At 41.0% G+C, this 106768-nt stretch overlaps 4 protein-coding genes across 6 annotated transcripts; 3 read left to right on the forward strand and 1 right to left on the reverse strand.

Moving 5' to 3' along the window:
- Window positions 1–13035: 13035 nt before the first annotated feature.
- On the forward strand, window positions 13036–17474 carry LOC108413428. 2 transcript variants are annotated; one of them, XM_037534495.1, is made up of 7 exons: window positions 13036–13119; window positions 13415–13738; window positions 13829–14311; window positions 16872–16993; window positions 17098–17122; window positions 17216–17250; window positions 17342–17474. In XM_037534495.1, the coding sequence occupies exons 1-7, from the start codon at window positions 13068–13070 to the stop codon at window positions 17450–17452; spliced, it is 1152 nt and encodes a 383-aa protein (XP_037390392.1). In that variant the 5' UTR covers window positions 13036–13067; the 3' UTR covers window positions 17453–17474. The 2 variants fall into 2 exon arrangements, with proteins under 2 accessions (XP_037390392.1, XP_037390393.1); XM_037534496.1 differs by having other exon boundaries at window positions 16872–16982.
- Window positions 17475–21664: 4190 nt separating this feature from the next.
- mtmr10 (myotubularin related protein 10) lies at window positions 21665–80121 on the forward strand. Its single transcript, XM_017685942.2, has 16 exons — window positions 21665–22261; window positions 23161–23221; window positions 43508–43644; window positions 45499–45571; window positions 52024–52166; window positions 64695–64788; window positions 65987–66134; window positions 66850–66937; window positions 67190–67278; window positions 68979–69109; window positions 71899–71968; window positions 72222–72292; window positions 72755–72927; window positions 74820–74990; window positions 76081–76269; window positions 76844–80121. The coding sequence occupies exons 1-16, from the start codon at window positions 22202–22204 to the stop codon at window positions 77456–77458; spliced, it is 2313 nt and encodes a 770-aa protein (XP_017541431.1). The 5' UTR covers window positions 21665–22201; the 3' UTR covers window positions 77459–80121.
- A 2988-nt stretch (window positions 80122–83109) lies between these two features.
- On the reverse strand, window positions 83110–94298 carry mphosph10 (M-phase phosphoprotein 10 (U3 small nucleolar ribonucleoprotein)). The gene is made up of 11 exons (XM_017685943.2): window positions 94225–94298; window positions 90607–91303; window positions 88983–89137; window positions 88702–88864; window positions 87794–87935; window positions 87427–87494; window positions 87201–87338; window positions 85468–85575; window positions 85250–85357; window positions 84801–85031; window positions 83110–83373 (listed from the first exon to the last, which is right to left on the reverse strand). The coding sequence occupies exons 1-11, from the start codon at window positions 94296–94298 to the stop codon at window positions 83221–83223; spliced, it is 2037 nt and encodes a 678-aa protein (XP_017541432.1). The 3' UTR covers window positions 83110–83220.
- A 638-nt stretch (window positions 94299–94936) lies between these two features.
- mcee (methylmalonyl CoA epimerase) lies at window positions 94937–99507 on the forward strand. 2 transcript variants are annotated; one of them, XM_017685939.2, is made up of 3 exons: window positions 94937–95049; window positions 95876–96222; window positions 98298–99507. In XM_017685939.2, the coding sequence occupies exons 1-3, from the start codon at window positions 95022–95024 to the stop codon at window positions 98448–98450; spliced, it is 528 nt and encodes a 175-aa protein (XP_017541428.1). In that variant the 5' UTR covers window positions 94937–95021; the 3' UTR covers window positions 98451–99507. The 2 variants fall into 2 exon arrangements, with proteins under 2 accessions (XP_017541428.1, XP_017541429.1); XM_017685940.2 differs by lacking the exon at window positions 94937–95049 and adding an exon at window positions 95429–95496.
- Window positions 99508–106768: the final 7261 nt, after the last annotated feature.

Consider the following 106768-nt stretch of genomic DNA (forward strand, 5'->3'; position numbering starts at 1 on the left):
AATTAGATTTGATTGATTTTCTAAGTTAACACATCGTCTGTAGGACATGCTTTATTTTTTTTTCATATTTTAGTGCAGAATTTCTATGTTCCTTGCTGCATTTAACATTTCAAAGGAAAAAAAACATAAACAAAAAACATTTTTTATTTCATCCCAAAGTGTTAAATTCAAGAAACAAATGGTAATCATGCAAGAAAATGTGCAGAAGTGTGTTCTCTGTAGAGGATGTGTTCACTTATACTCCCTTAGAAAATCAAAAAACACATGTAATGTGACCAGGGTGCCCAAAATACACACATATATTATTTAAATATACACATATATTTCACTGCTTTTTTCTAATTGCATTCATGTCCCTGTGCTAATATTCATTCATTCATGTTCTAAGCCTCTTCTCCCTCAGGGGGGTGCTGGAGCCTATCCCAGCAGTCACTGGGCGAAAGGCCTGTGCTAATATATAAAATAAATATCATATTACTTTATTTTTCAATAATGAGTTTGTATGATTTTGAATCTTGTGACAGGCACTTAATATATTATTTAATATATTATTTGGATGTTGTGTCTTTCAATAAAGATTTCAACTTGAAGCCGGTGTCTGAATATTACTGGAGGAGCCTGTGACCTGAATCAGTCACCAGCACAGGCATTTCATGTCTGCTATCTGTAATACTGAATCGTTGTTTTGTTCAGTCCTGTTCACCGGTGTAACTCCTATGTGAAACGGCAGAGGTGATGGAGAAAGTATGAAGGCTAGTTGGGTGGGTGTATTTGTTTGAGTGGGGGCGGGAGCAAAGTGCTGAAGGTGTCAAAATAGGGCTCCTCAAAGCTGAGCCACAGGAACCAGAGAGGTATCCTCTGCCCCCTCAAGCAACAACAAACATATTTTTATTCTGTATATAACTTCCTTAATTCGTATTTACCTGTAAATTAATATTTTAGTTACCAAAAGAAATGATTACGTTGTAACATAAAGTTTCAAATTCTCGATTTGAAACCTACCTACATATCTTGATTTATTTTTTTATGTTGTTTGGTTCTTTTGGCCCTCGGCTCATCACAAACTATTGCACCCCTGATTTAAAGCGTGATAGCATGCAGGCCTTAAAATTTGAAACATTGAAAAGTTGAAAAGAAACATTTGTTTTGGCCCCTAATTATCTGTTTAGAAGTCACAGTAGTGTTAGTTATTTGTGGTTTATAGTTTTATTCTGAAAAGCCATTATGACCCACCAGATGGCGCTGCCGCTTAAATAACGATACTCATTTAATCCTTACCCAGTACAGCAAGAGGCGCTGCCACAAAACTATAAATGCAATACATGCTTATGATTTTCTCTGCCTTCCACAGAATGAAACTGGAAAAAACAATGTTAATATAATTATTGCAACTTGATTTACAATATCGTCCTATCAACAATTTTGGAGCTGTGCATCAAGTGGTCTAGAGCAAAAATATACACTGCTCAAAAAAATAAAGGGAACACTTAAACAACACAATATAACTCCAAGTAAATCAAACTTCTGTGAAATCAAACTGTCCACTTAGGAAGCAACACTGATTGACAATCAATCTCACAGCTGTTGTGCAAATGGAACAGACAACAGGTGGAGATTATTGGCAATTAGCAAGACACATTCAATAAAGGAGTGGTTCTGCAGGTGGGGACCACAGACCACTTCTCAGGATCAATGCTTTCTGGCTGATGTTGTGGTCACTTTTGAATGTTGGTGGTGCTTTCACACTCGTGGTAGCATGAGACGGACTCTACAACCCACACAAGTGGTTCAGGTAGTGCAGCTCATCCAGGATGGCACATCAATGGGAGCTGTGGCAAGAAGGTTTGCTGTGTCTGTCAGCGTAGTGTCCAGAGGCTGGAGGCGCTACCAGGAGACATGGAGGAGGCTGTAGGAGGGCAACAACCCAGCAGCAGGACCGCTACCTCCGCCTTTGTGCAAGGAGGAACAGGAGGAGCACTGCCAGAGCCCTGCAGAATGACCTCCAGCAGGCCACAAATCTGCATGTGTCTGCACAAACGCTTAGAAACTGACTCCATGAGGATGGTATGAGGGCCCGACGTCCACAGATGGGGGCTGTGCTCACAGCCCAACACTGTGCAGGACACTTGGCATTTGCCAGAGAACACCAGGATTGGCAAATTCGCCACTGGCACCCTGTGCTCTTCACAGATGAAAGCAGGTTCATGCTGAGCACATGTGACAGACGTGACAGTCTGGAGATGCCGTGGAGAGCGATCTGCTGCCTGCAACATCCTTCAGCATGACTGGTTTGGCAGTGGGTCAGTAATGGTGTGGGGTGGCATTTCTTTGGAGGGCCGCACAGCCCTCCATGTGCTCACCAGAGGTAGCCTGTCTGCCATTAGGTACCGAGATGAGATCCTCAGACCCCTTGTGAGACCATATGCTGGTGCAGTTGGCCCTGGGTTCCTCCTAATGCAGGACAATTCTAGACCTCATGTGGCTGGAGTGTGTCAGCAGTTCCTGCAAAATGAAAGCATTGAAGCTATGGACTGGCCTGCCCGTTCCCCAGACCTGAATCCGATTGAGCACATCTGGGACATCATGTCTCGCTCCATCCACCAACGCCACGTTGCACCACAGACTGTCCAGGAGTTGGCGGATGCTTTAGTCCAGGTCTGGGAGGAGATCCCTCAGGAGACCATCTGCCACCTCATCAGGAGCATGTCCAGGCGTTGTAGGGAGGTCATACAGGCACGTGGAGGCCACACACAATACTGAGCCTCATTTTGACTTGTTTTAGGGACATTACATCAAAGTTGGATCAGCCTGTCGTGTTTTTCCACTTTAATTTTGTGTGTGACTCCAAATCCAGGCCTCCATTGGTTAATAAATTTGATTTCCATTGTTTTTTGCTATTTTGTTGTCAGCACCTTCAACATTGTACAGAATAAAGTATTCAATGAGAATATTTCATTCATTCAGATCTAGGATGTGTTATTTGAGTGTTCCCTTTATTTTTTTGAGCAGTGTTTTAAAATTAAAAAAAAAAGTTTTATGAATTCATAAAAAGCACAATAGTGCCAAAGAAAGTTCAGTTCCTGTTCTGACCAGATGGACTAAAAATCTCCACTGCAGCTCTAAACGTTACTCAATAGATGTTTTTAGTGTTTTTTTTTTTTTTTTCTTCTGGTAGCTACTTTATTTCTGAGCTTTTTCACTGCAGTAACAATTTCCTTAATTTAGTGTGTGGTTGAAGCTCCTCTACACACTTCTGTTGATTATATGAGAGTTCTTAGTTCAGAAGATCTCTATAAAAAAATTATGGCATAATGAAATATGTAAAATATTCACAGACACATGTAACATCTAACAGCAGTTAATTAAACAGCTACAGTCAGATACAATCAGAAACAGTCAAGTACAGTAAGGAACAATCAGATATAATCAGGTACACTCAGGTACAGTTAGATACATTCAGCTACAATCATATACAGTCAAACAGAATTAGATACAGTGATATGTACATATGATTTTGTTGTTGTTTTAGCTCCTCCCCTCTCCTGCCGTGACTTCAGCCTTCACCTGTTCCTTGTTTCCTAGCCCTGCCCTCTCATGAGACTCGGGTGTTCCTTGTCTTCTAGTTAGTATATTTACCCCTGTGTTTCCATTGCTCACTAGCCACTTGTTTGATATTTGACATTGTTGTTGCATGTTCCAGGTTTAGGTTCGTGACCTTTGTGCTCTTTTTTGTGTTCTTGAAAAGCAAAACAAACCCTCACGCAAGCTGAAAGGATATTTGAAGCGGAGTGAAAAGTACTGAAAATCCCCACTCAAGTACAAGTACTCTTACCGTAGTGATAATTTACTCAAGTTCAAGTAAAGTATTAGCAAACAAAATTACTCAAGAGTAAATGAGTAGTTCATTAAAAACTACTTAAATACTGAGTTACTTTTTCATACTTTCACTGTCACAATCTGAACATATTTCTGCGCTGACTCGGCTACATCATTGGAAAAAATCTGTACACAATGACACTAAAACCAAAGTCCTGAGAGGTTTGTGGACAAAATGACTGTTTTCATTGTATGACTGGTCCCAGCAGTGATAACATGGCCCTTATGATCCTCATTCACATCACAAAACTGACTGGTCATCTGAGCACCACCCAGACCTCTCAGTGGAAGACGACTTCAGTGATTAAGCAGTCGTGGCCCACACATTTACCATGGTATGATGGTGTTGACACTGATAGTGTCAAAGAAGGGAAATTGTGAGAATATGAGAGTTTTGTATTCTGATTAAAACATTAGCTACATTTTTATATTAATCAAGCATTTAGCTTTAATAAAACAGCGTTAACTGTCTGCCTGGCAACAAAGTATAATCAGAAGACGACGTATAACCTGACAAGCTGACAGTGAGATCTGTTTAAAGAAACATATAGGGTGCAGATATTTCCCGTGTAAGCAAAACAGGAAATCAGACAGCGTCTGCGTCTGTGGTCTATGGTCATTCATTGAAATGAAGTCATCACCTTCTAGAAATAGAGCTTATGTGCTGATCTTATAGTTTACGCATGAAGGCTACATGTTCTAGTGTTGTTATTAAGTATCATGTCACCAAATCCATATTTGATAAAGTTTTGCTCTCTCAGTTTGAAGCTGAAACCATTTATTTTGGACTGAAAGGATCCAAAAAGAGACGAACAGAGTCTTTAACACTTCAGTTGCTGTGCTGATGGATGCTGGATGTCCTAAAAAGTTCCCCTGCAGTTCTACAGGAAACTCAGTACTTGAGCACTCGAGGGGTGTCAGACCTTTTTCTCGTCAGGAGTTTTTTGACAGCCATTTTTATTTCTCCTTGAGACATGATTTCACTGCAGTGAGCAATTTCACATCAATGTGGGTTTGAAGCTCCTCTGTCCACTGCTGTCCACCACACAGCCGTCATTAGGTGAGAAGAACGCTGTTGTTCATTCATTGTTATAAGAAACTTGCTCTTAAAACTGAGAAGTAGTTTTTTGTAATCATCTACACTTTTAGCAACAAGGGTTCTGACTTTGACTTTTAACAATGGTAGAGCTCCTTTTGGTGCTACACAGAACCGTTTTTCCTGGTTCTACACAGAACCGTGTTATTTGGTGTGAAATGGTTCATTGTACAGAAATTTATTTAATCAGATTCATAAAGTCTGCAACACAAATACAGCCGAGTTTTTTACTACCCAAAACCTTCATGTGTCTCTTGAGTGTTTTTCCGTCATGTTGTTGATGGTAACTTAGTGCTAAATCAGAAAAAACACAAGTTTTCTGTGGGTGATATTTTGCAGAACAATGACCTGCATGTATTTCCACCATTTAATACTATTAAAGCAATCAGAAGACAGTGTCTCAGGCACCAGGCAGTGTGTTCTTAACCATTTCACGTGTTACTTCTCTGAGACAGAGATTTAAAAGGTATTAACCTCTTCAGGCGTCTGGTTCCCATCACTACCACTGTGAACATTTCTGATTTAGTACGTTTCTTCAGACCCTTTGAAGACCCCCTTTTTAAAAAGTGTAGCATCATCATTTAGGCTGATAAAGCATTGTTTGATTGATTCTGCATTGACAGAATACAGAGAATATCCATCTATTGACCCTCATTCAGCTTGTATGAATCTGGGGCTTCAAATCACAACAAACATATTTAATACAAAGCTGCTGATCTGTGTGTGTTAAAGGCGCCTCAGGGCAGCAGCTCACATGCTGAAAGACTGTAGAGAAGGACGCAGAGTAACGAAGTGGACAAGCTTGTTACGTATTGCTTACATCACTAGTCATATGTAATAGTCTGAACACCTATGTAAAACAGGGAATGTGAACATTTCCAGAGTGTGGCTGACGACTCCGGCAGATCTGACTATGACAGCTTAACTAAAAGGAGAGAACCAGAAGGAAACACAGACACGAGAGCACTCTGAAACAGTTTAGCATCCCTCCGCTCCACCGTCCACAAACCTGAGTGACCACGTGCGAGCAGCGGGATGTCAACACCAGCGTCTCAGTTTACTATGATTCCCTGTCCATGGATCCCTGGATCTGCTGCCTTTATCTAAGGGGGAACATTAAGTATCAAAAGCTAAACTGAACAAGTGAGTTTTCAGCCTAGTCTTAAAGATTGAGACTGTGTCTGAGTACTGAACATTCTCTGGAAGATCATTCCAGAGTTTGGGGGCTTTATAAGAAAAAGCTCTTCCCCCAGCTGCAGCCTTATGAATTCTAGGAACTATTAATAAGCCAGCACTCTGTGATCTGAGTAGGCGTGATGACTCATAATAGGAAATAAGGTCTTGCAGGTACTCAGGAGCGAGACCATGTAGGGCTTTATAAGTCAATAAAAGGATTTTATAATCAATACAGAATTTAACAGGCAGCCAATGAAGTGATGATAGCACTGGACTGATCTGATCAAATGTTCCAGTTTTAGTGAGGACCCTGGCTGCAGCATTTTGGGCTAGTTGAAGTTTGCTTAGATTCCTGCTCGTATGTCCTGACAGTAGTGCGTTACAGTAGTCGAGCCTAGAAGTAATAAAGTATGTACTAATGTACTAATGTTTCTGCGTCTCGCAGGGACAGGGCATTTCTTATCTTGGCAATGTGGCAAAGATGTAGAAAAGCTGTCCTAGTGATGCCGCCTATGTGTTGATCGAATGATAAATCTGAATCAGTTATGACACCAAGATTTTTTGCTGCTGAGCCAGGAGTAACTGGAAAGTCGGTGAGATTTAAGATTAAATCTGGTCATTTATTTCTTGCCAATTTTGGACCCAGAAGGAGAACCTGTTTTGTTACTGTTTAGTAGGAGGAAGTTAAGCGACATCCAGCATTTCACATCTTTTACACAGTCCTCTATTTTCTTTCATCTGTATTTGTCATCAGGCTTGGCTGATATGTACAGTTGCGTATTGTCTGCGTAACAATGAAAGTTAATGCCGGTAACATGTATAGAGTAAATAATAATGGTCCTAAAATAAACCCCAATTCCAATGAAGTTGGGACGTTGTGTAAAACATAAATAAAAACAGAATATGATGATTTGCAAATCCTTTTCAACTTATATTCAATTGAATACACTGCAAAGACAAGATATTTAATGTTCAAATAGATAAACTTTATTGTTTTTTGCAAATATTCACTCATTTTGAATTTGATGCCTGCAACACGTTCCAAAGAAGTTGGGACAGGGGCGTGTTTACCGCTGTGTTACATCACCTTTCCTTTTAACAACACTCAGTCAGCGTTTGGGAACTGAGGACACTGATTGTTGAAGCTTTGTAGGTGGAATTCTTTCCCATTCTTGCTTGATGTACAACTTCAGTTGCTCAACATTCCGGGGTCTCCGTTGTCGTATTTTGCGCTTTATAATGCGCCACACATTTTCAATGGGAGACAGGTCTGGACTGCAGGCAGGCCAGTCTAGTACCTGCACTCTTTTACTATGAAGCCACGCTGTTGTACCACGTGAAGAATGTGGCTTGGCCTTGTCTTGCTGAAATAAGCAGGACATTCCTGAAAAAGACGCTGCTTGGATGTTGGATGTTGGATGGATGCAGCAGATGTTGCTCCAAAACCTGTATGTACCTTTCAGCATTAATGGTGCCTTCACAGATGTGTAAGCTCGGGCCCAGAGAAGCCGGCGGCGTTTCTGGGTGGTGTTGATATGTGGCTTTTGTTTTGCATGGCAGAGTTTTAACTTGCACTTGTAGATGGAGCGACGAACTGAGTTCACTGACAGTGGTTTTCTGAAGTGTTCCTGAGCCCATGTGGGAATATCCGTTACAGAATGATGTCAGTTTTTAATGCAGTGCTGCCTGAGGGGTCGAAGGTCACGGGCATTCAATGTTGGTTTTCTGCCTTGCTGCTTACTTGCAGAGATTTCTCCAGATTCTCAGAATCTTTTGATGATATTATGGACTGTAGATGATGAAATCCCTAAATTCCCTGCAGTTGCACATTGAGAAACGTTGTTCTTAAACTGTTGGACTATATGCTCACGCAGTTGTTCACAAAGTGGTGAACCTCGTCCCGTCCTCGCTTGTGAACGACTGAGCCTTTCAGGGATGCTCCCTTCATACCCAATCATGACACTCACCTGTTTCCAATTAACCTGTTCACCTGTGGAATGTTCCAATCAGGTGTTTTTTGAGCATTCCTCAACTTTCCCAGTCTTTTGTTGCCCCTGTCTCAACTTCTTTGGAACGTGTTGCAGGCAACAAATTCAAAATGAGTGAAAATTTGCAAAAAACAATAAAGTTTATCTGTTTGAACATTAAATATCTTGTCTTTGTAGTGTATTCAATTGAATATTGGTTGAAAAGGATTTGCAAATCATAGTGTTGTGTTTTTATTTATGTTTTACACAATGTCCCAACTTCATTGGAATTGGGGTTGTTAGAGCCCTGCGGAATTCCAAATCTTACTTTGGAATAATTGGAAGATAAATTGTTTACACTGACGAACTGATAACGTTCTGTTAGGTAAGATCGGAACCATGATAGGGCCGTCCCTGTGACTCCAACCATGTTTTCTAACCTTTCTAGGAGAATATTGTGGTCTATTGTGTCGAAAGCTGCGCTGAGGTCAAGTAGCACTAACAGGGATACGTAGCCTTGATCAGAGGCAAGAAGAAGATCATTAGTTATCTTAACTAGAGCCGCCTCAGTGCTGTGATGTGGCCTGAATCCAGATTGGAATTTTTCATATATATGGTTCTTATGTAGATATGAACTAAGTTGTTGGGCCACAGCTTTTTCTAAGATCTTTGATATAAACGGTAAGTTAGAAACAGGCCTGTAATTAAACAATACGCTAACATCAAGATTTGGTTTCTTGATCAGAGGTTTAATAACTGCTAGTTTAAAAGCTTTGGGAACATGGCCCAGACTAAGGGATGAGTTCACTATAGTTAAAGAGGGGTTATAATAACTGGCAGTACTTGTTTGAGTCATTTTGAGGGAATTGCATCGAGTGTGCAGGTTGTGCGATTTGCAGAGGAGATAAAGTCCATAAAAACCTCACTGGTGAGAGTTGCTGGGATTTCTGGTTCAGTACCTGCCTGATTTTTAGTGATTCGGGAAATCTAAACAGAACTCTAGGATTATATTTATTATTCTCGATCAGCGAGGTCAGATATGCTGAGCAGGCTTTAGTGAGGGCATTTCTATACTCTATAAGGCTGTTCTTCCAGGCAGAGTGGAACAGAAGTGTAGGGCACCACAGTGGCATGGTGGGTCGTGCTGTCGCCTCACAGCAAGGAGGGCCTGGGTTCGAGTCCCTGGCCGGTCGACCATGGTCCTCTCTGTGTGGAGTTTGTATGTTCTCCCCGTGTCTGCGTGGGTTTCCTCCCACAGTCCGAAGACCTGCAATCAGGCTGTTTGGACATGGTAAATTGCTCCTAGGTGTGAATGTATCTGTCTGCCCTGCGATGGACTGGCAGCCTGTCCAGGGTGTATCCTGCCTTTTGCCCAATGACAGCTGTTATAGGCTCCAGCACCCCCTCTGACCCAGAAGGAGAAGGTTTAGAGGGTGTGTGTGTGTGTGTGTGTTCTCTATAGAGGATGTGTTCACTTATACTCACTTAGAAAATCAAAAACACATGTAATGTGACCAGGGTGCCCAAACAACTATATATCCACATACATGTGTCTCCTATATGCATTATTGTAAAGGTCTTTCGCTTTAAAGCACATATATTTCACTGCTTTTTTCAAATTGCATACATGTACCTGTGCTAATATATAAAATAAATATCATATTAATTCAGTTTTAATAATGTGTTTGTATGATTTTGAATCTTGTAACAGGCACTTAATATATTCTTTGATATATTATTTGGATTTTGTGTCTTTCAATAAAGATTTCAACTTGAAGCCGGTGTCTGAATATTACTGGAGGAGCCTGTGACCTGAATCAGTCACCAGCACAGACATTTCATGTCTGCTATCTGTAATACTGAATCGTTGTTTTGTTCAGTCCTGTTCAGCGGTGTAATTCCTATGTGAAACGGCAGAGGTGATGGAGAAAGTATGAAGGCTAGTTGGGTGGGTGTATTTGTTTGAGTGGGGGCGGGACCAAAGTGCTTAAGGTGTCAATAATGTTTTACTAGGGCCCCTTTAAAATAGGGCTCCTCAAAACTGAGCCACAGGAACCAGAGAGGTATCCTCTGCCCCCTCAAGCAACAACAAACATATTTTTATTCTGTATATAACTTCCTTAATTCTTATTTACCTGTAAATTAATATTTTAGTTACCTAAAGAAATGATTACGTTGTAACATAAAGTTTCAAATTCTCGATTTGAAACCTACCTACATATCTTGATTTATTTTTTTATGTTGTTTGGTTCTTTTGGCCCTCGGCTCATCACAAACTATTACACCCCTGATTTAAAGCGTGATAGCATGCAGGCCTCAAAAGTTTAGCCAAAGTTGAAAAGAAACATTTGTTTTGGCCCTAATTATCTGTTTAGAAATCACAGTAGTGTTAGTTATTTGTGGTTTATAGTTTTATACTAAAGGCCATTATGACCCACCAGATGGCGCTGCCGCTTAAATAAAGATACTCATGTAATCCTTACTCAGTACAGCAGGAGGCGCTGCCACAAAACTATAAATGCAATACATGCTTATGATTTTCTCTGCCTTCCACAGAATGAAACTGGAAAAAACAATGTAAATATAATTATTGCAACTTGTTTTACAATATCGTCCTATCAACAATTTTGGAGCCGTGTATCAAGTGGTCTAGAGCAAAAATATATATTTATTTTCAATTTTAAGAGTTTTATGAATTCATAAAAAGCACAATAGTGCCAAAGAAAGTTCAGTTCCTGTTCTGACCAGATGGACTAAAAATCTCCACTGCAGCTATAAACGTTACTCAATAGATGTTTTTAGCGTTTTTTTCTGGCAGCTACTTTAGCAAGCAAGCAAAATTTATTTATATAGCGCTTTTTACAACAGGTGTTGTCACAAAGCAGCTTTACAGAACAATCAGTATTACAGAGAGAAGAGAAAAGAAAAGAAAATCCGGGTCCGAGCCCCCATGAGCGTCGCCAGCGGCGACGGTGGCAAGGAAAAACTCCCTAAAAGAGGAAGAAACCTTGAGAGGAACCAAGACTCAGAAGGGGAACCCATCCTCCTACGGTCGACACCGGATAGCAAACATTATTAGTATGAAGTTTTATAGTAAAGTGGGAAAAGAAAGATCTGAGGGTGAGGACTGCACAGCGCTGTACAGCAAGAAGCTCAGTGGTGGTCAAACCGGTCCAGAAGGCTGGTGAGCAGCGGCACCAAAAGGCAGAAGGGGCAACAGCATCAGACGCACAGGATGGGCAGCTGATCAGCTCGGCAGAGAAAGGAGAAGAAAACACAGAGTCAGTTCTGTAAAGAGTGGCTGACCACAGATTACAGTAAAACAGAGCAGTGGAGACTCCAGCAGGTCTAGACCTGACAGGGAAGACTAGTCACCAAATGCTTGACTGTACAAATTAGTTTTTAGTCTAGACTTAAAGATTGAGGCTGAGTCTGATTCCCGAACATTAGCAGGAAGATTATTCAAGATCTTTATTTCTGAGCTTTTTCACTGCAGTAACAATTTCCTTAATTTAGTGTGTGGTTGAAGCTCCTCTACACACTTCTGTTCATTATATGAGAGTTCTTAGTTCAGAAGATCTCTATAAAAAAATTATGGCATAATAAAATATGTAAAATATTCACAGACACATGTAACATCTAACAGCAGTTAATTAAACAGCTACAGTCAGATACAATCACAGTCGGATGCAATCAGGTACAATCAGCAACAATCAGATACAATCAGGTACAGTCAGATACAATCAGGTACAATCAGCAACAATCAGATACAATCAGGTACAGTCAGATATAATCAGGTACAATCAGCAACAATCAGATACAATCGGGTACAGTCAGATACAATCAGGTACAATCAGGTTCAGTCACTTTGAAATGAAAACCTGCAGCTGCTGGTCCTCTGTGGATAAGACTGGTGACCCTGGTTTAACATCTATCACCTACTATTGATTTTCCTTTATGTCACAGATTAATGATGACATAAACAACAAAATCATGCTTATGCACTGCTATTTATAATAGCTTTCAACAATTACAGGAACACTGCAACATTTCTAGCCTTTACTTTTACTGGGCAGAGCTACACTGCTGTAGGCTGAATAGGCAGATACATGTAAATGTACTGGTTTTGATATGTGACATCACAAAAACACTGATTTTAAAACAGATTTTTAGCCTTGTTTCCATGCACGGACTGTATGGACTGATGAGTGAACATCACGTTTTTAAATGTTTAATCAATGTTTATATACAACATCAAAAATCTGGAAAATTCTAAGATATAAGTTTTCTAAGATATAAGCTCTTTAATTCATCCTGAATGAAATTAAAGTGTAGGTTCCACTGCAGTTCTGTAGTTTGTGAGTTTTTGATTTTGATACTTTTTGCTACTTTTATTTGTACTTGAATCTTCTTCTTCTTCTTCTTTCGGCTGCTCCCTTTAGGGGTCGCCACAGCGGATCATCTGACTCCATCTTGCCCTATCCATTGCCTCCTCTACTTTCACACCAACCATCTCCATGTCCACCTTCACTACATCCATAAACCTTCTCTGAGGTCTACCTCTTCTCCTTCTACCCGGCAGCTCCATCTCCAACATTCTTTGCCCAATATATCCACTATTCCTCCTCAACACATGTCCAAACCATCTCAACCTGGCCTCTCTGGCTTTATCTCCAAACTGCTCCACCTTCATGTAACATAAACCATACAGTAAATTAGTTTTTATATAATGCATTCATAATTATCTCATCTAGAGCTTTGGGTTCTAGCTTTGTTTCATTTTAGCCTGAAATATCTCTGTATTATCCAGAAATAATTCTCTAAATCTAAAGTTTGAACTGAGGAAATAAGCTCAGTTTTACTGAAGCCAAGTTGAAGGAGTTACAGCTCTTCCTGTAAGACGAACAGATACAACTTCCCACGCTTCTGCTTTTGAACGAGTAACAGAAGTCATGGCGACGCTGCGCTTCATTTTTCTGTTTATTGTCTTCAGTAAAAGCCATGGTGAGTGATTTCCACATTGTTGTTACCCTGTTTACAGTATATATATAATATTGTTCCATCTGATCATTTTTAGTGTAACTTTGACTGCAGGTTGAACTCAGACCGTCATTCTGTAGCAGTAGATTCACGTTCATCAAGTCTTTTTCTATCTGTACAATATTTACACTTTTGCTAAGTGTTAGACATCTTTATCTTTTTAGTTTATCATTAATAAATTTATGATAATAAACAAAACAACAGCCTGAATTCACTGTTTTTTTTTTGGTCTCACATTCATTTCTTTTTTGTTTTTAAGGACAAACTCAGATCATTTATAGAGCAACAAATAAAGTAGAGTTGAGATGTGAAACAACCAAATGGCAAATAAGCACAAAGTCTAACAACCGGATTGACCTGACCTGCTCACAGTGTGACCACATCAGCATTGAGCTCTCAGAGGATGATGAGAAACTGGACTTCTGCACAAATAAACACTCACAGTCAAAGCCTGGCTGCACTCTAGCAGTAAAGAGTGGCTTTGTTGCCTGTGTTAAATCTCTGGATCCTGGACTCTTATATCCATTTAAACCGTCTCCCAACATTGTCCATTCATTCATAGTTGCTGATCCAAACCCAAACAGTGAGTAACTTTCATTCTCTGTATCATCTTATGAAGATCTAGACGCTTCTTGGTTTTGAATAATTGGCATTATTCTTATTCTCCCTGCAGTAACATCCACACCTGAGGAAACATCTTCACTGACAGTACCTGAAGGTGGATCAGTGAGTTTAAACTGTAGTTTCACCTTCACACAAGAATATAATGGGGTGTCTTTTGTTGTTTACTGGATTAAGACTGTTGGAGAGAGCAGCACCTGTGTGTATTCTTATGATTATTCCCCGTATGAGCCGCTCGGGCTCGGTCACCACTGCACCATACAGGAAGATCTGCTTAACAGACTCTCAAACCAAACCGAACGACAGAACAGTCACAACATCAGGATCAGTGAAGTGATGGAGTCAGACAGCGGTCAGTACCTCTGTGCTGTACAAGTGCACCCAAGTAATAAAAACACTGCTGAAGGAAACTGGAAGGTGATAGAAAGAGTTACAGTCAGTGTCCACAAAGACAAGAGACCACAGCCAACCAGGACCACCGTGACTCAGAAAACCACTGAGGAGACAACAAAGAAAACTAGTGAGAAAGTTAGTGGTGAGTTTTATCCGTATGAAATACGTGTAAAAGCACCTTTCTATGATGCACATATGCATATTGATATTTATATGTATAAGATTTGCTATTTTGTTGATTTTCTAAGTGTGAATAAGTTAACACATCCTCTACAGAGAACACACTTAAATATGGCATTTTCTGCACGTTTCAGTGTTCCGTTTCTATTTACTCTGAGTTTAACACACTATTTATAAAATAAAGTCTAAATGTACCGTAACTTTTGCACAGGCCGCATTTATTGATTACCTTTCATCAGATAAACAGAGTGTTCTCAGCAGAGGAAGCGTTCAGTTATTCACACTTACAAAACCACTGCTATGTGTTGCGTTCTAAAGGCAGCTGCCCAACTAGTCACTGCCTTCTAAGGCAGCATTTTAACCGAAAAGGAACCTTGGTGGACATCACCACATCCGGGACAGCCCTTCAGAGCCCTCATACACCATAACGTTCACTGCGCTGTTCACGTTTTATCTGTTAACTCGCAGTCGCTCATTAATTTACATCCCCTCCGACTAAAGGGGGATCATCTCAGTGTAAAAGGACGGCTCTAAATCTGCAGCAGCTGTTTTCCTGCACTGACACTGCTGTGGAAACGTGGGCATGAAGAACAGGCTGATTTAATATCTATCATTTATACTCGACTCAGCAGCCCAGATAAATCCAGATAATCGTGACTATTAGTTTCTAAATCATTTCAGTTCATTCCGTCCTCACCCACCTTAATGAACCTGCTTTATTTCTAACACACAAAGGATAAACAGTAATGTGACGTGTAATTTTGTACGAAATGCACTCAGATAAAGGGCCCTGTGCAGTTAAGCTGCTAATATGCATTTTATTTGATGCATCCTGATCTGGTTTATGAGCTCGGAGTCTGAAATTTAGCCGTCATCATTCACCTCGCACTTCTGTGACTGTGGTAAATGAAGCAATACAAGACAAAAATAAGCATCTGTAGCGTTTATTTTAAAAAGCGTTTTATTTCTGAGCTTTTTATTAAGTATTTTTCATCGTTCAGGATGAACGTCAGTCTGTAGCACTGCTCCCGCTGTGTTTTCCCCAGAATACGCTCGGAAGTCCAGCTGCTTTCGGTCAGTCAGCGCAGTTTTCTCCACATGACCGCCCCTCTTCCTCAGCCCTTCAGACAGCACCTCCTCTTCCTCAGCCCCTCAGTCAGCCACTCCTCTTCCTCAGCCCCTCAGACAGCCGCTGCTCTTCCTCAGCCCCTCAGACAGCCGCTGCTCTTCCTCAGCCCCTCAGACAGCCGCTGCTCTTCCTCAGCCCCTCAGACAGCCGCTGCTCTTCCTCAGCCCCTCAGACAGCCGCTGCTCTTCCTCGGTGCCTCAGACAGCCGCTGCTCTTCCTCAGCCCCTCAGACAGCCGCTGCTCTTCCTCGGTGCCTCAGACAGCACCTCCTCTTCCTCAGCCCCTCAGTCAGCCACTCCTCTTCCTCAGCCCCTCAGACAGCCGCTGCTCTTCCTCAGCCCCTCAGACAGCCGCTGCTCTTCCTCAGCCCCTCAGACAGCACCTCCTCTTCCTCAGCCCCTCAGACAGCCGCTGCTCTTCCTCAGCCCCTCAGACAGCCACTGCTCTTCCTCAGCCCCTCAGACAGCCGCTGCTCTTCCTCAGCCCCTCAGACAGCCGCTGCTCTTCCTCAGCCCCTCAGACAGCCGCTGCTCTTCCTCAGCCCCTCAGACAGCCGCTGCTCTTCCTCGGTGCCTCAGACAGCCGCTGCTCTTCCTCAGCCCCTCAGACACTCTGGCACATTATATTTTTTCAGTATGCTTGACTTGGATGAGGATCAGATCACATTTTATGACAAATTAATGTTGAAAACCATAAAATTCCAAAAGGTTCACATACCTTTTCTTGCCACGTATACACACACACACACATATATATATATATATATATATATATATGTGTGTGTGTATGTGTGTGTGTGTGTGTGTATATAAGTTTGGGCATCTGGGAAAATTAGAAGTAGAAGTAAAACGCTGTTTATGTATTAGAATAAACACACACACAAAATTCATACAACAACCAGCAATTTTCCGTAATCTCAGTCTGTTTGTTTAGCCCTTTGCAAACTTCTCCTTAAAGAAAACCAGATTTGTTTGCAGTTCTCATTCAACCCCTGGTTTATATGATCACTGCATGAATAAATTAAATCAGAAGTGCAGCTGATGGAATCAAATAAATCCATCTAATGTCTAGAGATGTTGAGGAGAAATCTGGAACCAGACTTTGTTCTTCCAACTAGCTCATAATATATAAGTCACCGTCCTGAAAAAAAGAAGAGATTCTGGTCATTTTATACTGTTTTAATGTTTATTAGTATGTATTTTAATAATAAATTGTGTTTTATGAGCATAAACAAACTCACTGCTGAGATAAACGGTGTTAAATAATGTTCACACATACAAACTCAGTCACACACAGGTTTATATAATATAACTAAGAATATAAACGTCACTTTTATCTGCTTTGTTTTACAGTATTTCTAATCACTGATACTGTGATGGTCGTCTGTTTACAGGTATTCACCCTCTCATGCCTCTGTTTACTTCATGGCCCATATGTTTGGGTCTTCTGCTTTCTGTTTGGATCGCATTCGCACTCATAAGGAAAAAGGCCAGCACTGCACGAGGTGACCCTCCAGTATGAGTCTCTATGACCTCTATCTGACCCTCTAATAAAGAGCTGTATGATTAATGAAGCTAATAATCTGGTTATATGTACTAATAATGTATGTTTCTCTACAGGATCTCAGGCTGTGCCGTTACAAAGGTAGACTGTGACAATAATGTTTAAGTTTAGGTCTTAAATGAACTTGATCACTTTCTTTATTGTCCCTCATTTCTTTTCCTGTCTCTGCTGCAGCCTCCAAAGTGGAGAAGCAGCTCCTGATACTGATGGTGAGATCTTAGACTTCATGAGTTTTCCTTTTTCTTTATAATTTTTAAATCTCTTAAAAAGCTCTCACTGGGTGATGTGTGATGTGTGCAGGTTCTCCGTATGCTGTGGGACGTGGTGAGGAGGAGAACTAGGATCCATGAGGAATTCTACCAAGAAGATCCAGACCATGAAGAATCCACAACATCTGTTGATCTTGACTGATGGATCTGGAGCATCAGAGGACACCAAACATATTCATGATGAAGATTATCTGCTGTTTTTAAAGGGGTGAATTGTGACAGTAGTGTGTGTATATACGAATCAGGCATAACGTTCTGACCACCTCCTTGTTTCTACGCTCACTGTCCACTTTATCAGCTCCACTTACTGTATAGCTGCGCTTTGTAGTTCTACAGTTACTGTAGTCCATCTGTTTCTCTGATACTTTGTTACCCTCTTTTACCCTGTTCTTCAGTGGTCAGGACCCCATGGACCCTCAAAGAGCAGGTACTATTTGGGTGGTCTATCATTCCCAGCACTGCAGTCACACTGATGTGGTGGTGGTGGTGTGTTAGTGTGTGTTGCGCTGGTCTGAGTGGATCAGACACAGCAGTGCTGCTGGAGTTTTTAAACACTGTGTCCACTCACTGTCCACTCTACTAGACACTCCTACCTTGTCAGTCCACCTTGTAGATGTAAAGTCAGAGACAACAGCTCATCTGCTGCTCGTCAGTTTGTGTTGGTCATCGTCTTGTCCTTCATCAGGGGTCACAAGACGCTCCCCACAGGACACTGTTGGCTGGATATTTTTGGTTGGTGGATTATTCTCAGTCCAGTAGCGACACTGAGGCGTTTAAAAAAAGTCTTATCCACTCGCACCAGCACAACACATACTAACACACCACCACCATGTCAGTATCACTGCAGTGCTGAGAAAGACCCACCACCCAAATAGTACCTGCTCTGCGGTGGTCCTGTGGAGGTGCTGACCACTGAAGAACAGTGTGAAAGGTGGTTTTATATGTGTATGTACGTATATCGCTGCTTTCGGAACAAAACCTTGTATGTCCATTTTTGTCATTTTTCAGTTTTTGACTTTATTTGAAAATACCTGTTCTTGTTTATGTTGTCTGTAAATATCATGATGAACGGACCCAAAGAAACGGCCCAAAATGACTTGGAAAGACGTCTGGTTCCATTGATTTACATTAAAAGTAGAGCATGTTTTTTCGGAAAAGTGAAGAATATTGTGTCAGCGCTTTTTGCTGTTTATCACACAGTTAGTTTCATTTCCCACACACTTTAGCCCGGCATGCTGACGTTATTCCTCCTAACAGACAGACCCTCGTTCAGCTCTGCCTGCTCATTATTCACCACCGTCGCTGTAATGTTTTATATGATGACTTTTCTTCAACATTAAGTCATGAAGAGGGGATAAATGAAATGTAACGTCATTATGCCAGTTGTAGTGAACTGTGCTGCCTGTCACCGCATAAAACAACAGACCACTGTAGTCATGTCGTCATTTTGTAGTAGCGCCAGGCTCTTATGCCCGTATTAGGAACTCCGGGTCTAACCTCCATTTCCCAATGGGCCAGCATGAATAGGGTTTTCGAGAAAATTAGAGAGTTGAAATATGAATATTGCTACACGTAAGCTAAAGCTAAGCTACTGCGCACTGAATTCACGTCATCAGACTGGCCGCCTCCTTAAGCAGGTTATGACCCCCTGATAAACTGACTTCGGCTATCGGAATATCCTCATTATTATTTTAACGCCGGCAACATTTTTCTGAGGACATTTTCTCAGCAAAAATAAGCTTCGACTTGTCCCGTTCCACCTTAAGTGGTGCAACAGTCACATCCTGAACTGCTGTGCGCCATTTAAGGTGGAACGAGGAAATTCGAATAATCAGCTGTGAAAAACAAGCTGACTTCACCTTCGCTGAGGATTGAAAGGCACGATATGCTTAACAGAGTAAGATTAACGTATTTTTGCTGTTTCACAGAACCGACAGGTCAGTATTTGGTCTTGTTTGCTAATGTTTGTGACAGATAGTCACAGCCGCTATGCAATTTAAGGTGGAACGGGAATATTCAGACAAGAAGCTGACAAAAAATAAGCCTCGTAGTTTTAACACAGGTAATATTTTTGGTAAAGTTTTATCAGGTATATCCTTCCTATACGCTACTGTACAACATTTCGATAAGGTAGCACAGCTCGTCTGAAAGCCGCTACAGGCCGCCTTAGTTAGCGCAGTCGCTTAAGCTCTCATGATGCAATGTTAGTATTATAGCTCTTCACGACCTCGTAATTCGGAGGATCCAGTGCTATTCGGGAGAAAAAACGTACACAAGACAAAACGCATCGGGTTCTGAACAAGTACTGTATTTAACACCGGGTGCGAAAGAGACGGCTTATCGAAAACCCTATTCATTCTGGCCACAGAGAAATGGAGCTTAGACCCGGAGTTCCTAATATGGGCATAACGAGGACTACAGAATGACGCACGACTACAGTGGCCTATGGACACAGACAGTTAAAACAGCTTTGGGGTTTGTCTCAAAGTTGAGACAGAATTTAGGAAATTTTGTTAGGATATTTCTGTAAAACTGTTTTCTTATCTGGAGTTAATAAGATTATGTAATCTGTAATAGCTTCGGTCCTGTATTCAGGCCTAACTGAAGTTGTCATGGTGACTAAACAGACTTTCTGTAATAGGGTCCCTGCTGTATAAGCCACCGCACTCCACTTTAGAGAATTGCTTATATCTTTTTATTTATTAATAACTCAACACATGCTTCCTATTTAGGTCTAAGAGCGGGTAAAAGTGGTTTTATTCAGGCTGTAGCTGATATTGTGTGAGGAAGTGAACTGCAGTCTGTAGTCCTGCCTGCAGTTTCTTAAAGCAGCTTTTCATTCTTGGCCTTTGCGCACAAGCAAATGATAAAAACAGCCATTAAAAAAAAAACACATAACTAGTTTTTTGAGAGAAAAACCTTTTAATTCATTTGTGTAGGCCACGCCTCCATCTGTGTCTCGGCCACGCCCTCTCCAAACGCTCCATTCTGGAGAGATTTGGACGCTCGATTCATTCCACCAAGTCGGTTCTTTCAAACCGTTTCAATGAATCGAATGTTGGAGTCAACAATTGAATGATTCATAAGTCAGTTTAGCCTCGTCTGCTGCACCGTTAGTTCAAGTTTGTGTTTTTGTCCAATTATTAATTAAAGTAAACGCTTAAAATTCAGAAAATCTCATTCTCTCACCCCAGGCTGTCAAACCAGACTACATGAGCTGTTTTTACCATAGATGACTGAACAACGGGAGTTGATATTAATGCACTCAAACAATAAATAATACCGTATTCACTATAGAGCAGAAGGAAAAGTTTAGAAATTGTTTTAATCAAAATATTTTCATTCAAGAGTTTGTTTCAAGCAATTTTACTTGTCATTTGAAATAACTGAATGTTAAAAAAAAAAAGTAACAGGTTTGCAAACTCTGCCTATAATAAGCAGCATTCAGGAGTGTTTAGCTCGACAGGGTCCACATGTCGCATGTCGACTACTAATAACCATATAATTTACATGAATTAAAAAAATATATATAAACATATAGACTTTGAACAGTTATTTTGTTATCAGGTTTGGATGATGAGCTTTACTCCTGCAGCCAAATTAAGATGAAGTGGCCCTTATTAGTCCCACAACAGGGAAATTTCACCTCTCAATCAAACTCATTCATGCAGTGAAACACCACACACACACACACACACACACACACACACACACTGGTGAACGCACACACACTAGGGGGCAGTAAGCACACTTTGAAGAAGCGGTGGGCAGCCCTATCCGCAGCACCCGGGGAGTAGTTTGGGGTTAGGTGTCTTGCTCAAGGGCACTTCAGTCACGTACTGTCAGCACTGGGGATCAAACCGGTGACCTTAATACTGGTAATGTATAGAGTGACATGTGGAGGGGTGATATAGTGGAGGGGTGATATAGTGGAGGGGTGATATAATGGAGGGGTGATATAATGGAGGGGTGATATAGTGGGGGCACTGGTTCAGTACAGCAGCAGAGGTAAATAAGTGGACACGAAGTGCCATTGCAGTGACGTCTAATTGCAATTTAAGAGTCTCACGGCTTCAGGGAACAAGCTGTTCCTATTTCTATTGTTCTTCAATAGAACGAGAAATAACAACAAAAATAAAATCTGTAGAAAATACACGAACATGTATATAATTGTTTCATTAAAGATATTAATGCATAATGATTTTATAAGAGACAACTCAAAAAAAAAATTAAAGTCCTCAGTCTACAACATGTGAGTCAAAACGATCGATTCAGTTCGGACTTGTGAGTCGGTTCGTGCGATTCATTTAAAAGCGGCTTTTCAAACGATTCGATTCCCTCGCGACTCATTCACCGCTACTTCTGTAAACATGGCCGCGGCGTCGTCTGCAGAAACCGACCGCTCGCAGGAGTAAAGCGGCTCAGTCAGCGGGGAAAAGGAGATTAAACTACACATGGAGCCGCGCTTCGGAGCCCCCAGCCGTCTTTTCTGAAGGAGATGCGGACCGGGACGACCTGCAGAAGTGCGTGTTTCCGTTAGACCGCCAGAGCGCAGCGGGGAAAGTTGAGGCGAGCGGAGTTTGACAGCCAACTTGCTGAAGAGCTAATGCTAACAGGGCTAGCCGACCAACGGCTGGAAGCAGGAGAGGCGGGTTTGAGCGATTTGGGCGAGTTTAGCTCCGCGAACTTCATGTGTTTGACAATGAATGAAGACTCGGTCTGTTTCTAAAGCTGAGGCAGGGAGGTCGAGGCAAGCTGCTGCCCCGAACAACACCGCAGTTTTAAAGTCTGTCCTGCTGAAAATCGGCGGCTTCTGCCTCGGATTTCTCCAGCCGCCGTTTGAAGTGGGGGTGAGTGTCGGTCTGCTGGCTTCACGGACGCACCTAGCAACATGTTTTCTACCAAAACTCCTCCCAAACCAACGTTTAAGTCCTACCTTCCTCCACTTCAGGTGAGAAAAACTCTTTCAAATGTCGTTTTGCCTTCGTCGTGGTTGCATTGAGAACAGGCTGCTGAGTCGCTGCTGGACGGCGGCGCGCTCGGTCGCAGCACTTCAGCAGAAATGCGTTATGTGCTGAAGACCTGTTGAAGGGGCGGTTCACCAAAAAATCAAAATTTCACAGTTTTCACAGTTTTTCTTTCACCTCACACGTTCAGTCAGGCAGTCAAGATGTGTGTGTCGTCTGTAATTTTGTTGTTCATCTTTAGCTTTGCAGTGGGGCAGTTCACTCTTAGAAAAGAGGGTTCTTTAGTAAAGGGAATATTCATATATGCTATATATATTTGTGTATAAATATATATATATATATATATATATATATATATATATATATATATATATATATATATATAGTACGTTTATAATATACTATAGAATATTGTGTTTAGAACCATGAGCTCTATATGGAACCATTTGAATGGTTAAGTGGATCTTTGCATGATGAAATGGTTCTTCAGATTGATGGGGGGTGTGTGTGTGTGTGTGTGTGTGTGTACTGCTTCTCCAGAAAGACAAAGTTTAGTCTAATTTAAATCTATAATATGAATAATAATGTTGATAAATAGCATAATTATAAGATCATTTAATACACCATTTCCGCTAGAGCAGACACTTTGTTTTAACACTCACCTGGGGAGACCTGAGCCTGTCCAGCCTCAAGCCCTAAGCTGTAGACTTGATACCAGGGCATCATATTCTTTTTAAGTAAAGCTTAATCTGTTTCCAAGAAGATGAATTAGTCCCCATAAAGACAAAATGCAATAAGGCCTACATTAACTTCTTTACATGTGTGTGTTTTTGATGTTTTTGGTATTTTTTTTCCCAATGCTATTTTAATATATTTCACACAGACTGATTTGAAGAAAACGCCTCAACTGCCCATCAAGAAACTTGAGGCCAGACTCCTACCAGGTAAGCTCTTTTAATAACTCAGCCATTATAAATGTGTAAATACTACATCAATATTATGTCTGGATGTGGTGAGGTGGGAGTTAAGCCTCACTTTATTCTCTTTAAATTAGGAAGAATGAAGTAATCTGATTAATTGTGGTGAATAAGTTTGTGAGAGAGAGCGAGAGTGGGAGAGAGACCGAGAGAGTGGGAGAGAGACCGAGAGAGTGGGAGAGAGACCGAGAGAGTGGGAGAGAGCGAGAGAGTGGGAGAGAGCGAGAGAGTGGGAGAGAGCGAGAGAGTGGGAGAGAGCGAGAGAGTGGGAGAGAGAGCGAGAGAGTGGGAGAGAGAGCGAGAGAGCGGGAGAGAGCGAGAGAGCGGGAGAGAGCGAGAGTGGGAGAGAGAGCGAGAGAGTGGGAGAGAGAGCGAGAGAGTGGGAGAGAGAGCGAGAGAGTGGGAGAGAGAGCGAGAGAGTGGGAGAGAGCGAGAGAGTGGGAGAGAGCGAGAGAGCGGGAGAGAGCGAGAGTGTGGGAGAGAGCGAGAGTGTGGGAGAGAGCGAGAGTGTGGGAGAGAGCGAGAGTGTGGGAGAGAGCGAGAGTGTGGGAGAGAGCGAGAGTGGGAGAGAGCGAGAGTGGGAGAGAGAGAGAGAGAAATATCTACATATAGACAGGTAGATGTACCGTGTCATCCTCCAGGGTAAATTTGGGTGCTACAGTACTGAAACAACACGGACCATAATAAATACACACATCACACACATTTAACACTTGGCATGAAGTACAGGTGGTATACACCTGTAGGACTGTGTCTGTGTGTGATTGCTGCTCATGCTGTAGCTGTATGTGATTGAATCGAAATTAGGCATTTTCAGGGAGCATGGCTTGAATTCCACTTAGTATTCCCGTATGCTCGAGCTCCACCTCTTCACATTCCCAAACAGTACCTCAGTGTTTGGGGCAGTGTGTCACTCTCCATGGCAATGCAGTTTCCTGGCCTTTTCTCCCTTTTTTCACTGCTGCGGTCGACTGTGCTTAATTTGCTTGACAATGGGGATCCTGCGAATGTGGGCCCGACTTGTTCAGCGCTCTTTGCAGGCCTGAAACAGGAGCCTGCCCCACCCTGCGCTGCTGTGAGTGTGGACTGTGTGGTTGTTGGAGAAAGAGCTGTCAGACGTACTTAAATGATTAATGGAATAAGATATTCACACACGTGCTTCCTGCATGCTTCCTGTATACGGAACGGCGTCTCATCCGGCCCATTTCCTTCACTTGTGCTGCCTCTGAATTTTTAATGCACGCTCGCAGACGGAGAGCCTGTGATCTGACCTGGTTTATGTTTGGGGGTGGCTTTGGGTGGAAGTGTTTATAGAAAGCCTGAGATGCGCAGCCTCTCAGTGGAAGGAGTGTCTATGCTGGGCTGGTTCCACTGAGGGACGGTGTGGAGAGCAGGTGAGGGGCAGGGATGCCCCAGATGCCCGACTCTGAACGCGAGCTGGTTTTAATCGCACATCAATAAAAAAAACGGCGTCAGAGATCAGACAGACATGGTTCTGTTATCAGAGCTGGAGATTCAGGAGTTTCTGAAAAGTCACAGTCTGACTGTCCCCCTGCTTGTCTGAGTGTCTCTGTCTGTGAAGACACAATCTAGCGTCTGTCTGTCTGTGAAGACACAATCTAGCATCTGTCTGTCTGTCAGTTTGTCTGAAGACACAATCTAGCGTCTGTCTGTCTGTGAAGACACAATCTAGCGTCTATCTGTCTGTGAAGACACAATCTAGCGTCTGTCTGTCTGTCTGTGAAGACACAATCTAGCGTCTGTCTGTCTGTCTGTGAAGACACAATCTAGCGACTATCTGTCTGTGAAGACACAATCTAGCGTCTGTCTGTCTGTCTGTGAAGACACAATCTAGCGTCTGTCTGTCTGTCTGTGAAGACACAATCTAGCGACTATCTGTCTGTGAAGACACAATCTAGCGTCTGTCTGTCTGTCTGTGAAGACACAATCTAGCGACTATCTGTCTGTGAAGACACAATCTAGCGTCTGTCTGTCTGTCTGTGAAGACACAATCTAGCGTCTGTCTGTCTGTCTGTGAAGACACAATCTAGCGACTATCTGTCTGTGAAGACACAATCTAGCGTCTGTCTGTCTGTCTGTGAAGACACAATCTAGCGTCTGTCTGTGTCTGTGAAGACACAATCTAGCGACTATCTGTCTGTGAAGACACAATCTAGCGTCTGTCTGTCTGTCTGTGAAGACACAATCTAGCAACTATCTGTCTGTGAAGACACAATCTAGCATCTGTCTGTCTGTCAGTTTGTCTGAAGACACAATCTAGCGTCTGTCTGTCTGTCAGTTTGTCTGAAGACACAATCTAGCGACTATCTGTCTGTGAAGACACAATCTAGCGTCTGTCTGTCTGTCAGTTTGTCTGAAGACACAATCTAGCGACTATCTGTCTGTGAAGACACAATCTAGCGTCTGTCTGTCTGTCAGTTTGTCTGAAGACACAATCTAGCAACTATCTGTCTGTGAAGACACAATCTAGCATCTGTCTGTCTGTCAGTTTGTCTGAAGACACAATCTAGCGACTATCTGTCTGTGAAGACACAATCTAGCGTCTGTCTGTCTGTCAGTTTGTCTGAAGACACAATCTAGCGACTATCTGTCTGTGAAGACACAATCTAGCGTCTGTCTGTCTGTCAGTTTGTCTGAAGACACAATCTAGCGACTATCTGTCTGTGAAGACACAATCTAGCGTCTGTCTGTCTGAAGACACAATCTAGCGTCTGTCTGTCTGAAGTCACAATCTAGCGTCTGTCTGTCTGTCAGTCTGTCTGAAGTCACAATCTAGCGTCTGTCTGTCTGAATATATCTCTGTTAATGTATGTGTATAACTGTCTATCTGTGTATGTGACACTCTGCTGTTTTTTGCTCTCTTCTGCTTTATTTTGGTTTACCTACACACTGGATTTACAACATGTGGATGGAACCAAACAGTCTAAAGTTTAGTTACATTGTAGCCCAGCTTATGACTGCAAATAGGACAAACCTTTTTTAAAAATATCTTTTAAAGAACTGATGAGTATCAGTCAAGTACTGAATGTGTAATCTGGAATCAGGGTATTCCTGCTGTTAAATTCTTGTAGAGACCCCCCACCCCCCCAGCTGTAAGTGACAGAGGTGCTAAAATACTGTCAGATGAACAGAGATCGCATCAGTGGCAGCTGTTGGCTTTAAGTGTTTGCATACCAACCTCTGTCAACACTCTTATCTGCAGTGAAAGCCTCACTGTATTCCACTCAGGTTATTTTCATACCAGTCTAAATGGCCGGTTAACGTTTTGCTGAGAGGTGCTGATGCTTTTTGCTCAGTCATGCTACGTTAGAGCCCCAAACTTTAAAGGTTAGTAAACCCAAACCTCACTAGGCCTTACTGCAGGTCCCGACTGCTGAGACTGTGTTTATTTTCTTAGCAAACCAGATCAAGTCGCCCTGAAGATTTGTGCTCTGGACTCTTTAAACAGGTGTCGTGTTCTCACTTTAAATCTGGTATGATTATGAACCTCTGAGTCATAAAAAAACTCTTTTGGAATTTCCCCTGTTGGCTTTTCTGTCACGGTCATTTGTCGTCTCACCTTTTCCTGGCGTGGATTTGAAATCATATCTGAATAAATTCAGTGTGTGATGCTGTGGAAGTTAACAAATGACCAATGTGTTCTCTTCAGGTTAAACGGAACCAGACAGCTTCTGTTTTCCTAGAAGTGTCGGCGTGGTGCAGGAACAGGGAGGAGGCAGTGCTTTTAAACATGGAGAGCCCGTGTCAGACTGCGTTGGAGGGAACTGGGCTGTTATGCCTTCGCTCCTTATAATTAACGCCGCACGACTTGGACCTTCCCTGTTTTCAAAATAGACACACCGTGCACATTTTCGTTCGTGCGGCCAAAGCATAAATACAAAATCCCCTTTGAACCTTTTTAAGCCTGTTTACCACACTTCCGATGACTGCAGTGGTGACCCAGCTGCAGCTCTTACAGTGCTGTTATTATTTCTGCCATGGCGCGTCATATAGTGTTTAAATACACAAGCTGCTGATGCGATACAGCGCAAGATGCTATTGCGGTGTGAGGGTTATAACACGCTATGTTTGGTTGGGCCTCTGTGTTGGTTTTAGTGTTGCCTTAGCAGAGAATGAATGATTTTACTTGGATTTATTTCATACTCAAGTGTTTGTGACGTTAGTGTCAGTTTCTCTATTTAAAAGGGGAATTCCAAGTCAAACATGTGAAACTATCCGCTGTAGAGAAATTTAGAGACTCTTACATTTCATTATTGTTTACCAGTTTCTTTAAAGTGGTGGTGGCAGGAGCCAGGGGTAATGCCTACAACACAAATATAGCCATATTCACTGTCCAAAACCACCCGTGAATCTAATGAATGTGATGTTGATTATGTGTAACACCAAAGTGGTGTTAAACCTCTGGGAACTTTTTTGTCTTGTAATGCCATGCATGTACCTCTCCACCATGAATGGCTTCAAAAAATGCATTTTTGGCCCCATGCTTATCTCAAAGCTGTGGTAAAACACTGTTTCAGAGTCGGATTCATAACAAACCTTTCATGTGGGAACTTTTAGAGACATTAGACGCTGTGGAGATCTGGTTCCTGTCACCACGGTAAGGTACAACTCTGACTTGGTAAGTTTCTCTGACACACAGACTTTTCGCCTTAGTTCAGTGATTGAGATCTAAACAAAGACATCTCGAGTGGCTTGATGTGAGCTGCCTTGGATTTCTTTACACTGGTGGTGAATTGAACCAGGAATCTATTATAACGTTTTATGGACAGTCCAAAACGACCAGTGAACCTACATGTCTTCTGAGCTTTATATGTAATGTTGATTGTGTAACCTGATCTCAGAACTGTTGTAAAACAGTGACTCCGGCATCAGGCGGTATTTTCATAAGTATTTCATGCAGCGGAGCTCCTTCTGAGAGACATAGAGGCTCTTTAGACATCTGGTTCCCATCACCACCACTGTGAACATTTCTGACTCTGCAGGTTTCTCTTGAGTGGAGCGTTTCACACACGGCCTTTGTTTACGTCCTAATTGCTCAGTCATGCAGAAATCTTGATAAATTGGTAGAATTCCTCGTTAATGATTAATAGCTTGGTCTTTCTTTTTTGTGCCACAAAAATTGTAGCCTGAATTATTAAAATATTATCAGGAAAAGAGCGTTTTAGATGGTTAGGATGGTTAGTGTTGATGTATGGAATTCACAGGCATTCACGTCACCTTTGGGCAGTCGTGGGCTGGAGGTTAGGGATCTGGCCCTGTAACCAGAAGGTTGCCGGTTCGATCCCCAGGGCTGACAGTCCAAGACACCTAACCCCCAACTGCTCCCCGGGCGCCGTGGATAGGGCTGCCCATCGCTCTGGGCAAGTGTGCTCACTGCCCCCTAGTGTGTGGTTTCACTTCATGGATGGGTTAAATGCGGAGGTGGAATTTCCCCGTTTGTGGGATCAAAAAGTATCACTTTTATATCACAGCACAACAAACTGCACTCCTTTCCACATGCCCACTGAGGCTAGAAGAGCAGAGATGCCTTAAAAGTCACTTATATAATATACTGTTATACATTGGCTTTGATGTTGCCAGCGTCACGTCCTCAGTCATAGGCAAAAGTACAAAGGTCCTGGTCAAATAACTTTCTCTACAGGGAAGAACTTTCACAGAACGATGTTTACTTACAGGGGAATAACATGTAAAACATAGACTTTTGCCCAGGCCCTATTTTCTGTTATGTTGTTCAGTAAATAAACAGTAATTGTGCATTACTGTGTGCACAAGTGTGTTCTCTGTAGGCGATTTCTTGTCTTATTTTCACTTAGAATATCAACAAAGCATGTCATATGACCAGGGAGGGCGCAAACCTGCGTTTGGTTGAGATGTTTTGCACTACAGCAGATGCTTCTTCACCTGCTGAGAGCGTTTTCGAAAGGAAACAAGGCTTTAAAGTCAAACAGGCAGTCAGGCTTAAACTCGACAAACCCTGTGATCGAGCCACGCAGCTCCATCTCTATATGAATGGGATGCGTGTTAGACTCTGTGTCTCTTAACACGGGAATTCCACAAATTTTTCAAATTTCCAGCATAGATCATTTTTTAGGTCGTGAAAGTAGTTTGATGTGAAAGACGTTGTTGCAGAAGAACTTGGTGAGTCAGAATTCTTCACACTGGTGCTGATGGGAACCAGACGTCTGAAGTGTTTAATGCCTCTGGAAAGCGCCCTCACAGAAAGTTACTGCATGAAATGGATGTCAATACGCAGCCTGATGTCTGGAGACGTCGTTATATGATAGAAATAGTCCCCAAAGAGAGAACTTATGGTCTTATATGAAGGTCGTATAGATATACAGTGAGAGAATTAACTCTATTATCTACAATTAACAATGAATGTCTGGCTGGACTCCCGTGTGGAGGCTCACTCTGGACTGTGCTCATCATGCAGACTGATCTTTAGAAGTCTTTAGAAAGTGCTAGATAATACAATGCCATCCATTAACAGTGGTGTGTAGAAGGAACACTGAGTTATTTCTAACATTATGAGCAGTTCTGGGTTCAGATGGACGTCATTAAGAAGGTTCAGTTCACCTACCCAAACTTCTGGTGAGGCTGCAGGTACTGAGCTTACAGAAGACCAGCTGCAGTCTAGTCTGATCATCTGATTTGGGGCAACAGTTATCTGTGATTTAATATCATAAGCTTTATGACAAAGTTCACTTAAAAGCTTGTTCTACTTTTATTCATTTCGATGAACAAAGTGGCTTCAAGCAGTTGAACTAGTTTTATTCAACTCTGAAAATTACATTGAGACAATCGTTCATTCAAAGTATTTATTTAGGTTGAATAAAACTAGTTTTATTCAGTAAAAAATACCTTTTTACAGTGTATTTTCAGGGGCTGTATGCAAAATCTGAGCAGGGTGTGCTGGGACTTGGGTTTTCAAGCACAAATTATAATACCATAGCACTGAATCACCTACATACTACATCATTCTTCTAAAAAGTGTGAAACAGAATAAAATTGTGAAATAAGATGTTATTTTCCTCAGTTGTTCTGGACGACCCACTATGTTTCACTGTTTAGTGTTTCTCCTGCTTTAACACACCTGATCCATCAGATCAGCTCATTAACAAGCCGTTCTTCAGGTGTTCGGTGTAATAATACTAAAATAATAATACTAAATAAGTATTATAATAATAATAATAATAATAATACTAAAGTAGTAATACTAAAACGTGTACACTAAAAAGTGGCTCATCAGATCTACTAAAAAAAATGACTTCATTTAATAACAAGCGGTTGAACTAGTTTTATTCAACTAAAAAAAAACTACGTTGATTGAAGTAATTGTTCGTTCAGAGTATTTATTTAGGTTGAGTTGACTTCATGTGGTAACAAGTAAATTATTTTTTTTAGGTAGATCTGATGAGCCACTTTCTACAGCGTAGGACAGAGCCACTCTAAGACAAGGACTGGGGGCTAGTATGAAATCAATTGACCAAAACGAGATCGTCCAGCACTCAAACAACTGTTTACCAATTTCACACATACGACCACTTGGACGCCTCATTTCATTTCACGGTCCTACTTATGCCACTCCTTTTTATTGTCCAGTGCTTTTTAGTAGCTCCCTCTCTCAGTCTTATTACTCAGTACCTGGCAACTGTGTACCAAACGTTTGGAGCAGCCAGCAGGTCCTGGCCGTTTTGAGGGGTTAAATTGAGCCGGACCTGAACCTGGGCCGCTGTTGCTGGCAAGCTGTTGAGCAAGTTGAAGCAGCTGGTTTTCCAGCCTGTGTGCCAAGTCACTTGACTCTATTAGTCTATATTGCTAAGATCGTAAAGCTTACGACCAGAGCCGAGTTGTTGTTTTTGCAGCTCTGAAAACATGAAATCAATTTAATGAATCTTTTGCTTTTTGTTCTGGCACATTTTCCATGTCAGTGTTTAAATCTCACATGTATTGCATATCACTTTTTTCACTGTTGTGGTTGCATTTCAGTGAAGAACATGTATGAGAATTGCCCTACTGTGCTGTGAAAGGCAACACAGCTGTGTGATGATTACGTTTCAAAATGGATTTCAAGTGAATTCTCACATGAATTAAGCATTTTAGTTTTTTTTGCAAATTGTGTTGTTTTTCAGTAAAGCAGTGTGTAAACAATGGGTCGTTTACATGCACCTAATAATCCAATAACTGCAGAAAATCAGATTTTGTCAGAAATCCGATCAAGTAATCAGATAATGGGGATATTCCAGATCTACATGAGTCAGACTGTAATCAGATTCCTGCTTTGCACCCGGCCAGTAGATTAACAGATGAAGGCACGACATAAACTCGATCTCAGTGCAGTCTTTGAGCCACTTTACATGAAAATAAGTGATACTTTTTTGATCCCACAAACGGGGAAATTCCACCTCCGCATTTAACCCATCCGTGAAGTGAAACACCACATACACACTAGTGAACACACACACACTAGGGGGCAGTGAGCACACTTGCCCAGAGCGGTGGGCAGCCCTATCCACAGCGCCCGGGGAGCAGTTGGGGGTTAGGTGTCTTGCTCAAGGACACCTCAGTCATGGACTGTCGGCCTTGGGGATCAAACCAGCAACCTTCCGGTCACAGGGCCCAGGTCCCTAACCTCCAGCCCACGACTGCCCCAATATGAACATGCATCTTCTAGAAGATGAAGAATATTTAAATCGCTCATTTCGTCAGGCATGTATTTGGTTTCAGCGTCTTGCGGCAACACTGCTCGCTTATTTCCGGCACTGTCATCTGTTTTCGCACATGTGCAGACTGAGAAATCGCATCCACATGAGTTCACATCAACCCAGAAATCTGATTACTGAGCTAAACCTCCAGCTCTCTATGTCAGATATGTAGATCGGACTATGGCGTTTACACGATCATTCGGATAACTGCAGAAATCCGACTATGATTGGATTATTAAGTGCATGTAAATGTAAATTTGAAGTATGAATATTGATGTGATGTCGTGTACATTTGCATTTAAAGTTTTTCCATAGTAGTGATTTGCATTTCATTTGGGCACAACTTCTTCTCTCCACCTCACAGCTGTATGTTTGGTGGTTCATGATAATTACACTCCTTAATGAGATGCTTTACTAAAGAGGTTGAGGAGCTTTATTGGTGGGATTTCCAGCTCTGTGCTAAAGCCTGTGTCCAGGTTGGAGTTACTAAGGTGGAACCTCCACAGGCCCTCAGTGCTGCACCTGCCGGGGCTTCCAAGACCATTGAAGCTCATTGAAGCTGAGTCTAGTTGAAACTTTGAGAGTGGCTATACGGAACAGTCATTATACAAGCCCACCAAGAAGGCACTTGTACGGTCTGAGGACAAAGGACCGGGGCTTGAGACCCACCCAGGGTCTGTCTCAACAGAACACAGTACAGTTAACTATGAAAACAAAACAGAAAAACCAAAGTGAGAAATCTGTATTTAATGTAATGCAGTTATCAAATTAAATATTAGTTACTTAGTAACTCATTAGTTCATTCATTAGTAGTTCATTAGTTTGTTGGTAAATGAATGTTTTCTTGCTGCAAACACATTTTCAAGTAGATCAGTTGGCTTGAAAATCCCGCAAGTCAGAAATAATTTTTTTTTTGTACAATTTGTTTTTTCATTTAAAAAAGCAACTCCTATAACTTTATCCATTTAAACAACGTGGATACAAGTGGTCACAGTTTAGATCCCATTGTTTTGTAGTAAGTGTGTCCCACTGTGTAAAAATCAATGTGGAACATAAAGAACCAAGTACTGAAACTCACATTCTGTAATTATGTGAACTTAAAGTACTGAGTTACATTCAAATTACTGGACACCTTCTGATGAGGCTGCAGATACTGAGGTTGTGTAAAACAGGCTGCAGTCTAATCTGATTTGGGGCAGCAGTTATCTACAATTAAAACCACAATAGCTTCATGGGAAAGTTCGCTTATAATCTCGTTCCACTTTTTATTAATTAGTGTTTTTCAGAGCATTATGCAAAACCTTTTAAGCAATTTCAAGCACTAATTATAATACTGTAGCCCTGAGTTACAAACATACTACATAATTCTTCTAAAAAGTGTCATTTCCAGGTGTGAATGAGACGTTACTTTGCTTAGTTGTTCTGTCACAATTTCCCAATTCTGGTTCTGGACAACCCACTATCTTTCACAGTTCAGTGTTTCTCCTGCTTCAACCCACCTGATCCAACTAATCAGCTTATTAACAAGCCTTTCTTAAGGTGTACAGAGTATACTAGAGCAGAAAAGCACTAAAACGTGTAGGATAGAGCGGCTCCAAGGCCAGGACTGGGGCCTAGTATGAAAACAGTTGACCAAAACATTTTATTTTTGCTCCCACAGCTGTTCAACGGGTCCTCCAGAACACAAACAACTGTTTACTAGTTTCACACACATGACCACTCGCGCACAAACAAGGGATCATTTCACAGCCTTACTTACTTTTTTTGCTTTTTAGTAGCTTCCCCCTCCAAAACTTAGTGTGCAAAACTTAAATTAAAAAAAAAGTTTAAAAGTTTAATTTTATTCAAAAAACAAAACATTTAAATTTTCTTAAATGGTCACTTCCAAAACTACAGGTCACTACAGAGACAGTCTTAAATGGTCTTTCTTAAATGGCCACTACAGTAACATTGAGTTAAATAATCAGAGCTATGGTCGTTTTGATGGAGACAAAATGAAAAGTTCTATCATTTATTTAAATTCAGGATTACAGGTCCAAGAAGTTGAAAAACTGTTCTGCTGAGCGCCGTCCTCCCAAACCAGGCCGTGTTAACCCTTTATATACCCCGATCAGGCATGACATTCTGACCACCTCCGTGTTTCTCCACTCATTGTCCATCTTATCAGCTCCTCTTACTGTATAGCTGCACTTTGCAGTTCTACAGTCACAGACTGTAGTCCATCTGTTTCTCTGATACTCTGTTACCTCCTTTTACCCCCCCCCCCCCCGTATTAGTCAGTCAGTCAGTCAGTCAGTCAGTCAGTCAGTCAGTCAGTCAGTCAGTCAGTCAGTCAGTCAGTCAGTCAGTCAGTCAGTCAGTCAGTCAGTCAGTCAGTCAGTCAGTCAGTCAGTCAAAGGTGAACTAGCACCACTGGAACTGGTCTTAATTGCACATAGGTGTAACTTTTGTCAGTGTGTAAAGTCTTCTCTGAAAAATGGTCTTTCTTGTGACTGACTTGGCCATTAAGACGGTCTAAGTTAGGACCGGCCCCTGTGGCCGTATACTGAATAAAAATGAGCAGCTCAGACAGCCTTGCTAAGTTTATGCTTTGTTTCAGACGCCAGCGGTGGAAATCCTAATATGTGACCTCTGTCAGCAGCTGTCCAAGCTGCAGTCTAGTGCAAACCCCTCATGCGCACTACACCAAGGTGCCCCCTACCCCTACCACCTCTATTTCTTTTTCTCACAGGAAGCCTAACACAGGAAGCCAGCCAAGTTGAGGTGGAACCAGTCACAGGATTGTTTTCTCGTGGGTTTGATGTGCTGTTTCTTTTTAGGCTCGCTGGCTTTAATGTGGTGGTTCACACACACCACGTAGAGGAGTTCAGACACTAGCCTTGCAGTCTCGGCCAGTGCAGTCCTCAGATGATCTGAATATGTTAGTGAGTGCACAGCTGGCTGCACTGGCTGTCCTGTATGAAGTGTTAGCCTTGCTGACCCTCAGCGGGCTCTGATTACCACTCTAGTGTCTGGCCAAGACATTTATCCACCATTGCCTGCATGTTCTAGTGTGCTGTGATTGAACCAAGAGGTCTCAGTGGTCTCATCAAACACAGTTGAGAGGTCTTAAAGGGATACTCCAGCATTTTTCAACCTAAAGTCACCTGCTCATAGACTTATTTTACTATATGCGAGGGAACTGGCAGATTTTTTGTTTTAGGTTCAGGTTTAGGTTTTTAGCAGCGTTTAGGATGAAAAAGATTTGTAACTTTCTGAATACCTTTGATCCGACTGTTGGTCTTTCTCACTTTATGCGCAGAATGAGCAATACAGAGCTACCGCAGTCCGTTTATTAGCATCTGAATGCTTCAAAGAAATCTCCTGAATTGCCTTTGAAGACAGTAAAATTGTGAAATTCACTTTTAGTTCAGTTCAGCAGCTCTATTTTGATCTGAAAGACTTATTTTTGCCTAAAAGAGGTGCATACAGTCAGTCAGTAGCTGGAAAAATTCTGATAGTTGTGGCCAGTTGGTCTGTGTAGCTCTATAGGCAGAATACTTCAGATTGAAGCTAATAAATAGATAGAAATGCGCTTATGACCAGAGTCACTGTACACGGTTATCTGATCAAAGTATTAGACAATTACAGGTCATTCAGGACCAAGTTTCAGAGCCAGAGCGTTCAGTCTTAGCAGCGTCAGTGAGCCAACAGACATGCTTGTTCTAAAACCAAGGCTGGTGATTGGCTGTCTAGATTATATTCCTCGTACATGTTATTAATATCAGTGATTCTTGATTAGTCTGCCGTCTTGCTGGATGTAAATATATCCACTTCTAGCCCCTCTCACTCATTTCTGGTTTAAGCCACACCCTCTTCTGGTTGGTTATTTATGGAACATGTAGGAATGCATGATATTGGTATCAGCAGATGGTTAGATTTGACTGATGTGTTAAACTGATATTTGATTGTATTTATTTCACTCTGGAAGATCAGAGCGTTTAGGCTATGCTGGGTTGCTGTGCTGAAGTATCTGCATTTTATTCATCTTTCTTCATTGGTAACCCTGGACTAATAAACCTGATATTTCTCGGTGTTGCTAAACCAGCTGTATTCACCGTTTCATCATTTTTATATATGTTTATTTCAGCAGTGGCGATACGTACATTAAAACGTTGTATGTCTGCATCAGTCCTCAAGTTTTATATCGGTCCATCCCTAGGAATAAGTATCAGAATCGGGTTTGAAGTCAAGCCACCTGAATTAGTATTGGTGTCAAAATTTTGATTGTCCAGCCCAGTTATCACTGCATCGCTTTCTTTTGCTGCTGTTGTAGTGGATGAAGGTGCAGGCTGTGCTCACATTGCACTTTAATGCCTCTGCCACGCTGCCGCCGGTGCTACAGGGCTGCATCAGTAGCCTGCAGCTGCTAATTGATGAGCAGGGAAGCCAAGCTGCTGATTAGCCTCTGTGGTGGGTTGTACACACACACACACACACACACACACACACACACACACACACACACACACACACACACACACACACACACTCTCACTCTCTCACTCTCTCACTCTCTCTCTCAGAGGGAAGGGAGGGGGCAGAGGATATGGGTTATTAGCAAGCAAGCCCACATGTGGTGTCAGCTTAAGAGGAAGCTGTGTGTGTGTGTGTGTGTGTGTGTGTGTGTGTGTGTGCAGGTTTCTGTGGGACCGGAAGAGAACACACAGACAGCAAGGTCTCTTTGAAGTCCCATGTGGTAGATGCTCACTAAACAAAAACTTTGTTTGATTGACAGGTTTTCTTTTGGTGCTTCAATTACTTTGTCTCGCTAATCCTCACATTCACGGCCTGCTGATGTGTCCAGGTTGTTGTTTTTACTGCCCAGACTTTTGCTGTTGGTTCAGTGGAAATGATCTTCATATCGAGGTCTTTACAAAAGAAATAATATGAAGCCAGCGAAAAATATGGACCCAAGAAATTCTTGTTACTTTTTAATGTTTTTATGTTTATTTGAATTGTGAATACGACTTTATTCTAATGTATATTGTGATAAACTCACTGCTGAGGTACATTGTTTAAAAACTTGCTTAGATGCCTGAAACTTTTGCACAGTGCTGTAACTACTGGTGTAATGTAGAGATGGCTGGGATCATTATACACAGAAATAATTGTGAAATGAAACATAAACGTAGATCTGTTCATTTCAGAGTTAAAGCCTTTGCGTGAGACACTACCAGCCGAAAAAAAAGATATATGTGCAGCATAGAACATTACGTCCAGTCTGGCCTGCTGTAACCTTTCTTAAGCAGTCCCAGCTGGGGAAGCTAGTCTAGCAGGGCTGAGCTTGATGATGGGCCTCTCCCCCTGACATGCACTCCACTTCTTATTAATGACACTTGCGTACTATTTCTGTTTATGGTTTCCCCCTGGATTCCCCGAGACAGAAATACAAGCCCTTCCTCCTTTTCAGATGCAGATGCCTTGGAAAGGAACGAGAAGCGAGAGTGTTTATCCTCGACAGTGTGTGATAGACGTTGCTCCAGTTCACTGCATGCGTGAATTGTTAGTTCAGCAGAGAAAAACAAGAACACAAGTGGACTCTGCTATAATGCTTGCTTGGTTGAGAGAGACTTTCAAGTAAGTGTATCTAGGAAGTGCAGAGGAAGCAGAAGCATCATTACAAACATGAGAAGAAACTCTAGCACCTCTCTTTGATAAACACGGCTCCTTTCAAGTTTGTGGAAAACTCAAGAATTGTTATAGCAGGTGGTGCGTTTGTGCTTGGAGCCGAGTTGGGTTTGGATTTGTGGACATGAAGCTTAGTCGTGTCTTTCCAGTGATGTTTCAGAACTAAAATTTACATTTAGTGTAGTCTTAGGCCAGTGATATTCACAAGGTACTTTATGTGAGTCTGGGTCAAGTCGCGAGCCACTGGGGTGCGAGTCTGAGCTGAGTCTCGGGGATGCGAGTCAGAGTTTAGTCTTGATTCACTGGGGATGAGAGTTTGAATCAAGTCTTGACTTTCTGGGAGTTGAGTCTTAAGTCTCTAAGGTACGAGTCAAAGTCTTGAGACTCTGTGGTGTGAATCCAAGTCTTGAGTCTTTGAGGTGGGAGTCAGAGTCTTGAGTCTCTAAGGTACAAAGTCTTGAGACTCTGGTGTGAATCCCAGTCTTGAGTCTCTGAGGTGGGAGTCAGAGTCTTGAGTCTCTAAGGTGAGTCTGAGTCTCTGCTCTTTGAGTTGCGAGTCTGAATCTTGAGTCTCAAAGGTGCAAGTCCATTTCTTATATCTCTGTATTGAGTCTGAGTCTCGAGATCTCTTGAGGTGTGAGTCTGAGTCAAGTCTCTCTGGTGTGAGTCCAAGTTTATCTTAAGTTAAATACTTAAGGGATACAGTTATCTGGGTTAAGGGATCTACTTGTGTGTTGCATGGTACTTCTTATCTGTGCCTCTTAATGAAAGGTTAGACTTTTTACTGTACCGTGGTGAAACACTTGATTTGCGAGGGTGTGGTTTGACTCCTGGTTGTAATGGCAACAGGGTTAAACACATAATTTTAGGATGGCTTTGTGTAGGCCTGTGCTAACTGAAGCTCATTTTGTCCTTAAGGTTATTCCACTTTCCCTGAAGTGATTATACGCAGCTCTCGTAAGGTAAAGGGGGTTGTAAGTAAAAACTCAAGGTCAAGATGTTCATGCAAATGGTCAGTGGCCTTTAAAGTTGAAGTGAGTGGTGGAATCTCTGGAATATGCTTGTTTTTATTAATTGGAGTGTTATTTTTTTCAAATAAACAAAGTGAAAATTCAATGCCCGGTGTTTCCCTTGCATACCAGGACTAAGTGCCTTCGGCGTGAACTCTCCCACAATGCTCTATGATCCAAAGTGCTGGATCAGATTCAGCGTAGTGACTCATTGGCTCCCATTGTGTTAAAATACCTCGTCGGTTCAGAGCTGTGGGCAGCAGAGAAAGGCAGACAGAGAGGGAGGAGAGATGGTAATTAGAAACTGCTGTGGGGTGAGGGATGTCCTGTTTAGTGTGTAGATGGTGGGCTGCTCCCTGCTGCATGGAGATGAACATGAAAGAGCCTCCGGTCTTGATTTACGGACACTTAAGAATGCTTTACAGCTTGTGCTTGCAAAATCAGTGGCAGTCTTGATTACTGGTCAGTAAGGCTGGGCGACATATCGTATCTTTATCATGATCCCAGTGTGAGATGCTGCGATAAACACATCTGAGCTGCGATGACGGGTCAAATTGCATTACAGGCATGTGGCAACAGAGTGACATAATTATATAGGAGACATAGGTGACAATTATATAATTATATAAGAATGTAACACGGCCCAATATTAGTGCAACAATGTGCTTTGCTCAGTGGCGCCACAATAGTGAGTACTGAATTTAGTCTTTAGTTCTTTTGGTATTTTTGGTGTTTGTAAAAAGATGATGCCACAGTAATGTTCTATCTATCCAGATGCTGCAGGAAAAACTTCGCTATATCGAACAGGTATGGATTTTATGGCCAAATGGTTTAGACAAAAATACCTTTATTTTGATTTATATTTATAGGAATAGCCAATTGCGATTATGCCTTGCAATCAAATAGACTCATAGGTGGGCTATTAATGTGGCATGATTAATGATTTGCGTGCATATTCTGACCAAAATTGTGTACTTTTGTAGGATAACATGAACAATTGGATTTACCAAAACACCTGAAACTCATCTGCGTCTATATTGGATTGTAGCCGTTAGCCTTATTTTGTCGGTATATTGTAGCCTTTTGCGATATCAGCATTTCCAAAAACTTACTGTTATTTTGCAGGCCTGATAGTCAGTAGTTAATAATACTAGCGAGGGTCGTCACTGATGTAGGACCCACATGCAAATTTCTCAGTCTTTTAACTTGGCCTACCAAATCTAATGCCTTTGACTCTGAGAGATGGAGGCGGAGAATGAGAGCAGACAGACTTGTTTGAATGAAAAAAATTTTTACCCTGTCATTTATGGAGTTCATGTTTTTTTTTCTTTCCAAACGTAAATACTGTTTGTTATTCAGTTGAACTTGTTTTCTCTGGTAGTGTAATATATTTAGAAGCCGTGTAGATCTTGTCATCAAAAAGCACTTCATGCTCCAAACACATCATTCATCTCGGTGTTGCTGAACGATTCAGTAACTGTTTAAAAATTTGGACTGAGTTATCAGCCACAGGCAGATATACACATTTCTCTGTGTAGACGGCCTGAAAGAGGGGTCACAACCCAAATGTTAAGAAGAGCCATTTCATCCTTTCAACAAATGTCTCAGTATGTGCTAATGTGATAGTATGGGCAAATTATATATATCTTTTCATATGTATGTGTGTGTGTGTGTGTGTGTGTGTGTGTGTGTGTATATATATATATATATATATATATATATATATATATATATATATATATATATATATATATATATATATATATATATATATGTGTATATATATATATATATATATATATATATATATATATATATATATATATATATATGTGTATATATATATATATATATATATATGTATAAAATCTATCTCTCTCTCTCTCTCTCTCTCTCTCTCTCTCTCTCTCGAATATATATATAAAAAACTCCAGAAAAATTCTTACTTTGCTCTGCTTTAAGCTCAACTGCGGCCTCTTTTCTCGCATCTCGGGCATATAACCTTTCATCAAAAGTAGATCAGTTTCTTGCAAAATGTCTCACAAAATATCTTTTGCAAAGCTAAAGTCGCTTCTCATTCTCCAGCTTCTTGTTCATGTTGTCCCGTTCCACCTTAAATGTAGCTACAGCACCATTTAAGGTCTAACAGGACAATTCAAACAAGAAGCTGGCGAATAAGAAACTGACTTCAGCGTCATGACTTCTTTGTGTTTGACAGTTTTCCATTGCAGATTAAACGTGTTAGGAAACCAGCTGGAGAGCTTATATAAGAGTTTGCCTCTAAAATACTGATGATTGTCTTAAATCTTTGTCTTTTCTTTGTTTTTGCTGCGTTGCTGTGTGACCAGCAGTCTGGGCACCAATTTTCAGGGTTAATGGGTGAATTAGAAGATATGGGCTACATTAACTCCAGCGTTTAAGACCGTTTATTGTTAAAACTGTGTTGTATGATCAGCAGAGCTTTATTTTACTGTAAAGGAGGATTGTTTTATTTTCACCTAAAAATCTAATTCTGCTGTGGAGCCGGCACAGGGCAGTACGAGAGCCGCGTGTTGCTGACCCCTGGCCTGGAGGGCAGCTTTAAAATGTTTTATTTTCTATAGGATTCATACAGGTGCACCTTTGCACTCACATTTTAAGGGCATTTTTTGGAGGGGCATTTTTGCCAAAGATCCTCTGAGATTTCAGGATGGGTAAATATAGGTGTGCTGCAGGAGAGAGAGATGTTGATCAGCAGATTCCAGCTTTCTCTTCGTGTCTGAGGGTATTTCCATTGCGCCGCGGCTGCAGTAGAGCCCTGGCTCAGTGGAGGAATAGCAGGATCATTAACTCTGCCCTCCAGCCCCAGACTAGGAATGCACGTATCACCTGTCAGCTGGAGTAAGCAGATCATGCGCACTCCGCCTAGGAAACTTGAACAAGACTCAGGTCATAAGGGACAAACTCTGCCTTCTCTGCCTGACCTGTTTCTCAATGCTGCCGGTGTCCACTTTCCACTGTCTTGGGTTCACATTCAGAATGAGCAAGGACACCACAGTGTTTATACAAGACACAAGGCATACAGGACATTTACTTAGACGAGGGTTGTCACAAAACCACAATTTAATCCTGATGCTGGTGTAGTGTCACAATACCAGCATCCAACTGTGGCAACCAGTGTCCAATGTTTTTCTGTCCACTTATAGTTTTTGAGTTTTTATTGACCAAAAAACATCACAATTCATTTGTACCATTTCCATCCTCTGTTTTATCCTTCAGAATCTTTTAAGACTGCCTTTGGGACTGATATGTGAACCTCTTTTCTCATTGGAGGCCCTGTGTTGGACCCAGGCTGATCGTTACTTTAGTTTGAATGGGTGGGGCTAAAATGAATTTGTTGGTGTGACATCACAGAAACCTAATTTGAATTGGAAGTCAGAAGGGGCTGTTTTGTGGGTTAGCTCCTATATATGGACTGTAGAGTGAACAGCGTGCATGCATAATTATGTTTATATCCAACGTCATCAACGTTATTTTAAAAATTGAGAGAAATATTCAGAAAACAAAGAAAAATTCTTATGGCGTAATTAACACAAACAGCTCCAGAATGTTTTAAATATGACCCTTTTGATTGTGTTGGAGGGAAGATTAATGGGGATTAATTAAACACTACATGCGTTTTTTTCCGAAATAATTACTTTACAGTGTAAAGTTGTAATATTCATCCAAGACGAGTTAGTATGCGCAAATGAATGTTATAGGATGAATATGTCAAAACAGTGTTGGCTTATTTAAACAAGGAATTGAACTGTTTACCATGTTGTTATTGAAAAAGCACTGAGCTTTCAGCACATCGGTGTGTATTAAAATTCATAGTATAAGTGTCTTTGTCTGTTCAACCCTCTCTAAATCGGTGCTTCCCATTTCTGTGCCTGAACTTCCTCCTCTTTGTGTATTTTGGTGTTTTCCTGCTTTTACACATCTGACGAAACACAGCAGCTCAGCACCAAATCCTTCTTTAAGAGGAATTCACCCGAACTTCTGCATAAATCATGCAGTGAGCTGTAAATAAAGTCAGTTGAAGTGTTTCATATGTGAATTGGTTCATTATAGAGAAATTTCAGATTTCCCTATAGTGGTGGGGGGGTGGGGTGGGGGGGCTTCACAGTAACTATACAGCACATTTGAAAACAAATATAGCCATTTTGTTTACCAACCGAACCAGTAACGTTTATATTTGATGATGATGAGGATGATGATCTAAAATATCTACCTCTCTGCCATGAACACATTTTTAAAAAGTATGTTTTAGGCCAAAACCTTCTCAAACCTATTGTGAAACAGTGTCTTACTGTGGTATCAGGCAGCATATTCATAATCATTTTGTGTAAGAGAGCTTTGAGATGGGCTAAACACTTTGGTTGTCTGGTTTCCATCACCACTGTGAACAGTTCTGAGTCACTAAGTTTCTCTAGAAACTTGAGGGTCAGTGGTTTGATGTGAAAGGCTTTCTCTAGAAGTATTTTTACCTCAAACCAATCTGAATAACTTGGTTCACAGCTTAACCATTAACCATTAATTATGCAGAAATTTAGAAAAATGGGTGGAATTCCACTTTCAAGGATAAATTAAATTTTATTGAAGAAAGAAAAGCACTGAAAAGGGTGGGTACGGAGTTGCTAGGATTGGGGAGCTGCTACAATACATTATCTGTTCCCTACAGGCGTTTTCAGAGTCATGTCACAGCCATAAAAGACTTCCTCATGCTGGTCTTCCTGAACCATTTAAAATTGACTCTCTCGTTTCCTCACGAAGTTAAGCTCCTGGATTTTCCGCTCACTCTCGATTTCCCTGTTTCTGCTCCTCAGGGGAGATTGTGGTGAATGAAGCGAACTTTGTGCGGAAGTGCATCGGGGCGGACAGCAGTCAGGACGACCTATGGGGGAAGCTCATCTGCACCAACTTCAAAGTGTCCTTCATTACCCATGATTCCCTGCCACAACAGGTAAGCTCAGTTGGCTGATATTCATATGTAGTTATTTTATTATATGTAGGATGTGTAATTATATCACATGTAGAGCCAGTAATGTTACTTCACTGGGAAGACTAGGAAGTTTGTGGAATTATCTCCTGTTTTGGGACTTCTGCAAGTAAACAGGGGAACAGTTAACAGGTCACGCTGAGATGTCTGGGTGTGAACGAAGCATTCACAAATGGCTCAGTTGCCACTTTGCAAAAAAAAAAACTGTGAGCGAATGGTCTGACAGTTTAATGATCGCTAGAAGTTTAGGGACTTCACCGTCTCCATAACATAGTTAAAAAGTTCAGAGAATTTGTTAAGGGCAAGGCCGAAAACCGACATCGAATGCCTCTGACCTTCAAACACCTTAAAAACGATTGTCAGTAAACGTAGTTTGTTGCTTCAGATACAAATGTCTGTTAAAATTCTACTATGTAAAGTGAAAGCCCAAAACAATTAACACCACCCAGAAACACCGCTGACTTCTCAGGTCGAAAGCTTATCTGAGATTGACTGACATCAAGTACAAACATGCTCTGGTCTGTGTTCGCCTTTCCAATTGTTTTTGAAAAAAATGGATGTCATATTCTCCAGACTAATGAGGAAAAGGATTGTTACCAGTGTAAAGTTGAAAAGCCAGCGTCTGTCATGGTTTGGAGGTGTGTTAGTGTGTAACTTGCACATCTGTGAAGGCACCATTACTGCTGAGGGATACATTCGCATTTTAGAGCAACGTATGCTGCCATCTAGATGGCACCTTTTTTTTTGGTTGTGGCTGCTTGTTTCAGTAAAACAACGGCAAGACGCATTCTGCATGTGTTACAACAGTGTGCATAGAAGAGTGCAAGTGCTAGACTGAAAAAGTTTGGGGCATTATGAAGCGCATTATACAACCACAGAAACCCCAAACTGCTGAGCAACTGAAGTCTTATAGCAAGCAAGAATGCAAAAAAAACCCTACTTTCAATACTCGTCTCTGTACTGTTTTCAGTTAAATAAAGGTCGAAACGAATGTCCAAGTCATTGCTCTCCGTTTTTATTTACATTTTTCTTACTGTCTCATCTTCTTTGGAATTAAGTTTGAATGTTTTTCAGTGTCACTGTCTCTTCTCAGAGAGGTGGGTCTGGTTTATAGCATGTTTTGAAGTGTTAGTAGGGTGGGGCTGTTGCATAACTTGTTTAAGAGCATGTTTATTCAGGGTTTTTGCCGCTCACCATCAAAAGAGGTTTGACAGAGTGTTTAAAAAGATGTCTTATGCAAAGCTGCAGGTAATGGTCAGCTTGCCTTTTTAAGCTGGTTTTAAAGGAGTTTTACTTCTGGATATTGTTGAATGCACTTAAAGGGCTTCTGTGAATCATTAAAAGAGCTTTTATGTAATAAAATATGTGGTATCTTCGGAAAGGAGAAAATAATTAACCATTTGGTTAGTGTTCCCCTGAACTCTGATAAACCATGAGGAACTGGTCAGAAACATGGCCTTATTTACTGATCGACTAGTTTTATTAGAACTGCTTGATGATGAGTCTGGACTAGTACTGAGTCATCACCTGAAATCAGCTGACTGTGGACATTAGTAGCTTATTTATTGTAAATGTTTGATGTGTTTGACCTGTTGTACAGTTTAACTGAAGTGTCAGTATCTTTTTTTTTGTTGTTGTTTATCTAGTCACATGTTTGGAGGATTTACCTGATTATCAGGGTATATTTTATATTATGCGATCAGAGTCGTACTGCTTTAAAATAAGTACTTTTAAAATAGCACCTCAATAAATCGGGACACAATAATGTTGGCTTAATTAAATATAATGTTCTTTTTTCTCTTTTTTTTGGCCATTCAGAGGTTCCAGTGCACCCATCGGCTGCTGGGAGAGCACGACATCCCTCTAGCGTGTGTGGAGCAGGTTGTAACTGGTAAGACATCTTCATTCTGGAAGAGTGTATGCTTAAAAAAAAAAAGTACATACATACAGTGAGTGAGTGAGTGAGTGAGTGAGTGAGTGAGAGAAGAACATAGAACATCTCACTGCTGTCGGATCAAAACTTTGTATCTCCAAATAGTAACTTTTGAGGAGAAGGAAAAACATACTTTTAATATAAGTCAATGGGCCGTTTTTCATTAAATTTACACACAACGTCAAGGACAAAAGGCATTTTTAAATTATTTAAAAAAAAAAAAAGAAAAATGACATGAAGATACAAGGTTTTCTTTTCTACAAGGTCTTTATTTTTATTTATATATATATATATATATATATATATATATATATATATATATATATATATATATATATATATATATATATATATATATATATACACATACACCACACACACCAATCAGGCATAACATTTATGACCGCCTCCTTGTTTCTACGCTTATTGTCCATTTTATCAGCCCCACTTTCTGTATAGCTGCACTTTGTAGTTCTACAGTTACAGACTGTAGTCCATCTGTTTCTCTGATACTTTGTTACCCCCTTTTACCCTGTTCATCAGTGGTCAGGACCCTCACAGAGCAGGTACTATTTGATTATTGGATCATGCCGTAACTCTGACGTGGTGGTGGAGTGTTGGTGTGTGTTGTGCAAATTTTGCAAAAAAGTAAAAATAGGAAAAAATTGGAGAGATGTTTTTCTTTGGAGAGTGACGATATTTTATTTCTGTGTATTCTTGAATATTGCAGCTTTTTACTGTGCAGTTATTTAACTATAGCCTCTGTACTTACTTTGGAGCTGACATGGACATCGCCATTGTTTGTATGTAGTGTCATTATAAACGACAGCTTCCTGAATGTTGTGGAAAGCTGGTGCATTCAGGCCAAGTGAAACTGGATAATGTGAATGTAGAAAAGTACAAATCATGCAGGACCACGGAGGACCTCTGAAGTCGTGTTGTCATTCTGTAGTCTGTGTCATGCTTATGTCAGGTTTTCCATGGTTAACTAAAATGTTGCAAAGCCATGGAAGTTTCTCCTCGGAATGTCACTGGTTCCTCTGGAATGCAAAGTCATTAAGGAGCTGAAATACGACTATTGCTACATATAAGCTGGTGCTGTTGATCACTGAACCAACATCAAGTCTGACAACCTCACCAAAATACCCCACACAAGCCAGCAAGCTTCGTCAGATGTGATAGTTTAGTGGCTTTGGCAGTTTTAGTGCTGCAGTTTCAGTAGCTGGTAATGAGTTAACTGACATTTATTTCTGTCAGAAAAACCTGCTTAGATTCACATTATCTGATATGGGCATGATGCAAACTACAGAAGTCTTTTTAATATATTTGATTGAGAGTCTTGTTCAAACCCAGCCTTTAAATAGCTACAGATTTCCATTAGAGGTGGGCCAAGCAGTGATTTGTGAGGTTGGTGTCGATTTGCTGATTTGTCCTTTATCACGATTGGTCATGCTGATTCCAATCAGAGGTGGGGAAGGTATAATGTGACACTTAACTACCCAGGCAAAGACACCAAACGTGGTTTAAATTGGTCTACAACCCTAGCACTGCAACAATGTCAGTGACATTAACCCAAGAGGATGCTTTCAGCAGCCTGTGCTGGACAGTGTTCGTGGAAGACCTAATGAACAGCCAATTAACAACACTCTTAAAAACGATGGCTCTTTAGTAAAGAAAGTAGTTCTACAGGGAGGGCCATTTATATGGATACACCCAAATAAAATGGGAATGGTTGGTGATATTAACTTCCTGTTTTGTGGCACATTAGTTTATGGGAGGGGGGAAACATTTCAAGATGGGTGGTGACCATGATGGCCATTGTGAAGTCGGCCAATTTGGATCCAACCTTAGTTTTTTCGATGGGAAGAGGGTCGTGTGACACATCAAACTTATTGAGAATTTCACAAGAAAAACAACGGTGTGCTTGGTTTTAATGTAACTTTATTCTTTCATGAGTTATTTACAAGTTATGACCACTTATAAAATGTGTTCAAATGTGCTGCCCCTTGTGTTGGATTGTCAACGCAGCCCTCTTCTCCCGCTCTTCACACACTGAGAGCAACACCGCAGAAGGAATGCCAGCACAGGCTTCCAGTATCCGTAGTTTCAGGTGCTGCACATCTCGTATCTTCACAGCATAGACAATTGACCCCAAAGATAAAAGTCTAAGGGGGTCAGATTGGGACACCTTGAGGGCCATTCAACTGGCCCACGACGACCAATCCACTTTCCAGGAAACTGTTCATCTAGGAATGCTCGGACCTGACACGCATAATGTGGTGGTGCACCATCTTGCTGGAAAAACTCAGGGAATGTGCCAGCTTCCAAAGTGGATTGGTTGTCGTGGGCCAGTTGAATGGCCCCCAAGGTCTCCCGATCTGACCCCCTTAGACTTTTAACTTTGGGGTCATCTGAAGGCAATTGTCTATGCTGTGAAGATACGAGATGTGCAGCACCTGAAACTACGGGTTCTGCTGTTACAGTGTCTGGCTTCTTACACTAGAATACTTTTTGGTGCTATTAATTTTCAGAAAGGTTCTATGTAGAGCTGTATACAGCTCATTGTTCATGAATCTGAAAAACCCTTTTACAATGCAAAGAACCTTTGATCATGGAAAGGGTTCTTTGAGTTTTTATGGTTCTGTGCAAAACAGTTTTGTTTACTAAAGATGCTTTTGAAGAACCATCATTTTAAGCATGAAAAGCAACAGCAAAGTAGAAAACGACAGTTTTTTTTCCTTGAAGCAAGAAGTGGTTTAGTGGTGAGAGCGCAAAAGGGCTCCAATCGCAGAGGAACAGGGCAGTCAATGATGATCTCGCAGATCTGTGGTAAAAATTGCGAACTGCATTCTCTCAAATTTTCTGGGTCCACAATGTTTTCGTACTCGGATTCATGTGAAGTCACCATCCTCTCATTTAGCTATAACTAGATGCACTACTTTTTAAAAAGGGGGGGGGGGATCTCTGTTTGGGGGCAAATTTGAGCAATAATCACAATGAACTACACAAAATAATGTCAATCATGACTAATTATTTACATCGATTGACAGCCCATACATATGCATGTTACTGTGCTCTGACTAGCCTGACACTTAATGACCTGGTAATTATGCAACTTATTGTCTCACACCTGTAAACTCCTGTGAAAGACTAACATTTAGTGGCTCCTCTGTCAAGAATTAAGATGGTAAACACTGTTTGCAGGTCCTAACTGACTTGGTGCAAACAAAGATCCCCCGAAATGATTCTTGGCCTGTATGTTCAGTTCTAGAAAAGCCTTATAATTGGTGTAGAACCTTTACACAGTAAGGACGTTCTTTAAATTTTAAGTTCCTCACTTTTGCACGTCTCATTTACAGAAAGGCCACTGTACATTGGAAGGTTCTACAGGGAGCTGAAAGTGGTTCTTCAGCGGCATCGCTCCAAAAATCTGAAACCTTTTTGACACCTTTATTTTTAAGAGTGGAATGTTTACCATGACTGGCATGAGACCTGCGGGGTGGCCGACTCTATTCAACTGTCTGAACACCAACTTTCCTGTATAGCGGTCCAGTACAGCTGCGTATTCATCTTCTTTAGTCACAGCAATGAGTGACATCTCTCTAGAACTGGAATCCTGAAAGGCAGCTTGTTTGGTTTTCTCTGCTTTTTACTCTCTAAATTCAACCTGAATTGGTCCATTCAGTCTCCCACTGTTTGAATAGTATGCAGATATATATTCACACTAAATTATATATGTTATTCTCTCTGTGTCTCGTTCTTTCTCTCACTCTCACCCCTCTACGTCTCATTCTTTCTCTCTACCTCTTTGCGTTTCTAAAAGTGTTTGTTCTAGGCTTACAGTCGAGCCTGTTTAGAGGATGAACTAATGTAACCCATCCTGCTCTGTTTTTGTCCTGCTGTCTCTAAAGGCTGCAGTATTGTCTGTGCGGAGCAGCAGTTTGGGTTTGGGTGGCTGACTGTCCCACCCCTGTTAGCTGGGCTGTTTTTAGCTGAGCTGCAGATGAGATCATTGGCCCAGACTGTGGCCCAGCACTGCAAAGCCTGGCTGGGATTAAGCTTGTTTGTGTTAGATCATTGCCTCCTCTGTTTGCTGACTTAGCCCCCCAAGACCCAAAGCCTTGTGTAGAACTGATGGAGCATGAAGGTGTGTGTGTGTGTGTGTGTGTGTGCGTGTGTGTGTGTGTGTGCGCGTTTTTTATTCACTTTTAGGACAGAAATGTCTACTTTTTTACAGACAAGAGCAAAGGCTCCTGACTTGAAGATGTTTAATGTTTTAAAATTAAGACAGTTAAACTAGGTCTAGGTTAAAGTTAGGCTTAGAGCACTCTTATTACATGTAAATACATTTATTTATATTAGAAGACATATTTTTTATATACAAGACATGTAACATTTTATATATATATATATATATATTGTGTGTGTGTGTGTGTGTGTGTGTGTGTGTATGCACACGTGTGTGTGTGTGTGTGTGTGTGTGTATGCACACGTGTGTGTGTGTGTGTGTGTGTGTGTATGCACACGTGTGTGTGTGTGTGTGTATGCACACGTGTGTGGGTGTGTGTATGTAAAATGCCTATGGAACATGTTATGAAACATATCACTACATATAGGTCCTTACATGTAGACCACCTGTGAGACATTATTGCATATAGACGTGCACATATGCATACCTATATAATACATATGGGACAAATTTGACTCCAGACGTACAAAAACGAGTATGTGTGTGAGTATTATGGGAGGGGGTTTCTGTGCTGTCTGTGTGCCTCCAACAAAAGTCCATTTATTGGCAGCTGAGGGTTGACAAAAGCACTGCAGGTCCTTTTCAGTGCCCATTAGCAGTGCAGAGTCAAAGTCTGTTGGGCACTGTCCTCATAACGTATTAAAACCAAAAAACAAAAAATTTCAGAAGCTTCATATGACTAACTTCCACTTTATCATGAAGTGTTAGTGTGGCCTTTCCCCAAAACATAGCTGATTCAGTTTTTGTTAGTTGTAGTTCTGGTTTTAATGTTCTCCATTTAAGTATTATGCTGAGGAAATGACATTGTAGGCTTGAAGTTGATGAAGTCCAGGCTGTAACAGAGATGATTATTCAGGCTTGTTTATAGTGGCGCTGATAGGAACCAGAAATCAAAAAAAGTGTTTAATGGCTCTAAAAGCTCTCTCATAGAAATGTACTACACAAAGTGGTTGCCTAATAACTGAGACCTAGCTTTATCATACTTTTAGCATATTATCATAATGGTGTAATATTTTAAAATCAAATAATGGGGAATAAGTACATGCAGGGTGCTGTGAGGCAAAATAGTGCCCATAGAAAACCTTTGGCTCCTATCAGCAAGCTATTGCTTCTCTATAATTCTCTATATTTTCACGTCAGATCTCTCTGAATGAATGTTTACAATGACAGAATTATGCAAAATCTTTATGAATGTAATACATTTACACACATTTTGGTGTCTGGGGTCTGCTAGTAGTTTTGCAGTGGAGCTAGAAGGTTTATGTAGCAAACAAGTAATGAAAGCTTAAAGGTACCCATTAGCAAGCTGCATGCCTACTTCATCACACACTTGCCTCAAGCCACATCAAATTGTTAAGTAATCTCAAAAAGACTTGCTGGTGGGGTGCCTGACACTGTATGCCTATCAGAATGGTCAAAAGTCCTGACGAAATTGAGACTACTAGTGTTTTTAGCTGTGCACTGTGTGAAGGATGTGGGGCACAGCTAAGATGTGGGGCACTCCAAGACAGACTTGGCATCTGGGGGTAGTTTAATTGGGACATGTCTTACCAGCTCCATCATTATGCCCCATTAAATGTTGCTGATTTAATTAATTTGTATTTTATCATCGTCACTTAGCCACCAAATGAAAGCAGTGCTTGTTAAAATAATAATAGTATTGGTTTCTGAGATGGTTGCTGGCACTGAAGTGGACACAGAAATACAGAAAAGAGTAATATATTGTCCATTTAATGGTTGGTCATTTTATCGAAGAGAAAGAAAGAGAATGAGGGGGATTCCTTCAAGGAGTCTTCCTAAGAACGATTTGAGCAGGTGGTTTTGAGGAATTTGTGGAGTTCTCCATTGGTTGACCATTATGGTCATGGAGTGTAGTATGAAAGCAGTTTCATCACAATGACAGAACTTGTGGCCAAGGCTACTGAAGGCTAAGAAAAAGGAAGAGATACGAAAAAGGTAGCATGACCCTGACCACTTCGCGTTTAATATACTTGCATGTTGATTTGACTTCCTTTTCTCCCTCAGCCCTGTTGGTGCAGCCCAACCCTTTCATATTAAAGCCTTTATTTTGAGCCTTTAATATATATTCCTTCCCTTTTTATTCTACAGTGACTGCTAGTTTAATGCGGTGGCTGATGTGTGTCTGTGTTCCTCCCTGCAGTAAATGATGCTAAGGGTAAGCAGAAGATCCTGGGCTGCAATAAGAAGCTGAAGTTCAACCCCACTGAATTGATACTGTACTGCAAGGACTTTCGCATCGCTCGGTTCCGCTTTGATGAGGCCGGGCCTGAGAGTGCTAAGAAGGTACACACACTCATACAAAAAACTCTGCAAGAACGGAAAAGTAAAATCCTGCCAAACACAATGTCCAAATATCGTTAACCTCTTCAACTCCTTGAGACCACCGGTGGTTCCAAAACGCACCTCATCATATTCTTCATAATTTTTATATTTTATAAGCTACATTCAAAAGGTGGGCGTCGTATGAGGCTGTAACTCTTCTTTCCAGTCAAATAGACGGTAATGTAATTTAAACCCTTATAATGAAAGAAGCTGAACTCTTTGTTTTTCTACTGAAAGTCAACCCATTCAAATGTCATTCAAATGAACTGTCACTCTGCTATTATGCAGCTCTTAGTGGAGAATCCTTGTTTGTGTCCGATTTGCACCCTCTGAACAAACAGTCATAACTCAGGAAATGTTTACTCTCTCGCTTAACCACATAGATGGTGTGAGATTAGACCCCTTGAGGATTATTTTGGTGTAATGCTGTGTGTATTGAGAAGAATTTAAAGTTAAAGACAGAAAATCGTGAAATAAGCAGATTCTGATTTTGAGAAATTTAAATCTGAGTCAATGGGGCAGTTTTCTGTGCCTAGTGCCAAACAAATGCTCATAGCATTAAAACTAATTGATAAAATGATGAGATATTTCAGGTTTCAGAAAGGACAAGTTTCTCTACCATTTAAAACTGAAATGGAGTTTCTAGATGAAAGTTTAAGGATTTTAAAGCAGATTTCCTGCGTGATCAGCTGTGTCTATGAGACTGAGGTACCTGCTTTGACATCATCAAAGACATCAGTTAAAACTTGAAATTCTGAACATTCCGCCATGTGTTCTTATGGGAGGTTTTTCATTTTTAAACTTAATTTTATGAAAAAACTACCAAACCGATCAACTCCAAAACATACATAGCACAAGTCACAGCGCAGAGACCTTCGAAACGCAGTTTGAACAGAGCCTGTACGTCAAGCGGTTTGGGCTGTATTAATCGCAGAAAAGTATGGAAGAAGAATAAGTATGAGAAATAACAATAGAGTGCTTTTTCAAGCTCTCTAAGATGGGCAAACCTGCAGACCTGCTGGAGAATGTTCTGTAGATGGTTCTATATAGCACCCTTTTAAAAAGGGGTCTGTATAGCATCAAAAAGGGTTATTCGGTGGGTACAAGCTTGACATTGTGACCCCTTTTGTGCTGTATAAAGCCCTTTTCAATGGGTGCTTTATAGAACCATGTACAGCACATTCGCCATTAAGCCAAAAAACCCTTTCGCAATGCCAAGAACCCTTTATTTGGAATAATCTTTGCATCTCTGCCTTGTCTGCTTGAGGCTGCTGGGGAGCTATTCAGGTTTGCCGCTTGTGCCGCGTTGCTTTGGTTTAAAATTAGTCAGGACTCAAGAACAGGTGATTCGCCACCATGTCTTTTTCTTTCAGAAAGAGTTCTAGGCTGTTGGAGACTGTGTAGTGTATAGTACGTGCTCTGCTCTTACACATCATGCGAAGCCACGTTATTGTACTCTCTGTGTGTGTGTGTGTGTGTGTGTGTGTGTGTGTGTGTGTGTGTGTGTGTGTGTGTACAGTGGGGTTCAGTAGCCCGCGACCACTCGTGAAATTGCATCTATTTTGCAATCCTCTCTAATTATTTTTTCCATTGAAATTATATTACCAGCATAACAAATTTAATTGTAAAGTAGTGTTTACATGAATTTCATGTACATGAATGTTTGGTTTGTCTTCTTTTTGCTTTAATGATGGTGTGCACTCAAGCTGACATGGATTCAATACGTTTATGCAGAAACCTCAAATCAGTAGATCAGATCCGCCTGAGAGTCGCCTGAACAGTGGAAGTGTTTCAGTGGAAGGAATGAACCAAAGAAATCCGATGTTTTTGTGCAAAGGCCTTAAGGAGGTGAATTTCATTGACCTAGGAACAGTGCAGTGTTCTTCATTGTGATTATCATAACTTTTGGTGCTTTTCAGTTTTTCAAGATTCTAAAAATAAAAGTTGTTGTTTATTTCCAGGTTTAAATGGAAGAAATTCAGGTTTTCAGTGTAGCCTCAAGCTTTTGGACTCCACTGTGTGTGTTTATATGTAGTAGTGGGCATTACATTAGCTCTGTCAGCTGCATCAGCTGCACTTACAAACCTTGGACCAGCTGGTACTAAAGCTTGCGTGACTGTGATATTTTCCAAATTCCAGTCATGTCTGATGGGCAAATATGTGGGACACACGTTTGAGACAGTTGGCTTGAGAATTCTGTACAGCTAAGATCCGCTTCAATTCAAATTTCTTATTCCAGTTTAAATGGTGCAGCGGTTACATTCAAGCACCTGTACAGAGGCCAGAATGTAACTGCTGCTGCATTTAAGGTGGAATGGAAAATTTGAGCAAAAAGCTGCCAAATAAAGAGCCGACTTCAGCGTTGTAGGAATTCAGATGTGACTCAACATTTAGGAGCAAATGTTGACACAGATCCCAAAATAACAAGCCACTGTTGATTTTCAAAAATAGATGTACTTAAGGATCTAAAATGGTTTTATTTGGAAAAATGAAACATACAGTAAAAAGTAGTTGGAACAAAATGTGGTTCCAGGTTTTTCCTTGATGCACTTTGCTTTTAATATTTAGTATTGATTAGCCAGAACACATTCTGAATAATAATATTTTGGAAATGGTTAAATGGGCATACTGACATATGTCAACATAAATAACTTTATGTGTGTGTGTGTGTGTGTGTGTGTGTGTGTGTGTGTCTCCTGTAAATTTACCATTTTAGAGGTTTTCTTCCGACAGCAGCAATATGTAAAGAAACTGAGAGAACAGTTCTGTATTTGTGAGTGTGTAGATATTTGTACATGTGCTTCATTTTGGACCTAACGCACGTGCGTACACACGCCGCATGATTCCTCCGAGTTGGGGATTAGCCTGTAAGAGGATTCAGAGCTCAGCTGATGTGTTTACTCACCGTGGTTTATGGTGCTTCTGTTAGGCCAAAAAGAGAGAAACTGTCAGGCTTTACTTGTCTGCTTTTAGTTTCTACTTTTTGGACCGAAATGTTTGTGAATTAATTTGTTTTAGATTTGTCAACTGCAAATATTTATGCTGTGATTTCTTTCATCATGGCTCAGCTACATAGACAGAATAGTGCAGTAACCTTCATTTGAACTTGTGCGCCGGGCTTTGCAGCAGAAAGGACAACTTTTGTGTTTTCCCCTCTACTCTAAGTTGGAGTGGATTATAGTTAGTCTGCTCACCCGGGCACCCTTCCTTTCATCCTGTTCCTCCATCTGGCTCTCAGTGAGCCTGTAGTGGAGCTGGAATTAGCGCTGTCTGTCTAGGAGGAAAAGCCAGTGTGGGACCAATTTTTCCCTGCTCCACCCAGCTGGCTGGGACACAAACGCTCCCTTGCTTTAATTGAAAAAAGACCAAATCATGAGCTGTTCGGTTGGCTCTGAAGGGCGTCAGTGCAACTCAAGCCTGCTTATTTTGATAATATGAATATATTATAGGTGATAATTTGTTGTCTTTTCAACTAAATGCTGTATCTTCTCAGAATGGTAACTTTATAGAAGGAGCAAAAAACATTCAGTTTAATGTTTGTTAAAGGGCCAATATTGTGGAATTCTTTTTTAAATGAAAGTGTTTGATGTATTTAAATATAAACATTGCAACATATTCATTTTCTAGTCAGTGTGGTGCTTTTATGGAAATTAAGCTACAAAAACAGCCTATTTTAAATTAATTGTCACAAAATCCACACCTTTACATATATCCACCTATTCAACCTATAGCAAGTTTGCTTCTCCCATTCACACTGATGTTTAGTGAGTCGTTCAGCCTGGACTGTATGACAAAAAATAAAAAAGTGTAGGCTTTTGGCCATTTAATATATATTAAAAAAAAGTTTTTATTTCATTTCAAGTAATTTTGGATCATTTATGTTGGCTTCATGAAATGGTCACATGAAATAATGGACAGTTTGTTCTCTCATCCTTTCTACAGCAAAAGCCCTTAAATGGAAAAGGTTTGGTCCACTGTGAAATATATTTGACCGCATATTTCCACTAGAACGTTTTAAAGCTGTCGGTTATAGATAGTCCACTATGCTCTGTTGAGGAATGTGTCTCGACCGTGTCATATCTGTCTTCCATTAGAGTTTTTGCTGAAAGGTGTATTCACACAGGCTTGACATGCAGCCTCTGACTCACGCAGACCCTATAGACCCATCCTGTTGCCTCACAACAGCTGCTGTTGCCTGGAGACGTGGAGCGTTGTGTAAAATGAACTGTACTGTCTGACTCATTGGCTGAAAGAAGCGAGTAACAAACTCCTATTCGTCACTCCTTCAGCGCAGCAGTTTTGATTGGCTCATTCTTCCAGTATGAGTCAGGGCAGGGATGAAAGCGTTCCACAGTATGTGAGGAATGGTTCTGAGTCATCGGGGAGGACATGAGGCACTAGTTTTTTCGAATGTAGGGTTAGATGGTTGTTTACGTGTTCTCGAAGCGGAAAAAAAAAGTGTTTCCCTCAGCAGGGGGAAAAGGAAGCAAGGCAGCGGTGGCTCACATGCTGTATGTGTGGACTAAGCCAGTCAGTGTCCGTTGTATTAATTATTAAGTATTCTACCAACTAAGGTGACAGTTTTAACTGATGAGTGATCAGGGTTTTTAAAACATGCCAAAAAATAAAAAGCTGACTCAACTGGAAAAAAAAAGAAGCTATTTATATTTCTGTGCATATCAGAGGCCACCAGTCAAAACAGCCATTAATTGTAAGTTCATAATTTTTCAGCATCAGAAAGATAAAGAAAATTACACAGAATCCTCAAAAACTAAAAATAATACATCCGTTTTTCTTTGTCCATTTTGACAATTTTTGCCAGAACACACGCTGAATAATATATTTTGGAAATGGTTAAATGGTTACTGACATGTCAACATAAATAACTTTATAAATAAATAACTATAATAACTAATAACCTTTTGCTTATTCATCCAGAAGAGCATTAGTGAGGTCAGACACTGATGTTGGTCTGGCTCACAATGGTGTGTGATGAGGTTGAGGTCAGGGCTCTGTGAGGCCCAGTCAAGTTCTTCCACACCAAACTCACCCAGTCATGACTTTATGGACCTTGCTTTGTGCACTGGGGCTCAGTCATGCTGGAACAGGAAAAGGCCCAAACTGTTCCCGTGAAGATGGAAGCATACAAATGTCCAAAATGTCTTGGTCTGGTGGAGCATTAAGATTTTACTGGAACTAAGGGTTCTAGACCAACCCCTGAAAAACCACCCCATATAATTATCCCTCCTCTACCAAACTTTACAGGTGGCACAGGGCAATCAGGCAGGTAATGTTCTCCTGGCATTCGCCAAACCCTGACTCGTCCATCAGACTGCCAGATAGTGAAGTGTGATTCGTTTCTCCACACGTTTCCATTTTACAATAATACCACTTACAGTTGACAAGGGCAGACCTAGCAGGATGGAAATTTCACAAACTGACTTGTGGCAGAGGTGGCTTCTTATGACTGCCTGGTTTAGTCTCGAAGCTCATCAGTACAACCCTCTACTACCAGTGTTTGTCTATCAATACTGCAAGCCTGTGTGCTTAATTTTATCCACCTGTTGTTAATGGGTTTGGCTGAAACACCTGATCTCAAAAATTAGGAGGGGTGTCCCAGTGCTTTTGTCCACATAGTGTATCTAATCACTTCAGATAGGTCTCATGCATCTCCCTGTGTTTAATGGTCATTTTGTCTGGAAATTAAATAAATGAAAGGTGGTGTCTGACTTTTCACAGTAGAGAAAATGTTTTGAAAAATTTATATTTTTTTAAATATTATATAATATTATAACAAAACTTAATCTCTAAAAAAAAGTAACTTTTTGGTAGAAGGAAATAAAACATTCTTGTTTTCTGTCCTTCAATGGAACAGAAATCCTGATACATAAAATTCCATTATCATACAATTTTAGAACTTTAATGACCGCTGGAATTTTAAATTATGGCAAAAAAAAGTTTAAAGGATAAAAAATGAAGGCACTAGAATACTATTATTATTATTATTATTATTATTATTATTATTATTATTATTATTATTATTATTTTATTTATTTATTTATTTATTTATTTATTTTCTAACTTATCTATCTATCTATCTATCTATCTATATATATATATATATATATATATATATATATATATATATATATATATATATATATATATATATCTCCATCCATCCATCCATTATCTAAGCCGCTTCTTCGTCAGGGTCGCGGGGGGGTGCTGGAGCCTATCCCAGCAGTTTTTATATATATATATATATATATATATATATATATATATATATATACTCAGCAGTCATGGCTGTCCCCAGCCAGCACTAAGCAAGTGAAGGGAAATGAAGAGAAAGAGGACGGAAAGGCGTAGGAGCAGGAAATAAAAAAAGCCAGTAAAAGAAAACTGGCAGAGTTGGACTGACAGATTTCGAGAGACGAGTCTGCCAGCTCCTGAGAAACGTGTGAAGAGAGGAGGAGGGGGCACAGCGTGAAAACAAGAAGAACAAAGGGCCATTGAGGAGGGCGCTCACTTTCTGATCGCTCCGCAAACACAGACGCATTTGTCCTGCAGTTCCATTCCTCAGCTCCTCTGAAGCCTCAGGCACAGAGTGCTGATCTATAGAGGCTACGTGAAGGGCAAGCAGAGTGGCAGCCTGTGCCTATGGCACACACGCAGATGTAGTCAGAAGGCGTGCTGTACACGCAACACATTGGAGCGATTAGGGTGCACTTCAGCTCTCACTGCTCACTCGCTGAGGTGAATTTCAATAACACTGACACAGTTTGACTTTTTAAACTCTGTTTTCTCCCAGTGTTCACTGTCAACCGTTTCCTTCCCTGTACACTTCTGTCATCACGCAATAGCTACCAGATTTGGTCATTTGCTAGTTTACTCTTGCAAGCAAAGTTACATTTAATGGCAGTGCATATCGTCTCATATCTAAGGATGAGAATTTATCAAATTTGATAATTGAATTTTTAAGCCATTAATTAATATTTATAGACCACATGCACACATAGGCTCCACATAGGGCTCTAAAGAGGACATGCCACTCATCAGGTGGACGACAAAAAAGTGACACTAAGCATGTAATACTGTACTATATAAAACCCAGACCACAGATACTCAGCAGGTGGATTCAAATTTACACCAAAATAGGCAGCCTGTCTATAAAATAACAGAAAACAGTTGGATTTTTTGCCATGACTGTTAACTGTAAATACCTAATCTTGTAAAAATATTTAATTAAAAAAAAGAAAAGGTGTAATCGGAATAGTACATGTCCAGTCGGAATAGACTAGGCCACTTAAGTCCATTCGGATAGAAATTTCTGTCCAGTTGAACAAGGTGGGTAATCCTGCAAATAATCACTTAAATAGAAGAATAATAATCATGTGACAATCATGAGGATGTTCCTGCTCGGGAACTTTAAGTACGTTCTGTGCATGTGCGTCATGACATAGCGAAAGTTTGTAACATTCAACATGGCAGAGCAGAAACTGGTCTGCAGAGGAGGCAAACTTTATGCTCTGAGCTTTAAAAGACAGCGGTGGGACGGACGTCCAGCTTATGTGTCTCAGAACGTGAAGTCTTCCTCTTGGCAAGTACATGTAAGGACATTTTCCTGAGTCCGACATCAATTTATAGCAATTAAAAAAGCAAGCACTGCTCACTGCTGCTCATCTGACTCTGACCGGACTCACGTGGTGCTGGTTGTCATGGTAACGTCTACACCAAGTGTGTTTTTTTTTTTTTTTTTTTTTTTTTTTTTTTTTTTTTTTTTTGGATTGGATTACTTGTAGTGTAAACAGAGATTTTTCACCAGATTGTTGACCAGAGTGCATAAACACCCCAGTAAACACCTTAATCTATCAATCTCTCGGAATGTATTCAATCGGATTGGTAAACCTCTTTGCATGTAACGCAACAGACGCACAAAAAGCTTTAAGGTCAGTATTGATGAACTTTGGAAAGAAGATCAGACATCCATGATTAACCTATATTGATCTGTGTAGAGAGAGCAACTAGGCCTAATCAGAGAATTTGTGCTCCCATGAATGAATGCAGAGGGTGGCATTGCGGGAAATTAGGGCTGCAGTTTCTTTTTTGTTACACGTTATTGTCGTATTTAGTATTTGCAGTACTGATATTGCTGTGATATGCAAATGATCTTTCTAACCCATTGCAATGTGTTTTCCCACATATTCTGAACATTCTGACCAGTCAGAGCTCCAGATTAGTTTCTTTGGGTGTTTTGATGAATCAAAGTATTCATGTACTTCAAAAAAGGTCAGGTATTTTTATTAAAATAATGCTGAGTTTTTAACCAGGAGTGTGTTTACATGCACTTAATAAGATAATGTGAAACTCCAGGTCTACATGAGTCTGATTTCTGAAAAATGATGCCACTTTATCTGAAACTATGAACATGTATCATATAGAACATGAAGAATATTTAAGTCCTTCCTTTCGTCAAGCATGTAGATGGTTTCAGCATTGCTCCAAAACTGTTTTGTTGCATCTCGAGGTGATGTTACTTGCTTATTTCCGGTACCGTGCTCTGTTTGCACGTGTGCAGACTGAAGTCTGAAAGAAATCAGAGTAAGAGTTTACATGCACTGAGAAATCTGATTACTGAGCTATTATTTATTATTGAGTGCTTATTTATATATATATATATTTATATATATATATATATATATATATATTTTGAGTGCTCTTACATGCACTCAATAATCCCATTACACCCAGTTTTCTGCAGTTATTAGACCTTACTCCAATCTAATAACTGCAGAAAACTGGTTGTAATGGGATTATTGAGTGCATGTAAAAGCACTCAGTGTCTCCTTATTGGTGCACCAGTTGTTGGTGGGTTTTTTTTTTTTTTTAATATATATTCCAGTGTACATGTGTAGTGTTTGCAGTATGTTGTAATAGCGGTACTATTATTTGGTACATATTGCCCAAGTGAAGCTTTAGATCATGTGTATAAACAGATTCGCTTGTTGAGCTACTTGGACTTGAACTAAACTTCAGACCTCACAGAACACCTTGGTATGAATACCTCTGTAGGTGGTCACGTTTTTTAGTCTGTTAGCCTTTTTTGGAGAGTGTGTGTGTTCTTTGTGCTGGATTGGAATGAGGGTGTAGGGTTTAATCATGCCTCCAGTGTCTGGTGAAGGGGGCCGAACGTAATTACTGCATGCAGCTAAAATGGGGAGCTCCATGTTTTCCTTTGTGACAGATGGAACGAAGCCAAACTGTAATAGTGTGTTATCCTGAAGAAAATTATAGAGCTGTGCAGCAGACACGGACCCACACACACATACACGTGCCCGCACGGTTCCTCTTCGCCTCCGTCCTGCACTGAATGACCGTATTGTGTGATTTTGTACCGTTGCCACCGACACCAAACTCCGCACACGCCATTCTCAGCCACTTTGTCCCCAGAGCAATAGATCGTCTGTACAGAGTTTACTTTCTTTTCCATTATGGAACAGAACTGCCATCCAGCTGAAGGCCTGCTGTCTGCATTAGAGCTGCAGGATATTGACACAATACCAGTATTCCGGTTCTGTTCGACGTTATCGATAATATAGACAATTAAATATGATCAAAGTGACGGCCGAATGAACCTGAAGTGGGCAGCAGTTCACTTAGTGTCGTAGCTCTGTGAGCAGATTATGCTTGTGGGTATATTTTGGGTTTTCCATCTGAATGTACATGACCAAATCGTAAGGCGAATTATTCAGTAACTGCATGAATTCACTTTTTAAAAATTAATTAATTTATTTATTATTTTATTTATTAATTATTTATTTATTTAGGCAAGTTCCCCTCAAATTAATAGAACATGTTTATGGTCACACACATTGCTATGTGCTTACAATTTACTGCTGAAAGCCAAAAATCTTAGTATTATTTTATAAAAATATTTTTTACAGAGCAGATCACTGAAGAGACGCCATCTGTTTATAGTTTATAGCCCAGATTTGGGGGAAAAACGAGTCGACTTTCAGTAGAAAAACAAACTGAGTTCAGCTGCTTTTATTATAAGGGTTTAAAATGACATCACCGTCTATTAGACTGGAGAGAAGGCAGTTACAGCCTCATACGACTCCCAGCTTCTGAATGGAGCTTATGAAATATTAAAGTTCTGAAGACTATAACGAAGTGCGTTTTGGAACCACTGGTGGTCCCAGTGAGTTAAAAAGGTTAAAAGGAAGGAATAAAGCCTGGGAGTATTCTTAAAATAAAGGATCAAGTAGTTACATATTGTTGCTTTCCAAAGAAAAATCTGTCTCTCCATTTCTATTCCATCCCTGTTTTTCTATGTCGTTTGAGCACTGCAGCTGCTCAATTGTGGGGGTTTTTTTGGGGGGGGGGAGGCAGTGATGACATTCACATTGAGCCTAGCACAGTGTTACTTTCAACTGCTGGTAAAAAGAAAACATGCTGGTGTTGACTCTGAAACAGCAGAGCAAAAAATAAACTGTAGCTTAACCTCCATGCCAGTGTTCAAACAAACCAAACTACTCGCAGTGCAAACTGAGGACGTCAGAATGCGTATCACCAGTCATTTGTAAAGATCCCCAAGTTCATTTTCAGCACTAAATCAGTGGAATATTCTGAGCTGTATCAGTTTCTCTTAAGTGAAGTGTTTAGCAGCTACTTCAGAAAACTTCTCACAGCCTCACATACGTTAGGCACTTCATACAACCGGATAATTAGCTTACAGCTCGTTTTGTAAAAAGTACTCAGTTTTCATGTGGAAACCAGTCGTCCTGGAAACCCATTTACGCCTAGCTTATCTAGTGAACTACCACATTTAAAAAAAACATTTAAAAGCTGTTTTAAAGCAGTATTTGAATATGAGGGCTGCAGTAGCTGAATCTAGTTTAGTGACATACAGTGTGCTGCTGCTGGGCTTCAGCCTGGACCAGCTACAGATGGTTGGGTGGTCAAACTAGGTAAATTAATCATTTATCATGTTAACGTGGTTTGACAGCCATATTAAAGATGAATTGATGAATCAGTAATGTGATTGGTCAGGATTCTTTTGACCGTTATTTACATTATTTTACTACTTTACATAAATACATTTATAATACCTGCCAGAACCTATTGGTCAGAGTGCACACCACACACATGTTGTATTTTAGACTTATGCAGTATCAGCATCGCAAAGGCTAATGTCGCATCAACAATCAAGAAACCGTGTACTGTGCTGTGCTGTGTTGTGTTCAACTCCCAGACAGGCAGATTATACTTCAAGAGGAAGCCAGTATGCATGGTTACAAAAAACAGTGTTATATAAATAAATGGATTAATATAGCTGTTCCTTTTTCAGCTGCCATGTTTCGGTCAGATAGTCTCGATTATTACAGAACATGTCAGTGCCCTTGCATTCACCACCGCTGCCAGTTTACAGCGAGTTACTGTAAAATTGTGAAAAGTTCAGATTCAGACACACAGACACACACCTGTGTCACATGTGAAGAAAAAAAGATCGGATTTTGCCACTTTTACCTGCTGTGTGAGCGAAACCCAAGTCAGGCTGAAATATGAAGTGTGCACTGCTGGCCTGTAAATAATCATTTAAAGGTCAGAGGCGTTCAGGGCTTTTTTGGACCATGTCACACGCCTTTACAACTTAATGTGCACAGCCTAAAAATAAAAGGCTGGGCTTGATGTTAAGTTCTGTTAGATGCAATGACAACATTGTACAGATGAAGATGTGATGATTCACTCACTTACTCGGAAGACGCGTCCTGCACAGAGGGCTTCTAGACTGTTAGCCGTCTGCTTTGTTGATCAGCCTGATTCTGCTTGTTGAAAAAGTTGGGGTGCACCTAATTGTTTTCTAAAGAATCGTAATCAGTTAAATCCTTGATGGATCAGAGAATTGAACCCCTAATGCTTAAAGACTTGAGCTGCGATCCCTATTTGCATTTTAGAGCACTATCGAGAATGTCTGTCTGTCTGTCTGTCTGTCTGTCTGTCTGTCTGTCTGTCTGTCTGTCTGTCTGTCTGTCTGTCTGTCTGTCTGTCTGTCTGTCTGTCTGTCTGTCTGTCTGTCTGTCTGTCTGTCTGTCTGTCTGTCTCTTAGTGTCCAAATTGTAGAATTGAATTGCCGGAAAATTTTGAAGACACTACATAATCCACTCTGACTATCGTGGATCATCTACATAAGATGGATATGTGTTGGCCATCATGCCGGTGTTTACAGCTGCACATAATCAGCCTTGCTCATGCAGCTCATGTTGGTTTGTGTGACTGGTGAATAATGATCAGCCCTGTGATGAAAAAATAATTGAATTTATGTATTCATGCATTTTACCGCTATTTCAAGAACTTAATCATTCTCCCCTATATAGCACAGTGGGAATGAGGGGGTAGGGGCTCATTTTGGTCAGTCAGAGTGAGTTTTGCTATTGACACTCTGCTTCTTCCGTCTGAGATCATGTGACTTTTTCTGTGTTTTAGGTCTGCCTCGCCATCGCCCACTACTCTCACCCAGCTGACACCCAACTGCTGTTTGGATTCGAGTACGTTGGCACTCGCTTCTACAGTTCCTCAGGTAATAAGCTCACACAAACACTCCTCACAAGGTTTTGTAACCTTAATAACTTCCCACTAGCGAGCTTCGGTAATACGAAGCTGCCCGTTTTGAATTTATGGTTTTTGTGGTGTCATGAAAAATAACACATTGGGTATATTCACCTTTTCACCCTACAGTAGTTTAGCCCTGCCCGTTAATGATAAAGTTAAGAAGTGCTACAGTCCAGACTGCGATGAGGCACAATGCAGGACAGCCAGTCAGAACAGAAGTCATTTGTCTATATCACAATACATAAAGAACCTGTATACATATCTAAGGAGTGTAAATTCATGTGAAAATGAATTTTGACTGGTTTTGATATATAAGATCACATGAATATCTTATGTGCACCTCAGGAAAAGAATAAAGACTTTAACTTCTAATCCTTAAACTGAAGAAATTAAATGATGAAACTACTCACTCTAAATTCTCTACGACTCCAGAAAGACACTCTACTACTTCACAGGAAGAACTACACAGAAATCATCTGTGAAAGTGCTGTTTCAGGATAGATTTGTTACAGGATCCAGAATAGTGAGATGGATTTTAAAAGCTAATAGAGCTCAGAAATGATTCTCATTTGACCCACCACCGTAAACGACGAATAATATTAACACATATTTATAAAGTGCCTTTTTAAAACAAGTTAACAGCTTTACAGGAAGATTAAAGGCCCCAAATCCAAAATTTTTTCAAACCATTTTTTCCATCCATTTTGGAAGGCTCATGTTTGTTTTTGCAGCTCTCTGTGCCTTTAAGGTTCATATATGTACATGACCTCTGTTCTGACTGTCCATTCACAGTGAAGTTATCAAGAGTATTACAGACTGGGCAGGGCAGCCAGAGTTAAACCGCTGGAGGCTGGATAGGCAGATATATGCAAATTTCATGCAAAATGTCTTTCTTTCATGACATCAAAAAAACTGTTTGTACAGCTTAGTGTCCATATATGTGTTATATAGACTAGAGTGAAAACTGTTAAAACTTGAAATAAAGATTATGCAAAAAAAAAAAAAAAAAGTGAGGAACATTTACATTTATAAGATGGGTTCATTGAGAAGATGTAAACAGATAGGCTGAGATGCAAATGCGCAAACATATGAGTGAAATAAAGACGATAAAATTTGACAACGATAAATGATCATACAAATGTGTATAAATATATGAATGTGTACAGGTGAGAGGGTGAACGGCGTGGACCCGGGTGGGGGGTTGCAGACTCCCCTGTTTGACTGCTCGTCTGACTGGGACAGAGAGATCAAACGCACAGGAGCCTCAGAGTGGAGGGTGTGCTCCATCAACGAGGACTATCTGGTCTCCCCCAGGTGTGTGTGTGTGTGTGTGTGTGTGTGTGAGCTTGTTGCGCATGCTGTTTTCTGAACAGCTATGCAGATTACCAGAAGCTGGAGAATAGGATTAGTCTAGCTCATTTGCCGTATTAATCATCATTCAATCAAAACAGCAGTGCAGTCTTGCGCAACGTCCTTGTTACAAGTTTATGTAATTGCTCCGTGCGTGATTCACGGATGTGATTATAAGTTGGTGGTTAATCTTCTTTGGTGTTTTTAATGTATTGTGATTTCATCGATTTTAGCGAACATACTTACAAATGATGGTTCATCAAAGGTTTTTAGTAAAGAAAATTGTTCTGTATAGAACCCTGAACACTCAAAGAGCCCATAGCATGATTAAAGGGTTCTTTGCATTCTGAAAGGTTCTTCAGAGTGATGGAGAAAGTGCTATATTGAACCTTTTTTTTTTTTTTTTTTTTTTTAAACATTGATCATAGTTGATTGTAATAATATTGATTATTATTATATTATGCAGTCATTTAATGGCTGAAATAAAATTCTCAGTATCTGTAATACAAATATTAAAATCCCTCAAAATAGCTTGGTTTATTATTCAGTGGATTTTAGCATAAAGATAATTCAAAATTACACCATGTATAGAATTATGATGAAGTTTCATAAGATTTCATGATGAATGATTTCCTGAAGACTGAATGACTGTTTTATAAGACTTCTGTTTTTACCTCAGTCTCCCAGAGTTCTTTGTGGTTCCCTCTTCTCTGGCGGATCAGGACTTGAAGCAGTACGCCTGTTACTTTAACTCTCAGCGCATCCCAGTGAGTTTGCCACGCTGCCAGCCTCTGACAGTCATATAAATCAGCTTTACTGACCCTGACTCTGCTGTTAGGCTCACCTATAAAGTGCTTGTCAATTAATGTCATAGTAAAAGACAGAGAAAGTGTCTCACTGCTGCTTTTTTAGAAGCTCAGCTGGGGAGCATGTCGTCAGTTTGTGTAGTTAAAATGAGATATAGGCTATAGAAATATTTGGCTTTTAAAAACTGTTTGTTTTTGTGTGTGTATATGTAGTTATGGTGCTGGAATCACTCCAATGGGAGCGCCCTGGTTCGCATGTCCAGCATCACTGAGCCGCAGCAGCAGAGGAAGCTAGATCAAAGGTATGGAGGGAGAATGAGAGGTGGTGTTTTCACAGTCAAATCCTGGTACAGGATATACATGTAATATACAAACTGGTACTGGCATACATGTAATATTTGGGCTTCGCATCTTTCAGACTTGTAGCTATTAAACAGTATTTTACCAGGACACATTTGCCTTGAAGGTCTGGTTACACAGGATGTGATATCCTTGCCACAGATAGGCACTTTTCTCACAAGACAGTCCTGAAGGTTTTGCCCTGCACTTAAGATCGTCAGGTGAAAAAATAATTAAAAAATTCTTTTCTTTAATTTTAATGTTTTATCTTTGTGTGTGTGTGTGTGTGTGTGTGTGTGTGTGTGTGTGTGTGTGTGTGTGAGCATTTTTTGGCTTGAGTAAAAGTGCAACACTATTAAAAGTAAAATTCCTATAAGTTACTACAGTAATAATATTATTTTGATGAAGCATTTCTGTTAAGGACACCTAATTGGCTGCACACCTCAGTTAGCTGTTTATTGTAGTGCTGTCACCTCACAGTATGAAGGGCCTGGGTTTGATTCCCCAGCCGGGCAACCAGGGAGTTTGCCTGTTCTCCTCATGTTTGTGTGGGTTTCCTCCTACAGTTCAAAGATGTGTAGGCAGGCAAACTGAAGAACTACAGTGAATGTGCATGTCTGTGTGTCTGCCCTGTGATGGACTGGCGATCTGTTCAGGGTGTTTCTTTTCTTTTGCCCATTGAGCGCTGGGATAGACCCCCTGCACCCCAGTAGGACAAGTGGCTTAGAAAATGCGTGTGTAACTCCTAGTACATTTATTTTTGATTACTAAGTACATTTAAAACAGTACTTTTGTACTTTTACTCAAGTAGAAATACAAATAGAACACTTCTACTTTTACTTAAGTAATATTTTACCAAGAGTACAGAAACTTTGTACTTTGTTTACCACTGAATGTGTTATTTTTAAATATGTAGTTCCTACAGTGCCTCACTCCAGCGATCAAACCTGCTTGCAAAACCTACTTATAAAATGCTGTCATTGCGGAAATGTGATTAATAAAGAAAGTGCTGCTTAAAAGACTTGGTGATGGAGTTGAAGAGCAGAGTGAAGGTCTGAAAACAAAGAAAAAGATGAAAGAAAACTGATAAATAGAGGAAAATGGAGGAAGCATTCCCAGTAACCTGTGGCCTCTTCACTCATGAGCCCACTGGGAATTGTACTAGGTTTAATGCCAGTTGGTTGCTATGCCAGTTTATAGTGTTGGGCTATAGAGAGGAGTGAAGAACAAGAAGGGAGCAGGCGGACAAGAGAACTGAAAAATGATGTTGTTGTCTGTCCTCATAGTCCACACGCTCCCTGGAATAAATGTACTAAACGTAATAAATAAAGCAGATTTTGGATAATAGGCCGTGGGAAAGCAGGAAGTCAGAATTCATCCTGCTCTGCTTTTTTTTATGGCAAATGTCTGTTTTCAATTTATTTTGAATCTTGCGAAGAGCCTGTCAGCTCAATCACTTGATCTTTTGGCACAGCAAACCAAGCAGAGTTGCCAAAGCTTCTCCGAGATACGTACTGTCCCATTTTCTGTTTGGGGCCCAAACAAAGCGGTTACAGCACAAACAAGAAAACACACAGCTTCGCCAACAAGGCATGGTTAGAATTTTTTCAATAAAAAAAATAAAAGATAAGTCTAATGTATAAAAAAATCTGTATTTTGACAGGATTTGCAGTGCAATAATCAAAAGCCACCCGCTGCGCAGCGACGTCCTGAAGACGGACTTGGATAAGATTCTGCCAAACATCCAGGAGATCCAGACTGCCCTGGTGAAGCTGCGGCAGATCTGTGTGATTGGTTAGTCGGGTCACGCCCTGCTTTCACTCACAGCCTGTTTTGCTTTTCAAAACAGACTGATTTGAATCTTTTGGAGATTTAAATCTCTAGCCTTTTTGTCCTACACCACTAATGCTTGTCCATGATGTCCAGCACGTTTTACTGGTGTGGCTTCGGCAGCTGTTTATGAATCAGTTAAAGGAATACTCTTGCTTTCTTCACCCTAATATCTCTCTTCTCCATTTGTAGCATATGGTACATTACCACAGACAATGATTTTGCTGCATTTTCCTGTAATCATTAAAAAACAAGCAAACCAGAGAACCCATGGACTCCATGGTACCACAACTGCCCACTGGTTCTATTAAAGTTTTTTTTTTTCTTTGTTTTGTTTTTGTTGTGTACAGGTAAACACTAAATTATTGTTCCTGCTGATCAACTGTAAGACACAGATCCAGCAATTAGACAATAGGTTGAAAAATGGCGTTTTCCTGGCCTGTTCTTATAGAAACAGCTATAGATGCATGTGTTACTCTCCAATCCGCTTATAAAGGTTTGTTAGGATTGCATTAAGCTAGCCTTAAACAGCGATTCCAATAGTTAATAGGTCGAGATGCAGTATAAGCAAAGTCATTCAGAGCAATTTGATCGAAAATGCTTCATTATAGAGAATAAAGGGAGATTCAAAAAGATTCATCCGATTTCAAAGCACCATATTTTTACAACCTTGAGGCGCCTAGGAACCAATCACATACCAATTGTAAGAGAGGCTCATAGTTTCCAGCTGTCACAGAAAGACGGCTTCAGTCTGCGAGGAGATGAGACCTCTGAGCAGAAAGTGTTCTGCGTTCTCGACTTCAGTAAGAGTGAATCCGTCAACTGTGCAGCGTGAATTTCGTCGGCAGAGAACCTCCAACAGCTCAGAGCGTTCGTCGCTGGTTCCACTGCAGTGACACCTGACGTGCTCAGTCCAGTATGGGATGAATTTGACCCGTGGCGTTGATGTTCGTACAGCTGGTTCATACTGAGCACTTTAACTTTGTTAATTTAAACCATTACTAGTTAAATGAATTGGATGAATCTTTTTAAATCACTCTGTATTGCAGAGTAAGAATTGTTCGCTGTGGTGGTGATAGGAACCAAACCACTGACCAGCGTAATGCCTGTTAACCTCCTTCACAGCACGAAATTGTTATGACTGTTCTGCCCAATGCGTGAGACATTCTTAGAATAGCTTTGGGAAGATTTTGGCCTAAAATGCATTCATGTATTCGTCAATGCCAAAGCTATTAATGGTGGAGAGGTACGTGCTGGCATTTTTTTCAGATTACAACTAATTAACTACTATCAGCATTTCATATAAACCGTGAAGGTTCTGTGATTGTTTTGGATAGTAAACAAAATGTCCATATTAGTGTGACCCTTGATTCCTTTCACTATCACTGTAATGAGGTCCGAAAGTCTGACATGCAGGGAGATATTTTGAACAATCAGCGGGATTTCCCTTTGAGGACAAGGAAGCGGTACTGCCTGCCTCAGCATGTTGAAACACTACAGTGGAATCAGTCCTCCCTTTCTTTAGAGTTCAGTCATCTGTTTTTAACAAAATCATATCATAGTAAAGTGATGATGCACAGGGCCTCATTTTAGGTGTCTTGACATTTCTCAAAAATAGCTTATCTGTCTCATATTTCAGATAAGACCTTTTCACTCCTGGAGCCTTGCACTGGATATGCATTGTGCACGTGTTCAGATTGAATTTCTGATATCAATAAATTATGGAATAAAAGCTAAATGGCACAACACAAGCCATTTTTAAAGCACTTCTAGACTGAAAAGCCTGCCCATCAGTGTGACAATGCTTATGCTTAAAGAAAAGCCACACAAAACATATGTAGTCTAATAAATGTGGTTATATGCTGTATGACCGCCACCATCCACCTGACCTCACAAACTCACCGTCTGCTTTGTATACATGGGCAGTGCCTGAGTAGACATATACAAATAGCCAATCTTGCATTTATTTAATGCCTAGTCAAAACAGAGATTAAGTACAAATTATTTTTCAGCATCAGGAAAAAGAGAACAGTGTTTAACATGAAATTGCAAGTGTAATATCAGATTTCACGCTAAATCAATATTTAGTGCGTCCACTCTTTACAGCTTCCATTCAGTTCAAGAGACTCCCTTTCAGTTTTTCAAAGAAATCTGCAGGGATATTCATTCAAACACATTCAGTCATGTTGAGTTCTGGACTCTGGAGTGGCCAGCTGGTCCACAAGCTTTTGTGCAGTTGCTAGGAATCCCTAAAGTTTTTGGCAATTGCTGTTTTTCCACTTATTTTTTCTCAGCCTTTCACTTGGTTATCTTCTATATTTCTCATGGAATTTCTCCTGGAAAAAAGAATAATTTCGTTCAGATTGATTGGAAAAAATTTAACATATATGTACGTGTGTGTGTGTGTGTGTGTGTGTGTGTGTGTGTGTGTGTGTGTGTGTGTGTGTAAAAGGGAGAACAGTTTAAAGACCTGTACACTGATATGATGATGCATCATACTATAATATGGTGTCAAACAGTAGAGTTATAGGCCATGGAAAGAGGGACAGGGTTCACTCTATAGTGTCCCCAGTCTGATTAATAAGGATCACAGCTCTGGCTTGCTCAATAAATAAATCAAAGTGAACTTCAGGACCTTGCATTAAACTCACTCAGACTGCCTTTCTGAGCTTTTGGAAATTGTTTATTGTTCTGCTCAACCTCTTTATCTGAGATAGCGGGTGTGAATGTTTTAACTGTGTGTGCACATGCAGATCCCTTTGAGGAGTCGGAGGAGAAGTGGCTGTCGTCCATGGAAAGTTCGCGATGGATGGAGTATGTGAGGTATGAATAAACACCAAACCATGGCCAAATGACAGGTTGGCTCTCTCATGGGCTCATGCTGGCAGCACCACCGCGGCATTTGCTTTTCTTTAGATGAGTCAGTTCAGCTGCCAGCATCAGTGGCATTTGGTTGGTGGGTGTATAAGACCCTAAATATACCGGTTGAAGCAGAATTGTCATGTTGCTCAGGCAAATTCATTTCACGGAAGCTAAAAGATCAGTAAAATGTAAAGGGTTATGATTTTTGTTTCAGAGCGTTTTTGAAGCATGCGGTGGAGGTGATCTACATGCTGGAGGGGAAACAAGCCTCCGTCATTCTGCAAGGTTAGAGATGCTCTGGACATCAGGCATCAGTTCTATATGAGCCTTCTTGAAGCTACAGTACAGCCAGGAGCTAGTGCTGAGTGTTCTACATCAGCTGTAGGGCTTCTGAGCTCACTCTTTCTTTCTTTCTTTCTTTCTTTCTTTCTTTCTTTCTTTCTTTCTTTCTTTCTTTCTCTCTTTCTCTCTTTCTCTCTTTCTTTCTTTCTCTCTTTCTCTCTTTCTTTCTTTCTCTCTTTCTTTCTTTCTTTCTTTCTTTCTTTCTTTCTCTCTTTCTCTCTTTCTCTCTTTCTCTCTTTCTTTCTTTCTTTCTCTCTTTCTTTCTTTCTCTCTTTCTCTCTTTCTCTCTTTTTCTCTCTCTCTCTCTCTCTCTCTCTCTCTCTCTCTCTCTCTCTCTCTCTCTCTCTCTCTCTCTCTCTCTCTCTCTCCCTCTCTCCCTCTCTCCCTCTCTCTCTCTCTCTGCAGAAGAAGAGGACAGGGATCTGAGCTGTGTGATCTCGTCGCTCGTGCAGGTGATGTGCGACCCTCACTGCCGGAGTTTGGCAGGTTTTCAGGGTCTGGTGCAGAAGGAGTGGGTGATGGCTGGCCATCGCTTTCTCGACCGCTGCAACCACTTGAAGAAGAACGACAAGGAGGAGGTAGGATCAGCTTCCTGGACCAAACCAAACCTGGACAGCTGTAGTGTTAAGATGGCTAGAATGTAGCGTGGTCTTGTTTGAGCACTGATAACAGGTGGACATTTTTACCCAGCACTGAATAAAAGGCCTTTAACACAGCAAGCTACGAATCGCTCCTTGCCTGCCTGTTCTTCTGCTTTCTGTATGAAATGTCCCAACTTCATCATATACAGCAGGCAACCATGGTTAGCACAGCTAGCGCTCATCTTTCATAGATTGCGCCACTGCTTTTTACATGAAAATAGGAATTGAGAAAATCATTGAACAGAGGACGTCCTCCTATTGCGACAAGGCTTGTAGATGAGCGGACAAGCACGTGCACACATGTGGTTGAACTCGCCAGCAAACACCAACCTAAATGTTGAGTTTGATTGCCATGGTCTCTGTGTTCTAGTGCGTTCTCCCTATTCACACCGTTCTAGAGTGTGGAGTTTTCTCCCCTATTACAGTTAAGAGCTGCACTGGGTACCTGTATCGTTCAGAATAGATTTTGAAGTTCGACTGCTAGTTTTTAAGGCTCTGAATGGTCTTAAAGCACTGCTTACATCACAGAGTGATGCTTACATCACAGAGTGTCTGTCTCATGTTCCAGCATGTGATCTTAGATCTGCAGATACTGACCTTCTGCAAACACCTGTAAAACACAGAATACATGGAGAGACTCGTTCAGTTATTCTGCTTCTAGACTGTAGAGCTCAGTTCATCTTTTGTTAGACAGTCAAGCTCAGTGTTCACTTTTAAGAAGCATCTAAAACCATATCTCTTTACCTCAGCATTTAACTAAAACTCAAAAAGGCCCAAAATAATTAGTCTAGTTCCATTGACTTGCATTTAAAGTAAAGTAGGTTTTTTCCTTCTCCTGTAAAGTTACAGTTTTGGAGAGACGAGGTTTTGTTCTGACAACAGGGATATATTGTTCAGTCGTGTTTTGCTATTGCACAATAAAAACATTAGATGTACTTTGTTTGGTTGTTAAAAGTGGTTTCTGTTAGAAAGTGAAGGGACTTCCCAGAATAATAAGCTAGTTTGCCTGTCAGAAATTTTAGCCATACTGCCCACTTCTCCTGCCAGCATGAGAACACTGTGAATGAATAAGATGATGCATATTGGGAAAAACCATTAAAGTCAGTGACGGATCAAAGCTTGACCTGCTTACACAAGGTCTATTCACAGCCCTGAAGACTCCAATACAACTGAATTCTGAAAAGAAAAAAAAAAACATGTTGCCTAGTACATTTTTACATTTACATTTATGGCATTTGGCTGACGCTCTTATCCAGAGCAGGCCAAGGTGGTGTTAGGAGTCTTGCCCAAGGACCCTTATTGGTATAGTGTAGGGTGCTTGCCCTGGTAGGGGGTTGAACCCCAGTCTATAGCATAGAAGGCAAAGGTGTTAACCACTACACTAACCAACCACTGTACATACTGCACGTTTAACTTGGTGTTAAGAAAATGCTAGTCTTTGGACTTATCTGGACTTTTGCTGCTCTTCATGTACAGTATAAACGCAGCACCTAGTAATTTTAGTGTCATATCTTGTTTGCTGTTGTTTGTGTACACAAAGATATGGCACTATTGAATAGGACTGACTTTATTTATTGTTTTGACTTGGATCAGATTTACATTTTATGAGCCATTTATGCTGAAAGTTGCACAATTCTGAACACTTCCCAAACCTTTTTCCTGCAACTGTAGGTGTAACCCAGTGGTTCTCAGTCCCAGCTTCTTTTTTTCCAGGTGTAACACACCTGATTCAGCTCTAACAGTAGCTGTCAAACCTTGCAAGATCAATTAGAGCAATGAGAGCAGGAAACTCTCATTAATGTGTCTCTTCTGTCCTCTCTCCTCTACAGTCTCCCCTGTTCCTGCTGTTCCTGAACTGTGTCTGGCAGCTGATGGAGCAGTACCCAGCAGCTTTTGAGTTCACGGAGATGTACCTGATAATGCTGAGTGACAGCATGTGGGTCCCTGTGTTCAGCACCTTCCTCTTTAACTGTCCCCGCCAGAGGGCAGAACACAGCAGGGTGAGCCAATCCGACTACACACTTAATCTCAACAACCAGAGTAGGGATGCCAGTTTTGGTAAATTCTTTTGACCAGTATCTGACCATTACTATTTGGTAATTAATTGTTCACTGACAAACCTAAAATCACAGAAAAACAGAAGACAGCACTGTGTTTTATACAAACAAGGCTTTAGGAGGAGTTAGTCTGCGACTCATGCACATCTGGGTGTCGAGATCGACTAACCAGTGGCTCCAAGAGTCAAAAGATAATGGATTTTCTTCAAAACTGTAATGCGCAGCTTTATGTAGGAACTACGTTTGGGATGGTTTAATTTGTGCTTTAACTTTTAGCCCTTGATCATTGGCTCTGGCGCAGTCAGTTAAAAGTAAGCAGAGTTGAGGAGTCAACTCATTTGAGTCCAGAGGCAGGAACCAACAGTCTGGGTTGACCGCAGAAAACCCAGAGTTGTGCATCAAGTCAGGCTACTGGAATAAGTTGTGTGCTTGCGCCCTCATATGTGTAATGCAAGTTGAATGAAAGACCCGCCAATTCAGATATCAATTGTTTAATGGAAATGAACAGCAACAGGCATTCTCACAAAGCAGCTTTACAGAAAAAAGTCAGGGTCCCCATAAACGTCGCCAGTGGCAACAGTGGCAAGGAAAACTCCCTAAGAGTGACAAGAAGAAACCTTGAGAGGAACCAGGGCTCAAAAGAGGAACCCATCCTTGTCTGGTCAACACCGGATAGAAAACGACAACAGCAAGGAATGAGGTTTGACCATCAGTATAAGATAAAGGAAAAGGGGAAAAGCAGGAGAAGCAGTGAAGTGGTATCATCAGGGTGGTCAGTGGTATGCAGGTGAGGTATGCACAGCATTGTACAGCAGAAGGCCCACAGTGGCCAAACTGGTCCAGAAGGCTGGTGAGCAGTGGGCACCCGATCAGGGCAGATGAAGCAACAGCATCAGACCCCACAGGATTGGCAGCGTGCATTTGTAATAATTGTAATTGTAATAAAGGTAATCCTGACATGTTTTTCTCTGCTCTGACAAAACTGAGTCCTCCATAATTCAGTTATCAAGTTGTTATTTCTGTGTTCTGTCAGGATTTTGCCCTCAGTAAGAGTATCTCCTTGGGGAAGGACCAGTCTCTGCGCTTCCCGCCTGTCTGGGATTGGTCGCAGCAGTTCAGCCTGAAAGACCAGGCCCTCTTCAACAACCCTCTGTATGTGGGCAAGAGCGCCCCCTGTGTGCACAATGGCACAGTGCGGACATTTGCACATAGAAGAAGCAAGGTAAGTCCTTGTTTTGTATCATTATTAAATGAAAAATGATATGAATAAAAACTCATGTTGGCCCTTTTTTATGTGCTACTTGTTAACATATCACTAAAGAGGAATTGATATTCATTGTTTGTAAAAGTATTTGTTATTTATAACTATTCATAACTTAATTATATATGTAAAATCGGTTGCACAGGATTTTTGTTACATTGCATTTTAAAAATCTTCCAATTGAAAAGTTCCAAAATTACATAAATACTTGGATACTCCCCACCCACCCGGGTTCCTCCGGGTTCTCCGGTTTCCTCCCACAGTCCAACGACATGCAGTCAGGCCAATTGGACGTGCTAAATTGCCCCTAGGTGTGAGTGTGTGAGTGACTGTCTGTGTCTGTCTGTCTGCCCTGCGATGGGCTGGCGACCTGTCCATGTCTGATGCATCATCAGTAATTATTAATGGTTGTTAACATCCATTGAAATTTGCATATCACAAAAGAGGAATTAACACTGTAGAATAATAGTCTTTGCTCATCCTTTAAAATGCATTGTCATAAAAAAATGCATGTGATTTCATTTGTCTTTGGCAGAGAAACTACAGCTCCACACTGCGAGGTGTTCCCTCAGTTCTGCGGAACGGTGCTCTCGGCGACCACGACACACTGACACGGCGCAACTCTCTGATGCCGCGGCTCCGGCCGGACCTAGCTCAGTTACGGGAGCAGCAGGAAAGCCCTGCCGAGCGCTTCCTGCAGGACTGGCTGTCTCGGCCGGCCGACCCACAGGGCCTACTTCTGCCGCAGCTCCTGCCCTCACATCTGCCCCTCTGGAAGCTGTACTTCCTGCGCTGGGTCCCCGAGGCACGCATCCCCCACGGGGGACCTGCGACCACCTTCCACAAGCTCTCCATGCTGGCTGATGAGATAGAAATGCTTCAGAACCAGCTGAGGCAATACCAAGGAGGGGGGACTCCGGCCCTCACCCCCAGCGTCCCTCGGACAGAGCCCAGCAGAATGTACTTTAAGGCGGGCTCGTCTCCCTGTGAGTCGTCCCCTGCTCCTCCAGAGTACCTCAGCTCGTCCTTTCCTTTCTCCCCCGTGGGGAACCTGTGCCGCCGCAGCATCCTGGGCACCCCCCTCAGCAAGTTCCTCAACGGAGCCAAAATCTGGCTCTCCACCGAGACACTGGCCAATGAAAGTCTCTGAAATCACACAGGATGTCCAGAGGCTACCATCTGCCCATGGTACACTGGCCCAGTCAGGGATTTTAAGCTGTGATGGCTATAGAGATGGAAATCTGGGTTATTGCTGTAGTCAAGGAGTCCAAAATCACTCAACTCTAACATGACAGCAGAACTGGGGTGTTTTTTGACAGGCTTTTCTGATGACTCATGTTAAGAAAAACGGAAAACTAATTGGAGATCTACCAGCATGGAGACTTTAGATCCAGCACATCTGGCTCTAATATTCAGATGTTGAAGGACTTCTTTACCTGGATCAGTTGTGTTAGAGTTGGAGCTGAATTCTCCAGGCCAGGATTGGACACCCCTGTTCTAGAATATGTACCCCGTTCTCCTTGTTCTAGAGTGTTCTAACACCACTTCATTTGGTTTATCATTTATTTTTCTGATCATCTACAAATCTGGTTGTGGCTGAAATTTGATTCCCATCTCCTCATAAGCATCATGATGTATTGGGGTGATGTAGTTGACCCCATATACTCCCATGTAGTTTCTTCATTGTGTTATTTTAAATGAATTTGAATACTTTATCATCAGACTGCATCACTATTCACCAGTTGCATAAACAGGCCATCCTTCATTGGCTTAAGAGGGGCTGAACTTTAAGCTGTAAGCTGATGCCTAACATCCTGAAAAGTACAAAGGAGGATGGAAAAAGTACAAAATGAGTTTAGATGACACCTTGAATTCTTGCTTTTAGACTGAAGCAGCCTGCAGTTACCAGTTATCACTTTATTAAAGGGGTTAATTAATACGTTTTATTAAGGGGTTAAAACGAGAAGGCTGCTGATTTTGCAGTGCTTCTCCAGAGAGCCGAGTGAGTCTGAGACGTTTCATTTTCAGTGGTTCAGCAGCTGCTGTTAATGTCCACTAACATTCCTCAGTCTGTTGTGTACTAACAAGATATGCAATGCATTTTGCTCCATATTCCGCTGATGTAGTGATATACAGCAAAGAGTAGATTGTGGGGTTTTTATAGTGCCTTCAAAACCACTATCCTATGGTTTGGACACCATGAGAAAATGGCCCATAATACTCAATATTGCCTTAAAATTCAAATAGAGATTCTTTTTAGTGACAGCCTGGAGAACTTTCTAGAACAATGTGAATGAGGGATGAGCTTTCTAGAACAGTACAAATGAGGAGAGAGCTTTCTAGAGCAGTGCGAATAGAGAAAAACGTTCTCCCAACCACCCCAAAACACCCAACAAACATCCCCAGGTGTGGTGTGCAAACCCACCGTTTAGATTTTGGTGGTGTTTGTCTGAGAACTCTGAACTTAGTAAGCATCAGTAAACCAGATGCTGGGTTGGTGCACCTCACTGGAAGGCCTTTGAGTTTCAGTGTTCTGGGGTCAGAAGGGGACAGTGAAAATGGTAGCTTGCCTATGGTTGAGGTTGTGGTTGTTGAATTGTGTGCGTGTGGACACAGCTTGAATATCTGGGTCTTGGGCTTCAGCGGTTTTATTGCTGTGCGTTTTGATTTACTGAAGCTCTTGTGATTGTTCAGTCTGTTGTCCAGGCTTATACGTCCACCCATGCACCATAATTGTTTTTTTTTTCTTGCACAAGATTATCTATAAGGCTCAATCCGCACATGTTTTTCAGAGTTTGATAAAGTTTCACTCCTTCTAAGCTGCCAATACTGATCCTTTTTTTTTTCTCTTGGAAAATATTTCCTGGTTTGTGCAGAGGTGTGGCATTATGAGGAAGGTAGGACTGTAAATGAAATCTGTGGTAGAGAATCCTTTAACGCTTTAATTTTAGCATGTATAGTTATATAGTTCTATAGACTTTTCAAGGGCCTTCTGGTAAGGTCAGACTAGCTTTGTTGTAAAATGAATAACCAAAAATTGTGAATTATGTGGGTAATGTCAGGGATTCCCCACACTAACCCCAAAACGCAGGTGATAACTGTGCACTCGCAGTGATCTCTCACTCAGGCTGGGCCTGTGTGTTAGATTCCTCCCCATAGAAGCACAGAATGGCTGCTCAAAGTGACTGAATACTGCTGGCGCCGGTCAGCTGGTTGATTTGGCTCAGCAGTGGAGTGCACAGTATCCTGACAGGCACATAGTGAATTAGCATTAAAATAGTTTAGAAAACTGAGAATTTTTGAAAAGTAGGTTGAGGGTTCTTTTGTCAAACAGCACTTCTTACCTCTTTTTGTTAGGTTAAAGGGCCCATATCGTAGAATTTTTATTCCTTCTAATTTTTTATTCCTTCTAATTTTTACACTGTACACTGTTAAAGTTTCATGTTGTACTGTTCATTCCCCAGTCCATACGGTCTTGAAGGGGAATTCAACCAACTTTTCAAAATTTCTGTAGAATTCAGTGGTTGATATATTAACAAAGTCATTCAGAGTGGCTTGATGTGAAAGTTCTTTGGCAGAGAAACTTGTAGACTCATTTCTTTACAGTGGTGGTGGTGGGAACCAGGGGTCCTGAGGTCTACAGTGCAAATATAGCCTTTTTATATACCATCCAAACCACTAAAAGCTAAAACATCCATCCATTTTTCTAAGCCGCTTCTCCCTCAAGGTCGCGGGGGGGTGCTGGAGCCTATCCCAGCGGTCATCGGGCGGAAGGCAGGATACACCCTGGACAGGTCCCCAGTCCATCGCAGGGCAGACAGACAGACACAGACAGTCACTCACACCCAGGGGCAGTTTAGCACGTCCAATCGGCCTGACTGCATGTCTTTGGACTGTGGGAGGAAACCGGAGAACCTGGAGGAAACCCACGCAGACACAAGGAGAACATGCAAACTCCACACAGAGAGGACCCCAGTCACCCAGGCAGGGAACCAAGGCCCTCCTCACTGTGAGGTGACAGCGCTACCCACCGCGCCACCGTGCCGCCCCTTTTTTATGTAGTAATGATGGTAAAATAGTGGAAAATCTGAAAGGGGAAGAAAAAGTTTTCCTTGGGGTCGATTTCGCCTTACAAGACCCCTTCATCTTGAATAGATTAAGACAGGCATGTCAAACTGTGGACCTTCCGGACCAAAGCGCTGCAGAGGTTAACGTTCACCTTCATCTTACGCTTTGAAATCAGTTCACGAAGGTCTAATCAGCTGATGAGCTGATTCACGTGTGTTTTAATGAGGCAGTGTGCTGACGTCTGCAGCTTCGGCCTGCCTGGACTGCAGCCTGACACGTGAATTAAAATAAATTGATTGAAACAGCTTTTAGGTCAAAAGCTTATCACAAGACTACTGTGAAACCATCTCATGCATCAGGCTGAGTATTCATATAGCAACTTTCTGTGAAGGAGCTTTTAGTGGCGTTAACCTATTAAGGTGTCTGGTTCCTATCACCATCACTGTGATCGATACTGACCGTTTCTCTAGAACAAAGCATCTCATACCAAACCACTCTGAATGACTGACACATCAGCAGCCTTCCTAATTAAAGGCGCAGTAACTAAAACTACAAATACAAGGAAAACGCAGGATGTGGGCCCTTTAAAAACCTCTTCTGTTACTTATAAAAGCTGAACAGTTGTCTTTTTCCTGATTTGACATGTAGTTTTCCTTAGAGATGTTAATTAAAGCCCTTAGTAAGATTTTGGTTTGGGCACATTTTTTGACAGAATTTTAATAATTTCTTTTACTTTTATATTTGTCTTAAATAAGGTACTGTTTTTTGCCCAGGAACTAGTTTAAGTAGTTTGTGTGATAAGTGTGATTACCACTAATGCAGTGCACTCAATGGTGTTGAGAGTATGATAGTTGTGCTTGATTTTCAACATATTTTGAGTTTTTTTTTGTTTTCCTCACAAAACAGCGCTGATATTTATTCAGATATGCAAAAGAGGCTGAAAACAGGGTTATTGGTTCCAATCCTCTCTGTGCCTTGCTTTTCTGAGATCATGGCTTTGCCATTCAGTGGGCCTGCTTTCATCTTTGTTGCTGTAAACAATGCTAAGTTTCCCCATTCACTCATCAGAGGGGAATCTCCTAACATCATTCCAAAGCTCCGAATGGAAGCCATATGTGGAAGGGCATTGTGTGCATTGCAGGTGTTCAGATGGCAGCAGGTGGCCAGTTAGGCTTCCTAACAGGCTTCTTATATGGTCGAATGGCTGTGATTGGCTCCTTTGGGGCTTTTCCAGCTGTACCAGGCCCTGTGGAGCCTGCCTTTGAGCCGCTATGCAAGACGTGATGCTTCTGACTTACTTTGTTGTGAATAAAAAATAATTGACTTCAAATCAGTTTCAGGGTTTTTGTTTCCTTTATAGGGCTGTGATGAAAGCTCTCACTGGAGGCTGAACTTCACTGCTGGCGTGGTGATTCCCTAGCACCCTCTTCTGACCAATACATGCAGTAGTCTGCTCTAATCCAGTGGTTGCTAATCCCAGTGTTGAGATAAACAGGTCCTGCTCTCATCTAGTGGACGTTATCTGCTTATGTAACTTTTACGAACGGTGTCCAGGAACAAGGAGGTCTTCAGCGCTCTCATCACTGTGGCAGCGTTTTTACTGTTCCGTTGGGTAGTTCATAAAGCACCGTCTCATTTCATGGCAATATTTAAGACTGTCCAGTAAGAGCTTCTTGGTGCTTCTATTGGACAGTGTGGATTTTAGATCACTTTTCAATTGCCTGGCTTACAGAGAAATCCATTAGAATCATCAGACATGCAGAAATTTAGAAAAATTGATGGAGTGCCCCTTTAAAAGAAGGGCAACTCCACTGATTTTTCACAATTTCTGCACAGTGAAATCCAAATGTAAATCTAAAAAACTCTCTGGCCTCTAAATGCCACCTCTCGGATACCTGATATATAAATATATATATAATAAATATATATAAAATATATACACACATTTATTTATATAGATATCTATCTATCTATGTCCATATAATGTCCATGTTCCTTTTTTCTGAGTATCTACAGTGACTTATTTCTAGGAGTATCTGAGCTCAGGACCGTCTTTCTCTCTAACCTATCGATAACTAGTAAAGATACTATCTCTAGATAGACAAAGCACTTCTTGTAAGTTGCTCTGGAAAAGAGCGTCTGCTAAATGCTGTAAGTGTACTGTATAGCTGCTCTTTGTAGTTCTACAGTTACAGACTGTAGTCCATCTGTTTCTCTGATACTTTGTTAGCCCCCTTTTACCCTGTTCTTCAGTGGTCAGGACCCCCATGGACCCTCACATAGCAGGTACTATTGGGGTGGTGGATCATTCTAGGCACTGCAGTAACGCTGAGTGGATCAGACAGCAGTACTGCTGGTGTTTAATGAGCATTTTGACCTTAAATGTATGAGCGGTACATTTCCAGCCTATTGTAAGGCAAGACCATTAATTAAAACTTTTTGGGAAGATTTTTCCACTATTTAATCATGAGAACCTGTTCACTGGTGGGTCTGGACAGTAATTAAAGTGGCTATGTTTCCACTGTAGACACTGCCTGCAAGTTTCTTTAGAACGGTGCACTTCACATTAAACCTTCTGAATGACTGTTTAAAATCTCAACCACCCGAGTTGTGCCGAAAATTCAAAAGAAAAATGGTGGTATTCCCCTTTATAAAGGCTTAATAACATCTCAGTTCTTACAGCAAGCTAAAAACAAAATTGTGCTGTGTTCAAGTCCAAATGAGGATCTCCCATTTTTCTTTTAAATATGACAATTTTAATATAAATGACAGGATCATGTAAAACACATTCAAATAATTGCCATCTTTTAAGGAAAAACTGTACACCCTATTTCACAGATGAAGCTATAGCTTTAGCTTGCTGACAGAAAGCGGTTTCTGTTTCTTCTTCTTCTTGGCCGCCTGCTCTTTAGAGCCCTTGATCTGGCTCTTGACTTGGTCCTGCAGTTGAGAGAAGAAGGCTTGGGAAGAACGCAGAGCTTTATCCATGCCGTCATCCTGCCACAGGAAAAAAAAAAAAAAAACAGAATGCATTAATGTACGTGCAAGTGAGGTTCACCTGGAGGATGCGCCACGCTGACTTTCATGGGTTAACCAGCTCATTTTGGACTCGGGTTAAACTCGGGCTACTCTAAATAAAACTGGTTTGTTGTTACCAAATGAAAAATCATACTACAAATCCCACTCAGGACCGACTGAATGAACAGACCATTCAAGAACTCCATAGTATTTTTTGATGACTGACAGAAGGAGAATTTCATACTGAGCTTACAAATAAAATGCCGTTATTTTATCCATGTAAGGAAAATAAAAGGACTGTACTGATGCCCTGATTTTTCTCCCCAGTTGAGTCATCTCCAGTTCCACCCACTAGTTAGGGCTCTGCTCAGAGGAAAGCGCCAACTGCCGGATCTGTTGCAACACCTAACAGAAGGAGGGCCATCCTACCCACCCAAAGAGAGCGAGGCCAATTGTGCTCTCCTGGACTCCCAGCCACGGACGGCTGCATCACCAGGGATCGAACTCGAGATCTCCTGATGACACAGCCAACGCTTGGATGGTATGATAACCATAATACTATGCACTTCCTTTCATTATTATAAATGTGAAATTACAGGATAATAAGAGATAATGCTCTTCATCTGGGCCCTCTAGCATCTGTTCCTGTCAGTAAGATCATAATTGTCCTGTGGACTTGATGTGGTACCATGTAGTACCTAAACACTGCAATAGTTTCAGGCATAAAGCTGCAAAAACAGCCTGTTTTAAATTAACTCATTCTATGATGTCACAAAAACGTGTCCAGCTTTCCAGCCTGCAGCAATAGCCCCGCCCATACACAATGAAGTTATAAGGGGTGAAGCACAGTATACGGCAGCCAGTCAGATCACAGCGTATTTGCATAGTTCAGTCATAAAGGCACAGTTGCCAAAGTTCAGTTCTACGTAAAAAAGAGTTGTGACTGTTTGTCACAAGATTAAAATGTTAGAGTGCCCTATAAGAAAAAAACTAGGATATGGGCCCTTTAAACTGTGGTTGTATCTGCAAAAAGAAACTAAAGTCCCCCCCCCACAAACATGTAAACACAGCATCACCCTGCCCGAGTGTTTCTGTAGACTGTGGGAACTTAGATGAGCTGTAATAGTTCTTAGAAAAGATGACTCTGAGCTTATAGTGAGATAAAACTGAACACTTTCCTCAACCATTCGCCCCAGACACGTAGATTTGGATCTGCAGCAATAGTGCTAAAAATGTTTCTAATTCATTTTTTCCTCCTCTGGTTATGGAAGCCTCAATAAAGTGGGCTAATCAGTGAGTTGCAGTCTTCAACCTCACTACAAGCAATGTCTCTGGGACACGACGCTAACCAGGCCCCCAAAATTAAATCAACCAACCAATAAATCCTGGATTAACCAACCACTGACCGTAAGTATTTTGGCGTTGCCTCCTTTAGTAAGTTTCCTGAGAGTCGCTTCCACCTCAGCCTTGGACTTTTTCTTATTCTCTCCTCCTTTTGCAGCTTCTTTGAGCTTTTTCCTCTTCTCACGCTCCTGAATCTTCAGCCTCTTCAGTTTCTTCTTCTTGCGTCTCTCCCGTTTCTTATCGGTTGCCGTCTTCTCTGAGTCGCCAAGGATGTCACCGGCCTTGTTCTTCTCCTGAAGGAAAAGACGGTTTTCAGCATTTGTTAAATAAATCAATAAATCTGCTTTTGGTTTATTGAAGTATTTGCTGAACCAGATTTCAGTTTTCAGAGGTTGCTAAAATGATCATGTGCTAATTTCTTATTTGAGGTGGAGGAAAGAAACATCACTGCTCATCTGACTTGGTATAAAAAGATAAATAAAAAGAAGCAGCGAGCAGAAAGACGTCTAACCTTAATTTCCTCTGGAGCCAAAAGAGTGGTGCTGCTGGCACTGACTGGAGCCACCTCCTCCATCATGATGGAAGGCAAGTTGGAAACAACCTTTACCTCAGGAACGTGCTACAGAGACGGAAAGACAAGGAGATAAACGGTAAAGGCAAAGAACGATTTCAGCGCAAGTCAGAAAAATAATTAGGCCAAAGGCTCAAGTCAAAGTCATCCAGACTTACTGGTCTTGGTGTAAAGTGGAAGTTGGAAAGAGCATCCAGTTTGAGGAAGACCGTGTCCATTAGCTTCTGAATTTCTACATGAGCTGGATTCTCCTCTTCTGTCTTGTCCTGAAATCCAAACACGTCACAGTATCAGCTGAACAGCAGCTGTGCAGCATTCAGAGCCTTATAGTCAATGAACAGAACACCATATCACACATTTCAGGTCTCTGACCACTAGCTGAGCGCTTTCACTCCATCATGGGTGGGGGTGGTGAAGCTATGAAACACTTTTTCCATTTGGCTTTTTATTAAGTTATTAATCTTGAATGAAAATTCCAGTGGATTTTCCAAAATCTCTGTAATTCAAATACAGAGATGTAAACATGCATCTGAAATACTGCATCACAGGGAAACTTGCCAACACCGATTTCTTTGGCGTGGTGGTGATAGGAACCAGGAGTCGGCATGACTCCAACACAAATATAGCCATTTTATTTACGTTAAGTGATACTTTTTAATCCCACAACCAGGGAAATTCCACCTCCGCGTTTAACCCATCCGTGAAGTGAAACACATACACACACTAGTGAAGACACACACTAGGGAGCAGTGAGCACACTTGCCCAGAGCGGTGGGCAGCCCTATCCAAAGCGCCTGGGGAGCAATTGGGGGTTAGGTGTCTTGCTCTATCCAAAACCACCAGTGAACCTACACGTGTCTTCTGAGGATTCATATATAATGTTGATGATGGTAAAATTTCTCTTGGTGTCATTTTCACTTGCAGGCACATCTCCACCATGAGTGGATAATTAATTAATTAATTAATTAATAAATAAATAAATAAAACCTTAGGCCTCGGGCAACGTGTCTGTAACCATTTCACGTAATAACTGAGAGGCATTAAACTTTTCAGACGTCTGGTTTCCATCACTACCACTGAACAATTGGGGCTCTGTACATTTCTCTACAACAGAGCATTTCACATCAAACCATTCTGAATGACTTTACATCTTAACCACTTAACTGGCGGAATTCCCCTTTAAGGTTGGTCACCCAGTAACTAATATGAAATTAATATACATGGTATGTAATTACTTTAGTACTTTAGAGGGAGTGTGTCATTACGAAATAACATCGCGGCTGCGATTTGGACACAGGCACGAGTCGAAGGAGAGCCGTAGCTCATCACAGCCGTGATGTTATAGCGATAACACACTCCGAGTGTCTCTACTGCTTTTATACAACAGTTAAATAAATACAGTAAGAAATGAATAAACTGGCCGTGAACGCGGCGTTTAATGTTTTAATGTTCAGTTCCTTCCTCCAAATTACAGCTCATTAACGAGCAGCTTGTTGCTACAGTAACGAACTCCACCCACTCACTGCTCAGCTGGCAGTTTGTTCTCCAGCCCCACACAGACCAACTGACTGTCTGGGGATTTAGTGTAGTCTCATCTTCAGAGTCTGACCAAATCAGCCGCCGGTCAAAGGTCTCAATAGTATCCGTTTTCTGTTTCTGCGCAAAGAGGTAAAAACGTTCAAATAGCTTGACCGTCTCCTATCAAAGTCGTTGCTTAGCAACGGCGTCTCAGTGGAGTGATGGTGTTTGTGAAAAACCCGAGACGTTGTGGTGAAATAACAGCACAGTTAGAACGGCTTTCGACTAATCAGCTTGTGTGGCTGGAACTACCTGGTGTATTTATACAAGTATCAGCTCTCACCATCGAATATTACTCAGTCCTACATCTCACCTGTGTCTGTTTGAGGTACTCTTGCTCATAGACTTCAGCCAGACTCAGTTTGCTCTTCTCATGGTCCAGAGTCAATCTCTTCTTGTACTCAAATACTTCCTCCTTGGGCTTCTCCTTCCTCACAACATCATCCCACACCTAACAAACCACAGTAGAGTCAAATGCTGCATCACTTCAGGGAAGCAGGTCCTGTTGCTAACATAGTGACGGAGTAGAAACTGCAAACCTGATCTCTTATTCTTTGCCTGATGATCTCTTCAAGCTGCAGAGTGGTCTCCTCTGTAACTGGAGGAGCTATAGGTAGGAGACAAATTGGAGTGCAATATGCATTAATAATAACATTCAACGAAGTATGCACTCATATGCACCCCACACAACCCGCTTTGGCAAAATGTGCCAATTATTTTTGTCTGTTTTTTTACTAGCCAATGTTTTTTTTTTTTAAGCAACAAAGACAACATTTTTATTTGGTCTTTTCCCCAAGTTACCACTTAAACTCTTTACACAGCACAAACGCTTTCAATAGACTGGCCAAAAAAGAACAACATTCAGAAGCTGAACTAAAGAGCGCCCAGAACAGTGCTGCTGCTTACCCATCCTGGAGGCTTGGTCAAACGCCACATCTTCCTCCAGCATGCTGTTCTCTGGTCGCGTCTGTGCAGTCACTTCTCCACTCAGCTGCCAGGGCTTCTCAGCTAACGCGACCTTCTCCAGCTCTCCAATCTTCTCTGCCATCTGTTTCACATTCCAGCATTTCAGCACCGTTCATAGTTACAGTACTGTACCATTCAAAAGTTTGGAGTCTCACTATCACAACCTATTTAGACGCAGATACACAAAATTATTCTAATGCAATGACTTCGCTGTACAATGTCACAGGTTTCAGATCATTTGTAGGAAGCTGTAAATAATGAAGCCGTTTTATACGCGTCCACAACGAAGGTGCAAATGACTAATGACTGAGAAAGTTGTACATGAAGCTAATTAAAGTAATATCGAGAATGCCTTGTATTTTCAAAGGGCTTAAATCTTCAGGCAGAAAATTTGACAACAAATTATTATGAATAAATACAATGGTGGTCTCGAACCCTGGTCCTGGAGAGCTAGGTTCCTGTAGAGTTTTATTTACTGTGTCCCGGAAGCTGCCCCGGAAGTTGCCCCGCCCCTCACTTAACTCTAATACAACTTATTCAGCCAATCAGGGACTTGGGAAGAGGTGGATTAGCTGGAACAGGTGTTGCAAATATGAGGTGGAAACAAGAGTCTGCAGGAAGGTCACTCTACAGGACCAGGGTTGGAGTCCAGTGACATACAGAATATTCATTTATTTAATATTTAATAACTTAATTTATCTAATTATTTAACTTTAGTTTGAATAAATATCAATAAATATTAAACGATGTGTGATTACAAACCTCTGTGGAAGCGCATGTGGAAGAACAAAAACATGAAGACATTTTGCAGAAAAAATGTGAAAAATCTCCCCAAAGCTGATACGCACCTTTTCCTGCCTCTTCTCAAATGATGATTTGGAGTCTCCTTTAGCTGCATGTTTAGGCTTCCCACCCAAAACATCCTCCACATCCTCCCCTTCGCTGTCACTGGGGAGATCAAAGGTCACTTTCCGCAAAGCATCTCTGGCTTTCTGGCTCTCGGCGTCACCCCTGCACAGAACATCAGGAACCACAGCAGCTCAACTACACATGTGCCAAAAAAACAGTTCTACATAAAATGTGCAGAAAAGCTCCTCTATAAACACTGAAAAAGGCAAGAGTCTCTTACTCCATATCCAGATCCTCTGCCTCATCATAATCATCATTCTCCTCTCCTTCATCCTCATCCTCGGGTGCTGATTCATCCTCCTCGTCTGGCATGGGTTCAGGAGTCTCTTCGTCCATGAAGTAGTCTTTGTACTTTACATCTCTGGAGCTTTTTGACTGCAAATAAACAAAACACAGAATGAGTTACAGAGCTAAGAGGACAATCACTTCAGCAGGCCACTGTCCTGTATTCACACAGCTTCTCAGATTAGGAGTGACCTGGGATTAGATTACTCTCCTTTACTCTTACTTCACTGAGTGGAACAAGTCTAGAGCCGCACTCTCATAAGGTTTGCAAATATAGACCAGCTTTGTCTTAAAAACATTACTACTTACTGTCACATCTATATTTGTCTTCGGCTGAAGGGAAAGTCCACCTTTTGTAATTGCTGCATAATTCGAAGACTGAGATTGAAACGTTGTTCAGAGAGGTTTGAAGCGACTGACTGAATTCATTACACTGGAAGTGACTGGAATTGCTTCCTATGTTATTTTACTTACTGTCCAAAACAACTGGTGAGGCTTCTTATAATGGTAAAATAATAGCAAAAAAAAGGTTTTCCTTTTGGAGTATTAGGCCCATGAAAAAAATTATAATGAAAAAATTAGTTTTAGCCCCCAAAACGTACTCTCAAAACCACTGTAAACCAATGAGTGTGTCGGCATGCACTTAATAATTGGATAACTGCAGAAAGTCAGATTTTGTCAGTTATCCAGTCAAACGTGTTTACATGCACTTCGGTAATTAGATAATGGGGAAACTCAGGGTCCACACGAATCAGGCAGTAATCAGATTTCTGCTTTACAACCAGCCAATAAGCTCGGAGAATAAGAACGTAAGGCTGCTGTTTTTAAAAAATGTAAATAAATAAATAAATAAAATAAAAAAAAAAAAAAAAACAAAACACTGCACCACTAAAAGACGACGATCATTTAAATCTGTCACTTTGGTTTCAGTGTCGCTCCTAAAGTGTCTTGCTGTGTCTCTCATTAACGCTGTGCCTTATTCCCGGTAGCGCAGTCTGTTCTGCATGTGCGCAGACCGAGAAATCCAAAGGAAATCAGAGAAAGAGTTTACTGAGTTAAAATCCAGACTTCCTCATTTCTAGATCGGAGTCCATTTGAACAATCAGATAACTGCAGAAATCTGGTTATGATCGGATTACTGAGTGCATGCAATCGCACTCACTGTCTCAGGCATCAGACACTGTATTTGTGAAAAACCTATGTAATATTTGTCTAGAAGAGAGCGTTTAGAGGCATGTTTAGACGTTTTAGATGTCTGGAGAGATTCTGAATCGTTCCCACCAAATCACACTGAACCACTGTTTAAATCTAATTCACTTACTAATACAGACATTTTCATAAACTCAATGAAATTCCCCTTTAACCTGGACGAAGCTCTGACAGACTGCTCGGCTGTTAAGTCATAACTTTGTGCACTTTCTCTGGATACTCCGTATTTGATTTGGCTTCCACTTTCTGCAAATTATATACGACGCTGTGAATAAAAGCATCTACTAAACCAATAAACGCGAGCGTATTAACTCGTTTGAACACTGGCTGGTAGAGAACAGGGCCATCACCTTTTTCTGACTCTTCGATGTTGCTGGCCTATCAAAGTTCAGATCCTCCTCATCTGACGGCAACTCCTGAAAGTAGTCGATCTCCTCTCCAGCGCTCTCCTTCCCCTCCCTCTTGTCCATAACCTCCAGAAAAGCCTCCATTTCTGAGAGTTTAAAGAACGTATCGTCCACTTCCGACACCGTCCTGGATTTAGGTAACTTCTTCGCCACGTTCTTCTTTTGTTTGGCTTGTTTCTCCAATTTATCCACATCAAAATCGACGTCCGAGTCCTCATCAGACAAGCCGTCCTCCTCGTCGGCTGCTTTTGACTTGGGCTCAAGCCTATTTTCGCTATCATCTTCATCATCATCATCATCAGCTTCTTCCTCACCCTCTTCCAAATCCTCATTACTGTCGTCCTCATCATCCTCATCTCCATCTCCATCCCCATCATCACCACCTTCCTCTTCTTCCTCCGTTTCTGGAAAAATGGTCAGCGTGTCATCTTGGACTGCTTGGCCCACTGCCTCCTCAAAGTCAGTCAGCACAGCGCTGTTCTGGAGCTCCAGCTCCTGCCAGATCTGCTCCTCGTCGAAATTTTCCACCACCAGCTGATCCAGCGGACTGCCCTTACAGCCGGCCAGCTTGTGGGCCTTGTGCAGGTCATAAAGAGTCTTCGTGAGTGACGTGAAGTCTGTTGCCAAAGCATCCTGTACACTGTTATGGAAAGCAGGGCAGAGGAAAAGACAGACACACGATTACTTCATTACATAAGCAGCAAGATTTGTGGCACATCATCACAATTATGAACGCACCGATATGGCAATTGTGAGCCGATGCCGATTATTATTAGCTAATATTTTTATGTTGATATCTGCCGATGCTGATACGCATACATTTATTTATCAAATAAAACTGGGACTAGATACACTCGACTTAGCTTTACAGAGAAATGTCATTTGGCAGGGTTACACATCTAAATGAGCACTTTTTTACAATAACAAGTGGTTCAAATAAATGTACTGATAGTTTCCGATCAGGTCACAAACACCTTAGAAATAATAAGCAGTTATAATACATAAGTCAGCAGATGTAACATTAATAAACAGCTATAACAAAAACACAAAAGGCAACAGTGAGTCGTCAGATCTGATGAACATCTGATGAAGCCGACAGGTTTAATGCTGCCCGATGCTGTAGCTGAATGTGGGCTCGAGCAACACGTCATTATATTCGTGTTATAACTGCTTTTCAATGACCTAAACAATAATTAATTAACAAATTTTAAACACTTCATAAACATTTTATAAAGGCAGTTTGTTACAATGTGGTGCCTCTAAATGTGCTGCGCTTCCAGAGCGTAAGAAATTTCACCAAATATGAAATCTGAGACGAATCTGATCACCTGTCTGACGCCAATCATCAAGCAATAATCTGATATCCACTCTGTATCCCTAATAACAATGTAGGAGATAAATCTTATGGCAAGATACCTAATTCTACTGAAAACTTTAGACCCAAACCACATTCTGAGGCACTGTTGCTTTAACAAGGATCAGCAGTGAACAGACGACGGGATCGGACTGATTTCACAGTGATCTGTGACGCATTTACTGAACTCTGGAAGAGGAGAACGTTTAGCTTTGGTGCTGAAATGCCTGCATTTTCTTTCAGTTTACTGCACTTGTAACCCTGCAGAAATAAAGCTGTATTAGAGTAAGAGAGAGAGAGAGAGAGAGAGAGAGAGAGAGAGAGAGAGAGAGAGAGAGAGAGAGAGAGAGAAAACAGAGACACAAGGAGAGTGTGAGAGTGTGTGTGAGAGACAGAAAAGGGAGACCAAAGAAGAGAGAGAAAGAAAGAAAAGGGAGACAAGGAGAGTAAGAGAGTGTGAGAGTGTGTCTGTGAGAGAGAGACAGAAAAGGGAGACACAAGGAGAGTGAGAGAGAGAAAGAAAGAAAAGGGAGACAAGGAGAGTGAGAGAGAAAAGGGAGACAAGGAGAGTGAGAGAAAGAAAGAAAAGGGAGACAAGGAGAGTAAGAGAGTGTGTCTGTGAGAGAGAGACAGAAAAGGGAGACACAAGGAGAGCAAGAGAGTGTAAGAGAGTGAGAGAAAAGGGAGACACAAGGAGAGTAAGAGAGAGTGTGTGAGTGTCTGTGAGAGAGAGACAGAAAAGGGAGACACAAGGAGAGTGAGAGAGTGTAAGAGAGTGAGAGAAAAGGGAGACACAAGGAGAGTAAGAGAGTGTGTGTGAGAGACAGAAAAGGGAGACCAAAGAAGAGAAAGAAAGAAAAGGGAGACAAGGAGAGTAAGAGAGTGTGAGAGTGTGTCTGTGAGAGAGAGACAGAAAAGGGAGACACAAGGAGAGTGAGAGAGAGAAAGAAAGAAAAGGGAGACAAGGAGAGTGAGAGAGAAAAGGGAGACAAGGAGAGTGAGAGAAAGAAAGAAAAGGGAGACAAGGAGAGTGAGAGAAAGAAAGAAAAGGGAGACAAGGAGAGTAAGAGAGTGTGTCTGTGAGAGAGAGACAGAAAAGGGAGACACAAGGAGAGCAAGAGAGTGTAAGAGAGTGAGAGAAAAGGGAGACACAAGGAGAGTAAGAGAGTGTGTGAGTGTCTGTGAGAGAGAGACAGAAAAGGGAGACACAAGGAGAGTGAGAGAGTGTGAGAGAGTGTGAGAGAGTGAGAGAGAGTGAGAGAAAAGGGAGACAAGGAGAGTGAGAGAAAGAAAGAAAAGGGAGACACAAGGAGAGAGAGAGAGCAAGAGAGAAAAAGAAAAGGGAGACACAAGGAGGGTAAGAGAGAGTGTAAGAGAGTGAGAGAAAAGGGAGACAAGGAGAGTGAGAGAGAAAGAAAGGGAGACACAAGGAGGGTAAGAGAGAGTGTAAGAGAGTGAGAGAAAAGGGAGACAAGGAGAGTGAGAGAGAAAGAAAGGGAGACACAAGGAGAGTGAGGGAGAGTGTGTGAGTGTCTGTGAGAGAGACAGAAAAGGGAGACACAAGGAGAGTGAGAGAGAGTGAGAGAAAAGGGAGACAAGGAGAGTGAGAGAAAGAAAGAAAAGGGAGACACAAGGGGAGTAAGGGAGAGTGTAAGAGAGTGAGAGAAAAGGGAGACAAGGAGAGTGAGAGAAAGAAAGAAAAGGGAGACACAAGGGGAGTAAGGGAGAGTGTAAGAGAGTGAGAGAAAAGGGAGACACAAGGAGAGTGAGAGAGAAAGAGAGTGAGAGAAAAGGGAGACACAAGGAGAGTGAGAGAAAAGGGAGACAAGGAGAGTGAGAGAGAAAGAGAGTGAGAGAAAAGGGAGACACAAGGAGAGTGAGAGAGAAAGAGAGTGAGAGAAAAGGGAGACACAAGGAGAGTGAGGGAGAGAGAGAGAGACACGCACGTGTCATTTTGATAACAATAGCTATACAGTCAGTGAGCCAATATATAAAGCGAGGCAGCGGAGCTGTAAACTCTCCGGCCGAGTCTCCGACCGGCCTGTAAAATCATCTAAACCGATCTAATCATCTAAATGTGAAGGTTTATCAGCCTTTCTGCGCTGCGAGCGATTCACCGAGCTAACTCAGCGACCACACGCTCTGCACACCGAGGGATAACCACGACCCTCATCGTGCTCTAAAGGCGAGTCAAGCCTTCCTCTCACCGTAAAAACTGCTCGGGCTGCGAGGTGTTCTTCTCTAAAACCTCCAAACACGTTTCCAGCGTGCGCGCCGCCATCGCTGCTCCCACTAGCGACGTCCGACTCGTCAAGTATTCAGTTCCTTTGACCCGGCTCTCTTCAATGAACCATTCGAACCGAGTCACAAGTCCAAACGGAATCGAAACATTGGAGAGGATTTCTAATGATAAACAAGGATAAACAACTAGATTATTCTTTCACCTTTAGCTTCGTAAAATGACAATATAAAATACTAAATTACAGCATACTGAGAACTAATTCTTTGAATTTGCGTAAGAGTGTTAGAATCACTCGCTGAACTGAATGTCATCCGAATGCCAGCCGTCCTAAAGCTGATGCTAATTTGCACATTTGCACGAAATCACAACATAGTGTGCGTCTGTGTTCAGTGTTTCGTGCACAATCGTGTATAATTCAACACAGAAGCCTTTGAATTGTGAATCAATGAATCGTTCAGTTCGAATCTTTTAAACGAGCCATTCAAAAGAATCGGTTTGACGGAATCAAACTTCCCTCTAGCGCTGTCCGTGTAAACACGTTCCCTTGGAAACGAACGAACGTTCCACATGAGCTTCGGGTATTTTAGCGTCGTATTTGCTCAAATAAATCATAACCGTTAAACGGATATTTATAAACAAGGTTTTTATGATTAATTATAATATCTAATTTATCTAAAACAAAGATAAACCCTTATATTTATTGAAGCCTCTGTGACCCAGTCATTTGTTGAAAAAGGGGTCTTTTATTTTGAATATAGAGAAATGGCGGCCTCTATGCTGAAGGTTGCAGGTAAATAAAGAGATAAATGCTCGTAAATTTACTTCAAACTTTCAATTTCGGTGGTAAAATGTGCTTTTTATGTTTTTTTACGTTTTGCAGAAATTCCGTCTTAACGTGAGACAGAATGTAATTGTGTTGTAGTGGCTGTCTGCTCGTTTGTTGAAGTGGACACGTACATAACGGCACTTTTGTTGAAAAAATCTAGTTTTTATGTGCAATTTTGAGTGACTCGCTGAACAATCAGGTGTATTTATTAACACTACTACTAAAAAATAAAGCTTTGGTTCCACAAATTGTCATATTCTTCTATAATTCACCTGTTTTTCTTTGAAGGGGAATTCCACCGAATTTTTAAAATTTCCCTCATGGCTGAAGGACTGAGATGGTGGGGGTGATAGGGACCAGACGTATGAAACGTTTAATGTCTCTGAAAGCAACCTTACAAAACGTCCATGAGTACGTTGCCTGATGCCTGAGACATTGTTTTTGTAATAATTTTGAGAAGGTTTTGGTTACAACCCATTTTTTAAATCCTTTCAGGGTGGATGTAGGTTAAGACAAAATGGTCCTGAAAGAAAACATTATTATTTTTTTAGATTTACCTCTGTTTTATCTATTTTTCTTCAAGTTATGAAGAACTTTGGAAGACTTGGTGGAATGCCTTCTAAAAAGGAGTCCCTGTAGTGAGGTTCTCCTTATTTATAGGTTAAAAAAGTTAAGAAGTACTGCTTTCTGCTTGGTACCAGGAGCCACCAGGATCATTTAATAGAGTGCATAATGTGCCTAGTGGATATAGGCCTGCAGAATGTACAGTCATGTTTTGCATGTTTTGCAGTGACCCGTCTGTCGAGATGTGCGCAGCACTGCTCTCCAGCAGTTCGGATGTTCTCTTCATCCCCACCCCATAGCCAGGGTGTTCCAACAGCACTGTGGAAGTTGGGCAGGCTGAACCATGTGGCCATCGCAGTCCCGGACCTGCAGAAGACCACAGCTCTGTACCGTGATGTGCTTGGCGCCCACGTAAGCGATGTCGTGCCGTTACCAGAGCACGGGGTTTACACAGTGTTTGTGGAGCTGGGCAACACCAAACTGGAGCTTTTGCATCCTCTGGGTGAGAAAAGTCCTATCGCAGGATTCCTGCAGAAGAACAAATCTGGAGGAATGCATCACATCTGCTTTGAGGTGAGCAGTTTACTGATCAGTCATGTGCAAAAGTTTGAGCACCCTCACATTAACACATCCTCTTCAGGGAACATACTATATCAATAAATATGGTATTTTTCTGCAAATGTAATGCAAAATGTTATCATAGAGAGAGAAAAAATAAACTGTGCCTTTTACACAGCCTGCATTTTATTCTTTCAGTTTTTTCCAACAGGTTAAATTGAGCAAATAAACAGTAATTGTCCATTTGTGATGATGTTAGGTTACCCGAACACATAATTAGGACTGATTCAGGACAATTCACCTCTTTCCTCCATTGACACTAAGGTGGCTTTTATAATGACAGGCATTTAATTGTATCAGTTTAAATTTTTACTTACCTGAGGTCCAGGGGGATCCAGGTGAGGAGCGAGACAGGTCATGTTAAATATAGCTAGCCTGTCAGTATTGTTTCTATATTAAATGTACACGTGTATATATATATATATATATATATATATATATATATCCATCCATCCATCCATCCATCCATTATCTAAGCCGCTTCTCCGTCAGGGTCGCGGGGGGATGCTGGAGCCTATCCCAGCAGTCTTCGGGCGGAAGGCAGGATACACCCTGGACGGGTCGCCAGTCCATCGCAGGGCAGACAGACAGACACAGACAGTCACTCACACACTCACACCCAGGGGCAATTTAGCACGTCCAATTGGCCTGACTGCATGTCTTTGGACTGTGGGAGGAAACCGGAGAACCCGGAGGAAACCCCACACAGACACAGGGAGAACATGCAAACTCCACACAGAGAGGACCCCGGTCGCCCGGCCAGGGAATCGAACCCAGGCCCTCCTCGCTGTGAGGCGACAGCGCTACCCACCACGCCACCGTGCTGCCCTATATATATATATATATATATATATATATATATATATATATATATATATATATATATATATATATATATATATATATATATATATATATATATATATATATATATATATATATATATATATATATATATATATATATATATAAAGAAAATGGCCATTGTATGTATATATGTGATGTATGTGTGTATTGTTTGTTCTATCATCGCCCTGGACTTTGAAAATTGGTATGACCCAGAGCTAATGTGTGAGGGGCTACCAGGTTAAGAGGAAAGGGGGACAATGGAGGAGGTCAGGTGTGCTTGGGGAGGTTCTGTGTGGCTCTGCAGCCTCTGACCTTATAGAGGAGAATTGCTTTAGTTCTGTTTGAGATAAATGGCTGCTGGATTGTGACTGCGGGGTCAGCCGAGTCTTTTCATTACGGTTTTAGTTGATAAATTTGTAAGTGTAAATATGTTTGTGTGCAAAACCACAGCAAACTTCAGAGCACTGTGGGACAGTGTCCTGACGTCCAAGCGCGTTGACTATGGAGCCTCCACCCCACTTACCTACCACAACACCGTCAAAGTGGCGACCATGAATATCACAGCATTAAAATGTATTAAATTACGCAGAAATATGTTCTCTATAGAGGACGTTAATACATTTTTTAAAATGGTAATTTTCAAGAAAATGTCATTCAACCAGGGGTGCCCAAACTTTTGCATACATTTGTATATGTGTTAGGTAAGATGGGAATCGATCTCAATAGAAATGGAATGCATATTAATGTATGCTGACTTTATATTTCAAAATCTGAATTTAATGTACTGTAATTCAAGGGAGGCCAATATGACGGTATAAATTATGTCATTACATGTTTTATTATGAGGAGATTATAGTTAGTGCTGGCTTTGGATTTACTGCAGTGCAATAAAAATCAATGTATTTATAATTTTGCGTAGCATTTTTTAAATAATATTTAATACCCATGCATCAAATCTGCTTCTATGATCAAACCTGAGTAATGAAATATTGTGATGCATATTATGCGCTGTGTAAATGTCTTTAATTATCATGATGGTATATTTTTGCCATATTTCCCACCCCTACTGTACAACTAATATAATATAGTACATTTTTCAACTTATGCCTCCGATGAGTCGTAATGTTGTTTGCATTGTATTGTTTGTAATGTTGTTCACTTGATGTGACGTCTGCTTGTAGGTTGATGATATAAACGCAGCAATCGGGGATTTGAAGGCAAAGAACATCAGGCTGCTCTCACCAGAGCCACGGATAGGAGCTCATGGAAAACCTGTGATGTTTCTCCACCCTAAAGACTGTGACGGTGTTCTTGTGGAAATAGAGCAAGCATAGAGTCGACCCACGTGCCTCTCAAAGGCAAACGCTCTGCTAGAGAGGGATATTCCTTTATAAGCTGCTTCTGAGGGAGGAGAGTGAATATGAGGTGAAGGTTCAGGTTCTCTCGTATAGTGTGTGATTTTTTTTTTTTTTTTTTTTGTGATTATGCCCTGCTGTGTGGTCTGTAACATCGATCTTTAGCTGATTGAAGTACAGTAAAGGCTAAAATGACATGATTGTAGTATAAAAATGAATAAATCTGCTTTCTATGAAAACACCAACAGAAAGAAGCTTGTAATCCACACACTTTTCAATAAAGGTGACGATGCAGATGTTTTAGATTTCGTAGAAGTATTCGGAAAACAATACTAACATTAAACATGGGTTTAACTGAAGATGTCTGCAGAAGTTTAGGCTCCCCTGGTCAAATGACTTGTTTCGTTGATTTTCTAAGTTAAAACATCCTCTACAGAGACACAGTTCTGCAGATTTTAATGCAACAATGCTGTTTATTTGTTGATAACATATCAGAAAAAAATAAAACAAATAATAAAATAACAATTTGAAACTGTGCACTAAAATTAGTAGAAAAATCCCGTGTTTAAGTCTGTTCTCTGAGAGGATATATTAACTTATTTTCATGTAGAAAATTAACTAAACTAATCTGATGAATTATTCTAATGGGGGTGCTGAAACATTTGCATAGAGCTGGACCAATTGATCTGTTCTTACAGTCATTATGAATGTAGCTTAAATCCTAAATTTGAATTATTAAGGTTACCGAGCAGTGATGTTATTATCCTTCCGTGTTGTTATGATGCAGATTTCTGTATTTTGGACATTCCACTCGTTTGATGCGAAATGCTTCATTGTAGAGAAACGTACCTACTTAGATTTCCTTACAGTGGTGGTGATAGGAACCAGGAGTCACCATGACTACAACACAAATATCCTTTTTATTTATCTATCTAAACCACCAGTGAAGCCACACGTGTCGTCTGAGTTTTGACGGTGAAGTTAAGGACTGTAAAATAGACATAAATCTGAAAATAAAAGTTTCTTTTCGATACTGTTTTCTACATCTGCATCTACATATATATGAATATATTTTTCGTAAAACATTTTCGTGAAGTCAGAGAGCAAATTCATAAACTTTTCATGTAATAACTTTCTGTGAAGGAGCTTTTAGAGGCATTCATCTCCTCAGATGTCTGGTTCCCATCACCATCACTGCGAACAATTCGTCAAGTTTCCTCTACAACAAATCCAAACCACTCTAAATGACCTTGTGTACATCTCAGCAATTGACCTATGCAGAGGTTTTGAAAAATCGATGGACTTTACAGGGGAATTACAAAGTCAGAGAGCCAGATTTCTTTACAGTGGTGGTGATAGGAACCAGGGGTCACCAAGTCTACAATACAAATATAGCAACTTTTATTTACTATCCAAAACATTTTCTCTAGAATGGAGCATTTCACACCAAACCACTCTGACTGACTTTCTGTACACCTTAATTACTGAATGATGCAGGAATTTAGAGAATTCAGTGAAATGCCCCTTTAAGTGTAGTGGATTAATGAGCTATTATAACCATTTCAGTGATTAGATTGGATCAAATGTGCTGTATCACACACAGTTTCTTCTAGCAGATGACGTATATACACATTTTCTTTCACAGTTTTAATAACGCAAAAACATTTTCAGTCAATATGAAGTTCATTCATAGCATTCGCTTCCATCACTATTGAGGGAAAATGCTTCATAGGCAGAAGAGTTTCTGATGAAAAGTGAAAGCCTTCCTCTCCTCCTGTGACAGACTTTAGCTCCTCTCGCCACCAAATGAGCGTATTAATGGGAAAGAACTTGGACCTTCTCCATCTCTCCACTGTCTACCCGTCTGCGCCTCGCTCCTTAAATCCTCTTCCTTTTGGACACAGCTGGAGGAGGGAGATTAGAGCCGATGTTTGGGGGCTGCCAGTTGTCTCTCTGTGTGTTCTCTGAGGTCCCGTCTGAAGTTGTTGCCGTTACTGGAGTAAAAAGGGTCTGTTTTGCAGCTTTAAGCCATCTTTGACATTTCGGTTCTTTTGGCAGTCTGAAAAGTAAGAAATTCTCTGAAATTCTGGCTCGGCCTCCTTTCAGTAATTCTCCTTTCAGTAATTCTCTAAAATTGTCTGCCAGTCTGACCCCTGATACTCCACATTTCACATTTCACTCAGCACATTTCAGATTGCAAGTTTCCTCATGAGTGCACCTGGGACAAAGTGGATGATGTTTGAAGCCAGTTTGTTCAGTTCATTTTTGTAGTACAATAATATATTAAAGGGCAGTTCCACCAAATTTTCAAAAAATCTGGTCTGGTGTGAAAACGCTCCATTCTAGAGAAACCTGCTGAGTCAGATTGGTGGTGATGGGAACCAGACATCTGAAGAGTTTGACATAGTACACTGCCTGATGCCTGAGACCTTCATAGTTCTAAAACAAGGTTTTCAGCTAAAAGTACATGCATAGCTGAGGGGTACATGCAGGATCTTACAAGGAAAAATAGTGCCAAAGTGAAACATGTCAGATTTACCTCTTTTTTTAACATTAAGGGTTGCCATCATACAAATTACACACAACCCCATTAAAAAAATACAATGATGTGAAAATCATTTAAACCCTATATATTTTGAAAATAGATACAAACACAACATATTAAACGTTTGAACTAACACACTAAGACATAATATATATATATATATATATAGAGAGAGAGAGAGAGAGAGAGAGAGAGAGACACAGAAAGACAGACAGACATACATACACACACACACACACACACACATATATATATATATATATATATATATATGTATGTATGTATGTATGTATGTATGTCTTTCTGTCCCCCCCCCCCCCCCTCTCTCTCTCTCTCTCTCTCTCTCTCTATATATATATATATGTATGTATGTATGTATGTATGTATGTCTTTCTGTCCCCCCCCCTCTCTCTCTCTCTCTCTCTCTCTCTCTATATATATATATATATATATATATATATATATATATATATATATATATGAAAAAATATATATATATACACACACAACGCCATTTTCAAAAAAAGTTGAGACTTTGGGTGAAAAATGTACATAAAACAAAATGCTACGATGTGCAAACCATTTCAACCCTATACTTACTGGAAAATAGTACAAAGACAACAAATCAAATGTTGAAAATGAGAAATATTATTTATTTTGGAAAAATAATATGCCAAGTTTGAATTTGATGCCAAAACGTGTTTCAGACAAGTTAAGATGGGGAATGTTTACTGCTGTGTTTCATCACCTCTTCTTTTAACACTCTGCAAGTGTTTGGGAACTGAGGAGACGCTGCTGCATCTTTAAAAGTGAAATTTTTTCCCATTCTTGTTTAATATAGGATTTTAGCTGCTCAAGAGTTCAGGGTCTCCTTTGTTGTATTTTTCATTTCATAATGCGCCAAATGTTAGCAGTGGTGGCAGGTCTGGCCTGCAGACAGGGACGTTTAGTACTAGGGCTCTTTTAATATGGAGCCAAGCTGTTGTGATAGCAGAATGTGGTTTAGCGTTGCCTTGCTGAAATAATCAAACCCTTCCCTGAAAAAGACGTCGTCTGGATGGCTGCATATGTTGCCAAAATGTATATGTTGTTTAGCATTAATGGGGTCTTCATATATGTGCATGTTGTTCATGCCATGTGCAATAATGCACCCCTATAGCATGATCAATACTGGCTTTTGAACTGTGCACTGATAACAAGCTGAGTGGTCTTTAGCCCAGAGGACACAGTGTCACTGATTTCCAAAAAGAATTTCAAATGTTTATTTGTCGGACCACAGGACACTTTTCCACTTCCCCTCAGTCCATTTTAAATAATCTCAGGCCCAGAGAAGGTGGCAGCATTTCTGGATCCTGTTTATATATGGTTTCCTCTTTGTGTTTTAGAGTTTTGTGGGTGCAGTGCCAAACTGTTTTCATAGACAGTGGTTTTCAGAAGTGTTTCTGAGCCCATACAATCATTACCTCTACAGACTCGTGTCTGGTTTTAATGCAGTGCTATCTGAAGGCCCAAAGATCATGGCCAGCATGTGAAGATGTTCAACCCCGAAAAGAGGATTTTGGGCTTACTGGTAAGGTCTGCGAGGGTGAGACAACCAATAGGGTGGGCAAGACCAAAAGCAGAGTGCACAAGCAAGCAGTTTATTTACATGACATGAAAACAGGAAAACAAAAACTGTACGAAGGGAAAAATAAACAAAGGATAAAATATTTACAGTATGTACGAACATTAAGAGTCAGGCTTAGTCATGGCATGGGAAGCAGCCACAAGGCTGGGTCTCAACTCACTTTAAAACTTCCCCCACACCATTACTTTAGACACTACAAGCAGCAAGAGTCGTGGGGAGAAGTATAACACCTCCCCGAGGAGCCCTTGGGTTTTTAAGTCTAAAGCCCCGCCCTCGGAGATCCCATTCCTCACCAGGTCAGAACAGTGTGGTTTGGACTGGTACATCAGTACAGTTTGTGGTACATCGTCGTGGCCATTATCTTATAACAGCTTATTATTTTCTTCTAGTCCTCAAAGAATGGGGTTGAATGGAGCTAAACGCCTAAAACAAAAAGTTAAAATAGTTTCTAATCACCTGCCCAGAACTTTCCTTTAACTTCATAAAGTAGAAGTTTTTTGTATTTCTCTAAAAAAGCCAAGAAAACTCACCTGTTTCCTCTTTTCTACAGCAAACGGGTTTTGGGCAGCAGGACACCAACATCACTGCTACTGAGTGCTGATTGGCTGGCGAGTGACAGCAGCTCATTTTCTGACGTTATGAGGTGCCGGTTTAAACTCATAGCTCGAGTCCAAAAGGTCTTAAAAATATAACAGCGGTGTTAATATGTTTCATGCTGTTCAGTGTTCAGGAAATGATTTTGCTCAAACGCTCTTAACCCTCTCATTCTGGACTCGCTCAGGAGCGCCCTCTAGTGACTGAGAAACCTCTTTAAGGTTTTGTTGAAATGTTTCGTTAATCCGTCTGTCTGTGGATGGTATGGGATAGTCTGGATGCCTTTAATGCCCCGCAAGTTATAAACTTCCCTCAGCTGCTTTGAAGTGAAATTGGTACCTTGATCTGTTAAAACCTCTGAAGGGTACTGAAGAGATTTGTTGATAAAATATATCTTTGAGTTATCATTAATAAAATGTTTGCAGCAATTATTAATTTAGAAACCATTAAACTAGAGTGCAAAGTCATTGTAACTAAGGCCGGCAGGCTTAGTTAGGCCTGATGCTTTCAGGTGAAAGGTGTTCGTGCCAGGCACGGTTGGGAAAGTTTTGAGAGATAAGCAGACATCGACATGTAAGAAAGACTGCCTGTTCACTAAAAGCAAGCTAGCTTTTAGTGAGGGAACAGATAAGCAGCGAGCAGGAATGGGAGTTAAGAAGATGCCCAGCTCGGAGTTGAGAAAGCCATTATGGAGAAGTCCTTGTCAAAGCGTAGAGGTGTCAAAAAGTAAATTTAACATAGCAAATATAATGATAGCCAATGGAAATTCTAGGATGGTCAGAGAGGAGGAGTGAATACAGTGCCCTGGGGAGGGGCAATGAGCGTATTCGAAAAACATGATAAAAACTCATGTAATCTGTTGAATCTTTGCATTTTAGCTATCCGGAAGCCGACTTGTCACTTGAAGCCTTTTCCTTCAAAAGAACCAACGGCTGAGATTTGGTTTTTCATCTTCATCTTTTAAACTTTTTGCCGGTATTGCTTTTTATACTTTCCAAGAACATTTTTAATCTTTTGATTTAATAACCTTTATATATTAGAAAAAAGATCAAGTTAAAATTAGTATATCAATTAATATGTTATTTAGTTGTACCATAATATTACGTCGGAGACCCAGGGTGGAGGCTGGACTGCTCTGGGTCCCGACAGTACTCCTACTCTGGAGGTAAACTGGATGAGAGCATTAACCAGTTACCTTGTTTTTACCTTTCTTAATGGAAAGGCTTTAGGATAGTGCAGTTTTTTTGTGTGAGTATGTATCCATTGCCAGAGAGCCTGCGAGGCAACGGTCCCACAATATCTATCGCTATCCTCGAAAACAGTTCCTACACTATCGATAGGTTAATTAAGGGTGCTTTATCTGAGTTTTTGGTTGGGGCTGTTAACTGACTCTCTGGGCATGACCACCAATAACTCAAAATCTCTAGGGGCTGCCCTGGTCAATAGAACCTACTAGAAAAACGGCTTAATATTTTCGCCTTTCCCAAATGGCCTGCCCATGGTTCGGAGTGACCTAGTTTTAAAACTTCAGCCCTCAGCTCTTTTTCCCTCAGCTGTTCTTGCTCTCTTTTTGTCCGGTAGAGGATGCTGTCTCTCATAATGAAATGAACCGCCTTTTTCAAAATTGCCTGTCTCTGCTTTAATAAACAGGGGCTTTAATGTGCCATCCAGTTTTTGCAGCTGTGCAAAGTTGTGCATAGGTAAGTTTAGATTAGTATCTTGGTTTGGGATGCTTTCGCTGATTTTGGTGCCTTGCACCTTAGCTTGCCTTCTCTCCCTTTTGGTTTTCTTTTGTTTGGACGCTTCAGTAAAGGGTCGTTCTTTTAAGACTCTACATTACTTTGCCTTTCCCTTTTAGCACTTTACCTCGTAGTAACCAAGACCTCAGTTTTGCTTTGTGTTTTTTCGGTTAAAAGTTCAATTAAAACTGGTACATTTCTACCCAAAATGACCTTATAGGGGGATTTTTGCATGATCCCTACTGTAAGCAAATACTTTTGCCCTTCAATCTCCAAGCTAACATCAGCTGTTGGATACACTTGTTCATCACTATGTACACATTTGACTTTTAACTGGCTGGTGTGTTTCAATTCCCCCTCAGGTAAGCACGAAGCTAAAATCTCATCTGTTGCCAGGTGTTTTCTTTTGTTGTTTGCTCCTGTCACAACTTTTTTGGATCATTTTGTTGGCATCAAATTCAAAATGGGCATATATTTTTCAAAAAAACTTGGATCCTTTGATTTGTTGTCTTTGTACTATTTTCGATGAAATCTAGGGTTTAAATGATTTGCACATCATTGCATTATGTTTTTATTTACATTTTGCACACCTTTCCAAATTTTTGGAAATGGGGTTGTATGAAAACATTACTCAAGGGATGTGGATACATTCGATGATGGTTTTGCACAGTAAATAAAATGACTATGTTCTTAAGGCAGTCCCTGCGATGGACTGGCGACCTGTCCAGGGTGTATCCTGCCTTCCGCCCGAAGACTGCTGGGATAGGCTCCAGCACCCCCCCGCGACCCTGACGGAGAAGCGGCTTAGAAAAGGGATGGATGGATGGATGGATGGATGGATGGATGGATGGATGGATGGATGGATGTTCTTAAGCCAGTAAAATTGGACAAGACATTATTTAAAATGTACGGAGCCCCGCTGGTGACATCCTGTATAAATTAAAATGAATGTGTGGCCACGCCTTATTAACGAGTGGGAACGAGATCCTTATGCATGGCCATGAATTAGTAAGGCGTGGGAATGAGATCACGGCTTACTAAATCACGGCCACACATTAGGATGACATTCCCACACTTAACTAAGTCCTGGCCACAACCTAATCATCTCATTCCCACGCCTTACTAAGTTGTGGCCACGCATTATTTTTTATTTATACAGGATGTCAGCGGGGCTCTGTATAAATGAATAATTAGAACATATTATTTATTATTAATAAAATGAACTTGTGAAATATTCATTAAATGCTCAATATTAAACTATTTTAAAAAGCACATTAGAAGACCGAGTTATCATTCGATAAAGTCACAGTAATTATTAATACACCATGTAATTACAATCCTTGAACAGTACATTACTTTTCAGACTGAAGAAATGTTTCATCAAAGCTTTTGAGCATCGGAGTAAAAATGAATAAGAATAAAAATATAAAAAGCTCCAATAAGTAGGATTCCCCGTTAAAATTTAATAAAGAAAACAGACACTTAGTGATCATAGAATAGGAAGAGTATATACAGGATAACTAGAACTAAAGTCACACAGGCCTGAGCTGGAGGTTAAACTTCCATATGACTTACAGAAATCATGAAATCAAAACTGGATTAGTCTTTAAGCAAATGTAGTTGGACAGTAATGAGGCTGCTTCCTCCCAAAGGCAGACGGCTTAATTGCACAGTCTTTCAAGTGACCTGTCCACTATTATCTGCTGCGTTTCAGGCTGTTTTGATTGCCTTAATGCTGCTGGAAAGGATTTTCCTCATTTCAACCATAAAGTGGCGTGAATGAAGGACTGTA

The sequence above is a fragment of the Pygocentrus nattereri genome, chromosome 25 (assembly GCF_015220715.1).
Source record: "Pygocentrus nattereri isolate fPygNat1 chromosome 25, fPygNat1.pri, whole genome shotgun sequence".
In the NCBI taxonomy this organism is placed as follows: Eukaryota; Metazoa; Chordata; class Actinopteri; order Characiformes; family Serrasalmidae; genus Pygocentrus; species Pygocentrus nattereri.

Excerpts from the sequence above, each read along its gene's own strand:
- LOC108413428 (XM_037534495.1), top strand. The coding sequence starts at position 13,068 with ATGGCGACGCTGCGCTTCATTTTTCTGTTTATTGTCTTCAGTAAAAGC. Across the intron at positions 13,120-13,414 it reads TGTCTTCAGTAAAAGCCATG|GACAAACTCAGATCATTTAT; the intron begins GTGAGTGATTTC and ends TTTGTTTTTAAG. Across the intron at positions 17,123-17,215 it reads CAGGCTGTGCCGTTACAAAG|CCTCCAAAGTGGAGAAGCAG; the intron begins GTAGACTGTGAC and ends TCTCTGCTGCAG.
- mcee (XM_017685939.2), top strand. The coding sequence starts at position 95,022 with ATGGCGGCCTCTATGCTGAAGGTTGCAG. Across the intron at positions 95,050-95,875 it reads CTCTATGCTGAAGGTTGCAG|TGACCCGTCTGTCGAGATGT; the intron begins GTAAATAAAGAG and ends CATGTTTTGCAG. Across the intron at positions 96,223-98,297 it reads TGCATCACATCTGCTTTGAG|GTTGATGATATAAACGCAGC; the intron begins GTGAGCAGTTTA and ends GTCTGCTTGTAG.
- mtmr10 (XM_017685942.2), top strand. The coding sequence starts at position 22,202 with ATGTTTTCTACCAAAACTCCTCCCAAACCAACGTTTAAGTCCTACCTT. Across the intron at positions 22,262-23,160 it reads CCTACCTTCCTCCACTTCAG|ACTGATTTGAAGAAAACGCC; the intron begins GTGAGAAAAACT and ends TATTTCACACAG. Across the intron at positions 64,789-65,986 it reads TCGCTTCTACAGTTCCTCAG|GTGAGAGGGTGAACGGCGTG; the intron begins GTAATAAGCTCA and ends GAATGTGTACAG.
- mphosph10 (XM_017685943.2), bottom strand. The coding sequence starts at position 94,298 with ATGGCGGCGCGCACGCTGGAAACGTGTTTGGAGGTTTTAGAGAAGAAC. Across the intron at positions 87,339-87,426 it reads GGCAAAGAATAAGAGATCAG|GTGTGGGATGATGTTGTGAG; the intron begins GTTTGCAGTTTC and ends GTGGTTTGTTAG. Across the intron at positions 85,358-85,467 it reads TCCACTTTACACCAAGACCA|CACGTTCCTGAGGTAAAGGT; the intron begins GTAAGTCTGGAT and ends CCGTCTCTGTAG.